At 36.9% G+C, this 144,179-nt stretch overlaps 2 protein-coding genes across 10 annotated transcripts; one reads left to right on the top strand and one right to left on the bottom strand.

The window, feature by feature from the left end:
• Positions 1 to 28,339: 28,339 nt before the first annotated feature.
• On the bottom strand, positions 28,340 to 55,631 carry CEP44 (centrosomal protein 44). 8 transcript variants are annotated; one of them, XM_047856212.1, is made up of 13 exons: positions 55,217 to 55,630; positions 53,903 to 54,011; positions 52,971 to 53,002; positions 47,838 to 47,976; positions 44,384 to 44,531; positions 43,089 to 43,235; positions 42,144 to 42,266; positions 39,527 to 39,697; positions 38,242 to 38,448; positions 37,426 to 37,501; positions 32,059 to 32,183; positions 31,768 to 31,805; positions 28,340 to 31,008 (listed from the first exon to the last, which is right to left on the bottom strand). In XM_047856212.1, exons 4-13 carry the CDS (start codon positions 47,924 to 47,926, stop codon positions 30,966 to 30,968), a joined length of 1,167 nt encoding a protein of 388 aa, XP_047712168.1. In that variant the 5' UTR covers positions 47,927 to 47,976; positions 52,971 to 53,002; positions 53,903 to 54,011; positions 55,217 to 55,630; the 3' UTR covers positions 28,340 to 30,965. The 8 variants fall into 8 exon arrangements, with proteins under 8 accessions (XP_047712168.1, XP_047712166.1, XP_047712169.1 ...); XM_047856210.1 differs by having other exon boundaries at positions 53,691 to 54,011; positions 55,217 to 55,629; XM_047856213.1 differs by lacking the exon at positions 52,971 to 53,002.
• A 155-nt stretch (positions 55,632 to 55,786) lies between these two features.
• Positions 55,787 to 101,227, top strand: FBXO8 (F-box protein 8). Of its 2 annotated transcripts, none has more exons than XM_047856217.1 (6): positions 55,787 to 56,041; positions 75,320 to 75,656; positions 78,954 to 79,080; positions 97,973 to 98,091; positions 99,246 to 99,442; positions 100,589 to 101,227. In XM_047856217.1, the coding sequence occupies exons 2-6, from the start codon at positions 75,328 to 75,330 to the stop codon at positions 100,774 to 100,776; spliced, it is 960 nt and encodes a 319-aa protein (XP_047712173.1). In that variant the 5' UTR covers positions 55,787 to 56,041; positions 75,320 to 75,327; the 3' UTR covers positions 100,777 to 101,227. The 2 variants fall into 2 exon arrangements, with proteins under 2 accessions (XP_047712173.1, XP_047712174.1); XM_047856218.1 differs by lacking the exon at positions 55,787 to 56,041 and adding an exon at positions 56,283 to 56,335.
• Positions 101,228 to 144,179: the final 42,952 nt, after the last annotated feature.

Consider the following 144,179-nt stretch of genomic DNA (forward strand, 5'->3'; position numbering starts at 1 on the left):
CTGGTAGATGACAAATTTCTTCCTTCCACACAGACAATTTTACAATCAGCCTAATCCTTACTTCTATTTTTTAAAGTACAGAAAGGTGGATTAATCTCCTGCCCTGGAATAATCATAATAGGTACACCAACATAATAGGCGAAATCTGGGACAAGTATTTGGATATGCTCCAAGAAGGCAAATTTATGGTAACTGGTTAACAACTTGTGGCCATTGGGAGAAGCTAAGGAGTTCAAGAGAAGAGACATATTGTAGGATGGAGTTCTTTCTGCCTTTAACATGGGGAGGAAGAGGATGCTTCAGAGCGTGCAGGAAAAAAAAAAAACACATATTATTATATGGCCTCAAGTGCGCCATAACAGCAGATGGAGACATATGGGCAGCACATCGGCACCTCCAACAACTGGTCTCCAAATGTATCCTTTTCGTAGACACTGTGGCTCAAAAGCTTTAGTTTTATGTATTTCTTTAAGAATAGATCCATTGTTATTATCTTGAAATGGAACATCAGAAACACATCAAGTTTATGTCTTTCACTTACCTGGAGTTCAAAGTGTTGTAGCAGCTCTGTTTCTTTTCTGTAAGAAACTGCTCCAGGTTGACCCCGAGTTTTCCGCATATGAAGTAAATTGAACAGTTAGGGGTTTACGAGATTTAGCGCATGAGCTGAATGTCTACATTAAGCACTGTGTCGAGTTGGAATTACTTGCTGTTGGAGAATGAACCGCTATAATAGTTCAGAGCAAACACTGAGTTTTGTCAAAAATCTGTCACTTTCAATGACAATGAAAATCACATTTAAGAAGTCACCCTGCTTCTGGCTTTGCAGATGCGGTTTTCTACGTATCATATAAAACGAATCTGTGGAAGCAATCAAGGAATATCAAATACCCAGTGATGAAATAAAAAGGTTATTTAAGAGTTATTAGTTGATTTTGTTTTGCTAGATATTAGTCAAAAACGGTTCCAACTTGTTTTATTGGTAATCAAAATACTCTATTGACTTTTTAATTTCACTTCTCTGCAACAAGGCACATGATTCTTTCTGTGAAAGTACGGTCACCAGTTGAAACCGCATTAGGTTTTTAAGCTATTGAATTGAATTTGGTGCTTTGATGCGGTTAATTTACTAAACAGTGTAACGTCAAGCTCAGGGAACCTGAAGACATTTGTCCGCAGCAGTAACAGAGCAAATAGCAGCTCCCGTTTTTTTGTGAACTACAATACATTTTCACACCTGGAGTGGCATAGCCTTTAAAAAAAAACAAAAACAAATGTTCATCTTCATGGAGTAAATATGGAAAAAGGAGAGAGGGCTATCTTGTAGTGAAAGAGGCCACGAAACCGACTCCAGACCCCGAGGCAGTAGCAAGGAGGTCTCCTTTGCTCAATTCCTTCTCTTCACCCCCACCGTGCTCTTTTATGCGAGAAGGGCAGTCAGATTTTACAAACAAACAGGAGAGGGAATTGCAATCGCAGTACCTAAAGCAATAGGATTTTGGACAGTGGAGAGAAGTCACCTGGGAAATATTATATCCTTGTTGTCAGAATCTTGGGGTCACATAGGAAGTTGTATAAAGAGGCCTATAGGGACACGTGGATAAAGCAGGAATAGAAATAACATACGGTGAGAGCGTGAGAGGAATCAGTCTACCTCGCAAATAATTACTGTCATCTTATGAACGCAGGTGGACAAAAAAAGCAATAGGAAACTGGTTACTCTGATACATGATAAAGACCTTTACACAGTTGCGATAGCTGCCAAGCTTCTCAATTACCGTTCTGGTGCTGAGCACAAATATTTCATTTCAAAAATCTTTTTCCAACAGTCTTAAATCCTCTGTGTAAAGAGGAAGCAAAAAAGAAGAGAAAAACAGAAAACGGCAAGTTAAGCCACTAGGGGTACAAAGAGGAACACAACTTTGTCTGCATGTAGGAGGAATGCAGTCTTTGGAGGAAAATATTCTAGATAGGTAGACAGATGGGTGAATTAAAACGGAACGTGGAAAATGCTATTACAGAGATGGGAACAAAATGCTCATGGAGGACGGGGCAGGTCTGTTTTTTGAGGGAAGGCAGGATTCTCACAGTATTTGAGACGGATATTGAAGACATAACAGCAATTTTCCAAGAAAAAAGGAAAAGGGGGCGCCTGAGTGGCTCGGTTAAGCGTCAGACTCTTGGTATCAGCTTGGGCCATGATCTCACAGTTCACAGTTCATGAGTTCGGGCCCTCGTTGGGCTCTGTGCTGGCAGTGCAGAGGCTGCTTGGGATTCTCTCTCTCTCTCTCTCTCTCTCTCTCTCTCTCTCCCTCTCCCCTATATCTCTCAAAATAAATAAACTTAAAAAAAAAAAAACTATTGAAGAGAAAAGGAAAATGTAAGTTTGGAATTCCGGCACAAAGAAGAGTCCCGAAGTCTGACATTTGCAGGATGAGAGAGAAGGTCCATGAGAAACGAGCATGAAGTGCGTGAGAGATACAAATTCAGGAGAGACTCAAAGCCTGGTAGCCAGCAGGACAAAAAGGTTCTTCTCCCAGCCAGCGGAGGCAGTGGTTCAGAATCAGAAGTATCTGGAGGCGGGCTTGTCAAATCACAGATCACTGGACTAAAGAGTTTTGCTTTCAGTAGGTCTGGGGTAGGGACTAAGACTTTGTTTTACCAACAAGTTCCCCACGGAGTGCTAATTCTGCTGATCCAGGGACCACCCTTTGAGATATAAGGAGACAAGGTGCTCTGATTTCATCCTGACGGCTATAGAGAGACAGTAAAGAGAGACAATGGAGAACTTTATTGGAAAGACATGCAAATCATTGGATTTGGTTTAAGGTGCAAGCTGTCACTAGGGTGTAGCAGTCTGGTAACAGGAAAATAAACTAAGTACTATTAAGTATTCTAATTGAGAGATAAATGAGAGCTCTCTAGCTGGTAGAAGCTGGAAGGAAGAGGAATGGTTAAGAAATATTTCTTAGGTAGAAGCAACAGGATTTGGCATCTTGGACTTGGGAGTTGAGAAAAAAGGAAATGAGGAATGTCTAAGTCAGTCCCGGCTCAGGAGAATAGGGCCATAATAGGGACATCAACTGAAGCATCCAGTGGAAAACCCAGGAGCAGGTCTCAAGGAGGGGCAGTGTGACTTTTATTTCTAGAAATATTGCTTTATACATACTTTTAAAAACATCCCCCTACAGTGCTAGACTAAAATACAAATCCTTTTTAGTGCAGTGAAAACACGATATTATAAAAGATGGTTAATATGTCACTTTGTTTTTGTCCAACCCGTAGAATGTGCAGCACCAAAAGTGAATTCTAAGTGTGCTATTCCAGTGAGTGACGTTGATCATGGGGAAGGCTGTGTATGGGTGGGGGCAGGGTGTGTGTGGGAAAAACCTATACTTCCCTCTCAGTTTTGTCTTAAACTTAAAACTGCCTTTTAAAAAAAATCTTAGGGGCACCTGAGTGGGTCAGTCAGTAAGCATCAAACGCTTGATTTTGGCTCAGGTCAAGATCTCACGGTTCTTGGGATCGAGCCCCACATCGGGCTCTGCACTGACAGCCTGCTTGAAATTCTCTCTTTCTCTCTGCTCCTCCCCCCACTCTCAACCTAAATGTATAAGGATTATTTTTAAGTCTTAAAAAAATCAAAAAGTTTTTACATATGGGAGTGACGTACCGTGACAAATGCTACTCAAGGGTTAAATAGGACACAGAACAAAAAGACTTTGGATTTGGCCTGCCAGAGGCCGTTGTCTTCCCATAAAAAGTAGTTTTCCTCAATGAAGAGAAAATAAGCCAACTGTCATCCCTTGGGGAGTGTATAGGAGCGGGCACATCAAGTGTGACTGCACTCCTGCACTCTTAAGAAATATGACAACAAAGAAACGGGAGGATAGAGAAATTGATGGAATGATCGGATCAGGAGAAATTGTGGGTGGTTGTTTGAGGGTAAGAAAGGGATTTTCGCACATTTGGAGGCAGATGCCAGTGGAAAGAAAAGATTCAAAATTCTTGAAATTAGATATAACTGATCAAGCAAGGCCCCTAAGTAGGCAGGAAGTATTAAGAGATGTCAGCCAAAGAATGTTCTTTTTTCTACTTTCTTCCATATTAGTAACAGCTAAATAATTATCATTAACGACACATTCTGAGTAAGTGTTGGATGTGAATCTTGGTCTACAAGTTAAGTTGCACCTGATCTCTTCATTGTTTATAAATCAATTTAATTTCAGTTTCCCGGCCCTATTCCATTGGGCTGCTGTGAAACTTAGTCCCTCTGAGAATTTGTCCCTGCGCAACCCAGAGTTAGGCTCTGGTTCTGGGGTCACATGAAATGACATCAGGGCTTCTGGTCATCTGCAACCATCCTTGCTCTTATCAGAGTTATCCCTTGACCTTGGCTGTGTGGCTTCTTCAGCTTTGCTAGATCTTAGCCATTCTTACACCTCCTTAGAAACTTACAGTAAGCCTGCTTCAGCTCCCTGCCACTCCCCACCACCAGCCAGAAGGCTCTACAGTGCCCACCCCTTTGGGGAGTCTTGCCAGCTTTCCAGGTGCTGGCACGCGGAAGGCTATAGACCCTTCTGCTCTCAGGACCCACAAACCCCCTCCTATTCTCCCTCAGCTTTGGGGACCCTCTGTGTATTCTGGAGGAACATTCACTCCTGCATATTTTTTCAAGGCACTCTATCTCTGTCTTCAAATGACATCCCACCCTTCTCCTGCAAAACCTAATTCCTCTGAAAGTTTGAGGCTCTGAAGACATAAATGACAGAATGATTTGCAAACCAGTTTTGCTTTCTGTCCTGCCCCTAAACTGCAGGAAAGGTTGGGATGAGGGGTGGGAGACAGAAAGAAAGCAGAAAGTGTGGAGAGGGGGAATTCTCACACACACACACACACACACACACACATCATGGGCCAACATGTATACCACATTTACATTTATTGGCTCATTTAATCCTTATACAACCACACAAGAAAGACAATATTATCTCCATTTTGGAAGTGAGAAAATTGAGGCTTAGGGAGATTATTTGTCCAGCTTTTAAAAAGTAGTGCATGGTAGAGATAAGAATCCAGCTAAATAAAATGTCATCCCCAGATCCATCCAACGAATCACTCCGCTAAACTTCTGTCTTTATTTTCTAAAGATAAAATAACGTGGACTTTTATACACATCTACTGAAACAGCAAGGGCCTCAGAAAGGTTTGCCTTTTATTTATAGTTATGTAGATTTTAAAGGCATGGATTAATGGGGGCACCCCGGTGGCTCAGTCGGTTGAGCATCCGGCTTCGGCTCAGGTCATGATCTCATGGTTGGTGAGTTTGAGCCCCGTGTTGGGTTCTGTGCTGACAGCTCAGAGCCTGCAGCCTGCTTTGGATTCTGTGTCTCCCTCTCTCTCTGCCCTTCTCCACTCTCTCTCTCTCTCTCTCAAAAATAAACTTTTAGGGGCGCCTGGGTGGCACAGTCGGTTAAGCGTCCGACTTCAGCCAGGTCACGATCTTGCGGTCCGTGAGTTCCAGCCCCGCGTCAGGCTCTGGGGTGATGGCTCGGAGCCTGGAGCCTGTTTCCGATTCTGTGTCTCCCTCTCTCTCTGCCCCTCCCCCGTTCATGCTCTGTCTCTCTCTGTCCCAAAAATAAAAAACGTTGAAAAAAAAAAACTAAAAAAAAAATAAACTTTTAAAAAATTAAAGGTACGGATTAACTGCATTTCCCAGCGAAATACACAAAAATGAACTTTACCATGAATATAATATCAAGTATTTGTTTGAAAATTATGATTTGGGGGCATCTGGGTGGCTCAGTTGTTTGAGTATGACTTTTAGGCTCAGGTCATGACCTCACAATTCGTGAGTTCGAGCCCCATGTGGGACTCAACTGCTATAAGCGCAAAGCCGGCTTCAGATCCTCTATTCCTCTCTCTCTGCCCCTCCCCCAGGTTGCACACTCCCAATAATTAAAAAAAAAAAAATACTGTCATTAGGCTTTTTGAGGATAGGCTTAATACTTATATCTCCCCCCAAATGCCTAACACATTTCCTCCAAAGAATAAATAATATGTAGTAATTTATATTCCCACCTATAATTGTTTCTTGGCCGTTACTCACTAAGGCTCATACAGAGCTCAGGGAGCTACAGGTTGACATGGAGAAGACAGACAAAATGTCCTGGGAAAGCAGGGTTCTTAATTACTGCAAGGAAATGATGTGTTTGTCTTGAGACACTGTACTTTTTTATTTTAGGGGCACTCCCAAGAGTGTTACTGATTCATAGTGTGGTAGGATAGGCAATCTGGTACCTATCCCCGCAAAAGTCAGGGATAGAGTGGGAAAACAGAAAAATCGTGATGACCCCTTCAAAAAGGAATTTGTATCCCTGTATGTATATATATATGTATATGTATATGTATATGTATATGTATATGTATATACATATACATATATATTTTTCATACCCTTTTACTCAGTAATTCTACTTTTGAAAATTTAACCCTGATGATCTTTTGATGTATCAGGTTGGCAAAGCTCCAGTTCCCAGTTAGCATCTCTTCTAATCTAGGTGTTGCTGTGAAGGGATTTTTTTTAGATGTGATTATAGTCCCTAATCAATTGAATGTAAGTAAAAAAGATTATCCTAGATAATTTGATTGGGACTTATCAGTTAAAAGGTCTGAAAGCAGCTGAGGCTTCCCAGATGAAGAAATTTTGCTTGCGGACTGGCAGTTTCAGTCCATTCCAGAGAGTTCCAGTCTGCCTTTCCTGATAGCCGGCCAGCTACAGATTCCACACTTGCCTGGAGCCTTCCACAATCACGTGAGCCAGTTTCTTACAGAAAGTCTCTTAATGTGATATCTCCTCCTGGTACTGTCCCTCTGGTTGGACCCTGACTGATACTCTAAAAAGAAATAATCTGAAATTTGCAGAAGTTTCATGTAGTAAGATGTTCACTAGGCCATTTTTATAATAGCAAATTTAAATGTGCAATATGATGAGATTATCTACAGTAATTATTGTACAGTCAGTGGATGGGTTTTAAGTTATATACATGAAATTTTGGTAACATTGTGGTAGGGTACCCTCCCTAAGGACAGAAAAAAAAAAGAGAGAAACTTCAAGTTAACCTGGCTATGCACTTAGATGACAACATCCCTCATGACCTTGTAAACTGAGACTAAATCAGACTACATGTTTGTGCGTGTTACCATATATGGGAGACAAATAGAAAATGTATTAAAAAACTATGCCACGTGGCGTTCAGTGCCGTTTTTTGGGTACGAACCCAACTGAGCGATGCCGGCATGAATAAAGTTGCTTCCTGGAAATTAAAAAGCCTCGGTGTCACGACCCTCTGTGCAAGAATACTGTTGCAACATTGTAGGAAAAACATTAAAGTTTGAATGCAGGATATAAAGTGAATATAGAGGATGGTCACACTTATGTAAAAATGCATCCAAAAAGAGCCCAATAGAAGGCTTATATTAGAAGTTGTCTCTGGGAGGTGGAATTATTTATTATATTTTAAACTGGAAAGAGAAGTAAATGTTAATTGTTAAAAAAAAAAAAGCTAGCAGTTTGTATTAATGCTGTACCTTCCTTCAGAATTAAGGACATTTCCAAATATTCATAATTTTAAAACTACTGCTTTTAAATTCCCTGGTGGTCTTTCTAAGAAATCTTGCACCTTAATCAATCAATTAAAACAATGAATCAGGCTGTGCATGGCTGGCTCATTCCATGGAGCATGCAACTCCCGATGTTGGGGTTGTGAGTTTGAGCCCTGCATCAGGTGTGGAGATTATTTAAAAATAAAATCTTTAGGGGCACCTGGGTGGCTCAGCTGGTTGAGCATCTGAGAGCTCAGGTAATGATCCCAGGGTTGTGGGATCAAGCCCTGCATTGGGCTCCATGCTGAGCATGGAGCCCACTTAAGATTCTCTCTCTCCCTCTGCCCCTCTCCCCGACTCGTGCTCTCTAAAAATAAAAATAAAAATAAAAATAATTTAATTTAAAAATCTTAAAAAAAAAGAACAATCAGAAAAGTAAGTACACAAAAAGCACAGGTAAGATAGTTATGATTCTGCTTAGTAAAAAGTTGTCTGGAATTAGATTTTGAGCTGGACATATTTCTATTGAAACGAACCATAATTTTAGCAGTTGTTATAAGGGGCATATGTTTTCACACTCACATTTGTTTCTATTCAGTAATAATATTACTGATGTGTCTCACAGCCCCATCTGTGTGTGCTCCAACAGCTCTCTGCATATATATCTGGATCTATCTTCCTCTCTTAAGTCGTCTTTGAAAATCAACAGTTTTTGTCAGAAAAGGAGTCGGGAAAAGGGAAAAAGATATAGGTGGGATCAGAGCTATAGACCCATGAGATTATTAAAGTAGTTAAACCCACCTGATATGTGTGTGTAGAACAAGGTATAAAATGAATTTTCTGTGTTCTAGGATTTGTCCAATGAGGATAACAACTCAGTGACATACCTTAGTCCTAGCTGCCACATTTAGTTGTTTCCCATCTAACTCATTATCACTTCTTAAACATATTTCATACATACATTTAAACGGACATTAAATGTAAAGGAGAGACCTATAAAACAAAAACCATTGTTTTGTTATTTTATGTGTGTTTCGTGTTGTATAAGTACCCATCTTTTCTTATATATCAGAAATACATTTATTGCAAATATATTTATTGGGCAAGTATGTGTTTATAATAAGAAGAATATCTATATTTCAATAGGTCAAATTTAAATGTAAATTTTTACATTGGGGTGACTTGGTGGCTCAGTCAGTTAAGCAGCTGACGTTGGCTCAGGTGGTGATCTCATGAGTTCTCTGGGGTTTGTGAGTTTGAACCTCGGATTAGGCTCTGCACTGACAGTGTGGAGCCTGCTTGGGATTTTCTCTTTCTCTCTCCCTCTCTTCCCCAACCCCACTTGTGCTCTCTCTCTCAAAATATATAAACTTTAAGCAGTCAAATACACATAGACATTAAAGGCATGAGAATGTGGATTCCAAATACAGGATCAGTGGGTGCCCTTTTTGGCTTGCCTGGTATCTCTAGACCATGGAGTGCCTCCAGATTTCCAGATTTGATGGGAGTCAAACTTTGGAAGCTTCTGAGATCATACGGCAGGGTTTAGGCTAGTGAGGTCCTCAAATGCATCTGCGTGCCTCCCTCCCCCAGCACCGCTGGAGGCACCAGCTCCTTTGAAAAAATATCCTGGGGAGATGTGCTCTTTAGCCAGCAACCCTGAACTCTATGAGATCATAATCATAATTTCATACAGAAATTTTGGAAGAAGTCAATAAACTTTGGCAATGTGCTGTGGGCATATGAGCTTGTTGGAGAAAACATGTAGTGATCGTGAAGAGGTGATGACAATTTGGGGTCCTCTTCTGAGGCATCTGTTTTCATTTATATTCAGTTGTTCATCTGCTAGTCATTCAGGAAGGTTTATTAGTAGCTTAGGCATATTTAAGCAGTTGAATAGTTGAATCTGCATAGAAAACTAATAGTTTTTGGTCAGAGATGATTAAGATAGAATACATTGTATATATAATATATATACACACTATATATATACACACTACAGTAATAGTTCTTTTTTAGTTGTAGACTTAGCACTTTTATTTGCACTAGAACACATTATGAATGATGTTGTGGTTCTAAGGCAAGTAGCCATTCAGTTGTTTGATTCACAGCCTAGAGTCCATTTGTTCTAAAGTTGTGTAGTCCTGTGCCACAGAAAAAATGTAGGCCTTTATCCTGGAACATCAGGTAAACTCATTCACATGCAAGGCATTATTTTTATGTTAAGTCCAGGAAGCTTCTTTTATTAAATAGAATTCCAAATTTGTTTGGAAAAAAACACTCGGACCAAGGCACACTATACCTTTCGACCTCTATGACTACACTTTGACTCTTTTAATGGCTTCTCATTCACTCATCCACTCTTTTTTTTTTTTTTTTATGTTTTTTACTTTTGAGAGAGAGAGATGGAGTGTGAGCAGGGGAGGGGGCAGAGAGAGAGGGAGACACAGAATCGAAGCAGGGTCCAGGCTCTGAACTGTCGGCACAGAGCCCGACGCGGGCCTTGAACCCACAGACTGTGAGATCATGACCTGAGCCGAAGGCGGACACTTAACCGACTCAGCCACCCAGACGCCCCTCATTCATCCATTCTTAAGCAGAACCCCAAATGCCCAAGACATAAAAGAAAATCATTGGTAAATTAGACTTCATTAAAATGGAAAGCATTTGCTCTTTAAAAAATGCTATTAAGAAAATGGAAAGGCAAGCCAAAAACTTGGAGAAAATATTCACAACACAGATGTCAGATGAAAGACATGTATCTAGAATATATACAGGCAAGTAACTTAAAAAAAAAAAAATGTCAGACTGTTTGCCAAGGTGGTTATATAACACCTGCCAGCAGTGTATGAGTCTAGTTACTTATTAACTGTGTGATCTTTGGCAAGTAATGACAACTCTGACTCAGAAACAATGGTAGAATACAAAAATAATCACAACGAATCTCTTTCCAAGAAGTAGAGTCAGTCTCCCTTTGAACACTCCCCCCTGCCCACACCGCTACCATATTTGAAACCTGGTAGGACTTGTGACTTGCGTTGACCAACAGAACACACGAGAAATGAGGCTGTGCTAGTTCCAAGCCTGGGCCTCAAGAGATCTTACAGCTTCTACTCTGGAGCTTTGGGAACCCTGAGACTACCCCATGAACAAGCCCCAGCTTGTAGGCTGGGGAATGAGAAGCACTATAGAGAGGCTCTGTCTGCTGTCTCAGCTAAGGCCCTTATAGACCAGCTCTGACTCACCAATTGATCTCAGGGACCAGCTAGCAAAGCCCCACCCAAATTGCTATCCACAGAACCAGGAGTTAAATTCTGGACTGATGTTTTATTTATTTACGTTTTCATTTACTCATTTTTGAGAGTGAGCGAGACAGAGCGTGAGCGGGGGACAGGCAGAGAGAGAGGGAGACACAGAACCTGAAGCAGCCTCCATGCTCTGAGCTGACAGCACAGAGCCTGTCACAGGGCTTGAACTCACCCACTGTGAAATCATGACCTGAGCTGAAATTGGACGATTAACCGACTGAGCCACCCAGGCTCCCCCTGGGTTGATGTTTTAAGCCATTAACTTTGGAGGTAGATTCTTAATCATAATGGATAACTGATATGGACTTCTCATCATTAAGGTGGGACAACACAAATACCTCCCTGTTTGGATTATTGAGATTTAAATGAGATTCAGTCTATCAGAGTAAGTACTGGAGTATGTTAGCAATGATTAGTGTTACGGTAATTGTAGATAAAGATGGTTTTGTGGGGAGGAGGCTTTTTCAAAAGGCTGCCACTGCACAGCAGCCTACTGTATTATCTGATAGCCTATAAAAGCTCCCATTTTGAAAAAATACATTATGAGCTAACTGGCTGAGAATGACTCTTCCTGACAAGAAGGGTGGAGATGCTTCTCTTCCAGATTATGGCTGTTATGTGTAAATACATGGTTGGCGCAGAGAGGAAGACACTTTATGGTTCTTCTTCCTACTGACCTACCAGCTCATAATCTTCTATCAAATCAAGCTTTTTGTCTTGTGTGGCATCAAGTTGAATCAAAGAGATGTCAGGGAATGATGTGGGAAAGGACAACTTGGAATTAATATGGTTAAAAGACAGGAGTTTCCAAGAGGAATACACGGAACAAGCTTGAGCAGAATATCTTGATTGTTGTTTCTATGTTAACTGGGACTTTTAGCTGCATTCCATCAAGTTACTGCAAACAATGATGCTCATCAGAATATAATATTTAGAATTTTATTCCAATGCATCTTTTCATGTCCCTGAGCCCAAAACTATAAAAGATATTTCTTAAATACATATTCTGAAAACTCTGAATGCTGATCAAATGTTTAGTCTTAGCATTTTTAGTTTTCCTTTTTTTTTTTGCATAATTTTTAAATTTTTACAAAGTTTTTCTCAGCAGTGAGTGCATTAACTGTTATACTAACAAGTGTTAATGTAGTTCCTGTCTTTTCCCGAAAGGACTATAAAACCGCAAGGCTTTTAGGATTTAAGGCATAGATATAAATATTCAACCCAGGTGTTTTTAAATCACCTTCCACAATCTCAAACGATGCTATACTTGAATAGCTCTGGCAGAATGTCTTAGAGTGTCTTCTGTTTGTATCTAGTTATGTTATATCCAGAAGAAATGCATACAATAAAGCAAAGCCTGCTGACATATTTATTTTTAGGATAGTTCTGTCATATGAACTTTATAAGCATATTTGAAAATCCAGCTGTGGAAAGGTATGCATACTAGATAAATGGCAGTTGGGCGTTTGCCAGACCACAAAGTTAAACTGTATGAAGCAAAGAAAATTCTAAACCAGTGTTAGAGCCATTCATTCTTTTAAGTTAAAATCTTCAATTAACCACCTAATTTCTGTCAATATCAATATAGCAATCTTTTTTATGCGGATTGAAAGTAAGAAAATATATTACAATGTTTTTCTGAAACACTCTTAAGAGTGATGTCTTTTTTGGCTTTTAAAAGTCTTGTCTTATCTAAAGTGTTTCTATAAATATAAATGGCTTTTGTGCCCAGTGTAATCAATTTTCCATTTTCAGTAAATTCCAAAGAACTCAACCCTCCACAAGAAGTGTTGGCTCAACATCCTAGTGGATTGTTTCTATTAGCAAATGCATTATTTAGAGAGGAATGTCTCCATGTGTTCTAGACTTCAATTCTGGGAAGGCAATGGGTTCAATCCTAAGCATTGTTTCCCTCCAATTAGAAACAAAATTGCATTTATTCCCCCCAAATTAGATTCCTTGAGGCAGAATTTATGGATATGTTTAACTTGAATAATTTTCTCTTTAGAATCAGGCACACTACGATTCTAGTCCTGTGTGTGGAACAAACATCTGAACCCGAACAGTAAGTAGTGGTGATTAATGCATACGCTGCCTGGGATCTTTGGTTATTCAAATATGAGGCACATAAAATCTCTGTCACTTTGACACCCAGACCATTTGGGGAGATGTTTTCTGTCTTAAATACGGTCCTAAAAATAAAAGCGAATTTTTTTTTTTTTTTTTTTTGATGGGAATGATGTGGAAAAAAATGTATGTTGGCAATTTGAGCAGTCAATAAATGCAACGATTGGAGCTAAGGCCTGCAAGATCCGGCCTGTGGAATTGCGTTTGTAAGATGCGGTGATGCAGTTACTGCAGTGAATCGAAAGTGTTGCCCATGTTGCAGGTCCAAAGATTAGCAAATGCTGTCACCATTATTTCCATTGCCACAGGTTTTCCTGCTCCACTGAAATGAATGGCATGTTTTCGTGTGGAATGTATAATCAGCACAAGAGTAGCCATGTGTCCTCGATACGAAGGCCTTATTTTCTCATTTCCTCAGCTTACGTGGAACATTCTGACCTTAGTGGGGCCACCAAACCTGCAAAGAACTGACTTTCCCTGCCCAGCTCTTTTGTCTGCTGCTTCCATTGTTAAGCTATGTTTTTAATTCCTACCTTGCTTACCCAATGTTTTTGCCCCTTTTGCTATTCTGGAGATAGAGGTATATATATGAAACGCTTATGTGTAGATCTAATAAACAGTTAATAACACAGTGAGAGGAAACCAAGGAAGGGTACTTCGGTACTTCTGTAATGTTTGAATTTTTCTCTAGTATCTTGTACTGACTTTGTAGATTTTTTTCCCCTAAAGTTGATACAAATATTGAAGTTAATGAAGCACATCTTCCTATTTTAAGAAATGCATTTTTCTAGCCTCCATACTTCCCATTTACGATGATAGTAAAGAAACATTAAAGCTATTGACCCATATTAAGAGAATGGATGAAGGGTTATCAGCGGAGGTTTCAACAAATGGCTGGCAAATGGAAATCAGGTGAGAGTGCTGCCTGGGCAGGAGGAAGGAAAAAGCCCTAGGCTGGGGTGTACCCACTCAGAGAACTGGAGCTGAGAAGGGAGCCAGCTTTTCAGGCAGAATTCTGGAGAACCTCTAGACTTAGTAAATGAGCTCCAAAAAACTTCAGAGTATGGCGAGGAAAGAAAGACCCGGGATCTGAGAGATAAGGATTCAATGCCGGAGGAAGGCCAAGGAAAACTCTAATGAATGGAATGGAGTAAGTCTAGAGAGCAGCCAGCACAGGTTGGAACGAGAGGGGAGAGTACTCCATGTGGGGAGATTCTAGGAAGAAAATGCAAAATGATACATTAATATAGGATATCAACATATGAGTAGGGTAGGTAGATAGTAATTAGCGTGCTCTTGTCCCTCTTCCATAATAAGTAGGCATACGATAATGCCTAAAGTAGACCAAACCAACAAAAAACGTAACTATATTTAGAAATACATAGGCGCCAGCAGAAACAGTTAAAATGTTCAGAGATTTTTTCCTCTGGGAAAAAGGTGAGGAGCCATGGGGCTAAGAAACCTCCATCAATTATCTTATTTTAATAAAAGAATTAGTAATAAATGGAATGATAATATGATTTATGTACTAATTAGTAGATTTATAAATGAAAATATTTAATTGTGCGTTTACACTTGAACAAAAATTCCTATAGACAAGTATAACGTGTATAGCCATAAAGTTGGAAATAGATACCAACCACCCTAATCACCGTTACCCTCAAAATACTTCCTAAAGAAAGAATAATACATATAATCAAAGATTTCCATGTAGAGGTGTTTATCACGGCATTAATTTTTTTAGGAACTTTATAAATCAGCAAAACCCACAGTAGAGACAATTATTTAAAGGATTGTGGTGTTGTGCCTGGCATGTTGAAGAAGGTCAAGTGTTTGTTGAACTTTTAAAAGACAATATTTTGTAGCTATTAAAATCCAGACGGTGCATTTGGAAACATATTCTATGATGTGGGAAAAGCCAGGGAGTTTCATGAAAAAATAAAAATTATGTCTAAATTATATAACATTTTTTAATAACGCATACAATCCACATAAATACACACATAGAAAAAAGTAAAAAGAAAAAGGTAAATGAAAACCTTAACAAAGGTTATTTCTTTGTTATGAATTTAGTACAAATTTGCTCTTTGTACTTTTAAAATCTGTCCAAATGAAAATGTTATTTTTAACATCTTGAAAAATGAACATGTGGTCTATATTCAGAATAAAAACAAAAGATTGTATATTCTTATATAGTCATTTTATAGGAAGTATGAAAGTTAAGCTATAATAAGTATTATCTAAAAAATTCAAGTTTACATATTCTTTCTGACCTAAGGGTAGAGGAAGTTATTTGTAACTCATCCAAACTCATCTTTAAAAATTTAACAGGATAGTCCAGTAGTCTATTTTTACCATAAATCTATCTTAGGCAAGAATGTTGATAACCTGAAGGTTAACATATATTCATTAGCATTTTTTTGTTACAAAGTCAGAACAACATAATCCAAACAGTCTTATCCTTTTTTCAAACCTAAAAAAAAAAAGAAAGAAAAAAAAAAAAAAAAAAACCACATGAAATACCTTTTGAACTTTTTCCCTTCAGTGTCTCATAGCATAACATTTTTAGTTCTCATGAGTAAAGTACATTCTTTAAGCTATAAAGTGTGAGAACGTTATCCTGGAAGCAAAATGTTATTGTTAAACCACCGGCTATATTTTAGCATTGACCATTTCATAACTTTGAAGATATACCAAAACAATTAAAAAACATGTGTCCTTCAACTTTAGCTTTCACAACTTAAAAATCAACTAAAACTATACTATGAGGCTAAGAACTTCTGAAAATCCTTATGATTTTCTTATGATTCTTATGATTAACTCTTGTAATTTTTGTGTGTTTTAGCAAAGTGCTTTCCTGTGTATGTTCCCATTCATCCTAATTCACCTTCCTAATGAAATGGGAAAGTACATAATTGCCATTACTTTTTACATTCCAATTTTAGATGGTAATGGTTTGTCATAAATTTTTCTATGTGGCTTCAGATTTTAAAAAACCACTTTAATTTATATCGTTAAAGGATATTTCGGTCCAGGAAAATCCAGAGCAATTGATACTGTCTATGTAAAATTCAAGTAGCTTGAGTTGTATAATATACAGTATAAAATGTTTTACGTGTGTCAAGTGTTATGGTTAAAAATCATAGTTATTGAATAGTTCTTCTTTGCCATGAGAAAAGAATTAAAGAAATAAGTTTGATTTTTCCTAAAAATTACACACAACTTTCTGGATATAACATTGTACTCACACGGCCTCTAATAATCGCGGCAGTATATTGGTTCACGCAAATTTAAAGTCCACAGATCTGGCTTTCGAAGAAGCTTCCTTCAGCAATTCACATACTGTTTTTAGCATTGTGCCCTTTAAGATACTGTCTTCTTTGGGTTCACATGGCAGCTTATCCTCAGGCGTAAATAAGTATCAGCTCCAGACTCGAATCCTCACACTATGTTGTACAGAGTAAGAGAGAGAGCCTCTGCTGGTAGCTAATATAGAAAATGAAAGGGGCGCCTGGGGGGCTGAGTCGGTTAAGCGGCTGACTTCAGCTCAGGTCATGATCTCCCAGTTCGTGGGTTCGAGCCCCGCGCCGGGCTCTGTGCTGACAGCTCAGAGCCTGGAGGCTGCTTCGATTCTGTGACTCCGCCTCTCTCTGCCCCTCCTCCACTCACACTCTGTCTCTCTCTGTCTCTCAAAAATAAATAATAAAAATTTAAAAATAAAATTAAAGAAAAAGAAAGAGGTTTCTCTTTCTCAAAAAGAACAAACTCTTTGCCCACAGTTGGGTTACCTGTTCACCTGTCAGTTAGTGTCTGAGAATAAGTAGAATGGGTTAAAATGTTAAGTGGGCCCACACCTGGATTCATGTCACTTAAAATTACACGCCTCAGAAAGGGAAGGCATTGTTGCCCATTAGGAAATTTGGGTGAAGTCTCCAAAGGAAGAGAAGTGTGAGAGTGCAGGGCAAGTAAGTGTCTACTCTATCCATGACAACTGTATAGATTATTTTGTATTAATAATTGTTATACTTCCTCACTTTTCAGACAAAACAACCAAAATAAAAACCAATTCTGTCCTCCTTAACTCCATGACCAAAGTGAACAATGTAACATGTTTTTGACTTGAAAATAGGTCCTGGATTGACGAATTCACAAAGCCTGCTTTTTCGGATCATTGGAAGAACAGAGAAGACAGGGAGTCCCATGACATATCAGAAACCGCTTGAGGTAGTACTAAGAAAAAGAATTGTATTTGAGTCCCTTAGGATAACTTTATGAAACTTCTGCCAGAAAATTATGATTTATGCAGAGACTGAATCATTGTTTGCAGTAGACATTGCACTAAACTCATATCAGTCGCATATAAACAAGCCCAAACAAATCAACATATGTAATTTTCTAGAATTAGAGGTGGGAGATTATTTATCCTATTGGACCCATTTAAAGACATGGCTCTTCAGTGATTTTTCACAAGAGTACTGTCAACATTCTTTGTCATCCATCTGAGACAGAAACATTGTTTTCCTTATCCAGCCACTCATCAATTCTTTGATTCTATTTCTTCAGTATTTCTCTTTCCTGTCTCCCCTTTGTCTCCAATACTAATTCTTAACCATAAGCCCCTCTCTCTCCTGGACAGTGTGACAGGTCCCTAACAAGTCCTTGTGCTTCTACCTTTGTCATCTTCTAATTCCCTTTTTAAAACTCACTCCCCGCCCCCCACCTTGGGGAATCTTGGTAAAATGAAATTCTAGGCCCCATGACTTGCCATTGTTTCACAAGGTCAAAGCTCCTTAGGATGATACAGTAAATTCTACCTCTCCAGTTTCATTTCTCACTAATGGCTGCTACCATTTTTTTTGACAATTTCATGCAATACTACCATGAATACTATGGATATTCTTATATAGCCTTTAAGTACCTGTGAGAATTTAAGGTGTATGCCACAGTGTGGTATTGCTAATTCTTAAGATAACGCACATCTTTACCTCTATGAGATTTTGCCAAAGTGTTTGCAAAACAGTTGTGCTGATTTGTATTCCTACCAAAAGTGATTAAGACCTCCTGTTGACTATAATCTTATCAAAACTTAATATTGTTTTTTTCAATTTTATGAATCTAAAGGGTAACTCAGAGTATATCTTCATGTGTGTACTGCTCATTCAGGATTCCTTTTCTCAGTAATTCCTATTGTTTTCTGTACCCTTTTCTATTGGATCTATTCATGTATTTATAGGTGTTCTTTGTATAGGCTGAATACTAACCTGTTTGTTATTTCTACTGAAACTTCATCTTTGCTTTATCATCTCACATTTTCATTGGATGGACGAAATATTTTTAAGAGATTCTCGAATTTTTAGTGATGAAATCGCATAGGAATAAATCACACAAAAAATTAAAAATGGAGAATAAAGTATCAGCTGAGATTCTGGGGGATAAGTGGTTAGACGTCCTGGGGTTCCTCTGGGAACTTTCCTGTTTTCTACCAAATCCCTGAAGTAACTTCTGGAATCTCCAAAAAGTACATGGGCCCAGTTTGAGAACGAGGGCCCTGAAGCAAATTTCTCTGTACAGAGAAAGAAGCCAAGGCTCAGAGAGCGTGAACTAAGTGCCCCAGGAACCCTAATAGTGGCCTTTCAACCAATGCCATCAGGAAGGAAAGGGTGGGGAAATAGGCTGGAGCGGCAAGGGCATTCAGGTGGTGACCTTGATCTTAGAGGCTTTGTCCTCCACAGGTGTGCAAACTGAAGGCTTCAGGCAGTATTACCTCATCCCTGACCTTGTACCCTTGGCATCCAGACTGCCAGCTCCCTTCTCAATCTCACTGGCTTCACTGTGGATATAATATCAACGAAGGAATTTGAGCCCTGGAACCATTTTCTAAATGACTCTGTTGGGGAAAACCATGGCTGGCAGAGCAGAAAGGATAGATAAGGACGGTGTAGAAAACGTGGGTGTGGAATGATCCAGCCATTCTCCATGACTGGCAGTTTGAAACCTTTTGCCAGGTGAGGCTGAAAGGCTTTCCAGGTTCCATGTGAAAAAGGACACCATTTCCAGTTCATATAAAGCAACTGAACAGCTTTCGGGAGTTGGAGGTCAGGCTTGACAGCCAAGCCATAACCACTGGCACATGCTCCTTGTTGACCGTGTTTTGTCCCTATGAACCTCTAAATTATCTGAGGGACACAAGGAGTGTCGGTTTTAGAGCTGTTAAACCTCTGTAACATTGACATTTTCTCAGGTTCAGGGAGTCGTCCCTCACTCTACGCACCGCGTCTTTGTGGCCAGGTGTCCAGTGGGTTGGCAGGGTGGATTGTCACTGGCAATCCTGCATTGGCAGGGTGGCTCATTGTCATGAGCCGCGCCATGGGGGCACACAGTGGCCTTCGCACCAGTGCCTGAATCTCAAGAGCGTTCAGGATTGGAATTCCCACATGGCTACAATTTAGCTGTTTTCCTCTCCTTGGTGAGATTTCTGGGCCTCCGCACATCTAAGGTTTCCTTTACTCATCAAATCAATTACCTTTCATGCTTAAGCCAGTGTATGTCAAGCTACCCGTGCAATAGATACGGGATGCTGAAAATAGCTTCAAGTACCTTCCAGTCTGACATATTTGCAGGGCTAACTGCCGTGTGAGCAACCAATCCTCCAGGAAGACACCGTCTTTCCTAATTCAAGTATTTAGCATTAATGTCAAATTTGTTTGTCTTTTACGGTTTGTGCATTTGTGTTTTAATCACTATTTCCCTACCCCAATGTCATAAAGCTGTTGTATATCGGCGCTTCTCCCTAGGCATATTTTTTTAAATGTAGATTTAGCTCAAAGGTGATGTTGATACTGCTGTTTACAGACCTTTCTCTTCTATTTTCATATTTGTCTTTGATCTACTTGAAGATGTTTGTGAACGGTGTAAAAACAGGCTGTAAATGCATTTCCCCTTATATCGGTAGCCGTGTATCCTTACAACTATTTACTCTATAATCCATCCTTTCCCCACCGATGAGTAACACAATATTTGTCATGTATCTTATTCTATATAGACAGTCTGTCTGGGGGCTCTCTGCTCTAATAGCCAACTGCCCTACAATTGTTTAAGAATTCTAATTACTGTTATAATTACTACAGTTTTATAATATTTTCAAATATCTTACAGGACAAATTGATACCCCATTTTTCCTCAAAATTGTCTTAGTTATCTTTGAGGGCTTTTCTGTCTTAATTTTTACGATCTTAAATTCTGGAGGGAAAAACTGAAGGTTTTGGTTGGAATTGGGATGAAATTGTAAACTGGGGAGAATGGACAATCTTTATGGAATATTCCTAGCATGATGATGGTAGGTCCTTCCATTAATTTAGGTTTTCTTTGTTTTTATTTTACATCAGCTTTATAATTTTCTTTTTTTTTTTATTAAAAATTTTTTTTCAACGTTTATTTTTTGGGGGACAGAGAGAGACAGAGCATGAACGGGGGAGGGGCAGAGAGAGAGGGAGACACAGAATCGGAAACAGGCTCCAGGCTCTGAGCCATCAGCCCAGAGCCTGACGCGGGGCTCGAACTCGTGGACCGCGAGATCGTGACCTGGCTGAAGTCAGACGCTTAGCCGACTGCGCCACCCAGGCGCCCCTACATCAGCTTTATAATTTTCTACATGAAGTTCATACACATCTTTATTACATTTGTTACTATGTACTATATTATCTACTCCTTTTCTACGTATATGTATATATATGTATATATCTATATTTAACAAAAATCTCCATGAAAAAAAATAAATAAAAAAGAAAATCTCTATGGCTCTACAGAAATAAAATTAAGTTTTGCATATAGATGTAATACCCCCAATCCACCAAATGCTATTATTTATAAAAATTTGTCTAATTTTGTTTTTTTCTACATAGCCCTTCTCATTGCTGAAAATTAGTGGTAAAGAGAAATCTTAAGTAAAAAGCAGAGTAAAAAGGCAGATTCTGTAAAGAACCAAAGATAAAAATGACAGACTTCTCATCAGAAATAATGCAAACCAAACAGTAGAGAGGCATCTTCAAATTGCTGAAAAAACAAACCTGTTTACCTAAAACTATATACCTGGAAAAAAACATCTTTTGAAAATGAAAGTGAAAGAAAGTCTTTTTCAGAATCGATCAGCAGCAAACTAGTGAGAAAAGTTAAAGAAACTCCTTCAGACAGAAGGAAAATGGTAAGAGGAGAAAATGTGGCTCTACATAAAAAGCAACCAGAAATGGTAAAAATGTGGACATCTATGACTTTTAAAAATTATTTAAACCTCTTTAAAAAAGAAGGAATTGTCAGAGCCTGGGTGGCTCTGTCCCGTTAAGCGTCCGACTTTGGCTCAGGTCATGATCTTACAACTCATGAGTATGAGCCCCGCATCGGGCTCTGTGCTGACTGCTCAGAGCCTGGAGCCTGCTTCAGATGCTGTGTGTGTCTCTCTCTCTCTGCCCCTTCCCCACTCACGCTCTGTCTCTCTCTCCTTCAAAAACAAACATTAAAAATAAGTAAATAAAAAGAAAAAGGAATGGTCAAAGCAAACTTATTGGCAATGTTTTGTGGAGTTCATGCCACATTTAGAAGTAAAATGTAACAAAACCTTGAGAAGGAATGGAAGGATGTTATAATCTGGTTATGACCTACTTGAACTAGTGCATACTTATTAGAAGGTAGCCTGCAACAAGTCAGAGATGTATACTGCAAACCTAAGAGCAACCACACACACACACACACACACACACACACACACACAAAGTATATTTATAAGCTAATGAAAGAGACAAAATAGAAACACAAAAGATTCAATTAGTGCAAAATAATGCTGGAAAAGAAGCCAGAACAACAAAAAAGGAACTAAGAACAAATGGGAAACAGAAAACGAATAAGAAAGTGGTAGATTTTAAGCCCAGCCATATCCATTCATCCAATTAAATGTAACTGACCCAAACACTCCAGGGATTTTCAGACTGGACAAAAAAAGACCAAATTGTATATTACCTTCAGGGAGCCCACTTTAAATACACCCATAGATACACTAAAAGATGGGAAATAATTACTGTACGACACTTTGTAAAAAAAAAAAAAGCTGGAGTGGCTATATTATCAAAGTAGATTTCAGGAGGATATTCCTAGACAAACAGGGCCAATTTATAATGATAAAGGAGTGAATTTGTCATGAGGAAACAGTCAATGTTTATACATCTAACAACTGACTCCAAATACATGATAGAACTAAAAAAAAAAAAAAATTTTTGTAGCCTCCAACAATTTATAGTTGGAGATTTCAACCACCCTTCTCTCAATAACTAAAATACATCAATTGGATGTTATTAATGTTTAAAACTTCCGCATTGTGAGGGTAACATCCCTGACGTTATGGGGATGGCCCAACAGATGACCTCTAATACAGGGCAGGTGAGATCAACAGCAGTTTTAAGTTACATGTACTCACAGCCTATGGGAGGGGAACACTGCGTGCCATGCAGGGCCACATGGCAGTAACATTTGGAATCAGTGAACAATTAGGGGCTGTGGGAAGTAAGCTTTGTAGCATTATGAGGGGGGTGTGCCTCCCGGTTGCTGCATAAGGATGCGATTAATTCTGTGTCTTCTGTGAATAATTCTGTGTCTGGCACGAAACTGAAACCTGCTGCTCAGGGATAAGCAAGAATTGTGCCTGGTCTCCCGGGGAAGGCGGGCTGTTTGGCTAGGGAATCTACGCGTGGCCGCAGGATGGGTTGGGTGTGGTTAGGCCATGTGAGGCCCTCCCCATTTTACCAGATGCCACGACAGCACCTAATTTCGGCCTTTCAGTCTTTCATGGCACACACCCACTAAAAGGTTGACAAAACCAAGTGTTGGTGAGGATGCTGAGAAATGGAACTCCTAAATCGCTGGTGCGAAAAGTAACACGGTACAGCCGTTCCGGAAAGCAGTGAAGCAGTTGCTCATCAAGTTAAACATAACTTTATCGTGTGACTCGGCTATCGCGCCTAGGTATTTACCCAAAAGAAATGAAAATGTGTCTTCAAGCAAAGACTTGTATTGAAATGTTTGAGCAACTTTGTTCATAATGCCCCCAAACTGGAAATAACCATCAACAGATGACACAATACAGAAATCGTGGTATTTCCACATAATAAAATAATCCACTCAGCAATATGAAGGGAATGGACTACTAATACACACAATATGGATGGATCTCAAAAGCCAAATAGTATAGGATTACATTTACATGAAATTCTAGAAATGGCAGAATTAAAATAACAAAATGCAGATTAGTGGTTGCTAGGGACCAAGGATAGAGGGAGAGGATTAACTAACTACAAAGAGTCATGTTCTGTATCTTGATTAGAGTGATGGCTACAAGTATACATTTGTCAAAGCTTAAAATTGGTGAATTTTGTTGTATTTAAATTATTCCATAATAAGACTGATGAAAAAAACATGAGGGAAAAAACCCTCCAGGCCTTAGGTTTCTACTATCAGCAAATTACCTCAGGGCAGCTGCTATTTTCGGCAAGTTCAAGACTACATTTCTGCTTCCTCTTGTCCCGTTGGAATTTCTTCTAATTTCTTGTGATGTTTCTTGTTATTTTCTGTTGACTCTGATTTATTGATTTTTTTAAATATCTTGTCTGCCATATTGCTACAAGCAGAAATCTCATTTTCTTTCAAAATCCACTGGTTTTTATGAGATCTATGTACTTTTTTGTGCAAAATTTCCTTTTTTAACAGGAGAAACTCCTATTAAGGCTAAAAAATATCAATGCTTAACATGGAGAATGATTTTAAAAGTTCACAACTTGGAAATTAATGCTACGCGCTATTTCCCATTTTTAAATGCATTATCTATCAGATACAAAAATGTAATATATGTAAATAAAAAGCCGATTTAAAATTGAAATGAAGATGTTGAATTGAGCAATCAGTAAAAGTTGACTACAAAATTTGTATTATCACGTAACACGGGGGCTAGAGGAGATCTGTGTGTTGATCTATCAAACCACAAAATAAACTGAGAATGTCCTATGTGCCAGGCATTGAGCTAAGTGTGGGAGGGTACATCAGTAAACAAGACTCAGGATGTCTTCTCACATGTAGCTTCCAGTATGGCAGGGAGGACAGACTTTACGCAACAACCGTCAACAATGGTTTTTATAATGTACAAGTTGAAATGAAAAAATCCAGGTGCTTTAATATGTAATGGCAAGCCTAAGCTATGTTAGGCAGCAAGGGAAAGTTAACTGGAGGAAGTCAGGTTTGATCTGAAACCATGGGGTAAGTAGAAGTTGGCTAGATGTGGTACAGAGGGTAACAAACAATGACTGGGGAATAAGCAGCATTTCAGGTGAATGGAACAGTATAAGGTCATCATAAGTCCAACACATTCAAAAACTGAAAAAGCAGTTTTTGAAGAGGGAAAATGGAACATAACACAGTAATTCAAAACATGTTGCAAAATTGAGAAAAAGATAAATGGACTATTGCAATGCTTTTATTAAAGTCTTCAACTGTGGTGGGTAGTTTAGTTTTCTAGTTTGAATGTCAACAGACTAACCATCAGCACTCGAAAACACAAATCAGATTCTAGACTAGTAAATTCAGGCTTACTGAAATGATGAGGCTGAGGGCGAACATTCTGATTGGGTCAAGTTTATGAATGCCTAATGGTTTCTGCCTTCCTCTCCTTTTGGTCTACTCAGACCTCATCCATCTATTGATACTGTTTCCTAAACATATTTTTTGAAATATAAGATGCATTTTTCCTCCCTCATTTTAAAACTTCTCAAATTGGGTTGTATGTAACAATTTTTTTTTTAAGTTTGTAAGACCATTTATCCCTGAATTATAATTTAAATGTAAAATATGGACTCCCAAAATCATTTTCCAGGTTTTCCAAAAGGTGACTTTAGGACATAATACCGAAAAGTTAATACGTATGCAGAAGAGGATTGCTTTTTACACGTTGGGCAATATAATTAAGATAAAAAACTGGGAAATTTCTCAGCATACACACAGATATTTCAAGGATAGAAGATATTGTTATGAACTGTGCATGCTTAGTGAAGAATCATTTCTGATGAGACACCAAACATTAATTTGTACAGTTTACACCTAATTTTGGAAAAAGAAATGTTTTAACTCCTAGTTATACATAATTCAACTGAATAAAGTAAAAAAAAAAAAAAAAACTAAATGCATTCAAAACCCTAAACTATTCATTCAAAAGGGAAAAGAGTCCAAGATACTGAACATGGGTTGTAAAAAGTTATATTTAAAGCAATTCAAAAGAATCTGTATTTAAAAGTTTAGACTCAAATGTTTATGATAATAAACAATTATTGGAGTCTAAGCTCTAAGAGGTATGTAAAGGTAAACTAGTGCTTCTCAAATTTAAGGCACCTACAAATTACTTTGGGTTCTTGTGCCATATAAATCTGATTCAGCTGATCAGGTAAGTGGCTTCAGATTTTGTATTTTTAGTAAGATTCCAGTCCAGGACCAGCTAGGTAATGTATCAAACCAAACATTAATGTATTAATGTATCTCCCACCATGCAGATACTAAATTGAAGATTACCTTTAAGTAAGATCAATTTAAATCAAATTTAAGATAGTCTTAAATTAGAAGAAATACATTTTCTTTCAATTCCATTGTTTCCCTCCATCTCCAGCCATCATAAACCGAGTCACCCTTATTATGTCTTTCGTAGATTACTGTCATGGCCTCCTAAATGGTTTCTCTGCCTCTAGCCTTGGCACCTTACTCATTCTCCATAATACAGCACTAAAATGCTCGGAGTCCCATCTGGTTAGATATTCTGCTACTTACCTTTTCACTAAATACAAACTGCCCCTGGGGCCTGTATGAAGAAACCTCTAACCACCATTCCCTCCTCCCACACTTCATGACACACACTCATTAAGCTAGTTTTGGTGAATTTCCTTCAAATGACCTTCCTCTCAAGACCTTTGTTCATGCCAGCCCTTTTGCTTAAATCATCCCTGGCTATCCCTCATTCATCCCTTAGGACTTAGATCGACAGCATTTTAGAAGCTTTCTCTCCACCCCACATTAGTCAGATGTATCATGCTTCTCTTTAGGTACTTACTCTTAGGTACTTACTAGATACTGTCATTACTTATTTTAACTGTCTTTTCCTGCTCAGGCTTTTAGTGTATTGAGAACAGGAACCGTGTTCATCTTGTTCTCTGCTTATGGTCAGCGCCTGGCACACTGACCTACACCCAGTAAACAACTGAATCAGCTTTCATTCTAAATAACTCATTAACATAGAAACAAACTATGATGACCCTTTTCTAGAACACAAGCTGATTAGATCCTCCATCAATACGTGTCTTCCACTGTGTGGACATAGCAGGACTGACCAGACTGCAACTTTCAACTTGATAAAATCTTACTTATCTGGAAACCTTGATTATAAATTATAATTTCATTATAATTTGATATTCACTCAGCCAACAAATAATTACTACGTACCACTTAGCTTGTAATAAATAAGCAAACAAATGATCAAATGCTAGGTACTAGGGGGAAATAAACATTGGAAGAAAGATGGAAAACCAAAAGACAAAACGGCAACTAAAGTCATATAAGCAACTAATAAGGTGTACAAATCAAAATTATAAACATGGCACCAAAGCAACAAAGAGGAGCATGTGCTTTGGCTTCTGCAGTTGATAAAAGGCTTTTTAAGGAAGGTACAGTGTCTTAGAAGAGAAGCAGAAATTTGCCAAATGGAAGGAAAGCCACTTTCAGCCAAAGAAACTGTGCAAAAGCACGAGTGAAGAGAGTACTGTGTATATAGACTACAGAATTGGAGGAGAGGACTCTGGAAATGTAGATGAGGCCTCAAAGAAAAAGATCTTCGCTGTCCAGGGTAAGAAGGGCTTTGCTCAGTAGGAGGAAGAGAAACTTAAACCATTTTAAGCAGCAGCATAGCATAATCGAAGAACAATTCAAAAAAGCAGTGTGGCTACACTGAGGGAGGAAGGCTGTAAGCGGGGGTCCGTGAAGAGCACCAGCACCAACCAGAAGAGGGAATGCAGTGGCAATGGGAAAAGAGGTACACGGATTAAGAGGATACAGGACTCCGAGTGGGCGGTTAGGAGTAGTAATCTCTGGCTGAGCGAGATTCGTTTTGTTTCTTGAGAGCAGCTGTCACTGAAACACACCGAAAACAAGCCACCCGTATTAAAATTTAGAGATGGTAATGTGTGTTTCTTCACCAGAGTGGGGGATGAGGAAAATGGAAAGTGAGCCAGTAGTAATGGGTCTAAAAAATGATCAAATCCTGGCACCGCTCTAATTCAAATGAATTGTTTTCCATTTATAACAATCAGTAACCAGCCCATGGTTTATTTTATCCATTTTTCATAAACATCCTAACAGATGTTAGGCAGAAAGTTTCAGAAACGGCAAAATAGAAAAAGAAGTAGAAATACCATCTAGTAAGGACCCAGAAAGAAAGCACCTCGTTGGGGTAAATTTTACCGACACAGCACGTGAGAAGCTGTACGAGTAGGTGAGGCATGTACGGTCCAATCCATAGGGACAGTCAAAAGAGATTTCAAAAGAACAGGTATAAAATAACTCTTGTGCGTATGTACAAGTGTCTTTCAGGATTTCAACACCAAAGTAACTGAAGAGCTCAACCCAATTTGTACGTTCGGGGATACTTATTAAGTTCTCTGTTCTTAACTTTAAAATGTTGAACACTTTGCATTTAAAATCTTCTTTAAAAACTCAAATTAAACTTTTCTATTAGTGATTTAGGGCTTGAGAGAGAAAAGAAAGACGTGCTATATACATAGTCCCTATTCCTACAAGTATTAGGTATAAATAACAATCATTATCAAACTAACATGAATTGTAGCCACCACCTCCCCAAACAAATTTGTCTCCATGTTGCTCCTGCTGTCAGTTCTGGTTTTCCTGCTTCCTTCACTCGGAACAGTATAAGAAACCTGCCATTTTCACTAGAAACATTAAAAGTCAAGGGACACAACAATTAAACTTTTAATTTTGTAGTTTAACTTTACAGTTTCACACTACTCCACCTCTTCACCTTCTAAACAACCTGCAGCTGAAAGAAAGGACAGAAGAATCTGGGGACTGTTAAAAAGTAAAAATTAAATCTATCATGTTGTTATTTGAGCTCCGAAAGTATTAGAGTTTGTAAAATTGACAAGGTTCTTTAATTTTTAATGCTTCCCCAAGTGCCTGTCAATTATATACAGCCATGAGTAATGAATGGCGTAAAACACAGTTCCAAGTTTTATTTTTTAGTGAGTATATTTATTCCATGTTAAAACATCACATTAAAAATGCTACAATAAAACAAACAAAAAATATAGAACTTTTTCTAACTTATTAATCCTTATCTTCGCCTAGGATTTTTCACACAGCTGATGTTACTTTTCTTTAATCTACTCTGACTAGTACTTTCCCTTACTCATTCTTTATAGTGTTCCTATATAATCTTCATCCAGACCTATTCTCTAGTATAGACAGGGCAGCACAAGCTGCAGATGCCTCTGTTGGTGGTAAAATAAATACTTCTCATCTGGGTTATGGGAGAATTAAGGGGATGGAGTTAGTGAAAATTCCAATTAAGGGTTTAATAACATAGCTCCAAATAATCTCTCCAGGATTCTCCTTTCTCACTTTCTCAGGACCCTCAAATTAATCAAAAGGGGTTTCAGGTTACAAGCTACTAACCAAATTGTTTGAGAGAAAATTTTAATAAGAGTAAAATAATAATTTGGCTATCACTTCAATAACTTCAAAGTCAAATTAGCTTTGTTTTCCACAAAAACTATGTTGTCAGGGTAGTATAAGTGTAAATGTATAGTGTTATTACGAGTTGACTTTTTTAGTTTTTGTTTCACGTTGTTAGACAAAAATATTTTTAAGATTGGATTCCAAATTTCTACTTGATAATATAAAACAACTTTTACTACATTTTCAATAGTTCCTTATACTTCTAGTATATTTGCATATACTATATGCAAATTAGGATTAAAGAAGTTTCAAATCATCTAATTGTTATGCACAGTTGACTCTTGAACAACAAGGGTGATGGGGAAGTCTACCCTCTACGCAATCAAAAATCTGCATATAGCTTTGGATTCCTCAAAAACTTATCTACTAATAGCCTGCTGTAGACCAGAATTCTTACCAATAACTTAATGCTTGCAACACATTTTTTTTTATGTTATAGGTATCACACACTGTATTGCAATAAGAAAAGAAAATGTCATTAAGAAAATCATAAGGAAACGAATACACATTTACAGTACTGTGCTGTAAAAAATCCATGTTAAAATGGATCTGGGCAGTTCCAGGCAGTTCACACCTATGTTGTAAAAATTCACACCTATGTACTGTATATGTATGCTATATAAAACAAAAGGACAGGGAGGGAAAAAAGAGACAAAGAGAAAAGGGGACATTTTTTTCTTCTGTTTTAAACAAGAAAACTTGAAAAAGGTTTTTTTTTTTTTTAATTGGAATTGAGTTTCTCAAAAGAGGAAATATAAAGTACGTTTTATGGGAAATCACTTGTTTTAATAAAAGGTAAAATACTGATATATGAACCACAAGGTGGTGCTATAATTCCATGTTGGTACTGATATTTTAGAATATAAAAGCAGTATTTTTTCTTTTATGACTGTAATATCTTGAGTTTTATAAATCTTTTATAATTGAAAAAATATAGCTAATTGGATTCATCAATTCTAGAGATATCTACTTAATACTAATTTTTAAAGTTGTGGGCTAACTTTAAAAATTCTTAAAGTCTAATAACTATGTACTAGAATACTAAAAATACTTAAAAGTTATTTCCACACAGAATTTTAACGAAACGTTAATATTTCACGTGACAACTATCAAATCGAACATATAGACTATAAACAGATGAACCAATAAAATCTAATTAGATAATCTAAACAATAATAAAAAAGAAAAAATACTCCTTTTTTCCTTCAAAATAATGTAGTCAATTTTCTTATGGATTACCCAGGGCTATTATTACACTTTTTAATTTATAGAGATAAAAAAAGATAATTTCTCTAGTAATTTGTCTGGTAATTTCAAGTGAATTTCATTTTTTCTCTTGGTTTAACTTCATCTAAGACCTTTTCTCTCTCTAGAAAAATATATAACTTCCCATCACCTAAAAAACCCAAAAAGACCTTACTGTGTACCTTGTAATACTGGATGGCCACCATCTGTGTCTGCGCTGCTGGTCTTAAAATGTGTTATGGAATAGAGCACTAAAATACTCAACACATTTCTCATGGTGAACTTTCTGACCTATTTCCAAATACAAAAGGAGAATCATACCCTTACTTTCTCAGCGTTAACTGAAAATGTACTGCTGCTTTTTGATTAACATTAAAATTATATTTTTATTTAATTTGCAATGAGCATTTTTGATTTTTCATTACAACATATTAGTCAGTACAGATGGCAAGATGGTATGCACGAGAGCCTCCTGGGTACAATATGCAAGTCCCAGCTGGAGTGTTTCCAACAGGATGTAAACCATGGTCCACAAGCCTCTACTTTAAAAAACATATTACTTAGCACACTGCCAACAAATGTCAACACAAAAATACAGTGCTATAATGACTTCACTCTGTAAAAGACACGTACTGGCACGTAAGTTTTCCTTAAAAAAGTAAAATACAGTAAAGCAGTGTAATCGTAGCATAAAAATATTTAAGTATTTACTCAATATCGAAAAAAACTCATATACCAAATGGAATTCAAAAATTCTTCATAAAAATATTGCAGTATGTTAAAATTTATAGAAAATCCTTAAAATATACAACATGTACAGTAGCCAAAGTCCTAGAGAAGTTCACGCAGAAAACTCTATAATTAGTGATTTGGACATTTCAGTAACTCTGCAGTTTCTTCAAACCTGAAATATAACAAATAAATAATATGTTAAGTAAAAAAAAAAAGTCATAATGAGGCATAGGATTTAAGTGGCTGAAAATTATGCTTTTGAGCCCAAAATAAATTTCCTACTTTTCTTATTTACAGGTATAAAAAATAAATTAAGTATATACCATGGCCAGAGGGGAGAAATACCACTAAAGTCAATTATGAGTCTTTAATTCTCAGAGCATGAGTTATTTTAGTACTTATGAAATTTCAAAGCAATATAGTCCCCTGAAGTAGGATGCTGCATAATCATCTTACACAAGTTCATTTCATATTTCCTTTCAACTGCTTTTACTATTTCATATTCGTACAAGACACAAGTATCATTTTTAGTATTATTTTACCAATAACTGAAAGACTAGCAATACTTTAACAATACTTAAAATGTCTCCAACCATCTACCTACATATATTTAATATTTTGATAAATCAGTTATCAAAAGTAGATAATACTTTTGATTAACTTCAACCAGAAATATCTCTGCACTGTTTAATCCTACAATTAATTCCATTAACAATGTTTTACATCACTTGTTGGAAACCAAAATAGTGACTCATCTCACAAACACATAACTGTAGGGGGATTTATTATCCACTGGAGTCCTGAAGGAAATTCCACACCTGATTGAGAGACCTTTAAGGTTTGAAACACATATGCACTTTCTATATATACTGTAATCCAATACAACTCCCTACAGAGAAATGAATTTCTGTTCCCCCTTTCTGTTACTTACATTTTTTTCATCCTTTCCATTTTCTGGATTGTTGTTTCCTTTAATTTAAAAAGCAACAAATTTAGGCGATTTCTCAAAGTAAACCATCATCAAAGATGGACCGTGAACATATAAAAGAGTCTAAAACATTGCATTAAGTACTGTTTACTTATCATAAAGAATTTTTACGAGAGATTAAGATTTACAGTTTCACTATTTTTCTTGCCAATGCATCTACAACCAAATCTAGTGCTTGCTTATTCTCCTGCCCTTAGAAAGGAAATCATCCAGGCAGTTGCCAGTTTTTCTTACCTCTGAATTCTCTTTCAGACCACAGTAACAAACCATTGGGGTTCTGGGAATTGAATCTGATGACACTGTACTATAACCAGAGGATAGAGGAACACTCGTTTGTCTCTCCTCTTTGCCTTTTCTATCTGTGGAGAAATTAATATTTAGGTTATCTTCACAGTGCAGTCACATCTAAAAATTTTATTTGTAAATGGAAGAAAAACAGACATTTTAATATAAAATGGCTACTGGTATTGACCCAGATAAATTGTTATTATTCTTTTAAGATTATACCTAGAGATCTAGATGTTAAAAACTGGCCAGTAAAAATTATAAAAGGTACTACTATCTTTATCCTGATAGTCCTAATAGCAAGTAGGCAAGTTCATAATTTATTTTTAAGTATCAGCTACTGACTCATGAATATTCTTTTCTGAAGATGGTTGCAACTATTACTAATGCTGAGTATACTTTTGAAAAATCAATAAAGATTCCCTCCTAAGTTAACCTGTATGGAAAAAACAATGCCTAAAATTCAGGGTTTAAAGATTTTTTTTTTTTTCTAAAGAAGTGAACAACTTTCCACCTCGTACACCGATACCATTCATGCGACAAAATGATGGCAAATCTTTCCTATGACTAAATCAAATATAGAACATCACTTATAAGACATGCTACTATTAAATCAATCCCATTAGCCCTATGTTTTAGTCAAGATACATATGACCGCAAAATCAAGGCCAGAAAAAAAAAAAAATAAGCACCCATTTAAACTGGTTTATATGAAGACAGTTTTATTGTAAGCCTACACAGACAACCTCAATTAGGGAAAAGGTATTACCACCTGAAGACTGAACCAACTGGAAAGACTTTTACTTTCATTTCACACAGAGCCATCTCTTTTGTCTACTTCTCTTACCTATTTACTCCATACATCTGCTTACTTATCAGCATGAACTTGGAAGAAAAAGGCCAGCCTAGCCCAGGCTCAACATCTTGACTGACTTAGTATCCTAATTCCAAACTCCCAAGGGAGAGAAAATGCTCTGGCTCAACACCTTTTGAATTGGCATTCCCTGGATTAGGTGTTTACTCTTGATTCAGTTGGTCAAGCTCAGGGATCAAGATCACATAGTACAATTTTGAAGATTATCTATACCCAGCTCTTTTAACAGGGGCTTTTGGCAATAGGTAATTTCAAGGAATAACCTGAAACTAGGCAGGAACTATATCTACCATTCCCTAATCTTGGATTATTTTCCATGGATAGAGATGAGTATCCTTGGAAAGAGCTGAACATTTTTTAAGCTGTTCAAAAATAATGAGGTTTTAAGTCCTAGGACAGGAAATAAGAAGTGGGAAGACAGAATGGAAACTGAATGGAAGGTGAAGGAACAGCTTTCTGCTCTGCTCTCTGGGGCCTAGACTTGGAAGTATCTATCTAGCCTTCAAGGGTATATACCTCACAATGGGAAAAAGCTGGTATTAGGCAGGCTATGGAGGCTATTGGGAAAGCCACATAGGGCATTCCGGAGATTACAGAATGGGACATATACAGAACACAAGCCATATTTTAATAGCCAGATCAATGAAGTGTGTATTACTTTCTGTGATGATTTTTCCTATTGCTTTCCTAAGTCTTTAGTATACAGTCTTCGTTGTTTAAACATAATGGCTTTTAACTGTGCTATGGGAAGTTGAGAAAAGATTTGGCAACTAAGTTCATGTTGGAAAAGATGGGGTGCCTGGGTGACTCAGTTGGTTGAGCGTCCAACTTCAACTCAGGTCATGATCTCACAGTTTGTGAGTTCAAGCCTCATGCCGCGCTCTGTGCAGACAGCTCACAGTGGAGCCTACTTCAGATTCTGTGTCTCCCTCTCTCTCTGCTCCTCCCCCACTTGTGCTCTGTCTCTGTCTCTCTCAAAAATAAATAAACTTTTTAAAAAAATTTAAGTTCAGGATGGAAAATAAAGGGAAGAGTAGTAGTCCCTAGGGCAATTATTGTTTACAGTTTCAGAGTCATTGCCAATAGATCTCTATGAAGAAAGGGGATCTGTAAGATCTAGATTTTCTAGCCAACTTCCCATGACCTTTAATCTTTAACTGACAACTTTGGAGAATTACCTTACTGCATTAAGAGAACTAGTTAGGTCCTTTGCCATTTAACTATACAGGTATCTCCCGCTTATCAAAAGTTCGCATTATGCCACTTTGCTTTTAAAGAAGATCCACATTAGTACCTGTTTTTGCCAACCAAAAGAAGTCAAGGAGGATTTTCACTTTTTTTGAATAAAGGCAAAAAAATGAAAATAGCATTCAGCACTTGTTTCACAGCAAGTTATTTTAGAGGCATCACACACCTGGAGCAGCGAGAGTGGCCCGCAAAGCTCCTTCCCTGGGAGTTACACTCAGCATCTCAGCATCAAGCCGCCATAGCTTTGAACTGTTTCTGTGAGCAACTGCTTTATCGGGGCTTATTTTGTGCATCCATTGGCAAGATGTGTCCTAAGGCATCAAAAAAGCCTACAAAAAGTTATTTTTGAGGTGTGGGAATGCTCAAAATATTTTCCCCATAAATTCCTGGTACTACTTTGCTTTATGCATTTAGGCTTATGAAAGGTTTCATGTTAATGCTCCTCTTTCCAATAGCGGGGAAAACCAATTTGTAAACCAGTCCTTCCCAATCAAGGGAAAATATGTCCGACTGATTTTTGGATATTTTGTCTTAAGTATTTCATACATAATTTCGTATTTTCAAAAGTGAATCCATTTTTCCCCAACTGTCTCCTTAATTCTCTATTAAAGAGTACCGACTATGTACCCAATCACACAAGTCAAATACAAGTGGTCCGTTTTGACTTTTTCCTCTCTCTTTCACCACAACTTCTATCAGCAATCAAGAGCTATCAATTCTAACAACTAAGTAATTTTTTTCTTAATCCTTACTATCATAGCCTTAGTAGACACCCTCATTATTCTGAAATAAAGGATCTGAAAGACGCTTCAAATTACCGCCCTTTCCTGTGTTACTTTCCTATAATGAACCACTTTTCTGTTTTAAGATGATTTCTCTGAAATAGAAATCTGATTGTATTTACTTTGCTAAAAATATATGACCCCATATAAACTCCATGATTTTATCTTTCTACTCTTCTCTTTCAACTTCCTTCATATGCCCACATGTACCCTTCCTTCTAGTCATACTGGATCCATACACTTGTGACACTATAACTTTATTAATTTTTTTCTTATGAGGAAAAAGGCACAAAAAAAGCAAAGCAAAAAACAAAGAGCATTCATGGTCATGGCCTATCCAATAATTAACAACCAGGTCACTGTATCCCCAACTGAACATAATTATTTATGTTCATAGAAACCCATCATATGAGGTCACTTCATTACCTTGATGAAACAAACAAGACCAACTCTGTCATGTCTGAATACAGACAAGGACACCATGTAAGCAGCAAACACGCAAAGGACCAGCTATAGTGCTCTCCTGGCTAATATTAAGTACTTCTTTTCCACTGAAAATTTCAGCATTCATTCTTATCATCACTCATCAAAGTGTTCCCGCTTCCTAACAGAACACAAACTAGAAGAACGCTCATTTTAAACAGTCTCCAAAATCACCCAGTGTAAGCGCAATCCTTATAATAAAAGCCTCTCCTCACTGATTTTTTGCCAAACACAGAGACGCCTTACAGCCCCCCATGGAAACACTATTTCTAATAAAGGGAAAACAAATCTGAAACTTCTCAAAAACCATTCCCAACTTAACATAATCCTAAAATGAGATTGGTGAATTATTGCTCTCAACTTCCAAGTGAAATCAAACTCTCTGGTTCCATGTAGCATGCATATTTAAGGGACAAAGTGTAAGAATTTATAAACTTAACTCTTTTAACTGATCACTGTTAGATTATAAATTTCTTGAGACCATATATTTATCTTGTTCATAATCTACAACCCATTTCAGATGATGGCCTATCTGCCTATCACTCTAAGTCTTAGTACATTGGCTTATATTTGGTTATGTGTTAACTCAATGGCTTAAAGGTAGGTCTGTAAAAATGTTAATAAAATTATAATTGTGAACATGCAAAACCAAACTTGGAAAAGGCAAGCGTTTGCAAGTAGCGGGCATTCAATACTCTTACACTACATAAAAAAATTAACGCCATTATATACAGATATTGGAGCTAGAAGTACAGACCTAATTTCTGTCTGCTATGCAGATCATAAGGTAAAGATCCTGACCTCAAAGACCTGAGTTGAGCTTTGACATTTGTTGAACAAATGAATGAATGATAAATTTGAAGAGGAAACATTTACCAAACCTGAAATCTGTAGTCTAATAAATTTATTGCCTGAAATAACACTTCAAATCATTATATAGTAACCTAATCATTGAAACTGTCCTGCCATAAAACTGACATGTATACTAAATATGTAGTAGTTAAGAGAAAACTTCAGAGCCAAGTTCCCCAGATTAAAATATGCTCCATTATTCAATTGCTGTGTGGTCTTTGGAGTATTTATTTACTCTCTCTGTACCTCAGTTTTCTCTTCTGTAAAATATGGATAATTACAGTACTTGAATGTTTGCTTTGAGAATTAAATTTGTTAATACAGCAGTTAAGGACAGTGTCAGGTACATAGTACTATAATGCTGGTGTTGTTATACACAGTAGCTGAAAGATTTAATGATATTAAGCATCCACAGATTTTAAAATGTTTTTTTGTTATGAATTCTCAGTTGGACAAAATATCTCTTCTGCAAATATGATTTAATTATTAGCATAAGACAAAATCTCGAACTTTGTCTATTCAAAAAGTATAATAAAAAATAAAAGCTATCACCAAAAAAAAGCCCAGAAATATTAGCTTTGCTGCTCAGTCACAATGAAAATGTCAGTAATCCAGTGGAAGTAAGTGATATGGAGAAGACATTATCATCATTTAACTGATTAAATTCAAGAGGCTTGTAATACATTACAGGTTACTGACAAATGTTTTTTTTTACTTATGTTATTTACAGAGGTGGAAGCTATCATAAGTTTAAATTAAAAACTCTGGAGTTCCATGTTTATTCTAGAGCATTTAGCAATTAAAAGAGTAAAATAAAATGCCTCTATAAAAGTTTGCAATTTTGTACACGGGACTTTATTCAGCCACTACCTCGCGTAAGATATGTAAACCGGCTTTATTAAGCAATCCTTGGCTTCAGTAGTCCATAATTTCAATACTGTCTTTTTTCCTAGGAGATTTGCAGCTTCTAAAAAATAAGGCTTGGGACTATTAAAATTATCAAATACCTACAAAAATCATCTTCCTGAAAACTCTTTACCTTACCACCAATACCACTGCCCTAATATTACAACTTACCAGAATTCAGAATATCCAAGTCATTACTGGATTCATAGTCTTCATTCACTTGACCAAAGTTTATATATTCATCATTCTGGAATAATATAATTTAGTATTTAGAATAAAATGAAAAGTGTTCTCATTTTATATTCTTACTATTCTATACTATATTCTTACTATTACTATTCTTACTATTAAGCATAAAAGATAACAAGATAAATGTTTAAATTTTAATTGTTTGTAAAGCAATACATAAATACCACTATGAATATGAAATAACCTTTCAAATGTGGAAGCAGAGGTAACATTCTTGAATCAACTAACTTTACTGTTAGGAAGGAAAGATAGACTAGAACCAGAAATTGAAATCCTAAGCAAATCAAAACAAATTTCTCAGACTTCATAAGGCAATGGCAAATTTGGTAACTGTTTCCAGGAAATTTATAACTTGTAAATAAGAAAAGGAAGTCATAATTTTAATTGTTCCTGTTCTGTCCACTTTTTTCTTTTCGCGATAAAAATAGGACCTTTGTACAATTAAAGAATATAATTTCAAGCTCTTCATAAAAATCAAACATTATCGTACCTTTTTTTAAATGCTTACAGTATCAACAGCTCTAAAAGCTGAACCTACAGAGGCTTGCCAGATTATCTCAGTTGCTAAAGAGAAAAACAATAACCACAATAGCAGCAACAAAATGGGCTATATCTAAATAGGGCCTCATTTTAACTAAACACTTTCCCATTACCTAAATATTCTTTTAGTTTTTCCAAAAGAACACACACTTAACAATGTATCTGAGATATCCCATAAATGTTAAAGATAGGAAATACCTTTTTAGACAAAAGCATTTCTGTTTCAAGAAGAGTGACACGACTTAGAAGATTAGCCCAAGTTTTTTCATTTACCATCACTTTTCCTTTCATTTTTTCTTCCAAAGAGTCTAATCTACTCTCTACCAAAGTCAGTTTCTTAAGTTTTTCTTGGCATTCAGCAAGCATAGTCTGTAGTGCAGTAATCTCATGATTAATCTTAATATCCTAAAATGATTAGAAAGGTTAAAAGTTGTATTAGACAGACTGAAATTGTTTTAAAAATCGATGTATTTCCATTTCCACGGCGTTATTTCAATAGTTATAACAGGCACACAGCATGAGAGTTAAAAGACTATGATCTATACAGGCAGAATGCTCAGACACTGAAACTACCTCTTCTGAGATGTGTGACCTTGGTGTTTCAATTTATATATAAATGTGTGTGTGTGTTTGTATGTGTGGGTATATATACACATATATATATACATATATGTGTATATATACACATATATATACATATATGTGTATATATACACATATATATCTCCAACAGTTTGTACTTCATATAGCTCATCTGAAGATTAATTCTGCATGAAGCTATTAGAAAGGCACCTGGTAGTATAATAAAACTATCACTAACTAGCTATTTGTAACAGCACCCAGCACAAAGCTAAGAGGGAATGACCAAAATATGACAGTGCTTTGAAACTGTTCAGTTTGCTATTGACAGGAAATCAGCCTAATGACCATGTGGTAGTTTTTATAAATGCCAATTATAAACTGCGGTGTATAGAAGTTACAAGAAATAGAAGATAGAAAAGGAAGTCAGCAGAGCAGTATAGATAAGACACTATAAGAAGGTCTGTGGCAATAAAGTAATAGAAAAGGTATTCTAAAAGTAAGAGAAGAAGAAAGCAAGGGCCCAAAAAAGAAAATAAAATGGCAGGAGGGAGTGTGCACCAGTTTTTTCCATTCTTTAATGAGAGGGATAGATGATACAGAACCTTCACTGTACAAAGCAGTGTATTTCTGTCTCTAACCAGACTTTAAATTCCTTGAAGCAAAGTACTGTCTCTTATTCATCTTTGCATTACCCATAACACCTGGCCCCGTACCCTAAACATAAGCAGCAAATAGTATCTGTTGAATTATAAACAGTAGACTTACTTATTCTTAAATCAAGTGTTGTGTCATAAGTAATAATGCAAAAAGTTAGAGATATTCCAAAGTTTAGGTGCTGAAGTAATCATGTACATCAAAGTAAGAAATACAGGCATCTGTTAAGGAAGTCCAAAATTCTTACTTGTTGTTCAGACTTGATTTCAGGGAACTTTACTTCAGGAACCTTTATTTCAGTAGTCTTTAAGTCACACACATCAAATGCTCCACTAACATCTGTTACTGTACTTCTCGTATCTTCAGGAATGTTAACACCATCTTCATTATACAGGTGACGGATCACCACAGCTTTTGTCTGCATAGAGAAAAATATGTCAGAGCTGCTTCAATGTTCCCCTCATACAATGATTTTCAACATATACATAATTTTGCAGAAGAAATACCTTATCTTCCCTTTAAAATTTATGAAAGTTTAAATTATAACAGTAAGGTATATATCAAACATTGATTAAACTGTTAATATTACTAATATTTTATGATGATGAAATTGCAGTTATTATTTTTGGAGCATTCTTACATAATAGAAAAATTGAAGTAACTATTTAATAATGTCTGGGATTTGATTCACACTGCTTCAGAATTGGGGGGAAGATGTTGGAAAAGTGGTTATAATAAAGATGAAACAAGATTAACAAGGGGTCGATAATTTTCTGATAGTGGGAATTGGTACTTTTATAAATGTTTGAAACATCCCATAATAGGTTGCCACATAATTCACATAAATAATCAAGAATTGGCTCCATGAGTAGGACCCATTACAATTTTTTTCTATTAAACAAACCAGAAAATATCAGCTCTTCAGCTAACAATTCAAAATTAATGACAAAAGTCCTGAGAATAAGGCATTAGGTCAAACTATGCATTCAGACAAGACTCTCCTGCCTACCTCCTTTACCTTAGACTGCATATGCACTACAAAAATATCATATAATGTAACACAGAATTCACAAATCATACTCTACAGAAGGAACTGGGAAAAGAGATAATTTGTTTTAGTACTGACTTAATCTCTAACTGTAAACAAAGGAATGTACTTACTGATTCCAACTTTTAATATTAAAATTTCTGATAAAGATCCGATGCAACTGATTAAAATTTGACTAATAACAAACAATACTTTAAGAAAAACAAGTCTAATGCCGTGAAATTTTGCACCTTTCCTTGTTAGGACAATATATATTACTACTCAGCCCCAAAACTGAAATAGAAGATTGAAAAATACATTTAGTTATATCAGCTTATATTTAGTAAGTGCTTATAGTGCCTGTACTAAGAACAGGAAGGTTAAAAAAAAAAAAAAGCAGTATAGGGACGTGAGGGTGGCTCAGTTAAGTGTCCAACTCTTGGTTTCGGCGCAGGTGATGATCCCACAATTAGTGAGACTGAGCACTGGGTCAGGGTTTGTGCTGAACATGGAGCCTGCTTGGGATTCTCTTGGTGCCAGCTTGGGATTCTCCCCTCTCCCTCTGCCCCTCCACCACTTGCATGCACTCTTTCAAAATAAATAAAAAAAACATTTTTAAAAAAGGTGGAAGAAATTTCTTGTTTATATTAATTCTTATATATTGGGGAAAGATACTAGATATAAACCACTTAAAAATTAGAAAATCATATAAAACTAACAAGAGTTAGGTAAGACAAGTGATTGATAGGAGGTGCCTGGGTGTCTCAGTCGGTTAAGCGTCCAACTTCAGCTCAGGTCATGATCTCACAGTCCGTGAGTTCAAGCCCCGCGTCGGGCTCTGTGCTGAGAGCTCAGAGCCTGGAGCCTGCTTCAGATTCTGTGTCTCCCTCTCTCTTTCTTCCCCTTCCCTGCTCATGCTCTGTCTCTCTCTGTCTCAAAAATAAATAAAAACATTTAAAAAAAAAAAAAAGAAAAGTTATTGATATAAGAATGCTTTCCCTACAGTAAAATGTCATTATCTGTTATAGAGGCATACAAGTAGCTTTTTAATAGATTGTTGTAACTCATGTACATTGTACTGGGAAGAAATAATTCTCTGGATTTTACTTCCACCAGAAACTATTCACATCCTTTATCTAATTGCACGTTGATTATTTATCTGATATTCTATGCTTTAATCTCAGAAATGGTTTGCCCCAAAAGGAAGATTGGTAAAAGTATACTGATCATTATAAAGTAATACCTTGAACTCAATTTCTCTTGGAGATAGAAAAGCTATCCCTAAATGCATGGGACTCATTAAGCCACAAATGCTCAGAGGAGACAAGGGTAGGTAAATATTTACTAACAAAGAGAAAATATTTTAAAAAATTTACCCAAAACCAGATTATAGATTTAGGGACTATCAATCACTGGATAATATACACTCATGGTACAGAGACAGGAATTTGTGCAAATGAATTATCATAAAGTATCACTATAACTAATGGTATGCTCCTCATACATTTCCATGTTTTAGAAAGACTAGATACATAAATAAGAGTACATGTCATGATCACATTATACAACCTTCCCAAATCATCGCTATTCTATCTGGGAAATGAGGCAGATTTAGGAAATAGAAATGTAAAAACAAACCTTGTTCATTTTACATTTCTATCTTATGTGAGGACTGTTTGTTCTCCAGGTAATATACAGTATACATTGTCAAAACTCCTTAACCAAATCTGACTAAAAATGTTTTACCAGCTACTAGTCAGAAAAGTGAATCTTGTACATTTGATTAATTAGGTAGATAAATCTTTAACACCTACATATTTTCTTAGTATCTTCCTACCTTTCCTGAAGTCATAAATCTGCCAGTGATATCAATGCCAACAGATTCTGTAGATGTCTTCTCAGTGCTTGAAGAAGGTTCTGACTTAACAGAACTGATTTTCTTTCTTTGTTGTGATGGAATCTAAAAAAAAAAAAAAAAGTACTGAGACTAAATGTACGTGAAAGCTGACATTAAAATTATATAATATTTAAATTACATTATTTGAATTTTCATATATGAAATATGACCGCCAAATTATAAATCTAATGAGATATGTCTTCTGAAAACTAAAAAGTAAGGAAAACGCATTATGTTTGAACTGTTACCTTAGCTAGTAGCTCAAAGTCACAAATTTGTAAAAACAAATGACCGGTATTTAATAAACAGGTCCATCTGACTCCAAAGAATGATCTCTTTTTTTTTTTTTTAATTTAAATTCAAGTTACTTAGCATACAGTGTAGTCTTGGCCTCAGGAGTACAACCCAGTGAGTCATCTCTTACATACGTCACCCAGAGCTCATCCCAAAAAGTGCCCTCCTTAATGCCCACCATTCATTTAACTTACTGCCTCACAACGTACCTCCCCTCCAGCAACCCTCAGTTGGAGTCTCTCTTTTTCAAAAAAAAGTTTATTTATTCTGAGAGACAGAAAGAGCGAGTGGGGGAGAGGCAGAGAGAGAGAATTCCATACAGGCTCTATTAGTGCAGAGCCTGACGTGAGGTTTGAACTCATGGAACTGTCAGATCATGACCTGCACCAAAGTTAAATGCTTAACCAACTAAGCCACACAGGTGCCTCGGAAGTGACCCGTATTTAAAGCAAACATCAGGCATAAGGTTGCCTAAATCTGTGAACAATGCAGTAATTGTACTTATGTGTTAGTTGGCTATCTAGAGTATTGAATTTGTCCGCTAAAATACCAGGCAACTTAGAGTAAGTTAAAATCTATTAATAAAATTACCTTCTCAAAACTACTCAATTCCTTGTGCTTTTTCATCACACAATTCAAAATATCACAAACAATTTGGATTTTCCATTCTGCAAACCCACACTGGAGAAACTGCTTTTTTGTCAAAACTGGTTTATAATTAAATTGATCACGAAGAAGCTGTAAAGAGGAAACAGATAAAAATCCAAAATGATAAATGGTCACCTGGTCAGGAATGTAATACCATCTTCAAGAAGGAGGATCAAGGCATTAGATGGAGGTACTAAAGAGATTTGTAGGCATGGTGGTAGTCAGGACCAGGTAGGAGGTATCCAGGTAGAAAATGGGCAGAAGTAGCAGAGAATAGATGCATGTCCAGGGAGAAACAAAATACAGTCAATGATCAAAAGGTTCAAATATCCTCATAGGTACTAGAAAAACTCCTTAACTTAGTAGAAAATAAAGAATGCCATACCAGATGTTAGAAAACAACAGTTGTTTAGTTGTTATTTGTTTAGTTCTTCCACTATATGATTTCTTAGGTCAGTAGGCCTCTGAGTTCCAATGTTTCATTTGTAAAATGAGAGAAACAGACTAACTAGACCACCAATTTTCAAAGCCTATGCTCTAGAACCCTAGGATTTCTTAGAAGTGCCTCTTAGTCTTTCAAGGAAGCTGCTGGTGTCAGAGGCAAAGACAGGGAAGATTAAACAGAGACTCTACACATAGAAAAGATCCCATGTCATTAAGTGTAAACTCGCAAAAAAAAAAAAAACAAAAACAACTTGATCTGATAAATGGGTTTTATTATTTTAACAACAGTTTGAGATAACCACTGCTTGAGTAAAAATTAATAATGATCAGAAGGAATTTTTTAATCATGAGATTAAGTTCAGTCCCAATATAGTACAAGTATAGATACTAGAATTGATAGAAAATATGGTCCCAGACGTCAAGGAACATGAAATCTCAAAGCTATAGTTCTTTCTTACTAACAACTAAGTTACTCATAATTCTACAAACCACAAAATTTACTCAACAGTCACATTTCTAACTTATGCCAACATGCCAAATTTTACTAAAATTTGATATAAAAAGAGTAAATGGTAACCACAGGCAAATGTTTACCAACTGCAATTTATTAGATTATAAAACATAAAGGGGACTTAAATTATATTTTGATTATAATAGGAACTGTCTAAATGAGAAATGCATATGAAAATACTGTCAACTATATGTGCTGTACATATATTTAAGGAGTTATTATAAAACATTAATCTTAAAAAATCATTATGACTTCTGAAATAATGTTTCATACAATCAAGTACCTTGTAGACAGTATCTATAAAGCGTAAGTCATTCTTCGCTATGAGCTCTATATTGGATTCCATCAGAAGTTCTGCTACATAAGGTGAGTATGAGGTAAGGGAATAGCTGATGATGGGCAAAGATGCAGTTGTATCTCCCTTTACCAAACTATTAGGAAGAAAAAGAAAAAGTTTTAAGGAGCATAATTCCACAAAGTTAGATAGAAAGGGAAATGAGATGCCGATAATTTGTAAGTTAACATTACAGCCAAACAATTAGGAGATACACAAAACTCTTTTGATTCCATCTCCTACTCTAAATCAGTATAGCCAGATTGCTATGAAATAATAGCTTATTTACTTATTAGTTGGCATTTCAGTAATAGTACGGTCTATTCACCACAGTATTTGATGTTCCAAAGCTTAGCCTTATTTGATCAGTCCATTTTCTCTGATTAAACAAATGTACCACCTTATAGTGCTCCAGTACACTTTACAGTTTGGCAAACACTTGTTACATTACCTCATTTGCTCTTTACAATAAACCTGCAAAGGTAAAATATTATGAATTTTAAATTACAGAGAGGAAAATAGGGCTAGAAACTGTAACTGGGCTAATCAGTTTGCATCTTCCATTTATATCAAGCTCATTAGAAATCTGTGCCTTAGATTACGTTAATTCTTCCAGTCTAGAAAGGTATCCCATTCTTTTCTACTTGTCTGTTATTCACTATGAATTATTTGTCAAGTTTCAAGCCATCCATAAAGCCATCCTCAACTTTCTGATCCAGACTGATCTCTTCCAGAATGAGTCCCAGGGTATTCAGTGTTTGATGCCTCAGGTTTTGTCTTGTACTGTTTTCTAATTGTCTACACATATGGGCGTTATTTTCTCAATGTGAAATACCTTCACTGATTCTGCCACAACAAAGCAAGGAGGTATTTGTTCAATTATCCAGTTACATCTGTTCAACTGAAGTAAAAATGTGCTTACACAAAACTTGTTTTTCCACAAAATTCAAGACATAAAATTCCCCATCGTCACCCAATTTTTTTAAAAAGGCAGAGAACAAGTACATATTAAAATTACATTTTATTTTTCAGTACAAATATAAATCCTTTTTTATATTTACAGGTATAATAATATTTTACCCAATGATAAAACTGCTGGCAATATTGTCTGTTAGTTCAAAACAGGAAATGAGAATACTTTTGAACAGCAAAATCTGTCCATTTTATGCACGTTATGACTAGAAGACAGCCAGGTATACATTTAATACCTCTTGTTTTTTGGTTGTTTTTGAAGGTTCATTTTACTTTGAAAGAGAGAGCAAGGGTGGGGAAGAGAGAGAGAGAGAGAGAGAGAGAGAGAGAGAGAGAGAATATATCCCAAGCAGGCTCCATGCTGTTAGCACAGAGCCTAACATAGTCCTCGATCTCACAAACCATGAGATAATGACCCGAGCTAAGACTAAGCGTCAGACACTTAACTGATTGAGCCACCCAGGTGCTCCTAATACGTCTTGTTTTAACTCAAAAATCTTTGTTATCTAGTTTCTGAGAACTTTGATTAGACATTGTAAGAAAACATATTACAAGTTGGCATACTGGCCCCCCAAAAAATCAGATGCTGAAAGAAAACATTTTCAAAAAATGGATAAGAAATAGAAAGAATCAAAATATGTGTGGGAGGAGTGTGTATGAGTGTGAGGGGGGCAATCTGAATAAGCAGCAGCAAGCAGTGTTATCAATCTCCATAGACTCTGCAGAGTTACTACATTGTGAAATAGTCTAAAAGCAATTGTTCTTAATGATACTCCTGAGACAGAAAATCAAATGTTGAAATGCTATACTCAAAAGACAGAAGAATTATCAGTATATTTTAGAAGTATTCCTATCCAAAATGTGTCTTAAAATGATGCTTAAAAGTAGTAGGAAGAAAACTTGGCTACTCAAACTGGTTAAATCCCAGGAAGACTAGATTTCCCTGTTTAAGGAACCAAGACATGATTAGTACATACTATGGAACACCTTCTGTTTCTCACACAGAAGGGCTATCATAGGTCATCAGAACTCAACTTTCTCCCCACTCTCCTCACTATCCTTTCATTTGTAGCCATCTCTTGGAGTTAACTCTCCCCAGTTTCCAACAGAACATTCATTCTTGTATGTAAAGCACATTACTCCAGGATTCTCTTTTTTATTGTTTTAACCAAGTTTCACTCCACTCCTTGAACATATACCTAATCTGGACTTGTCCACTATCATTGAATAAATGTCTAATTACCTGCTAATATGTACCAGGCACAATTCTAGATATGGGGATACTGCAGCAAACAAAACAAAGTACCGGACTTCAGTTGTATCCTAGTGGGGAATATTTTTTTTAATTTTTTTTAATGTTTATTTATTTTTGAGGAAGAGAGAGAGCATGGGGGGTGAGGGGTAAAGACAGAGAGGGAGTCACAGAAACCGAGGCAGGCTCCAGGCTCTAAGCTGTCAGCACAGAGCCAGACATGGGGCTCTAACTCACGAATCATGAGATCATGACCAGAGCAGAGGTAGGACACTTAAATGACTGAGCCACCCAGGCACTGCCAGTGGGGAATATTTTTAATCAATAATCCCAGATAAGAAGAAAAAGGAAATATAGGACAGAAGATGACAAGAGTACCATTAGGTTAGCATGAATATAGAAGGAATGCATGTTGCTACATTTACAAAGTAAAGCAGTCATTTTGGAAAAGCAGAAACTAAAGCAAAAGTTTCAAAGTGGGGTCTATTAAATGAGTTAGCTTGGTAACAATCTTTGAGCATGGTTTAAGTTCTCATAAGCAATCTATTAACGAGAATCTTCCAAATCAAAAAGAAATATCATCCAACCCAAAATGTGAGAGGATAGAATACTGTATAATTAATGAAATCCATTATATTATTTTTTATGAATTTAAAAGTTCTACAGAAACTATGCCTTACACTGGGGTATATATTGTGGTTCTACTTCTAAGAACATATTTTAAATCTCTTGAGTTAGATACAATTTTTCATTAATTCATACTTAGTAATAAAAAACCTCCTGTAGTTACTTGCTGTCTAAAATATTTTAAACATTACAGGGAAAATTTTCAATTGACCCAGATAAAACCTGTTTATTTAAATACCCCCCCTTGGGACGCCTGGGTGGCTCAGTCGGTTGAGCATCCAACTTCGGCTCGGGTCACGATCTCACGGTTTGTGGGTTCGAACCCCGCGTCGGGCTCTGGGCTGATGGCTCAGAGCCTGGAGCCTGCTTCCGATTCTGTGTCTCCCTCTCTCTCTGCCCCTCCCCCATTCATGCTCTGTCTCTCTCTGTCTCAAAAATAAACATTAAAAAAAATAAATAAATAAATTAAAAAAAAAAAATACCCCCCCAATGTCAAATCTTACCTCAAGTCATTGCCAAAAAGAATACAAATAACTTTGATACATAGCTTACCCTACACAATCCACTTCTTTAGGATAATTTAGCGAGCGAAGCACTTGTTCTAAGTTCCGTAAGCTTCTTTTTAAGTCACCAGTTGCCATTATTTAACATCACATTCAGCTCCAGCTTTTGAAATGATCTGATTTTTCACCTAAAATTAAAAATCCATAAAACACTGGTTAGGTCTGTCTATTTCTGAATCTTCTATTTTATTTGCATCCCTTATAGGAACTAACCATATTTATCTTAGCTATTTCTCTACTAACTTGACTTCCCTACTGGGCTAGTACTGTCTTCTATTGACAGTATAGTATTCCTGAATCTAAGATATGCTTTTACCCTAAATATTTTTTCCTTACAAAAAAATGTTTGCCTTATGTTCATGTTTTTAAAATATGTCCCATGAGGGACACCTGGGGGGCTCAGTTGGTTAAGCGTCCGACTTCGGCTCAGGTCATGATCTCACAGTCCGTGAGTTCGAGCCCCATGTCGGGCTCTGTGCTGATAGCTCAGAGCCTGGAGCCTGCTTCAGATGCTGTGTCTCCCTCTGTCTCTGCCCCTCCCCTGCTCATGCTCTGTCTCTCTCTGTCTCAAAAATAAGTAAAAACATTAAAAAAATAAAATAAAATATGTCCCATGGTACTCTACCAATACTGTATTTTGAACAAAGTGCCATTTGGGAGGAAACATGAACTTGAGATAATCTCCAGCAATGACTATTTTAGATGCTTATAAAGGTTACATTTTAAAAAACCCATAAAAAATGGAGACAAGGGAATTTATCACAGATTTAGTCATTATTCCCAGGGCTTTGACCTCACATAGTCGCCAATAGGATGCTTTGTTTAAAAAATAAAATGACAAGTTAAAAACGATTCAGGATTCGGCTGGTAAAATATGGCAGATTAAGTGCATGTTATCTTCATTTCTTTTCTTTCAACACTGCTAAAATGAAAGTAGATGATTAAAAGCCATGTATACGCACCAGGGCAAAATGAACTAGAGGGGATTCCACATGACAGAAGTACTAACAAAATTTTGAAAGACTGAAAGCAGATGAAGGAGTGATAACCAACCTAGCAGAGCAGAAACAGGCTAATCCTATCTATTTACAAGGAAACCAACAGCAGCAAGATAGTTTTAGAAATAAGGGGTCCTTAAATGCTTAAGAAAGGCTAAGGGATAAGGCCAAGGGGGTTGAAATATGGATGATGATTTGAAAGTCCATGTAAGGAGCTGCTAAAGCTAGAATTTTACTCCCCCTGCCCTCCCATAATTTGTTCAGGTGAGCAACTACCTGTTTCCCTGGGTTTAGCAATGACTTAGATAGTATCAGAGCACAATCAATAAAGTTTTAAAAAATGGTAAGTTGTACTTCATTAAAATTTAAAACTTCTGTTCTATAAAAGACATTATTAGCAAATGAAAAGATAGTCCACAGACTGGCAGAGAGTATTTACAAAACAAATACTGAATAAAAGAAGTGTTTCCCAAATATACAAAGAACTCTTATAAGAGTAAGAAAACACCCAGTTAAAAAATAGGCCAAATAGGGGCGCCTGGGTGGCGCAGTCGGTTAAGCGTCCAACTTCAGCCAGGTCACGATCTCGCGGTCCGTGAGTTCGAGCCCCGCGTCGGGCTCTGGGCTGATGGCTCAGAGCCTGGAGCCTGTTTCCGATTCTGTGTCTCCCTCTCTCTCTGCCCTTCCCCCGTTCATGCTCTGTCTCTCTCTGTCCCAAAAATAAATAAACGTTGAAAAAAAATTAAAAAAAAAAAATAGGCCAAATAGCTGAACATACATATCACCAAAGATTATATACAGATGACAATAAGCATATAAGAAAACACACTCAGTATTACGTATCACTAGGTGACTGCACATTAAAAAAAAAAAAAAAGATACCAATACACACCTATTATAATGGCTAGAATCCAAAAAACTGGTGATACCAAATGCTTATGAAGAAACAAAAGAGACTCACTTATTGCTATCATTTAGTCATTTTGGAAGACAGTTCAGCAGATACAAAACTAAATGTAGTCTTACCATACAATCAGCAATCATGTTAACAAAGTTTTCACTAAATAGAATTGAAAACACAGGTACATATAACATCCTGCACCTGAATGTTTATGGCAGCTCTATTCATAATCACCAAAAAATGAAAGCAGCCAAGATGTCCATCAATAAGTGAATGGATGAAAAATGTGGTACATCGATACAATGGGATATTTATTCAGCAATAAAAATAAATGAGCCATAAAACCACAAAAAGATATGGATGGACCTTAATGCATCTTTCTAAGTGAAAGAAACCATCTGAAAAAGCTACACACTGTGTGAGTTTAATTATATGACATTCTGGAAAAGACAAAACTATAGTGAAAATAAAGACTATAGAGATCAGTGGTTTCCAAGGATTCAGAAGGAAGAACACAAGTTTGAATAAGTAAATATAGGGGAATTTTTTAGGATAGTGAAACTATTCTGTATTATACTGTAATGGTAGATACATGACATTATGCATTTGCCAAAACCTATAAAACTTTATAGCACAGAGAGAACCCTAATGTATATGACCTTAAAAAACCATGTAAAAACTAGGAAACCCCAGGAAAGAATGCAAACTGTGATAAGAAAATCAAACTATATTACCAATGTGTGAAACAACCTCATAGAAGGTATTGGATGGAAAAGGTACTAACTTTGGAAATGAGTGGGGCTTGAGAGACTAAAGACAAAATCAACTGCATGTAAACACTCTACTCTAGTTTATAAGATGTTTCCCAAGGACTTATGAGGTAATTCTGACACTTCTATGCATATACACTGGAATTGAAAAATTAAGTAAATAGATGGTAGAATAGGAGTCTGGTTTCTCACTGCTGGAGTGGGAATTTACAGATTAGCAAGGAGAGAAGACTAGAATGAGCCATGCTTACCTAATGGATTAGTTAGAAACATCAGTACGATGAACTCATGTTTAGCTTCACATAGATATAGATAGTTATATATTGAAGTATTTCAAGACAGCTTAGCATACACATTTTGTTTCTCTGCCAGTGGGAAGTGATTGAAAGCAACAACTCTCCAGCAGTAAAGAGCACACCTAGCATTCAGGTCTTGGTGTGTAACATTGTTCTCCAGTAAAAGGAACCAGGACTCCCTGGAGAAATGGTCAATTCTAAGACTGGGACAGAAAATTTGTAAGATGAGCCTGAAACTTTATGTAGTTCCAGAAAGTAAGAAAGTATACACAAAACAAATCAATCCCAAATTGGTGGGGTATGTCAAAGGGACACAGGAGACAAATGAAACAGTTCCCAGTGGTCAAAGGTGAAACTCTTTGAAAGACAAAAGTAATTTAATAATACTGGATTAAATGCAAAGTATGAGCAACACAAAAATTGAATTACTATACTTCAATGCATCAACAAATAAAGGAGAAAAGTGTTATTATTTAAATACATGCAGAATAGGCATTTCATAAAATTCAACATTCACTAATGATATAATACTTAGGACGTTAACAATAGAAGAGAACTGCCTGCATTTGATAAAGGGTATCTACAAAAAAAAAATACAAGAAGAAATAAAAGGAATAAAGACTAAAAAGGAAGAAATAAAAATATCACTATTCACAGATGACATAATTGTATATAAAAAAATACAAAAAATAAGTGAATTTAGGATGATTGCTGGGTACAAGGCCAATATATAAAAACCAGTTGTATGTCTCTATATTCCTCAGTTAAAAATTTTATTTTAAAAGTTATATGTGTAGAAATCAAGTAGCCACAAACATCACAAGCATGTGACTAAGTCTAGAATAGATATGTAAGACCTCAAAACAAAAAAACATAAAACTTTATTCAGATATATTAAATAGGCCCTAAATAGAAAACTATATACTTGTTTAAGGATTGGAAGACTCAATAAATTGATCCATAGGTTCAATGCATTCTACCACCCCCACCCCCACTGAAAATAAAATATCTAAAGTATTTTTTGGTAGACACTGATTTGAAAATGTATATAGAAGTGCATAAGATAAAGGATAACTAACACAATCTTGAAAAAAATCAAAATTGGAGGACTAACCACTGGATAGCAAGACTCATTGTATAACTTAAATTTGAGTTCGTGAAAATATGTACAAATAGAACAATGGAATGGAAGACTACAGAAAAATAACAATGCGTATATTGACACTAGAATTATGACAAAGTTGATTCTTAAGAAGCTATGAAGAAAGGATGGCCCTTTTCCATAAATGGTTCTCTGTCAACTTAATATCCTGATAGAGTAAATAAATCTTGACCTCTTGATGTAAATGGTACTTCACATCTTTTACAAATTAATTCCAGGTTTGTTGAAGATCTAAACATAAAATGTAAGACACCTAGGCTTGCTGGAGATCACAGAGGAGACTATCTTTGATCTTCAGATAGAGAAAGATTTCTTATCTTAATGACTATTAAAATGAACCCCATTAAAATTAGCAACTCTGTTCATCAAAAGACATCCTTGAGCGTGGAAAGACAAACTATTGAGAGAAAGTGATGTTGTCAATAATGTAAAACCAACAAAAAGATGTGTATCTAAAATATGTAAAGAATTCCCTTCAGAGCAATAAGAAAAAGAAAGACAACTCAATAGTAAAAAAGGAAGGAGACCTGAACAGGAACTTTACAAAAGAGTAAATGTGAAAAAAACAATCAGTCACATTTATCATTAGGAAATATCCAAAGGAAGCCCAAAATGTGGAGCTCTAGAACATTTGAAACACAGTGCTGGGAAAGGGTAAATTTCCCAACAGACTAAAACAATATTTGTGATTTTAAATAAAATAGGTCATTTTTGTAAATCTCAAAGAAAATATCATGTAATTATATTTTTAAATGACTCATTGCATACTTGTAGGGCTTTCATTAGATTCTCAAAAAACATTATTCCCAAAAGACTCATAAAATAAATAAATGTATTGGTAGGTAAATAAATGTTTATGAACCTTTGCTAGAAAGCGCTAAAAGGCTTCTAAACTGTAAGTAGTCTATCAGTAAGGCAAGGTCAATAAGGCACTTAAAAATATCTATTTGTAACTGACCGTGGTCATTTCATAGAAGGAAAATTTATAACAATACCTTGAAAAATGAATCCTCTGGAAATGAAGCTCCTTTAAAATGAAGTCATTACATTCAAAACAAAACAGAACAATTTATAAATCAGGCAGAGATAGTATAATCTTCCCCTTCTCCCCCAGTCAACAGTCCAGCAGTTGCCCAGGATACAAATCATCTCCTTACACACTTTCTCTGTTATCTATGCAGAACTAGATTTGCAAAATCCTAAATTTAGTAGGTTTTCTATTTTAAGCCCCTAGCCACACAACTCTGTCCCCTTTTCTCCCCTCTTTAGGAACACAGTAACTTCCTGTTGCAAGACTCCTCTCCTTTAGCAACATGGTAAATAAGATGTTTTTGAATACAATTTTATACACTCATACTTGGATTTCAGTTTGTGTTTTCAATTACTTCTAAATATTTCAATTTTTAGGCAGAGGGAATTTCAGGTACCATCAAATGAGAGATAACTAGAAAAAGAGGAAGTGATCCTGAAATCACATTATACAAAATACTGGCCAAGAAAATAAACCTTATTTAACATCTTTTAGGATGACCTGGGGATAAATAGATATAGGGAAGCAGTAAGAGAGATGACTTCCAAAGTCCAGCCTTTACTTTCTTGGGAAAGAGGAAGTGGTAACTAATCTGCTTGTAATGGCAAAAAAAAAACAAACAAAAAACCCACATTCTTAGGTACTGTATAGGCCAGAATATTATTGCATTAAGTTCCAGACCCACCTATTTTAATATGATTCTTCTCCTGGTAACTTTTCCTCTAAGACATTCTATAACTTTAATATAAATATATCTCTTTTCAAAAACTTCCTTTAATTCTTCTAGATGTATATTCCATCTTTCCACTGCATGCAACTTTGCTTTATTTAACACTTTGTGGTATCTTTCCTTTCTCTGAAGTCCTGGAACATATCAATGTCTCATATTATTTCTACCTCCGATAATGGAATTTCTGACAACAAAGTATGTCCTTGGAGCACATCCTCTTCAGTACCAGCAGAATAAATATTTTGAAGAAGAGTAAGATACAAGTACAGGTTGGATCTGTAGGTGAAGGAGATAAGTAATAAAACGGGATAGAAAAAATACAGGGAGAAAAAATTGTGAGTATTATACACACAAAAAATCATAGCTACTGCTATACATTATCATGAAAGACTGCTAAATCTATTATAAAAATGAAAAACACTAAAATTAGGGTATTAAAAGAAGCCAATCTACAACTTAATCACAGTTCAGCATAGTACTTTCAGAAATGGAAAATAACTTACTTTTTAAAAAACTGATTAACATTTTAAATTTATAACCCTTAACAAAAGAAATTAACAGAAAGGAACTATTACTCTGCTATTGTAGTATAAATTCAATCATTAAGATGGAATCAATGTTGCTTCCTCCAGAGAGTTTCTCTACAAGTCATATCTGCCCAACAACTAAATTTATTGGGGGAAGGTGATGAAAACGGCATCGATGGCAGTTTATGATTTTTAATCTAGTTTACTCGCATTGCTCTCACAGGTGTTAAGTGATGCCTCCCAATGGAATGCCATTGAACTCAGTGATTTTTGTTCAGAATGAACAAGTACACTGACTTTAACGATCATGGTCCATGGCTAAGAGTTTGTGACATAGCTTACAACACTAGATAGTATCTAAAACCGTGAATCAAAAATAAAGGGAGGAGTATATGTGAGGAAAAGCTAGGTTTATGAAATTTTAGCAAAAGATATTAAGGGAAACGCTGCTCTACAACAGGGAGAAAGATCTGGAAAAGGGAAAACACTAAGAAAACAGAGAAAAACAGGCAGTACGGAACAAGAATAGAGCTCTGTAGGACTGCTGTGTTCACAGCTAAAACTGTCAGAACGTTTGTGGGTTATTTTAGCAAAATAGCGTACCCATAATTTCGGAATCAAATGCCAAGACTGATATTTTCACTGAGGGGAAAAAAATCGGAAGTTGCCTAGAAAGATACGGAAACCCAGGGACATGCGAGCAAAGAAAACTCAACTACCTTCACCTCTTTCTTCTAGCCAGCCCTTCGGAGGAGTCGGATCAGAATTCAGTGGTTCCGAAAGAACGAATCAGTCTGTAACTTCCCAGCCCAGACCCTAAACTGTAACCTAACCTGAGAGAATTAGCTTCCGCGATTCTTCCAACTTCGCGGTTTATCATAAGGGTATGCCAGTTTTGTATATAAGCAAGGGGTCTCCTCCCTCCATTTGCTTTAAAAGGATGAAAACGCAGACCTGGTCATTCGCTCCCGCCCGTGGTTTCGGTCAAGGCAGCAGGAGAGAGGCTTCCCCTGCTTAACCTGGGGCGCAGCCTCGCCAGCAGCCGCCAAGCAAACAAGTGGGCCCCGAAGGCCTCTGGCCCCGCACAGCAAGGACAGAGGGAGGTAGCATATGCGACCAGTGGTAGCCAGTGGAGCCCAGACTCCAGCAACGCGTCGCTGTGTCCCGACGCCGGCACCGAGGCGCACCCCTCGCGACGACCGTTTGTATTTAAACAGTGGGTCGCGGCGCGCCACGCGCCCGGCCAGCCCTTCAAAACGGCAGGCTCCGAAGTGCTTCACGATTCCTCGCTGCAGATTCCACACTACTTTTGTCCAGACCCCTGAGGTGACTGACTCTGCAGAGGGGCTTTTCAACGGCCAGTCCGATCCCAAGTTACGGATTAAAAGTTTGTCTAGTGTTCAAGCTCAGAGGGGCTCGGGCTGCTAAGCGAGAAACAGGGAATCTATAGCGAATCATAAACATCGGGGATAAAAATGCTTCTTCTTTAAGGCTCAGAACCCGAACGTCACTTCCGGCAACAATAGGAAACGTCAAAAGTCGGGCAGTCCGCAGCTCTGGCTGCTACAGCTTGAGGCGAGCTGAGTCCAGAGGAATCCTGTGCTGCTTCTGATATCCTCACTGCTGTCACCACTATCGGCGTGAACAAGTGAAGTTTGAACCGGCTTCTCCATGGCCCGGGGACCGGTTCCCGGCTGAGCCATTTTCTTTGTGACTAAAAAAAGCCCCCGCCCAGAGACCGATTCGTCGCGGCGGCGGTGGGGATCGCAGGTCGTTCAGGTACAAGCATCAGCCTAGATATGTCAGAGCTCTTGCCTCTCTTCTTTGCATACCCTTACTTTTCTTCTCGGAAATAGACAACGGGTGCTTGCCAGTTGGCAGAAACTTGCCAACCAGCGAGACTTTGGGACCAATAGCTGTGCAGAGCATTTAGAGTGACAGCTGTGATGGCTTATTAAAATGTGGAATCTGTATCAGGAGGCGGGAGTAGGTGTGTTCCTTGTGTTTCTAGGCCACTGGAGTGTAGGTGAACTTGGGACCCCAGGTGATGACCGGCCTCATTATGAAATAAAGGCAAGAAATGGCAAGGAATCCTCTTTCTAGCCCAAGTGTTGCTTTTCAAACAGTGGTTTCTTGAAGCATAGGTACCATTTTCGGTTCTTTACTTACTTTTCAGTAATAAGAATGCAAACACTTTTTAGTTAAGGTTATGATGGATTTGCCAGTTGCTTCAGCAGTCAAACTTGTATTGTAAATCTGGCATATTTTTAATCTATCTCTTGTTTGTGACTGGGGTCTACTCACTTACGGTGAGCGTTCCAATGAAATATTATTAGGTGAAAATACATAAATTAATTCCAATCCTCAATGAAGTTTTTTGTTCTTATTTTTAGGATCTGTATGTATTAGTAATTTAATAACTGAGTCTACTTATTTTTTAAAAATTGAATTTTTATTTTCTTGGATCCTAGATGTTTCTCTCCAATACAATATATCATGATCTTTATTACTGCAAAGTGAAGCTAATTTGTGTTTTTCATTTGAGCTTTCCTTTCAATATTTGGAGTTTGGCAACCGTATTTATGAGATAGGAGGTTTTTAAACCCCCCAAGAAAATGGTTTACAAAGTGAGCAGATCTGAGAATGAAGAAAAAAATTAATTGTTTTTCAAGTTGAGTAAGAAACTTGCCATTTTTATTCACTTTAACTTGATATTTTGTCTGATGAGATACTGTATTAGTTATCCATTGCTGAGTGACAAATTACTCAAATTCAGCAGCTTAAAACCACAAACATTGATTATCTCACAGTTTTTGTGGGTCAGAAACTTGGTTACAGCTTGGTGGAGAGCCTCTGACTCAAGGTCTTTCATGAGTTTGTAGTCAGGCTATAGGTGGGGACTGGTCTTATCTGAAAGCTTCTCTCAGGGGTAGAAGGATCCGCTTCCACGCTTCCACGTGCACTCACATGGTTGTTTACAGACCTAGGTTCTCCACCACATAGAGAGTACAATAGAGAGTACCCAAGACTGTCAGTAGTCTTTTATAACCTGATCTCTGAAGTGGTATTTCATCACCATTGCCACATTGTAATAGAAGTGACTCAGTAAATCCAACCAAAAGTCAATGTAGAGAGGAATATATAAGGGCACCAGTTCCAGGATGCAAGGGTCTTCGGGAGCTATCCTCAAGACTGCCTAACACAGACAGCCTGGCTGATAACTTTTAAGAGTTAATGGATGGGCGGGGGGTGGGGTGCCTGGGTGGGTCAGTCGGTTAAGCTTCTTCTGACTTTGGCTCAGGTCCTGATCTCGAGGTTTGTGAGTTGGAGCCCCAGGTTAGGCTCCGGGCTGGCTCAGAGCCTGGAGCCTACTTCAGATTCTGTCTCTCACCCTCTCTGCCATTCTCCTGCTTGTGTTCTGTCTGTCTCTCAAAAGTAAATAAACATTAAAAATGTAAGCATTAATAGATGGAAATAACTGAGCAAAAATGCATCCAAGTGAAATGCAGTCAGAGAAGGAGAGATGTCAACTTGTAAAGCAATAAATTTGGGCAAGCATTACCTCTCTGAAAAAAGTTGGGCTTTTGTTTGTTTTTTGTCTTTTTGTCCTTCTAATTATCTGAAGAGGGGCCTACTATTTTTCTTGGGAAATTCTGCCTGAGGGACAATGTGTGTGAGAGGAATGTTTGTATTTTTAGGGTCTACATGAGCAGAGCATATCACAGCTGGAGATTGTGTACTCTTCACCCAATTACCATCTTATATAGTTGAAACCGTATCAAAATACATGTGAGCAAAGATAGCTCTCAAGGAGGAAAGAAGTTAGGAAAAGCTAGAGGTGTGCTTTTCTGGTATAGAAAGAATGCAAGTCAGTGGCCCTCTTTATGATGGTGGAAGATCAAGTAAGGATGGGAGAGGTGAATCTGAGGATGGAAGTGTACTTTGCAGGTCTGTTTATCAGCATTATTAGGTGGCAGGTACTTCCTATCAGCATTTCCTGGCTGTGCACCACCAGCACAGATTTTGTCAATGAATCGCATAAGCTTATTAGGAATTAAAGGTGCAGGCTTTCAGGGTTTGTTGTGACACTCTGTCGGCTGTGATCTGCTGTAAAAGTGCCTGTGCTCCTTCCAGGTTTGAAAGATGTTGTAAATCCTTACCCGCTCGTAAAGTGTAATTCAGGTTTATCTTCTATACCTTAAGTGTTTCACAGTAGCCTAAATGTGTCAATTCTCAAATTACAAGTTTGGCTTTTAAATTGGGATTCTCTGTCAGGCTAGTATTTCATTTATAGTAGGTTACAGCCAGTTAACTAATGTGATTTTGGGCCCTTAGATAATATGCAAAATTTTAAACAGACACTTGAGAAAATAATACAGTTGAAACACTTCCACCCACAAAATACCCTATAGTAATAACTGCTAAATAAGCTGAAACAGGCATTTTAATTTCTTGTATGTGATCAATTTAATAGGGATTTTTTATGTGTTTACTGTGCTTTTGTATAGGTTAAAAGATAGTCATTTTCCTTACTTCACAGTGTAAAATAAAACCATTGATTCACCAAGAGATTATCTTCTTTGATCGCAGTGCATTGAAATTACTGAAACGTCTGGTTTTATTTTTTTTTTTTAATTTTTTTTTTCAACGTTTATTTATCTTTGGGACAGAGAGAGACAGAGCATGAACGGGGGAGGGGCAGAGAGAGAGGGAGACACAGAATCGGAAACAGGCTCCAGGCTCTGAGCCATCAGCCCAGAGCCTGACGTGGGGCTTGAACTCCCGGACTGTGAGATCGTGACCTGGCTGAAGTCGGACGTTTAACCGACTGCGCCACCCAGGCGCCCCTGAAACGTCTGGTTTTATAGTTCAGTACTTAACCAAGTTGTGTACAACTGTCTTTTTTCTGTATTTTGATTCAAATTTGGAAACTGAGGCTAATCCTTTGGCTGGCCTGTGATAATGCATCAAAATCATTAATACTGAAGTCTGAAATACATCTAACTCATATTGCTTTTTCATTGAATTACTTAATAATTTTCAAACAACTTTAATGAAATATAGCTACTTCTAGAAATTTCTGTTCCTTGTTTTTTTTCCTCATCACTTTGTTTTTCTGACAAATTTATCGACATAGATTCTATAATAAAATTAAAACATCTTGGCTTGAATAATTTACATCGTACTTGTGGCACATACTTTAGTGACAGAGATGAAGAAAGATTTGTGGTTTCAGGTGTAGGCATTAGGTTTAGGGAGTTTAGCTTTGTGTTCATGTGTTTGTCAGGAATAGATTCCATAAGATTTCATAAGCTCTTTGAATGAAGAAACAAGATTTTAGTTAGTGAGCCGTATTTGGAGAATCCCTATCTGCCCATACTGAGTAGTGATTTGTAGAAGTCATGAACACAGGGGAAAAGAATGGAAAGAACAGATGCTTAGACACACACACTCTCTATCACCTCTTCATTTTATTTTATTTTTTAGGGTTTTTTTCTCATTGTCAGAGAAAAAAATTTTTTTCTCATCTCTATGTCTCAGAATCATAGAATTTTATAGCTAAAAGAGACCTTAGGGATCGATCATCAGGTTCAAAACTCTTGTTTTACAGGTGAGGAAACTGAGACCTCGAATTTAAGTGACTTTCCCAATACAGCTAATAAAGAGAAGGAGCCCAAATAAATGTATATTTTCTGTCTGTCTCTTTTCATTACTGGATATTTTCTCACCTCATTTCTGTCTTTCCTTGTATTCTGGCTGCCCTCAATATTTTAATTTCTTGTTTTGTTTGTCTAAAGGCAATTCAGTGAGAATTAGTTTTTGTTTTGTTATTTTAATTCCTCAACTGTCATAGGGATGGACATTTTGGTCCGCGGGCACAGAGCATGGTGTGCCCCAAGGAGGTGGGTTGAGATATGCTGCTATGGCAGTTGCTGATTTTCACTGGGCTTGAGTAAATAGTGCGGTTAAGTAAGAACCAGCGTAATTAACAATAATGCTGATGAGGAGTGTAATAATTCTTTTTGTTTAAAAGTTAAAACAGGTGAGGTATGATAAATGTATTTCATTTAAAGGTTAAAATAAAACAGTGGAACATTTCTTACAAAACAAGCCAAAGAAATTAAATAAAGCTAAAATTCTCAGCTTTTTTTTGGTCACATTTAAATGACACATTTTAATTTTTAGATTTGTTTAGATGCCGTTTGGTGGCCCTCATTATAGAATCAAATTAAAGAACTGGAAAAAAGCTTCAGAAACCGAAGTGATATTGTAAATCATTTTGAATTAAAAAAAAAACAACTACAAATGGTATGCCTTTTAGTAACATAAACTGCTCTTGCAGACCAGATCTTTAAATTTAATGAGTGTGTTTTTTTTTTTTTTTTAATGTGTTTAACGTACCTTGTGACCTCTTAATACTTAGCTATTTCCCTTTTCTTAGAAAGACCTCCTTGTGAACCTACTCTTCTTTCCCTCAATCGTTGCCATTCAGTTTTAGGGATGTGATTTTGGTTATCACATTTTTTTTTCTTCTCTTTTTTTTCTTTTCTTTTTTTAAATTTCTCCACCCAGTGTGTTCTGAACTACTTTGGTGGTCCATTCTTTTGGAAGTGGAGAAATAAATGCTGGGCTGCCACTTGATTCTAAATGTCTTAGAGAAAATGTTTTCTCACAGAATTTCTGATGTTCTTATGCCATTGAGTAGTATCACATGATATCATTGAAGGATAAATGATAACATAATCAGAAAACCTAAAATAATCAAATTCTAGTTGTTACTATCTAATTGAAGAATACTGAAAATTTCTAAGAAGACAAAAGTGAATTTCCTCATCTTTAAGTCATAATAAGATTAACATTTTCGGACTAACTTTTCTGGTATACATTTTAAATCTTTATCTGAGATAGGAAATCTCTCATTTCTGAATTCCACTATTCAGATGTTTAGGAATTATTGAAGAAAACTAACTTTCTATAGTGAGTTATTTTAATGAGATTATTTATATGTCAATCATCACAAACCAGCGATTCACAGTGTTTTCTCAGGAAGAAATTTATGGAATTGGTTTGCTTCAAACCAAAGTATTTAAAGAAGTAGGCTTTTTTGATGCCTCCAGACTCATTTCTGTTTTTCCCATCTCCACCGTGTATTTTCTACCTAAATGGTATGTAAGCCATTCTTTATTACGTGGAGTTATCTCCACAACATGTGGAATGTTTACTGCCATGGAATTACTAAACGTACTAATTCATTTACCTTTTTCTTATAGAATAGTATTTCATTTGATGTTTGTTACATAGGGATGTTTTGATTAAAGCTGCTTAACATTTTACAGATAAGCTGTATATTAGATATAGCAACAGCTGTTACTAAAATAAATTAATCTTACTTTTTCTGGAAATACTCTTTTGAAAAGAGAACAAGACATTACAAATACAGTCAAGAATACTGTCTGTTTTAGAAATGTAGCCATCTACTAGACTAGAAAAGTATTACGGTTCTCATACCCTTTAATAAGTTGGTGACTAATATAGTTGATGATTAATTTATTCTGGCTTCTTGGTGGAAGTGCCATTGTGCTCTGTTTTGACTGAAACTGTATTTCACTTGGTAAAAATGAGAAAATTACATCTAAAATCATGTTAGAAAAGTATTGCTGTTTCTGCAATCTTTGCATTAGAAAAAGGTCAGGATCTACATACTGCTTTACCAATTAAAAGATGCTTTTATGTCATATATATATATATCTATATATATCTGTCTCATCAATTAAGACTTAAAGCAATCCTGTAAAATAGACAGGAGTGATTTCCCGTATTTTATAGGAAACAGAAGCTCACAAACCTTGTTTGAAATATCTAAGGTCATACAACATATGGCATAATTGGAGCTGTAACTTTAAATTCACTTTCCATTATAACAGTGTCAAGAAAACTTACACATTTCTCTCAGGCAGACATCATATAGCCTACATTCTCCAATCTCAGCATAATAAAACTAGAAATAAAGTTTAAAACCCAAAGAGGCCTAAATACTTATTTTTTTTAAAATAAGCTTTTCCAAATAACCCATCAATACATAATAAAAGTATGTATTATTATTAATGTCACCATTGTTATTTTAATAGAAACAAGGATTTTTAAGAATATAAGAGATGTAGGGGCACCTGGGTGGCTCAGTCGGTTGAGCGTCCAACTTCAGCTCAGGTCATGATCTCATGGCTCATGAGTTAGAGCCCCAATGTCAGGCTCTGTACTGACAACTCGGAGCCTGGAGCCTGCTTCAGATTCTGTGTCTCCCTGTCTCTCTCTCTGCCCCCTCCCACTCACTCACTCTCTCTCTCAAAAATAAATAAAAATATTTTAAAAAATTTTTTAAATGTTAAAAAAAGAATATAAGAGGTTTAAACAAAACTTACTCTGACTTTTAAAATCATAGTATTTGATACTTATTATTAAAATCTTCTTAGTAAATTATCAGTATTTCTATATATTAGAAATAAGCTTATTTGAAGCAATCCGAATTAAGTTTATGTACTTTGATTTTTAATAAGTAATTATACCAGTTTTCTCTTTAATGTATTTTGCATTTCCATATTTACTAGATCAAAGAGGAGACACACAAATACCAGTTCTTTAGCATTTATACCTGTGCCCAATTATTTTTTTTTTAATTTTTTTTAATGTTTACTTTTGAGAGAGACAGAGCATGAGCAGGGGGAGGGGCAGAGAGACAGGGAGATATAGAATCCAAAGCAGGCTCCAGGCGCCAAGCTCTCAGAAGCAGAGAGAGCAACACGGGGATTGAACCCACAAACCGCAAGATCATGACCTGAGCCGAAGCAGGACGCTTAACTGACTGGGCCACCCAGGTTCCACTTCTCAATTATGTTCTATCCAATTATTGATGCATCCTATGTAGATAGAACATAGGATTTATATCTTTCAGGATTTGTATTCCTTGATCATGTCTTCTTTTGACCCATATAGGAAGTTCCATGAAGTCAGAGATGATTCATAGGTTATAGATTTTTAATGATTAGTTGAATTTCCCGAAATTTAATAGTTACTATTTGTCAAATGATGCTACACTTGCTGTGTTCTTTGTCATTCTCTTTAGAGCAGGCATTAGAGTTTCTCTCTGATTCTTTTTTTAAACCAGTTTACTGCTTTATCATTCACATATCAAAATTCACCCATTGTAAGTGTACAATTTTACCCCCTTTTCTGAGGTGATTGTGGATGCACGTGCAGTTGCAGGAAGTATACAGAGAGATCTTTTGTACACCTTGGCAGGTTTCCACGGATGGGGACATTTTGCAAAACTGTAATCTACTATCACAACCCAGACATTGATATGAATACAGTCTGTCAATCTTATTCATATAATCCCAGTTTTATTTTCACTCCCATGTGTAAATAGGTATATGAAACTATTCACAGGTTCGACTATCCAGCACCACAGCCAAGATACTGAACAGTTCAAGCACCACAGGGATTCCTCATGCTGCCCTTTTATGGTTAGACCCACTCCCTCCTGGGTAATGATATATTGAACGTGTCACCATCTGCTTACGTGCCATTTGTTATATCCTCTTTGGCAAAATATCTGTTGCTTCTTTTTAAATTGAATTTTTTTTTATTGTTTTGGGAGTTGTTTATGTATTCTAGATAGTGGTCCTTTGTCAGAATGTAGTTTTCAAATATTTTCTCTCAGTCTCTACACAGCCTGTGTTTTCATCTTCTTTACATAGGGCTTCACAGAGCAAGAGTTCTTGATTATAGAGATATACTTTATCAGTTTTTACTCTTACGGAGTTTTACTCTTATGGATCATCCTTTTGTTGTCAAGTATGAGAACTCTGCCTAATCCTAGATCCTTAAGATTTCCTCCTATGAATTTTTCTAAAAGTTTTACAATTGTACACTTTACATTTCAGTCTGTGATCCAATTTGAGTTAATTTTTAAAAGATACGTGAAGTTTAAGTCAAGGTTCATCTAACTCAGTTTTTTATCATTGCATGCCACTCATCCATTTGTTCACTCAAAATATTTACTGAGCACTTTATAGGGATAAGGCACTGTATTTGGTACTGGATTTATCCATGTAGCCTATTGATTGGAATCAATTCCTCGTCTTAGTACTTAAACTCAGTTCTTACTTTGCATGGTACCATTGTAAGTGAAATGTGCATATTAGAGCTTTTAACAGTCCCATGGTCACTGTTAATAGTTAGCACAATGTTGTACAAAGCAAGGACTGCCTATATACAGGCCTACTTCGGAGATATTGAGGGTTTGGCTCTGGACCACAATAAACTGAATACCACAATAAAGCAAATCAAAGGAATTTTTTTGTTTCTCAATGCATATAAAAGTTATGTTTATACTGTACTGTAGTCTATTACAGTGTGCAATAGTATTATGTCTAAAAAATGTGCACACCTTAGCTACAAGATATTTTATTGCTAAAAGATGCTAACCATCATGTGAGCTTTCAGTGACTCATATTCACTGATCACAGATCACCACAACAAATACGATAATGAAAAAGTTTGAAGTGTTGCAGGAATTGCTAAAATGTGACACAAAGTGCACAAATGCTGGCGGGGTGGGAGGGGGGTTGGAAATGGCATTGATGCACTTGCTTGATGCAGGTTTGCATCAGTCCTTCAATCTGTAGAAAACTAAGTATCTGCCAAGTGCAGTGAAATAGAGCATGATAAAACAAGGTATGTATACATTTTTAAATATTTATTTCTTTGACTATATATATGATAAATGTGAAAAAAAGCACAGTGTAATAGGTTGTTCCAAAGGTATTGTCTTAACGAACATGTTTGAATAAATATTAGTATTCCATAATTAAGAAATATGCTTAAAAATATGAACCTCAACAATTGTAACATTAATTTTAAAGATCTAATGAATTACCATGCTATTCACAAAGTACTTTAAAATTTAAATTACTGGTGATTGCTGATGTTCTAGAGATCTCTAGTAGAAATTTCCTCTTATTAATTGACAGATTTATTTTGTCATGCTACCAGAAGTGACTTTGACATGTTGAATCTTCCTATGGAGTCTTGAGGTTTTCATTTCTAGAAACATTGATGATGATTAAAGATGATGGTAGTGCTTAACTGCCAAAAAAGTATCTCTGTTATCACTGACTGATGACTAAGTACTTGGCCTTAATTGTCAAACTTTGTTTTTATATATAGTGTTTCAATCTAAGCAAAGTTAGAATCTTTTTCTTACTTTATATATTCACCTAGCAAAGGTAAATGGCATCTCTCCCAATTTCTCAGATCCTAAATAAATGAAATTCAGAAGCAGGACTATAACTACTCACTAATTAAATCCAAAATAATCAGGTTAATTTGAAATGGAAAAAGCAACGTATGATTATCATTTAAAGAAGTTTGAAAGATGGCCACGAAACTACCTGTTACTCTGAATTAGGTTCTTTAAATGTTATCCCCTGTAAGTCCCATGGGATAAGAATTATCCATTATCTTACTGATGAGCAAAATGAGGACCGCAGTCTATAGGTGAATCAGATTCTGTGTTGGAGTTTTAACCAGATCTGTTTTCTCATCAAAGCCTATGAGAAAAGCCGCAGCCGGAAACAACAATGGAGGTAATAAGCAGTAACAGGAAAAAGAGATGAGAGCCAGCGCCGAAGAAACAGATGGTAGATTGCCTTTGCCATCTGTGGCCTCTAACGGTTCTGGGCATAAGGTTTGGTGGTTGAGAATAAAAGCTTTGGACTCACATAGACCTAAGCTTGAATCCTAAATTTTACATTTGCCAGCTATGAGATCTTGGGCAAAGATGTTTAACCTCTCTGGGTCATAGTTCCTCAGCTACAAAATTAGAATAATAATCTCTACCTGTTGTGGTTGTTGTGAGGATTAAAATGAGGTAATATAAAAGCTTTAACAGAGTATTTAGCATAGAGAAAGTACTAAATGAATGTTTTATGGTATAAAAACAATATTATGTTTAATACTTATATTATTGAATATTATCCACATAATGTTATGTACAGAAGGAGAGAACACAGCCATGAATGCCAAGTCTTAAAGATGAACACAAAAAGAGTTAAAAGGGGCGTTTCTTTCTACTTTCTTTCAAACATTTTCTCCATCCTTTAAAATAAAACTTTTTGTCAAAAATGGCACATCCGTTTTGATGTTTTCCTTGACAGGAGTCTCCTACTACTGTTAATCCATAATGCTGGGCATTTATCTCCTGATTAATGGTTTTCAGTCTGTATTACAGTAAACTCTAGAGCAGTAATTTTAAACCGAGTGCATATCAAACCAAGAGTTTTTTTCAAATTCACATGCCTGGATTCCACACCAAATTTCTATTTACGGAGATAGACGTTACTATTTTTCTGAACCATCTGAGACTAGGTTACGTATGGGATGCCTGAAGTGTGTTTCCAAAGAACAATAATATACTGTGACAGAGCCACTGCACAGTTATCAAATTCAGGAACTTTAACAGTGATATGATATTTGATCCAATCTTTAGTCCATGTGTTTAGTCTTTCAGGTATCCGAATAATGTTCCTGAACTGTTCCTCAGCCTTTCTTTGACTTCATAGCATTTTTGAAGGGAAAAGTCCTATCATTTTAGAGATTCCATTTGGTTTCCTCTGATAGTCCTCATGGTTAGCTGCAGTTTATACATACATTTTTGTCAGGAATACTGCACAATTGATTCTGTGTCCTTCTCAGAGTATTGGGGCCAGAGGCACATGATATAATTTGTCTCCTGTTGATAAATGTTAATTTTGGTCATTTGGTTATATGCTGTCTTCATAATTTTTTTGTAATTTAGGAGTCATATGTGAGGAATCCTGGGAAACACTATAAATATTCCATTCTTTATCAAATTCCAGATATAGCATCCACTCATAATCTTTGCAGAATTATTTTTCCTATGATGCTTGTGAGATGATTCTTCTAATACCCCTGTATTCCTTTTATCTTTATAACATTTTTCTGTAAAGAAGAGCTTTTTATCTCCTTTATTTATATGTTTATTTATTATCAATGTAAACACATGGATTCTTTTTGTTATGTGATGGATTATAATCCATTAGTGTGCTTATTTTTATTTGGATGCTCACATTTTCGTATGGGTTGGCCAATAGGAGCTTTTTCACATCCGCTCCTGATATTTCTTTTGATATTATTCCACTGCATTTGTTTTGTGTTGATTATCTTCAAGCTCACTGGACATTCATAATCTGCATTTAACAAACACTGCTTTAGGATTTTCTGGGTAGCCCTTGAGGATGTCCCAAGTGGACTGGAAAGGTTAAAGTTGGGAGAAAGATGTACCCTTCTGCCATATTTATACAATGCAGAACTTCAGTGGGTTCCTTCTGTAAGCCAACTCTCAAATATGTAATATGTAGAGTTTATGATTTTATTTATTAGATCAAGATTAAAATTAACTTTTAACTCTTGTTGAAGAGTCACTGGGTAAAATAAGGAAAATAAGCCAAGTGATCATTGTGCAAATGCTTCAGCATTTGAATATGATTCAGTGATTAATGATTGAATGTTAGATCTTTGAGACAATAAAAAGTTGATTTGTAGATGTATGCACCTATATAAAGTTGGTGGCCCTTGCTTTGGGATGATTGGTTTGATAGCCATTATGTTGGGCTGCTTCTAAATGTTACAAGGGGAATCTTTTCTCTAGGGTTCAGTTTCTTTAGAAGAAACACTTCTTCATTTAACCCGGATAAGGGAAAGGGGTTGGAGTAGATGCCTAATCATTCAAGACACTTGTTGCATGTGTGTTGAAGGATAGCTTCTGTTGTCTGTTGTTCTATTTTACTTCTTAATAAGATTGTAAAGGGGCTAATTTTTGTCAGTATTGTGTAAGGAAGGAAACAGTGAGCCAGTGATCCCTTGATTTTTGTTCCTCATTTTACTCTGAATTAATTCCTTACTTATGCTGTGCTTTGGACCTTCAAAAGCCTTTTGAAGATTCTGCAGGATAGATAAGCTTCTGTTTAACCCCATGCACTATTCCATACTATCTTTCTCCTTCCTCTTCATGGCTTCACTAGTAACCACTACTCCTTCCAATGTCATGTTACAGAAATCTGTTCAAATGTTTTGTTCGCTCAACAGCCTGTTTTCCTTCTCTTTCAGGTTTTTAAGTTTCTCTTTTTTATTTCCTCTCATTTTAATAGGAAGGAAAAGTGATAAATATATGTATTCATGCTTAAACTTTTAACGAGATGCTAGGAATTGACCATAAAAGATTTTTCCAAAAATGAGTTAGAACATTCTTTCTTTTATCTACTATCCAATTGATATCTCACAAACCATGTTAATGAGATGACACCCTACCATATATATTTATCCTGCTCCTGGCTTAAAACCTGTTTCTGAAACCATATTAGCATGCATCAAAATAGTGTTAGAGTTGAGAATACTAAAATCAAGCAATGTAATACCAAAAAAGCTTTTTTTTGGAAGGAAAAGCAACATATATTCATAATAACCCTGGATGTAACATGCCTAAAATGTTGTCAGGTAGAGGTGCAACAGATGATTTAGAGGTGATAGTGGCTATTTTCTCTATAAATGGACCTTTGGCTAAGCAAGAAGTTTTATTCATGCTTATTGCTCAATATTTATCAAAGACTATTTTTGAAAAATGCCGGAATCTTCCTAAAGTAATGTTAATTTCCATTTATTTTATTCCAACTACTGTGCCACGGTAGCATAGGACTTTAGGAACACAAAGTTAAATTTGAAGTGTAAGATAATAAAAATAGGAAATTCTTATATATGCAATTAAATTAATAAAAGGTTGACTCTTTCAGCTAATGTGACATATTTATCCACAGTACCACTGAGTGTTCAAAGCGGCTCAGGTTGGTTACCCATCCCATAACCAGTAGTGCCAGGCTTCTGAGTTTTCTGTCCACCCGAGACATTTGCATGTACATGAACTCATGTACATGAGTTCATCTGCAAATAGTGGAGAATTGAACATATATCTTTGGCCCTTACTTGAAAACTGTATGTAATAGCTCTGAGATGTAAGGAGCATTACTTGACCACTGTATTAAAATAATCAAGATAGGGGCGCCTGGGTGGCGCAGTCGGTTAAGCTTCCGACTTCAGCCAGGTCACGATCTCGCGGGCCGTGAGTTCGAGCCCCGCGTCAGGCTCTGGGCTGATGGCTCAGAGCCTGGAGCCTGTTTCCGATTCTGTCTCCCTCTCTCTCTGCCCCTCCCCCGTTCATGCTCTGTCTCTCTCTGTCCCAAAAATAAATAAACGTTGAAAAAAAAATAATCAAGATTAATTAAATTGATAGCGATGTTTGCATAATTTCAGGAAAAATGAGATTCTTGAATAATATCCATTTGCATGTTTGGCCATTGCTTCATTTGAGAGTCTTCATCCAATTTAAAAAGGAGTTCTGGGATTTATTTTATTTTGCCTTGACCATTTTCTGTAAAATGTAAATTCACACTTACTAAATAGTATCTAAATCTCTGCCTTTAAGTGTCAATTTTATTATCATTCTGAAAATTAAGACACTATAGCATCCGATTTACCTTGATTTTTTTTTTCCTATAACTTTTTCTCTTTTCTAAAAGGAAGAACTTCAATTTTGAAATCTTGTATGGAATTTTTATCAGTATAATTTCTCCTGTAACCTATATAATTATGGCATTTTTATTTCCATCAGATGGTAAATAATGAAGCACTGTTTCTACCTTTGGAGACCAAGAGAAAATATCTTTGGTTTCATTTTGAAGGTCCTTAGAAAAAATCTTCTAAGTCTCCTGAACATGATAAACTTTAAAGAAAATAAATTCAAATCTGGAGGAAAAGGCATGGGACCTCTTCAACAGTATTACAGTCAATTTCCTAACTTGCAGATTTTGTATTTGTGATTTCTCCTACTCGCTAAAATTTATTTTTTGATCCCCCAAATCAGGACTCCTGGCACTGTCACAGTCATTCTCAGACAGGTACAGACCTGTAGAAAATTTGCATCTGTGAGGTGCTGTTCCCAGCTAAGGTTAAATTAAGGCAATGCTCTGCTTTCTTGTTGTAGCTCTGATATTATAAACAAGTGTCCTTTTTGTGCTCTGTATAGTGGCACATTTGTACATTTTTGTCCTTTTGTGTTGATGATTTCACTGTTGAAAATGCCCCCCCATAATTGCTACTCACGTGCTGGGTAGTGTTCCTAACTGTAAAAAGGCTGTGATGGTGCTTTATAGAGAAAATGCCTGTGTTAGATGAGCTCTGATCAGGTTTGGTGAGTTAAATCTTAGTGAATCAACAATGTATATTAAACAAGATGTCTTTAAACAGAAACATGCATAAAGCAAGATTATGTATTCATCAGTTGGCAAAAATGCAGCCAGAGGCTGTAGTAACCTAACGGCATATATCTGCTAGGAACAATGGTTTAGTATTTGCTAATTCACTGTATGCAGTGACTTTATCCCACCAAACTACCACAAATTACAAGAATTGACCATATTTCTTTTATTTGTGCATAGAATAGACTAACTATGCTCTTAAGAGTACTGTTTCCTAGGAGTAAGTATCTATATTTCTCAACCTGTTTTGAGAGAATAAAATTATCAGCAGTGATTTCATCACAAAATCTATATTTATACCCAAACTATTTATTTCAAATACACAGACTTCTTTGGTGGTTATTTTTTTTCAATTTTAAACTCTTTGTATATTCAGTGATCCCACTGTGCAGCTTGATGTTTCTTAGACTGAATTGGCACAAATGACAGAGTATTATATCTTTTATAATGCTGTTTTTAAATTGTGAAAATCTTTATACTAACATTTATGAAAACTTTAAGACAAATCTGAATATTTTGTACTTTGAAGTCAGTCCAGATAACTATTTTCAGGAATTTGACATCATGTAAGACCCCAGCATGAAACTGTCATATTTTATATCTCTTTTAGCACCAAATGTTGACAGATTACTAGTAATAACACAAGGACCTGTTTCAGGCCTTGTTAGTGGCACTATCATAAGGCATGCCGAGGTTTGAAATTGTTTAGTGGACACAACACAGTCTTCTTTGTTTTTCAGGTTTGGGTTTACTTGGTTGGTTGGTTGGTTGGTTGGTTGGTTGGTTGGTTGGTTGGTTTGGTCATCAATATAAACAACTGCATTTATGAGGGAAAGAATAACCATGGCCGAAATATGAAGTAACTAAAAGAGATGAAGAATAGTGTGCATCAGCATGAACAAATGAGTTTATTAAGCAGGCATAACATCTGGACAACTGAAGTGCCATTAAATAAGTTTTGCCAAAGTGCTCATCAATTTCACTTTATGAAAATCTTTTCACAACAAACTGATAGCTGATATTTTCTTGATTATTAGCTGTGGAATGAACTTTATAAGCATTATCTCATTCAATACAATGATCTTTTGAACTATAGATATTACTATTATGTAATATGCAAATGATCACATACATATAAAGAAGCTAAAGCTTAGAATAGTCAAGTATATTCCCCCAAGGTCCTCTGTAAGTAATAACTAGTGGAGTCCAGATTTTAAACTCAGGTCTGTTCAGTTTCAGAGTCCACAACATTGTGTTCCCTCCATGACTCAGTTCACAGCTTCTGCAATGGATATCGTGTTGTTTTGAGAGTTTTAGCACTTTTCTGACAGTCCACCCACATTCCACATCTCTGTTATCCCAAGGAAGATGGGGAATGGAGATGAAACTCTATAAACACCCTTTCCTTTCTCCAAAGCATAAATTTATGATATGAATCTTCCCCAAGTGGTTTATCGTTTTATGTTCTTTCCCAGTATCAAGAACTGCCCCTAAAAGAAAGGGACATTCCAAGAGGGCAATTTGTGGCATTATTCAGTAGGAGAATAGAAAATGCAGTTTCCTTTGTCTGAATTATGCTTATATGAGCCTCAAATTTCCACCCCCAACCCAAGAGCCAGCTGCTAGCTTTACCTCTTTCTACCTGCCGGATGCTTTCTGAATCACATTATCCAGTGCTCAATTTAAGCGATCCCCATTAAAGTCCAGAGCCTAGGGAAATCACCCTGATTCTGTGTTCCCTAGCAACATCCCTGAGACTAACAACAGCTGCTTAACAGCTGCTTAACCAGAAAGATGCTGTAGGGAAAATACACAGAAATTGGTATTAAATGCCTTAAATCTTGAGATTTCAAACATTGTAGTTACCATGTTGTATTATTTGTTTAGTGGTACAAAAGCAAAAGAGAAAAATAAATATAAGTAATCATCAGAAAGGATAAGATATGCTAAATGACCTTGGCAGGCAACATGATTTTAGATATTTTCTTGCTAAGATAAACAGAAATAGCCGTGATGGAAATAAAATACCTTTTTTTTATGATTTTGAATCATTTTGAAACATTTGAACATTTTGAAGTGTTATGGTTGTCAAAATTAAGTTATGCTTACGTTGTTGTATGGCATGGCGTACTTAAACATTAACCAAAATTAAAATTCCTTACAAATTTTGTTGATATTCTTTATTTTTCTGTGTTAATCATATTTATTCTCTGTAGTTTGCCTTTTCCAGAATGTCAAATTATTGGAATCGTACATTATGTAGCCTTTTCAGATCATTTTCTTCCACTTAGTGATATGCATTTAAGTTTCCTCCCTGTCTTTTTATGGCTTCGTAGTTCATTTCTTTTAGTCCTAAACATTTCAGTGTATGGATGTACCACAGTTTATGCACTCACCTTGGTTGCTTACAAGTTTTGATAATTGTGAGTACAGATGTTATAGACATTTGTGTGAAGGTTTTTATGTGTACAGAAATTTTCAACATATTTGGGTGAATACCAAGGATCACAAATGCTGGGTCATATGGTAAAAGCATGTTTTGTAAGAAACTGCCAAAGTGACTGTCCCATTTTGCATTCCCACATCTTTGCCTGCATTTGGTGTTGTCAGTGTTTTGGATTTCAAGTATTCTAATATGTATGGTATTTACTATCTCATTGTTTTGGTTTGAGATTGTAGAATAACATGTGGAGTGTCTTTTTATATGCTTATTTGCTATCTATATATCTTTTTTTTTGGTGAGGTATCTGTTGAGATTTTTTGCAAATTTTTACATGGGCTGTTTTCTTATTGTTGACTTTAAAGTTCTTTGTATACCAGTACTTTGTTAGATAAGTGTTTTGTAAATATTTTCTGCAGCTCTGGAGCTTGTCTGTTCAATCTCTTAAGAGCCTATATAAAAAATACAAATTTGGGGTGCGTGGGTGACTCGGTTGGGTGTCCGACTTCGGCTCAGGTCATGGTCTTGCGGTTTGTGGGTTCAAGCCCCGCATCGGGCTCTGTACTGACGGCGGAGCCTGGAGCCTGCTTTGGACTCTGTGTCTCCTTCTCTCTCTGCCCCTCCCCAACCTGTGCTCTGTCTCTCTGTGTCTCTCAAAAAATAAGTAAATGTAAAAAAAAAAAAAATTAAAAAAATACAAATTTAATTATTATATTCTAATCACCAACCGTTATTGTCGTATGTGTTATGGGGATAAAAGATTATTTTTTGTGGTTTCTTTGTAAATAAATCTCCCCACGTTTGAAAATTATTAATATGTTCCTTCTCTTTGTACCCCTCATTCCTTTATACCTTAAGCTGTTGGGGTTGCAAGCAGTCAACTGTAAGGAGGAAGAGTGAAAAATTATCCTGGACTGTTTTTCTGTTTTGATCAATGAGTAACCTATTACAGTGTCCATTATCTAAATAATAGCCAATAACTCAGTAAACATAAATGTGGATCATGCCTCTTTAAATCCTGAAAAAATATCTTTGACATTCTTTGAAATTCTATTCAATTTTCAAATTCCTAAGAATTTTCAAAATTTCTATTCACCCATGGTGTTTTTCTTTCTTTTTCTGTTAATTCTCATTGTAAACAGCTCATTAAAACTATTTTAAGGTTACATGATGCTATGAAAGTTACTTTAATGACTTTATATGAAAAATAGTTTTTTCTCCCAATTTTTAAATTGCATGCACATACACATATATTAGCAGTCAACTTGGGTTTGTAAAACAAGAATATTTTGGAAAAGAGATGATGGAATATCTGTGTTAGTTAAAAGCTCTTCCTGATTTCATTTTTCTCAATAGATTTATTAGCCTGGGAGAAGTTACTTATTTTAAAGCCAAGATCAAATAGGAAGCCAAAGCCAGTAGTTTCCTAATATTTGTATAGCGGCAGTCCAATATTTCTAACAGATAAATGTAGAGCCGCTCTGGTTTGGAGGTCAAGTGAAGGTAGAGGAGGCCCGGGGCACATCTTCTTCTTCTCCTACCTTTTTCCAGGTGCCTCTGAGGAATCCATGGGTCTGTCTGGAGAAGAACTGGAAAATCAGTTTAAATTCTGATTTTTATTTAAAGAAACAACAAAACCAAATAGTCATTACTAAGCTATTTATCACGGAGTTCTAGGTGTCTAATTTATAAGGTTTCTGAATTAGACTTCAGGGCCTATGTTACATTTTATTACAGTCTACAACTTAAGTGTAGACTGGCAAGAATTAAAGGAAAAGCCTGTTTCACAGCTGTTATGCATCTGGGAGTTTGGTTAAAAGGGGCTAGCTTAGCTTAGCCCGAGTTGTGATAAAAAGCAGGGTCTAGAGGCCTTTTAACTAAAGTCCTGTGCTCTGATCAGAGCTGCATTTAATACTGGCCCATAAGTCCACATAATTATAATTTGTAAGAGTCTTTAGGACATCAGTAACTTTTAAATCTCACCATGTGAAAAATGATTATGTCACCTGTGGACTTTAAAAGCAGCTAGCAAACTGGGATAAAGGTGATTTGATATCAAATCAAATATTTCTGCAACTTTCTCTGTCGAAGTTTTGCACTTAGGAGGTTCCAGCTCTTCTTTGTAATCTACTACTCCTTTTAACATGCTTTAATGAGGAAGGTTAATTCTGGTAAATTAGTGCTTCGGGTCAGAGTTAACCTTCTTAATACATTCTGGCTTTCTCCCAGGCTTGCAGATGGGTCAGGGGCTGTGGAGAGTGGCCAGAAACCAGCAGCTACAGCACGAAGGTTACAGTGAGCAAGGCTACCTCAGCAGAGAGCAGAGCAGGAGGATGGCTGCCAGCAGCATTTCTAACACCAGTCATCGGAAACAGGTCCAAGGAGGCATCGATATATATCACCTCTTGAAGGCACGGAAATCTAAAGAACAGGAAGGATTCATTAATTTGGAAATGTTGCCCCCCGAGCTAAGCTTTACCATCTTGTCCTACCTGAATGCGACTGACCTCTGCTTAGCTTCATGTGTTTGGCAGGACCTTGCAAATGATGAACTTCTCTGGCAAGGGTGAGTTCAACCTGACATATTCGATTCAGGCATCTCTAAACACAACCGTGCTTGCATGTTCTCTTTGTAATGGATGTATATGCATTATGAAGTATTTCTTTTAAACCTGGTTTGTAGTTTGGCCCTTTATTAAAATCTGGAAAGACATGGAGTTATCATCACAGTCAGGTTTGGTAGTGGGAAAAGGACAGTTTAAAAGAAAATTTTACAGTTAGAAGTAACCAGTCAGGAGGTGGCAGTTATTGTAAATCAGAAATGATCAGTTTAATCTAAAAATACAAGCTGTTGGGGTGCCCGACTGGCTCAGTCAGTAGCGCATGCCCCGTGTCGGGCTCTGTGCTGACAGCTCGGAGCCTGGAGCCTGCTTCAGAATCTGTGTCTCCCTCTCTCTGCCCCTCCCCTGCTCATGCTCTGTCTCTCTCACTCTCAAAAAGAAACACAAAAAAAATTCTTTTAAAGAAAAAAACCCCCATAGGTAAATAGAAATTTTGAAAATCTCGGGGTTGTAAGTGGATGTAGAGATTACCTTAAAAATTAAAAAATCCTGGGGCGCCTGGGTGGCGCAGTCGGTTAAGCGTCCGACTTCAGCCAGGTCACGATCTCGCGGTCCGTGAGTTCGAGCCCCGCGTCGGGCTCTGGGCTGATGGCTCAGAGCCTGGAGACTGTTTCCGATTCTGTGTCTCCCTCTCTCTCTCTGCCCCTCCCCCGTTCATGCTCTGTCTCTGTCCCAAAAATAAATAAACGTTGAAAAAAAAATTTAAAAAAAAAATTAAAAAATCTAAAACTTACAAATTAAGTGAGAATTTATAATCCAAAATTTAGAGTGTATACGTCCCTGGTATAGTTTGTGCTTCCCGTATGAAGATTGTGTGTTTACTTATTTACGTATTTCCTCTATCATAGGTGCCCGTTAACATGAACTTTAAATGTTTCATCTACTTTTTATTTTTTCTAACCAATATTTCATCAATGAAGTAGTCAGATAGTAGAAGGCAAGGAGATAATCTCCTTGCTGAAGTGAGGGTAGATGATAGAAATTATAGCAGTGATTATATCAGTTTAAATTTAACCTATAAATTTAAGAATGTTTGGAGTAGAATCTGTTTTATGGAACTGTCATTACTCCTTACATAGCATCATATACTTGGGTGTGAAAGACCCAAACCTAAAAGAATCATTGGCTATTGAGCTTTCTAGCATTCTTTACTAAGGTTCATTTACGTCTCATTCTTTTCTTTTTTTCTTTTTTTAAGTCTCATTTTTTAATGGGACTTTAATTATGTAAAACATATCTGAAAGCAAAGGTCTTTTTGTGACTATAAATAATTTCTAAATGAAAACGAAAATCTAATGAGAGAATTAATAAATTATCCAAATAGTCAAACTTTAATAAAAAGGCATTACCAACAATGGCATTTCTAATTGAGGCTTTCTCATGCTACAAAATTACAGTATTATATAATTTCTCAGCCTCTACATAGATAAAAATCATCAGCATCATCTTATTCTCTCATCGTCGTGTTATAGTTTAGGTACTGTGGACGTAAGAGGAAATTCTATTAATTTGTAGTGTTTAAATTATAGTTATTAATTCCCTAACTGGCAAAAGAACAAATAAAAATACTTTAAAACTGGCTCATTATTTATTTAAAATTTCTTTTCTGCATTTTAGTATTCCTAGCAAGCTTAATTTGTAATTCTGTATATGAACTTTGAAAAAAAAAAAAAAAAGCTTATTTCTAAGCTGATCTGAATTCAATCAGAATGTATTCTTCATCTGGGATTTAAATCTGGTGTTCTTTTTCTGGAAGAAGTGCTTCCTTTATTCTTACCACATTGTTATGCCTGTTTTTATGACACTTGGATTTTTGTTTCTTAGTGATAAATTGCTTCAATTTTAAATTAAAGGCTACCTTAATTTTATTTTACCTTTGGATGTATGGAATACTTAATATTGAAAGGTTCTGTTGCATAGCTCAGTAATAAAGGTCAAAAGCTAGAGGATTAAAGAAGCTGCAAAAATATTGATAATCTTCTGAAGTTCCTAAATTCACTATTTTAGAATCAGTGACTACGTTTGGTTGCTAAAAATAATGCAAGGATATAAATGACCTATTAAGAAGTTATTCTCATATTAAATTGCGTATTTTACCCACTATCCTCGCAATTTTGATGTTACAGGTTGAAACAGTAACTTTTTCTTTTTAACGTGTACATTATATGTGTGTGACAAGAAGTTTGAGCCAAAAATCAATTGAATGTCAGAAAATGAAAGTATTTTAATGTCTGTTACTAAAAGTAGGTGTTTTTGAGCACACAAAATCCGATAATTTTGAGAGAGTCATTAAAAGTGCACTAAAATAGAATTTCAGTATTCTGTGTGTCTCTAGAGTAATGCACTTAGATTTCATGATCTATGGCATATATCCAGAATGTCTGGGCATTGTAATTATATAAAACTTTAGCTTTAAAATAACTAGTAGCTAATCTTTGCACAGAGTTGGACACAACTATCCCGGTCCTCAAAAATAGTGTGTTTTGAGATGAACTATTTGCATTTTAGGTTTCAGAGAATTTTTAAACAATCATGTGTTATTGTGATAGTAAAGAAATAGTATTTTGAAGCAGGATCTTAAGCAGCTAAGCTTAATGACACACACAACTATGTCTGTTCTGAAGCTATAGCATTATAATTTCTATGTTTAGTTTGCCTGCTGTCACTATATGTATTGTTACAAAAAAAAAAAAAGGTTCTCTCCCTACCTAGCAATCTTTACCCCCACACAATTTTACTTTGTAACGGAGACATAGCAACTTAATCCTGTTTAGTTGTTTTGATTAAGATTGCTAACTCTGGAGTAAAACTCCTTGGATTCAAATCAACTTTTTAATCTTACTGTGTCTGTGTTTCTTTATCTTTAAAACCAACATCATAGCATTGTTGTAAAGATTAAGCAAGTTAATACTATTTCAATGTTTTAAATAGTGCCTGGCATTTACTAAGCACTCTGTAAATGTTATAAATAAATATCTGTCATTGCTATTATTAGTAATAGGTTGTATTTAACTTCAGATAAAACTCATGAATATTAATCTTTATAACTCAGAATCTTTATCAGAATTGCCACATTGAAGGCATTTGTCAATCATACTCTATAGGCAAACAAACAAGTACAGAAGTTAACATTTTCAACATTAGAGCTATAAATTACAATTTTATTGTATGTTACTTTTATAGCGTGTATATACATATTTAACTTGTATAGTAATGTTTTCTCATCTGATTTCATCTTATAGGTTGTGTAAATCCACATGGGGTCACTGTTCCATATATAATAAGAACCCACCTCTAGGATTTTCTTTCAGAAAATTGTATATGCAGTTGGATGAAGGCAGCCTCACCTTTAATGCCAACCCAGAGGAGGTAAGTGGAGAACTTGAATATTTATAATAGTTGAACTTGATTACCACCTTGTCTCAGCTTTGCTGCAATATAATATAATAAACTTGCAAGTAAAGTAACAGGTCATTGAATATTCGAAACTAATTACCTCTTATTATAATATATTAGAATGATCAAAATGTGAAAACAGTGCTTTCTCTGATTTTTTTCCCCTACTTTCATTTTACTATCATCCTAGAAAATTTCAAATTCTCAGAAATTTTTTTTTTCTCAGAAATGTTTACATGTCTATTAGACTTATTCTTAGAAATATAATGGAGGGGCTCCTAGGCCTCTCAGTTGGTTAAACATCTGACTCTTGATTTCGGCTCAGGTCATCATCTCAACAGTTGTGAGATTGAGCTCCGCATTGGGCTCTGTACTGACAGTGCAAAGCCTGCTTGGGGTTCTCTCTCTCTCCATCTCTCACTGCCTCTCCCCATGTTGGCACTCTCCCTCTTTCTCTCAAAATAAATAAACATTAAAAAAAAAAAGAAATATAATGGAAATTACACAGCACTCAGAACTACTGCTTCTAGGTGACTTATTTTCTGTGGAATAAAATAACTGGCAGTGATATTAATTTAAATTTTCAAAAACCAACTTTTTTTCATCTCTTGTAGGGGTATGAAGAACTATTTAAATCATGTAGCCAAATACTTTTTATACACTTAAAAAAATTTTTTTTTAAGTTTATTTATTTTGAGAGAAGCAGAGACAGCACAAGTGGAGGAGGGCCAGAGAGAGGGGAAATGAGAGAGAATCCCAAGCAGGTGTCATGCTGCCAGTGCAGAGCCTGACACAGGGCTCGAACCCATGACACCATGATAACATGACCTGACCTGAATCCGAGTCAGACGCTTAACCAACTGAGCTGCCCAGGTGCCCCACAGCAAAATATTTTTAAAAATATCTTAACTTTTGCTATGTTAGAATTAGAAAAATGTTTCTCCCCCGTGCACAATATTTTAATATTGGACAAAAATACTGATTTTATAAATGTGCTTATCATAATACAAATGACATGTTTTTAAAGTTTATTTTGAGAGAGAGAAAGAGAGCAGGGGAGGGGCTGAGAGAAGAGGGGATAGAGAATACCAAGCAGGCTCCACACTCTAAGTGCAGAGCCCGACATAGAACTCAATCTCATGAACCAAACCGTGAGATCATGACCTGAGTCAAAATCAAGAATGGGATGCTCAACCGACCAAGCCACCCAGGTGCCCCAATGCAAATGACATTTTTAATATTAAATTGATTTTCACTTATTACAAACGATTTCTTAAATTTTTCTTGTACACAAGTAAAAAATATAACACCATGCATACATTATCAGTTATGTCTTAGCACCACAAATATAACAAAACATATGTATTATAAAGCCTGATATAAATATTGAAATTAAGAAATTTGTTCTCACTACTGTTTGTTTCGACTTTCAGTGAATAGAGGACTCTTAATTTAGAAGGCAAATGAATGGATAAACTAAACTGTCATAAATTTAGGTTTTGTAACTTGGCCCTTAATTGCAATTTTGTTCTGATGGACTTTATCATAAAATACATGTTTTTACTTTATTTTTGGTCGAATCCAAGTTCTCTTCCATCTAAAAATATAGCAATAGTAAGCCTGTCACTTTTTGATCGTGCTCTATGGCATAGCTACTGTGTACGAGAGATTCTTCTATACTGACATGTTTGAAGAATGTCATAGTTTCAGAGACTTCATTATTCTTGTTTGTTCAAATTAGACATTACTTGTAGCTAACTAAAATCGTTCTTATGACGAACTTTATAATAAGATACCCATTTTTCATTAATCCCTTAAGTTTAATCTAATGATGATTGCTGGAGAACTGAGGCAGAATAGTACATAAGGATGACGAAAGGCAGCTAACACCAGCGCCAGCCTTTTATGTCCAATTTATCAAGGCATTCTGGTTCCTGTCATGAATTATGCTGATAATGAGTAAAACTGTCATCTCCAATTCATATCACTTGCAAATGTTACATTCTAAGGGAAATATAACTTGGTAAGTACTGAGTTTTAGATTTACAAAGTCAGAAAAGTTGGATGTAACTGCTGATGTTGATTATGGTAAGTAGTCATGCCTTGCTAAAGGAGTATCAATTTTTAAAACAAATTATAAACCATCATTTTTATGCAAAGATTAAACCATAGATAGGCCCTCATATAGTAGAATATGATATCGATAGTTTTAAATATCTAAATTGGAAAAACTAGATGTCAAAATATGTTTCCATCTTTGCAGCTACATATATCAGACTACAGAGTTCTTGTTACACCTCCTCTACTGTGTTTGGAGGGGTGGGCAGAGGAAATAGGGTAAAATTAAAAGACCTCTTTTTATCTCCCAAAACTTAAAAAAATTTTTTTAAGTCGAATGTTTACTAAGAGAGGGGATTGAAGTTATTAGGTAAAATAAGATTTTAGATCTTCAGATTTTACTTATCCATCCTACCTTCCATTATTATTGAGAGTTGGCTGTATTTTCTTTTTCTTCCTTCCCTTGCCTGATATCCTGGAGCATTCCAGAAGTATTGAATTCACTATTCTGAAAGGGGCACATAGTGCCAGGAGGCATAGAGCTGAACCTTTCAGAGTGACTCATGGTTCCAGAATTCTGACTCTATGCTTTTATGAACATAGCATAACTATGTATGTAACTTAGCATGTGTTGCCTGATAGCAAAATAGAATCCCATCTTTATCAGAATGCACCCAGGTTGTAAATAGACAAAGAAGGACATTGAAATATACTTGTAGATACAGAGAAATGAGGGAAAGTATTTTAATGACTATAATCTTTACTTTATTTCATTGACTAATATACACAATATCAACTTGGTTGTTTATCTGAGTCAAGCCTTCAGAATTGGAATCATGTAATTCAAAGAGTTATCCTAATAGATATTTTTATATAGAATTATCTGTATGAGTCATACTTTTAGCCAGGTCTCAGAATGACTCTTGCCAAGTTTTTTGAGTGCTAGAAATCAGAAAGTACTTTCTGGATGTTTTTTTCTGCCCTCATTGGAGCACTGTCATGAAATGTGTTATTTTGGGTTCATTTAAGCCTGAGAAGTAAATTAGTTTTGATGATATGTTTAAATATGTGTTGTTTATTGTTAGTACCTGAGATATGATGTGTGTAATTATTCAGTGTTATAAAAACTCTACTTTTCCATAATTTCTAGTTCTGTACTTATCATTTTGATAGCAAGCATCATTAAAATATTATAAAAATAAGAATACTTACAGCCACAGGGAACAAGATTCTCCAAAGGACATCGTTCATGTCACGGATATGGGTAACCAAACTCCACAGCAACTGCTGGCAGTGGCTCATGGGGTGGGGGAGAACATCTGCACAGTTTGTGGTACGATTATCTAGCACGCTGCTGTTATCTGCATGACGTTGTGATCTCAGCTGTATGTAAAGTCTTGATCTTGTGCATGAGCTTGTGTACTTTGTGGCAGGTGACCACATTCTAGTAAAGGAATGTGCTGAAAACCATCCATTATGTTAGGCTGTTTTCCCCCTGCATGTACAAGTTACGTGTGTTGATTTTATTCTGCTAGCAGTATTATAATAAAGTAATTTTTTCTTATCCCCCAATTAGCTATATTCCTTGAGCTCCATTTAGTATGAAACATTTTCTTAGCAAACATGATTTAATTTCAAGATATTATAGTTTTTATTTTTGCTTGTGTAAGCATGTTTTTAAAAAGTCTTTTATATTCTCATTGGGGTCAGGGAAAAGTAGTCTTTTTTGTAACTATACAAGCATATTTTCTTTGTGTTCATAAAGGATGGCCCACAAGCATACAATTTTATGCATAGTTATTAGTGATGTGGGATAGATAGAGTCTATTATGAGAAGAAATATTTTAAATTTGACCTGTGTACACATTTTAGAGGGAAATGCATAAGCAGTTTATTTTAAAGATAATGATTCTTTTTGTTGTTTGTCCAGCTAAAATATAAACAGGAAATTGTAGTTCTCCATTATAAAAAGGAACTCAGAAGTTTGTACTCAGATGTTAAATCTTAGTTTTTGCTCTAATATACAGCAAAAAAATGCTCATTACCATTACTTCATAGCATAGCAACAATGATGAAAACTATTTTTATTCCTAAGGATAGAAAACCCTATCAGAAATTGGTGTCATCAGAATGTACAGATAAGCATTTCCCGAATGTATTCTTTGGAATAATTGTTCCACGGGATAATAGATAATCAAAAGAGTTCCCCAATCTAATAAATGACATGTTATGATTAGCTGGCTTATTTAAAGAATAGCTTTTCAGAGCCTTTATTATATTTATATACAGTTTGAATATGAAAGAGGAAGTTATTGTATACAGTATTATTCAAATTTATCTGACATAGTGGCTTTTGGAGTTTTTTGTTGTTGTTTGGTTTTTTGGTAAAATAACATTTGAGGGGACTCGTTCTGTACATGCTAGTATAGATTATTGGTAATCTTACTATGTGTAAATAAATATGTGTTCCTAACCGGCTAGACACCTAGCTTGAATAATTGAAATGCCCTCTTGTTCACTGACAGTTAATCTGATACCTATTTTACTTGTAATCCTCTCTCTTTTTGAAAGTCTATGAATCTATATCTGTTCTCTTTTGTATGATAGTATTATAAAAAAAAAAAACCTTAAAACTGAGAGTTGTGTCTTGAAAGATTGAGAGATTTATCTATGTTCTGGGTTTTGGTTGTCATCTAATATGTTAAAGAAAATGTTACTTTGGAAAATAAGGGCAGGACAACAAACCTGATAGGCATATTGAATTCAAATATTTGCCTTTAGGCATTGACATAAGTATTCATATCAAATAATTTGTAACAAATGATTTATCATGATATCCTTGATCTCATTCTCCCCACTAACTTTATTTTCAGTGAATGCTGACAGGCCACTAAGATGTCTTTGAGTTTGGCAAATATACTTCCTACTTTTTCCTATATGTATCAGCTAGGGTGTTCTGGCTGGCAGGAACAGAGAACTTAATTGTGGCTTAACCACATACATTTATTTACCTCCAAAGACACCCAGAAGCAGTTATCCCAGAGTTATTTCCATGATGCACTGATCATATCATGGACTCTCAAGGTGTGTTTACTTTTGCCTTCTTTTGATAAAAAGTTGTCCACCACCACTCAAAACATAACATGCCCATATGAAAGTATCCTCACCACAAAGAGCACAAAGAAATTCTCTTCAAATTCCTTATGCTTATTAGGAAGAAAACTATCCTTTCAGGTGCCTTCAGTGTACTTCTGTTGATTCCTAATGGACATACTGAATCACGGGAACATTCCTAGACCAGTTAGGAACAGAATAGAAGGGATTGCATGATTGGCTTAGAGTTAATCATGACTGAGCAACTGTGGCTGAAATTCTAAAGACAAGGAAAAGACTGAGATTGCTTTGGGCTAGGTCTCCACGCATCCGCAACATTAGTTTTACTAGTGAGGCACTTGTAAAATTTGTTATTCTGCCTCTCTTATTTCTGGGCTCTACTGGTTTAGAAGTCTTACCCAAAGGAAAAGTATTGATAAGAGGCACAACAATTCAAATTGGTTGCTGAGACGACCTTCTTGCCACTTTAGGTCCTCCTGCCACTGAGCAAAGAAGATACCCTTCCCCCCAAAAAATGAGGATCAGTAATTATTCTGTGGTTGAAGCAATTAAGCCTAATTATCAGTGGGAAATAGTTTCCCCCACAAAGTGGGGAAAACAGAAGGATATAAGTGGAACTCAGGAGATGTCTTCAAATTCCTTCTACTACTGCTATATCCTATTGTAAAAGTAATTTTAAAAAAATCACACTAACCCTATGTGGGGAAGGTTGAAATCACATCACTTAGGCTACTCACTAGGTAAAGAATTTGAACCAGCTGAAAGGATTGATCCATTTTCAGCCTCCGAAGTTGAATACAGATGATTCCAAAACCATCATGTTAATTTTATTTCCCTTGGCTCTCATGGCATCCATGCAATTCAGTTCTGGCCTGTAAATTGGAGGAAATATGTGCAGAGAAAATTTTACGTTTCAAAAAGAGACAAAAAAAAAAAAAGTAGTACTGTGGAGTATCTATGTGCATGTGTACATACCTGTCCATGTGTATACCTCTGGCACTAATATGTGAGCATATAACAACGGAAACGGAAGCAGCCATCTTGCAGCCATGAGGGCTATTAATAACAGTGCTAGTAGCACATTAGGAAGAAAGAATTGGGTCCATGAGGCTAACAACTGTGGAGCCAAAATACTTTACAATTTGTTTGTTACACAAGGCAACAGATCCTTTACGGTTTTGAATTGGGGCTCCTATTGCTTGCAGTCCAAAGGATTCCACTGCATCGTCATCACCGCCATCATCACCCAGACTCATTAAGAGTTTTATATTGTAATCCTGAACAAATTATTTTTTATAAAAATAAACAATACTAATTTTCATTAGCAAATTAATTTTATCCCCATTTTGCTGATGAGAATTTAGTCAGAGCAAAGGAGCTAGTTGACAGTGAGAGGCATCCCTCACTGAATATAGCTTAGAAAGCTTTCTCCTCTATTGGAATGATTTACCCAAAACAACTAAAATACTCAAGCTGATTGGCAAAACCCCTTCCCCTTGATTAGCATTAGAGTCAAAGTGAAAAACTATGCCTCGCAGACACTAAATATTATCCTCTGGCTAGATAATTATGACTAGTCAGGTTGTACTGAACTGGAAGCCATTTACTTTTTTGCGGGCAACGTGGCATGTGTATGGGTACGTATCAATATATCTCTTTTTAATCTGATCAATCATGTGTTATATTTAAGAAGGTAACGTTATCCTATGTCATTCAGGTCAATACCCTGCCCTGACCATAACATATCTTGGCTACCCTCCCATTCCTTTGTCTTCAGGAGTCCTTGGAGTACGTGCTCTAGAATCACTCCATAGAACTACATAGACTCAGGGTAAACCTTTTAGAAGCTTCATAGGGAAATAAATTTCCCAGCCCCTTTTGTCTTAATGTAATTGAAAGAGAGATTAAGACCTAGAGTATCCTATAGTTTATTCATCAGGCAAACCACCTGATGCATTTTGCTTTTGTTTTCTATAGTTATCACAGGGGATATTGTTAACTCATTTAGTGTGAATTATCTAAGGGCAAAGTAAACAAAAATTAGTGGAAAATGTATTGATCTAGGACCTTTAAACCAGAAGAAAGAATAAAGTTAGAATATTTTAGTACCAAAGCACCCATACTACAAACTCTTAAATTTTAAAATGTGCAAAGCTAAAATGAGCAAAAATTTTTCTTTGTTTGAATTTTACTTTTGTTGCCAATTTAAATAAATACACCTGGCAAGTTTACAATATTGTGTTAATATTTTAAGAACATTTCAAAGATAAATCTGTTTGCCTGTTACTTCCTTACCATGTCCTGACAACCTTAATAACCTCCATGTTCTTTGTTATTTGATGTGTCCACAGTTTCAATGAAATTTGGCAACACTTTCTAGATCTAAGTTCTCAATCTTAATGTCCAAAGTAGTTGTCTCTCCTACACGTCTTATCTGAATTTAGCAATTGCTAATACCAATGTCACTCTACAGTATGAATTCTTTATCTGAAACCTAAAAAACAATATATCCTCAGTTCTTGGATGTCTTCAGTTGTGGAGCATCCTTTGAAATATTGGAGTATAAAAGAAACACTACATTAAATGCAAAAGTTTGAACCAAAACTATAGTATACATTTATTCCTAACGTTATATAACATTTTCTTTCATGTCATAAAATTTTTGAAGATGCTTTTATTATAAAAGTGATAAGATCATTGTAACCACTTGTGACCATTTGTTAGCAAGTAACTATAGAATCATAGTGCCTGTTGCTTTTTATTATTTGTACTGGCGACTCTGACTTTTGAGAGTTTACAATGTGAGGCATTTCAAAGTATACTGGAGTTTTGATCCAATTCATAGGTTTTTGTGGTGGTTATCTTCTTTTCTTTTTTAACTTCAGTTTAATTATGTAATCCTTAAAAGTTTATAGCTTCTCTTGAAAGCCAGCTAGAGGCCTTGTACAGATTCATTCATTTTAAAAATATTTATTAAGTATCTCTCCAGTTACTAGTTATATGACTTTGACCTTGGCAAATTATTTAATGTCTGCACTCCAGTTTCCCCGTACGTAAAATGGGGACAATAATATTACATATATCATGGTGTTACTGTGAATATTAAATGAAATAATAAATGTTAAATACTTAGTGGCTCTAAGTGCTTCCCAGAATGTAGGTTTCATTTATACTAGAGGTACAACCATAACAACTTACACTGTCAGGAGGCAAGTACTGCTGTAAACTGTGAGGTTCTTCCTCTCTTGGAACTTTTGGATTCTAGTAGATAGATATTTGACACCTGAGTAATGGCCCTTCATAATGTATGTATTGGTCACACCAACATCTCCTAGCTTTAAATGGTAATACCATTTGCCTTTAATATCATTTCCTAGTATGTGATGAACAATCTTTTGCATATACAGTAACTTTTGTGCCAGTGGTGATACTTAGTGTAATGGTTTTTTTAGGACATTTTAAACAATAATTAGGTGTCCAAAATTATGTTTAAATTAAAACATGTGTCGTGGCTGAATATCGTGATGAATAGATACTTTACTTACGTGACTAAGTACACACATGTGCTGGCAATAAAACTACCATTTAAATTTTTTTTTTTTTTCTCAACGTTTTTATTTTTACTTTTGGGACAGAGAGAGACAGAGCATGAACGGGGGAGGGGCAGAGAGAGAGGGAGACACAGAATCTGAAACAGGCTCCAGGCTCTGAGCCATCAGCCCAGAGCCTGACGCGGGGCTCGAACTCACGGACCGCGAGATCGTGACCTGGCTGAAGTCGGACGCTTAACCAACTGCGCCACCCAGGCGCCCCAATAAAACTACTATTTAAATTCCAGCTTGCTTCTCTGCTTGTCTACTCTTAAGATACGAGGTTTTTCTTAATGTGTATTTCAAAATTGTTTCAGAGCCGTCAAAATATATTTATAAATGTACATATGAGAATCTAGGTAATATGAGAAAAGTGCTTCTTATTTACCAAAGTGGAGTTTGTCATTTAAATATATACATATACACACATATATTACTGCGAATGCAGTATTTACATGTAGTTTTTATAAAGTGGGGATTTAAATTAGTTAGTATTCAAATGGATCACTTTCTCATTAGTTTGAGTTGTTATTAATTGTACCTTAATCTAATAGAGTTTTATTTCCAGATTTTGATTAGAATGCTTTCTTTTTCTGATTTACAAACAGTTTAGTGAAAGAAGGGGCTTTTCCCAAAAGCTGAAGCTTACGTCAGCTACCAGCAACTTGTCAATAATATTAGCTCTTACTTATCATTTACTTATCATACTTACTTATCATTTAAGAATTACCTTCATGTTCTTCATCTTATTTACTTATCCCTGTCATGAGAGTGATACTTTTGGAGACTACTAGAACTCAGTGTGATTCTTTTTCTGTTTGAGTATATTAGAATTAATTAATAGGAACTTTTAATTGTTATTTAAAACCTAGATAATGACATTTATGTTATCTTGTCTGATGTCATTGCTTTCTCTCCTATGAAAAAGAAGCACAACGATCTGTCTTACATTTCTCCTCCATTTTCCCTGGACTCCATTAGAAGTATTTTCCGTTTTTGTTTTGATTTTCTTTGAACTGTCCCTCCTTTATGTAAGATTTCCTTTTGACATCTTTTGGCTTCAAATAATTTAGGGTATATATGTATGACTATTCTTAGCAGTTCATCAACATTGTGCACTTCGATGTATGGAAAAGTCCTCCATAAATTGTTCCAGGAAGCTGAAATCCAATCCAATTTCATTCCATATTCCATACTTAAAAAAATGAATAGTATGATTCTTCATTATTCTCTAGAATCTTTTATTCTGAGCAATTTCAGTAAGGAATTGGCTGCAATATATCAGCATTTTCTCTTCACGTCTATCACTTCCTCCACATAAGCATGGACAATGTGTGCTCTGTTTTTCCTAGGGAAGAGATAAGACAAATCTGCAGTTCAGATTTCAAACTGACATCAAAATTATCTTCACATTTCTTTCCCAGTTGTCATTACCTCCTTTCCTCTTATTTATAGCTAAGTCACACAGAGGCTTTCTGTGAATAGCCTACTTACAGGCACCTCAGTAAAAGGTAAACTTCATTTACTACTCTTATAATCTTTTCATATAGGACAACTTTAACAACTTGAGCCTAGTTTTTACTTTAGTCTTTGAATCTAGTAACTAGATTAGGAATAATGATTATAATATGTATAAATAGACTAAATTATAATGAATAAATGAAATAACATTACATTTCTAAAGTACATGTGGTAGGTCAGTGTTACAACAGAGGAGAGTGGTGTGGATACTTCCAGAAGAAAACACTGCAAAAGTTAGTGGGTAAAATGAAGTGAAATGACACAATAAAAACATTGATACCTAGTCTTAAAATGTGCTCATTAGGTAATCTTCTGCATTTATTTTGCTGCAGCTAAAAAGCACCGTGTTGATTTATTACTTGAACAGTATATATCCCCAAATGAATCTCACCTGTTCAAGTTCTATGTGGGTTTTTTCCCCCTTAACTATAAAATGAATACATATTCTCTGATTAAATATGGAGAGTGAGAACTACTGATTGAACAAAAATTAGTGGGTTTTATATTTTGCTTCAGTGATCCTGAAAGTACTGTAAAAAAGAAGAAATAATATCAGAGCAGTCGTCTGAACCATTGTTGCTGTTTTCTAGCAAGACAGTGGGGTGCTCCATGTGACCTATGGAGGGCTGCCCCTCTGAACTAATTATTTTTACTATCCAGAAAATAACCATCCATAATAGTTTTTGTATCTCAATTTTTACATTACTTTTAATGCAAAAGGATGACATTTCAGTTGCTCGTTTCACTGAGGTTAAAATGCATATGTGAATATTATTATGTCAATTCTTACTGAAAGAAAAAGTAGAAATCTAGATTGAACTCTTCTGTTTTATAAAAATTTATTGTTAAAATTTAAGGATCAGTATTTTAAAAGTCCTCTAATAAAGTCCTCTAAAAAAATTAAATGCAGTGTCCGTTTTGCTTTCCATTATATAATTATATTAGCATTATATTATGCTATAAGGACAGATTTATTGCCTGAAAAGTAGTAGCCGTGGCAAATTTGAGCAAAGGCAAATTTGAGCAAAATTAGCTAGAACCCATCTTTTTCTAAATTTCTTTATTAGGCTGTTCTGAAGGATACAAGGGTACCCCTTACTTTGTCACAATTTTGCTATATACATGATTGTTTTTATTGATACAGGCTGCTACACGATGTTTCTGCCAAGCGTCTATGCAAATAGCCAGTACTGTCAGTACCAGTAGTCAGTGTTTGGTTTTTTAAATTAAGACTTTATAATTTTTTAAGTCAGTTTTAGGTGTGTAACAAGAGTTGATTCTTTTGCATTTGGCTTTGCATACCTAGTGTTTTAGAATTCACTCTGTTCCTAAATGTATGATTTCTGACCCTGAACATAAGTATGGTAGGTTTGGCTTTTGAAGTACACCATGGATAATGACTTTAATCGATAAGTAAGGCTTTATTAAAAGGGGAGAGAAAACGTGGGTATCGATGTAATAGAAGAAATGAAACAAAGTAAAGGTATCTTAAAATGAATTCTGTGAAAAGAGCCATTCTTACAATCATAACATAGATAAATTGTATAGGTGACTAAGCCCCAACACATCGTTTTCTTCATTTTGAATTCCTTCTTAATATTGGCATAAGCTGTCTATTCATGATTTCTTGAATTGTTTGTTTGCCTCCTAAACAAATTACATCAAAACAGCTCACTACTCTAATTTGTGTAAATCTTGGGGCTGTCATTTGTATAACCATTTTTAGTGGCATATTCTGTGCTGTCTACTTTACAAAATTTCTTAATTGTTCTCTCTTGGATTACTGTAAACACGCGTTCTATTAAAGAAAATGTAACATGAATTGACACTCATGTCACCTGGGTTCTCGCTGCTGCCTGGTGCTCCTTTGGTTTATTCCCTGTTGTGCCTGAACCGTTGTGATAGACATCTTCAGCACTTCACTGGGAGATCCAATTCAGCTCTCTTTTCCAACTCTTTCTAGATGGTTCGTCCACCCGAAGAAGAAAACCAATATGCACTCTGCTTTTTGCCTTTATCACTTTCTTAACATAACCTGTCTCCTAACCGTTACTACTGCCCTGTCCTCCAGGCTCAGAAAGCATTATCAACTCCCTGTGTCTGCTTTTGGTCCAAGATTTTTCTTTCCTTCTTCTGATCAGCTTCGTTATTTCCCATTATTCTATCTTCTGTCTCACTTTTTTGTTCCTTTGCTTTTTCCGTCTTTATGGTCTTTGCCTCACGTTGGTTTCGAATTTCGGTTACCGTATTTTTTACTTCGGCCTGGTTTTAAGCTCTTTTATCACTGTGGTAAGGGACTCCCTGATGTCTTCTGTGCTTTCCTCAAGGCCGGCTAGCAATCTTATGATTGTTACTTTAAATCCTGGATGAGGCATGTTACTTGGATCTGTTTCGATTGGATCCCTGGCTGTGACCATTTCTTGTTCTTTCTTTTGGGATAAATTCCTCCATCTTGGCATTTTGTCTAGGTCTCTTTCTTCTTCTGTGTGTTAGGAATGCTGTTATGTTTCCTGCTGCTGAGAGTAATGGTTTTATGAAGAAGACACCGTACAATGTCCAGGGCCTAGCGCTTCAGGAAGTGTCTCTGGAGCATGTTGTGTGTACTCCGCAGCTGTGTTATGTCCGCTCTATCCCTCAGGCCGGTCCTCCTCTGCAGGGATTCTTCTTTCCTCCAGTGGGGAGTGTTTAGACCTCGGCCAGCGTGGCGAGTTGTAACTTTTTTCAGTCCTTTCCCCTGCTCCCCTTTTCTCTACCTTGCTACTCCCATTATCTCCTCCTGCTCCTTACGTCAATCTTTTACTCACTCTGCTGGTTCTCTTTCTTTCTTTCTTCCTCGACGTGCATGGGTCAAGATTTTCTTGAAAAACCGTGTTTCCCTTATTGACCTTTAACGTTGCCTTTTATTTTTCCCATCTTTATACTAATAAATTTTTCAAGTGAGTGGGCTATCAGTTTCTTTACCTTGAGCTCATTCCTTAGCTTTCTTCTTAGACTTGAGCCCCCATTACTCTGAGGAAAGAGACCTTGAAAGGTACTACTTTCTCTTTCTTTTCTCCCTGTCACCAAATCCATTACCCTCTTTCCACGTGTTCATCTCTTTGAGCTCCCTCAAAGAAAAAGGAAACCAGCCTTGTTTTATGCCAGACACTTTCAAATCTTCACAATAGCCACTTAAATAAGATTTTTACTGATTAGGAAACCGAGGTTCCAAAACTTTGCGTAAATTATGTTCACAAGATCATGAAATGGCAGGGCCATGATTTGGTCTCTCTTGGAACAACTAAGCTCTTTCTCTTTCTGTACTATGGAATTGCACTGTATGCCCCTTTCTTTACATTTCAAAGACTTTTACCCCCGGGACATTATTGTATCCCTGCGTTATTCATTACCTACTCCTTTACCGATTCTTCTTATTCAGGATCCTTAATCTGTACCTTGAACCCTCGCTTTTTTCATTATCTTATTACATTGCCAACTGCTTCCCCTGCCTTTCTAGTTGTACCTATCATCACCTGAAATTCAACATTTCAAAGTTCACACTCATTACTCTTTCCTTTAATTCAGCACCGTCTATAAACTGTGGAGTTTTTTGTTTTGTTTTGTTTTTACCCCTGTCAGGCATTTCCCTTTTCATCTAAGCCAGAAACATCAGTTACCTTTATCTTTCACTTTTCATTATTCATTGGCGCATGGTTCCATGTGTTCTCACTTCTCATTTTTATATACATATGTAGCACATGGATTTTGTATATATATATATATATATATATATATATGTGTATATATATATGCATATATGTGTATGTGTATATATACACACATATATATGTGTGTATATATATGTGTATATATATATATGTGTGTATATATATACATATGATTTTAGAAAAGAATATTTCCTTTGCATTTCTGTTGCTTTTTCCACATGTTTAAGCCTGGACAATTGTAGTAGCCTACTGTCTAATTTCCATTTTATTACTTATTTATATTACTGTCAAATTGATGTTGCAGGCCATTGCTTGATAATGTTAAAAAGTCTTCAGAGGCTTCCAGTTACATATAGGGTAGAAAATACACTTTATACCCTAAAACTCAGCCCTATTTCTCCTATAGTCTGATTCCAGACTTGCTCTGAAGTCCTAGATAGTTCGCCTGTTTTTTTGAAAATAGTCTGATTTTTTTTTTTTAAATCTTCTAATGCTTTGGCTCATATGATAGAACATCGACTAAAATATTCCTCTCCAGTGTTCTTCTCATTCTGGGCTATGTAAACCCCTACCATTCCTTCAGAGTAGATATTCCAGGAAACATGATTCAAATACCCTTTCCTACAGTGATTTTTTTTTTTAATTGAACTACTGAAATGCTTATTTTTCATACCAGTTCATTTAGGCCTTAGTTGACCGTCTTGTGTCATTGATTTGTCACACATGCCTAGTGTGGTTATTTGTGTACCTGTCTCATCTCCCCAGATAAACTTTAAATTTGCTTAATGCAAAACTTTCGTACTTTTCAGTGTCTGTCACTGAGTACCTTGCATATTTACCATTTGCTTAATACATTGTAAATGAAGATCTAGATGGAAATGAAGATTTAATTTTAATAGGTTTGTTTGGATTCAGTGTTTCAGAAATGCTTTTAAAGAAGATGCATAGCTATCTATATGAATATATACACATACACACAGACATACATATGTCAGTTTTACAAACTAGTCTTTGGGTGTTCATCTTTATATTTAAATTTAAAGTTAAATGGATACTTTAAAAGAAATCACATTACAAAGGAATTTAGGATTTGTAATATGAATATTATTTATGTTTATGATTTTCTGGAGAAATATGAATCTTAATGTCTATATGCAATCTATTTTCATAATAAGAATTTTATTTATCCCACTGTAACTTTCCTTTAAAAATTTTTTTTAATGTTTATTTATTATTGAGAGACAGAGACAGAGCATGATCATGGGAGGGGCAGAGAGAAGGGGAGACACAGAATCTGAAGCAGGCTCCAGGCTCTGAGCTGTTAGCACAGAACCTGACGCAGGGCTTGAACCCACAAACTATGAGATCATGACCTGAGCTGAAGTCAGGCGCTTAACCGACTGAGCCACCCAGGCATCCCACTGTAACTTTCCTTTAATACCATTCATTAAATAAAATCCATTTTGGTCAATAGTTTTCTTCCAGATGACAGAAACTTCCCTTTATGCTATGGAGCCAATTCATGAAAGGACTGACTCCGTCATGATTTATCTTTGAGTTATACAGCAACAAAAATTAAATTAACCAAATGGCAAACTATTAGCCTTGAACAGCTATAGCTCAGAAGCACGATCTTCCTTACATGGCACAAGCCTGCCTCCTTATTACTGACATTTAGTAACCATACTCCTACATCATCTAAAATAGGATTTCTAACCTGAAGTTCTTAGATGGGCTTCAGACATAAATACATATATATATATATATGTATGTATATACGTATGTATATATATATGTATGTATGTACATACATACATATATGGGCTTCTGAGTGGCTCAGTGAGTTAGGCATTTGACTTTGGCTCAGGTCATGATCTCACAGTTTGTGAGTTCAAGCCCCACATAGGGCTCTGTGCTGACAGCTCAGAAACTGCTTCTGATCCTCTGTCTTCCTCTCTCTCTGTCCCTGTCCCTTTTTCTCTTTCATGCAAACACACTTTCTCTCTTTTAAAACAAAATGTTTTAAAATGTGTGTGTGCATTATTCTGGGGAGACGTTCTATAACTTTCATCAGCTTAAGATCTTCACTGAAATTACAGGGTCTATCTTTTTTCCTTATGATAAAGCCTTTCAGGTGTCTTAACCTTAAACTTCTTTCCTAAGTATCTTTTTTAGGCCTAATATCCCTAGATGCCTCAACTCTTCATTATCTAACAGGACTTCTAGACCCTTCAACAATCTTATCAGGTCTTGATTTCCTTTATCCGGATAAGTTCTAGTTTATCAATATGGCCCATAAAATGTGACATCCAGAATCAGACACTTTTATAGTGAATTATATAGACAGTAGTGAGCTACAGACTTCTTTTTTTTTTCTGGAAACTATGTTAATATAAACTAACATTAATGTTCATGATTTGCTTTGTGAGACACCACATACATAGCTCACCCTGCTGAGAGCTCTAGTCCTGAAAAATAACTAACATGCTATGTGGTCTGAAGGGAACTCTCTGTACCATTCTTCTAAAACTATATTGAAAATAAAAAAAAAATAGTTATACCACTTATTAAACAAATGTACAGTTATTCAACAGGTCTCACACTATGTTTTCTTTTGTAGTTCCATGCTTACATAATAAGATGGGAATTCGAATGGTTGCCAGCTTGCTTATTGAAGAAAATTATAATCTGTCTCATGTCTTTTCCCATTTCACATCCCTTGACCCTTCAGTCTGATAGCCCTTCTAAAGTAATCTTCCTTTCCAGAGGAATCCCAGGCTTGAAAACTGATGCCTCCTTTCCTCATAAAACCAACAGAGTTGGCTTATTTCAGGTTGTGTCCCTAGTTTTCAGGCTTTGGTTTAAAACTAAGTTCATGCCTACTCCTCTGTATATGGTTGATTTTGGAGACTTCAACATTCTTAAAACACGTGTTCCTTAAAAAAAAGGAAATTGTCAACAGCATATTTTTAGGATCTCACATGAGGTAAATACCAATGTTCATTTATAACTAAGAAGCATTAACTGATGTTAAAATGCACATATCATATAATTAGAGAATTATGTACTATTTAATGGATCATGCAGTATTTTTTAATATTTTGTATAATTTTAAAAAGAACTAGTTTTACATGTCCTAAATATTGGCTTACAAGTAGGTATAAATAAAGAACCCATTCCATAATATTTAGTTGGCATTCCTCTTTGAATCACTTAGATTAAAATTAAGCACTGGTAATACGTCTGAAAAATTGTTATTCTTTTAAGTGGAGGAATTTTGGAAATAAATCAAACCTGGAAACTTTTGCTAAATAGATCATTTAAAACATACAGTCAACTCTCGATTATTCAAACTAATGGAGGAAAGGATGGAACAAGCATTAATATTTCTTTAGTTCCTGCCCCTCAGATAACTGCCGAGAGCTTCATTCCAAATTCTTGGGCTTTCCATCTTGACCATGTTACGTTTCCTAGCCGTGTATCTAGGATGCAGTCTGAAATGTGGCTTACAATTGAGTTGACACGAACATCTCATGTTATATTCTGCTTTTATATACATTTCTTTAAATCAGTGCTTTAGCACTGCCTTTTACTATTAAAATTCACATGAGAAACTGATAACATTGCCATTAGGATATGATCCTGATGGCTCATAAACTTAGTTTTATATTAAAAAATCTTTTGTTTGAATTACAACTTACAGATAATTATGACCTTTCAAAAGCATTACCTCATGGTATCAAATTGCTTTTTCATTTTTTTAATATAAAAATTTTATGAGACTTTTTATTTTGAAGAGTCTTTTATAAAAATTCCTTCAACTTTTTGAATTCTTAATGGGTGCAATATTTCTGAGTACTATATGTAAGTGTTTGTAAAAGGGAAGAAATGCTGAAGGAATTTATGTGTGAAAACAGTATGTTGTGTGTATATAATACATCATTTTCTCTACTAATTAACTGCACACAGTGTGCTATTATCCAGACATAAGTATTCATGGGAACGCATGTATCTGGATAACTACGAGTTGAAATAAACACACCTGCCTTTTATTTCAATAACTGCACATTCAAATTCACATAAGGTATTTATTTGAATGTGACCTCTGCATACATGAGAGAACATTGGCTTCAGTGTTCTATTTTTTTGTTGATGTTTTGTTGTTGTTGATTTAAATCTAAAATAGGTACAGACTGTGGATAATGCTTCTCTGGAAAACTTTGCATGCAGGGAAAAGGAAATTCAAAGATAAATCCTATGAAAAACCATTGAAACTGTTTTGTTTTATTGTATTTTGCCTCACTATGTATTGAAGCTAAATTCTTGTAGAATGTAGCAATGCTTAAAGCCAAAGTATGTGTACAGGCCCTAAACCCACCTGGAATTGTGCCTACTTTAAGTTGAATAATGTAATTATTTTTTTTTTTTTTAATTTTTGGTTTTCGGTTTGTAGAATCTTATCTCAAGTTATTCCCTTGAATAGTGTATTAGAGCATGTCTTTAAGAAATCATGTTTTCTGTTAGGCAGTGGAAGTGTTTGTTAAAAGGCTTAAAGTCTATAGCGTAGTTTCCCCTTGCCCCCACCATTTACGCCATATTTCCGTAAAGTTAGTTTTAACTGACATGAGCCAGAAAATTGAATTAGGATTTCTTTGGGAGTCTTAACTTTGAATTTCCTACTTTTCATTGCATGTAAACTATCAACCACAAGTAATAGTTTCAGTTCAAGTTCTAGCTTGTATTTTGCATGTTAAAGCTATAAAAAGTCTATTAATGCTGGAAAGAATTTATGGCTATTGTTCTGCTATCGCCTGATTGTTAAAATTTATAAATAAAGACTGGCTTTATTTATGTAAACTTGTCTTTCTGCCATAGGGAGTGAACTACTTTATGTCCAAGGGTATCCTAGATGATTCACCAAAGGAAATAGCAAAGTTTATCTTCTGTACAAGAACACTAAATTGGAAAAAACTGAGAATCTATCTTGATGAAAGGTAAAAAAAAAAAAAAAAAATTACGTCTTCTTTAGAATTAGCTAAGTAATGTTTTTGATGAGTTAAGCTTTTCTTTAAAAACTACACCACATAGCAGTCATCTAGTTAAGAAATTTCTCTCGCAGCTATTTATAACTACCATTGCAGCCTAAAAGCAGACAAACAGTATGTGAACCAATGATGGCTTTTTTTTTAATGTTTTTTTATTTATTTTTGAGAGAGAGAGAGAGAGCGAGCACGAGTGGGAAAGGGGCAGAGAGACACAGAATCCAAAGCAGGTTCCAGGCTCTGAGCTGTCAGCACGGAGCCTGACGAACATGGCTTTCTTCTAATAAAATTTTGTTTACAAAACAGGTAGTGGGCCCTATTTGGACCACTAGCTATAATTTGCTTATCCCTACCATAAACAATTGATAGAAATTAAAGATGATGATCATACAATCATGATTGAGTTCAACAAGAGTTGAAGCATACTATACCAAAGTGTGACTATTAGAATGCCATTGATAAAAAATACTTATAATTATATATACACACATATACTTACACAAGTATTTATATAGTTGTAAATAATCTAAATGTTCATAAGTAGAAAGAAGGGTACTGTGGAGCCATTAAAAAGAATGATTTAGATCTGTGTGTAAAGATATAGAAAGCTGTTCACAATATACCATATGAACTAGGAAAAGCAAATACTAGAAAAATATATAGTACATGTTGACATTTTTAAGTCCACATAAATAGTTGTCACCTCTGGTGGTGTGGACTGGTATGGAAAGTGAAAACTCTTAATTATTTTCATAGTTAAAAGCATAAAGAATTTTGTTCTTATTTGGATTTAGTCAAGAAGACGCTTGAAAAGAAGCTGTCCCTTTTAATGTTGCTAAATTTATCTTTTCTTCATTTTATAATTAGAATTGCTAGCTTCAGTTGCTTTATAATAACCCATTCACAAAAGATTTTAAAATTAGTGTCTTAAATAATCATAATCAGATTTTTTAATTTTAAGGATTATGTATTACTTTGTAGGGTTAGCTGATCTCATAATCAGTAACAAAGTGTTTTCATCCAAACAGATGATGATTTATGAGTGCTTATCATTTTCCTAGTAGAGAAATGGTAATTAAAGCTGTATCTTTTTCTTTTTCCACTAGGAGAGATGTCTTGGATGACCTTGTAACATTGCATAATTTTAGAAATCAATTCTTGCCCAATGCACTGAGAGAATTTTTTCGTCATATCCATGCCCCCGAAGAGCGTGGGGAGTACCTTGAAACTCTCATAACAAAGTTCTCACATAGATTCTGTGCTTGCAACCCCGATTTAATGCGAGAACTTGGCCTTAGTCCTGGTAAGAATATATATAGTGAATTCCTTCCATCTCCCTTCCTGCCTCCAGGTAAAAATAGTAGTATATGAGACAATTTTTCTCACCGTGGGGAAAGATACTTTGAGTAATTATAAATGACTTCTCTTAGTACTTGTAGCAATCACTAAATATACGGAAAACTACATTTATGTGAGCTTAGAGGAATAGTTTGTTATAACTGTCCTTCATATGTAGTAAACATACCATTTTATTTTTTTTAATTAATTTATTTATTTTGAGAGAGAGAGAGAGCAAGCAAGCAGGGGAGAGGCAGAGAGAGGGGGAGAGAGAGAGAATCTCATGCAGACTCCTCATTGTCAACGCGGAGCCCGAAGCAGGCTTGAACTCACGAACTATGAGATCATGACCTGAGCCAAAACCAAGAGTCGGATGCTCACCTGACTGAGCCACCCAGGCGCCCCTAAACATACAGTTTTAGAAAGAAAATGAGACTTAGGTATAAATTCTTTAAAATGATTCTGGCCTGAGCATTGCATATTATTATTAATTTAACTAAAAACTTGAGAAATCATTTTTAAAGCTTTTCATAGTTCACATATTACATAGGTAAAACCTAGAACTTTTCTACTAAAATTTAATTTTAATATAACAAATCTTTATCATCTGTGTCTGAGTATGTGTCTGTGTGTGTGTGCAGTATAGGCCAAGGATCCTGCATATTTTTTCATTTGACTGAGCTTTACTTATCTCTTCATATCAACACCTTTATCATGCTTATCTTATTAAGTGACGATTGCAAAACATTCGCCCATCATGAAATTTGGTGAAAATGCTTTTACAAGACGTACTATTTAACTTAGCTTCCTTAAGATTGCAGGATTCTGTAATAAAAACACAATAGTAGTAGCAAGTACTTGTAGCAAATAATACTAGCAAGTATCTTGAGGCTTGTTACTTTTTTGATAGGAAGCATCAAATACTGCCTTGGGCATATAAAGTCATTTTGTTATTGTCTCATGCTGCTCAGGTTTAGCAATCTTTTTCCCTAGAAATTTACATTCTAATCTTGATTTCTTTAAATGGTGACAAGTTTTGCATTATAGGGTGCCTTGGGGACCACATTTTCCAAAGCAGCTAATAATTTGAGGTGTTTCTTTTTAATTCCAGATGCTGTCTATGTACTGTGCTACTCTTTGATTCTACTTTCCATTGACCTCACTAGCCCTCACGTGAAGAATAAGATGTCAAAAAGAGAATTTATTCGAAATACCCGTCGTGCTGCTCAAAACATTAGTGAAGATTTTGTAGGGCATCTTTATGACAACATCTACCTTATTGGCCACGTGGCTGCATAAAAGCACAATTGCTAGGACTTCCACTATTAACTTCAAACTAAAGTTACCCAAGGACTTATTTAGCAGTTATGGGGGTTACATTAGTGCTGGTCATCCTGGCCTCTGTATTACAATCAAGCTTGAGTATACACCTTTTTTTTTTTTCCTTTTACTCTTTTCTTTTTTAGTAATTTCCTTGGGGAGCTAAAGGATTTTGCAGAATTTTTCTTAATTTTGCTTATCATGTTTTGCACAAAGCAGAGCCATTGTCTGACACAGCTGTTTAAGAATGTTAAACTGACATTATACTCTAAGGGATGGTATATTTGTGCATTAGATTTGCTTGAAAAACTATTCGTTTTCATTCTTTTTAAAAATGCCATGTAATGTGTACATATTTAATGAAAGAGATTTATAATCATAATTATTTTATTGTAAAGATTTTAACTAAAGCCTTTCCTTTTCTCTCAAACTGAGTTCTGAAATTTATTTGATTCTGATCTGAGCTTTTTACTGTCTTCATAAAAGTTGGATCTGACTTGGATGAAAACCAATACCCGTTTGTCTTTCCTTTGAACTTTGAAAAGAGTATTTATTGTTTTGTTGCTAGTAACAAGCAAAACAGGCACTTATTTTTATAATATAAATTCATCACTTGACTTTCCATTTTTAAAAGTTTCCTCATTTGTCATGTTTTAGTCTTGTCTCAATAAGTCCTTTAAGCCATTTGAGATAGCAAAATGTATTAAATCTAAGATTTACATACATAGGAACAGAATGTTATTAGAACTTATATCTGATGTCGTTTGTCAAACTTTACCATTCTCTTGATAATTTGTGTTTAGAACCAGTTGAGTGAGGGATGTTGTGAATGAATAAAGGTTCTTTATTCATTCATTCATTCATTCATTCAATAAATATTTACCAAGGGCCTTCCGTGTATTAAACACTGTGCTAGGTAGTAGTGATACCTAGACATGGACCCTGCCTTCATAGATGTTACATGACTAGTAACAAAAGGAAAAATACAGCTTCGTGGCGAGCAAATGAAGAATAGCTTAACTAATAATCATTTAATTATGAACCACTTGGCATTGAAATGGTAAAGACTAGTAGATTTATATGGTAAGTCAGAAGTTTTCTGGAAATACTAAGTGCTAAGTGAAAAGCACCAGCTTTGAAATGAGACATTATGTGATGGGTCGAACTCTAGTCTGGGGTGGGGGGAGCTTGGAGGGGCAGAAACTTGGGCTGGAGGTGTACAATCCTGGTTTCTTTAGAGATCTGATCCTAAGTAAATAGCGGTCTGGTAACATCTCAACTACAGTGACGTCCTACAGAATTTTAGCGACACGACATAAGGTGATCAGACAAGGTCAGAAGTCAAAGGGACTTTTAGACTGGGAGTAAACAAGTTCTCAGATCTTGAGGCAAGTATCTACATTTTCACATGTGCATAATTTCAAACTCCATGACAAAATAATCCTTTCTAATTTTAACTTCAAAACTAATGTATGGAAAAGTTTCTAAAGACACTGATGATAACGTTATTGTTTCTATTTTCCAGTGAATGGCAGGCATCTTGCCCTCTCTAGCTCCCCCTATCTTGTCTTTTTTTTTTTTTTTTCCATCCCCAACTCTCCCTTACCATTAGGTCCTTTCTACATCTCTGTTTTAGCTTTACTCTCTCTTTTCTTTCCTTCTATTTCTTCTTCTTCTTTTTTGTATCTTCCATTTCCCAACTTTGTCCCTTTTTCCTGTTTTATTTTCTCCACCCTGACCTGATTACCTGATTATAAATGTAGGCCGGCAATCTTCTTTTTTTTTTTTTTTTAACATTTTCTTTGAAATTTTTCGAATGTATAAAAAAGATGCAGAAAATGCCTGTATAACCACTGTGTAGATTCTACAATTACATTGTAATTGTACTCACCTTACCACATATTTGTACATCCCCCTGTCCATCAATCAACCCATCTTATTGTTTTGATACAGGTAATCCCAAGTTTCAGACATCAGTACGCTTCATTCCTAAAGACTTCAACTTGTATATTGTTAGCTAGAGAGCTACCTTGTTTAAAGTTTTTTCTTTATAGGTAAAATTTACATTCAACGAAATGCATAAATCTTAGGGACACGAATCCATGAATCTTCATAAATGCATACACGTGAGTAAACCAAGCATGTATCAAGATAAGCAACTTTATGCAACCTGTTTATAGGTAATATTTGCACCCTTCACATAAAGTATAAAAACCTTGTAGCCACATACAGTGTTTACCCCAGTCTTTCATTTGTTGTCTTACAGTTGTCATATGTGTTACATAGAGTGTATGTTATAAACTCCACAATGTGATAGTTTGCTTTGAGTAGTCGTATACATTTTAAACAAAAAAAAAAAAAACAAAACAAAACCCTCCTTCATATTTACACACATTGTCATTTCGAATGCTTTTATTCCATCCCGAAAATCTAAGTTTCCTTGTAGTATCATTTATGTCAGCCTGAAAAATTTTAACATCTATTACAGTTCAGATCTCCTGCCAATTTATCATAGTTCTCTTTTACATGAAAATGCCTTTATTTTGTTTTTCTTTTTTAAGAACGCTTTTGCTGAATATATAATTCTGTGTTGACAGTTTCTTCCCCTGCCCCCTTTGATACTTTAAAGCTATTCCTCTACCGTCTTCTGGTCTCCTCTGTTTCCATTAAGAAGTCAGTGTAGGGGCGCCTGGGTGGCTCAGTTGGTTAAGCATCCGACTTGGGCTCAGGACATGATCTCGCGGTTTGTGGGTCCAAGACCCACGCTGCGCTCTGTGCTGACAGCTTGCACAGAGCCTGGACCCTGCTTCTGATTCTGTGTCTCCCCCTCTCTCTGCCCCCGCAGTGCTCATGCTCTGTCTCTCTCTGTCTGTCAATAATAAATAAACATTAAAAAAAAAAAAAGTCAATGTATTCAACGTGTTTTCTCCCTGTGTGTATAATAATGCCATTTTCCTCTCACAGTTTTATTTTGTCACATATTTTTCTGCCTCATTTTCTCTTTCCTCTCCTTTACACATGTGCTAGAACTTTTGATATCATCTCACAGATTTTTTATCTTTTTTTTTCCTCTCCCAACTGGATTATTTCTCTTGATCTATATGCTAGGTCACTGACTCTTCTGTAATCGTCCGTCTTTGAAGCCCATTCAATCAACTTTTTTTCTCTTAATCATGATGTTTTTTGGTTCTAGAAATTCCTTCTGGTTCTTTATAATTTACATTTCTGTACCGAGATTTCCTGTCTTCATGTACTACAAGCACATTTTCCCTTACAACCTTGAACATAGTTAAATAGCAGCTTTAAATCTTTATCTGCTCATTTCATCCTTTTGACTGTCTCTTCTTTTGAGAATAGATTGTATTTTCCTGTTTGTTCAATATGTTAGTAATTTAGTTTTTGTCCTGGACACGGTGAATAAAATATGGTGAAACCCTGGATTATGATATATTTCTCCAAATAACTTTTTTTTTTTTTTTAAGCTGGGAGTTAACTGGCAGAGCTCAGTTGCAAGCTCTCACTCCCCTGAAGTTGGTGGCAGCTCAGATATTAGTTTACTTCTTTAACCTGGCATCTTTTTTTGTCTGTACAGACTTCAGAGAGAAGCCAGAGTTTGGGGCACAGTTCCTACACAGAAACCAGGGCCCTCTCTGGTTCTTTTCTTGCCATTATTTCTTTCTTAATTTTCTAGCAACTGCTGTTGCCCCAAACTCTGTCCCCTGGTTCTTCAAGTCAGTGAAACCATAGGCTATGATGCAGACTGGGGACTCACCCTCATGCAGAAAGTATAAAAATGGGAAAACTCATCCAATGCCGCCATCTTCCAAGCATTCTCTCCTCTGTAGGATCAGCCTATATCAGATTGCTTTCCATAACTTTCAGGTAGTGGATTTCCATATTTTGTCCAGAGTTTGTGGTTTTATCTGTTCAAGGAAGAGCTATTTGGCCATCGTTTGAAGTAGAACCCTCTTTGATTGGGCAGTATTCTTTTCAATACTTTTTAATCCTTTTAAAAACGATGTTTTTATTGATGGAGAACACAAACAGGGAAGGGGCGGAGGGAGAGGGAGAATCTTAAACAGGCTCCAGGCCCAGCACGAACCATGAGATCATGACCTGAGCCGAAATCAAAAGTTGGACGCTTAACCAACTGAGCCACCCTGGTGCCTTTTTTCTCCTATACTTACTGAATAGGGATTTATCCCTGGCATTTTAAAACATAAGTATGTTTAAATGCTCTAGTAAAGAAAAACTATCATAACAAATGTTTGCTGAATGCTTAACTCAATTAGAAATTCAGTGTTTTCCAGGGGAAGTCCCACTGGCTTTTGGGGAAGGATATTCATTATGGGAGACTGCTCCCTATAGCATAGGAAGGACATCAACATTCCTGGATTTTGCCTGCTAGATGCCAGTAGCATCCCTCAGTAATTGTGACGTACAAATAATGTTCCCCACGTATTTCCAAGTGCGTGAAGTTGGGAACTGGTGGACCTTCTTTCTGATCAAACAAGTTTACCTTTGTAAAACACAAACTCTTTATGGTACATCTGTTTAAAGTCTTTCAGTGTCCCCGTTTCTACAAAACTTCTGTACAACCTGGCCTCAGCTTATCTTTTTTTAAAGCCTCATCTCCAACATTCCTCAAATGTGGTCTGGTCTTGGGGTGCCTGGGTGGCGCAGTCGGTTAAGCTTCCGACTTCAGCCGGGGCACGATCTCGCGGTCCGGGAGTTCGAGCCCCGCGTCAGGCTCTGGGCTGATGGCTCAGAGCCTGGAACCTGTTTCCGATTCTGTGTCTCCCTCTCTCTCTGCCCCTCCCCCGTTCATGCTCTGTCTCTCTCTGTCCCAAAAATAAATAAATGTTGAAAATAAAAATTTTTTTAATAAAAAAAAAATGTGGTCTGGTCTGTCTTTGCCTTTTACAAGCTGTTCTGTCTGAGATATCCTTCTCTCCCCTCTATATCTAAAGTTCCCCTACTCATCATCTAAGATCCACCTCAAATAGAAGTTATTCATCAAAGCTCTCAAATACTACTCTCAAATACCTCTCAAATAAGGCCTGAACTAGGTACGTGGCAGAGGATTTAGAAAGGATGAAGGAATAAATTTAAAAAATACTGAAAATTGACAGGATTTAGTGATTTTGGAGGAAGATTTGTGATCTAAGGGTCTGGTGGTCCGCTATCGAAGATGTAGCTGCTAAGAGAAGCAACCAGTGGAATGAAATAGAACAGATAAGGATCCCAACTTTTGGATATTTTGTATTTGAAAGTATCAATAGAATGTTGATCGCAGCTGGAGAAGAAGACTAGAGTTTCAAAAACTCAGGGCTGGATATGTAAGTTTGGGGGTCATATTAGCATGTAAAATGTGTTTGAAGTGAAGTATTGGAGAAAACGCCTCTAAGAAGTTTGAGTAGAGAGAAGTATTTGGAAAAATGGCATTATAGGTTTTGGTAGAGGAAAAGAGGGTTTGTGAAGACAACAGAAAGACCAGAGAAGAATGGTATCCCCAGAGCTCGGGCAGTGGAGTTTCAAGAAGGATGTTGAGCTTGCGTTTGGTGCAGCCCAACCAAGTAGTTTTTTTTCCCATCGACACTCAAGGCTCTTTGAGTCCACCTTTTCCACTTGAGGCTGAGCTCTTTAGTTAGTAGCAGTGCTAATGGCTTTTATATGGTCTCTGACCAAATATCCTCTTGCCTGGTGTGTAATCTGAGCTCTTCTGAAACCCACAAGAGTACATATGGTCCACTGCAACTCAGGCCTGTCTACACCTTCCATCCCCACTAAGGGCTGTGCTGTTTCAAGCCCGGAACACACTACCATATCAACGGGGTACTGCTAGTGCATTTTTCCTACACACAATCACCAGTTACGTTTTCTAATATACAGATTTTTTTTTAAGAAAGGAAGGCAAGGAAAAAATGCTTAAAACCTTTGAGTCCTCCAAATTTATCATCAACAGGATTTTTCCTAAGTACATTTTAACACTCTCTAATCTCGATGAACCCTGTATTTTCATCTTTCCATTAATTTTGCTCTGTTTTCTTCTGGAAAGCGTGTAACCTCTCCCTCACATTTACCTGTTGAAATGTTATTTGTCCCTCAAAGTCCTCTTAGACTCTTTCCCCTCCAGAGACAATTCTTGCAAGTGGAAATTTGATTCTTATATCTCCCTCAGTACCTGACACAGACCTTGGCCCAGAACAGTTCCTCAATAAATCCAACTGAATTATCTTAGATCTGGTTTAGTTTCTACATAAGCACATAAAAAGATGGCTTTACTATGCCCGTTTAACAAATAGATATTTGGAGTTTTTGTTGTATGCAATTTATAAATTGGAATATATTAGAGCTCTTCAAAGTATTTAAAACCACAAATTCAACTATGTATTCTAGATATATATTCATTTCTAGAGGGCTTCTAATTTTAAATATTTCAATGAATTGCTATAAGATTGTCTTTTTTTTTTCAACTTCAAGAGTTTAAGTCATTGAACTTGCCTACACAGAGCTTTGACATTTTTTACAATAGTATAAATACGGTGCTCCATGAGAGTAAGCTTATTCAGAAGTCAACATTTAAAATAATAACTTGTTTATTGTAATTGGAGTCTGTTTTCCTGTGTTTAAAGTGAACTTCTTAAATAACGCTGTTCACTGCCCACTTTCTTTGGAAGCCTTCATAATTGAATACGTCCACTGTGGGAAACCATCCTAAGGAAATAATCCAAAATAGGGAAAGGGCAGTACTTACACCATTAGTTCTGTCATTGTTTTTAATTTAAGAAAAAAAAAAAAAAAAAAAGGAGCTAACTGTGGAATGCCCAAAACTTGGGGCTGTTAAAACAAATAACTAGCAGATATTTGAGTGCACAGCATATCTCAGAACCTATGCTAGCCACTGGTCAAGTAGACCAAAATACATCCTTACCATGTATTACTGTGCAGCTATGATGTTTATGAATAATATGTGAAAGCATTATAAATAATGATGAATACCAAAAGGATATGAAATTATAAATATATGTATATGTGTTCCTATATATGTGCGTGCACACACACATTAAGTTACTGTGTAAAACACTGCAAAAATCTATGAATGGAAAAAGACTGGAATAAAATATATCAAAATATGGATGATGCTTTTTTTTTCTTATTTCCTCTTTCAAATAGTATTAAGGATCATATATTTCAGATAGAACTAAAGAAATTTATTGAACTATCCAGAAAATAAAGATAAATGGTGTCCCTAAGTCAACTAGTATAGTTTCCCTTCAGAATGTTTCCATGTATTTTTACTCAAAATTTGTTTTATTCTTAAAAGACACTTGGTTGATCTGTTAAATCATTTCTGGACAAATGTTTTGTTTTCAAGCTTAGAAAAGTGGATTGTTTTATATTATTTTTGTCTAATCGAATTAAAGACCAACAAGAGAAAGATACCAAATCTTTACCGGGAAAATTTTCATTTGCTTAAAAAAAAGAAAAGAAAAGAAAAGAAAAAGGCTTTCTTCTCGGCATGGTCGGACAGGAAGGTTGGATTTAATTTAAAATGATTAATGAGATTTTGTCAGGCTCCTTGACTTTACCACCGCTGCAGTTTGTCAGTGCAACAACCTGGGAAGCCCGGACGCCACTCTGTCGCCCAAAACCACTCTCCCGGGAAGAAATTAACTGGTGAACCTAGTGTCAGGTACACGTCAGTGGCGTTGTCTCTTGGGTATTGACAGTTTAAAAGTCTGAATCAGAAATATGTAAGTTCTGGGGACGCACGTCCCTGAGATACGGTTTTCACTCTCTTTGCAAGTGGCTACTCACTTTTTCAATATGTGAGCTGTTGATGCTTTCCAAAGGGAACCTTTTTTTTTTAATGTTTCTTTTTTTTCTTTTTTTTTCAATATATGAAGTTTATTGTCAAATTGGTTTCCATACAACACCCAGTGCTCATCCCAAATGGTGCCCTCCTCAATACCCATCACCCACCCTACCCTCCCTCCCACCCCCCATCAACCCAAAGGGAACCTTTTTAAGCCAACCTCTTTACTAATGTCTCTCCTCCCGGATTTGTTTTAAAAATGAAGATAAACAAGAATTGTAGGATCTCAGGTTACGTGCTGTTTTCTTCGTTGGTTTGTTGGTTGGTTTTTAAGAATTAAGGTGAAGTGTTTTTTGAAAAATGAAATAATTTTTCACTTTTGGAAAATACTTCTTAGCCATCGGCTTGACCCAATTTTATAATCAAGTTTTTAAATTAAGTTGAAAGGTTGTGATCTGACTTAACCCACCCTTTTATACTTAACTTATGTGCTTATGTTTAAAAATACGATGATCAGCTAAAACCAAGCCACTGAACATGGTTAGTTATTAGATGGTAAATGCAATGTGTAGTTTTGCTTTGGTGTTTAACTGCAAAAGAAAGCAATACCAGACTTTACTGTCTTATGTAAAAGCCTGTCTGAAAGAGTTCAGGCAAAAGGAATTTCTTCCAACGAAAGCATAGTGAAGGTTTGAGGGTATGAGAGACACCTGAAGACTACCTTTGTAATAATTGAATATAATGCATACTTGCCAATTTGTATCGAAGCGAAACATGAACAAAGAATGCTTTCACGTTGAACGATTTCAGAGGAGTCATCTCTTCTGAGCTGTGAATTAGGCAACCTGAGGAGAGAGACACTCTGCCCAGCAACAGACTTGCAATGAATCGGCTTGTGCTTCTGCTGGGGACAGCCGGAGAAAAAGCACAGAAGAGTGGACACATCTAGAAAAGTTTATCAAGGCCGCTGCTCTTACTAAGAGGATAATAAAAAGGGCAAAACAGAGTAGCTGTGTGTATATACCTGCACACTCTCATATCACATCGCTCTGCAGTGAGTGTCTTCCAAAGCAAATGTCATTTTCAGTCCTGAGGCCATGAGATCATTTATTGCATCTCTAAAATTCTCAAAAATTGTATACACCATTTTTAATATGTGTCCATTTTTGTGTTATTGAAATTTTGCAGCTTCATTACTAGTTTCCTCTAAAAATGGACTGCAGTATCCAATGTAGGTAATCATATTTATGAAGGAATTCAGTTATTCATTTCATTTCACTTTGGAGAGATTTGTTTTTACTACATACCTCAAAATATATATACGTATTTTCTCCTTCCCTTAATCTTCAACAAAGAAAATAATACACAGTATTTTCCAAAATTCCATTCAAAAAAGATTATGGCCCTTGTCAATAATAAGCCAGAAAAATGAAAAACTCTTGAGTGAGGTCAAGCTCAGATTAGATTAGTTGAAATCCAATGCCTTTGGAACAGTGTTCCCAGGGTAGCATTTATTACCATGATGAATTTGTTGGTTCTGGGTCTGGTTCTCAGCCTCAGAAATGTGGTTGTATCAACAGACCTCAAGCAAATGTATTCTCCATGGCATTGATTTTTCAATCTAGAACTGAAGGAAATGCTGCAATGATAACTTACTGAATGTGAGTTCTCTTTACCAGCCTACAGAAAGTTGATTGATGATCATGGACTCAGAGCGACAGAAGTTACCAGAATCAAACACTTTATGTATCATATCAAACAGCATAGCCAAATGCATCACACTCTCGATAGAGATGATTGTCGCACATTTAAAATTTGATAGCTTAAGTCACTTTGCACTAGGTATGGCCGAGAGTTGGTTCCATTTTCCTTTTTATTTTATACTGTTCAGGGGAGCAATGTTTTGCCGTAGCCTTCCTCACCAGTTTCCCTTTTCATTGACTCAAAATGTTTCTCATACTTTCTCTTTTTTTCAAGTTTTTATTTAAATTCCAGTTAGTTAACATACAGTGTAATATTAGTTTCAGATGTACAATTTAGGGTCTAATACTTTCAATGACTATTACATCAATTCATTTAAAACTTTCATATGGCTGATCGTGTTACAGGAATGGCCTAAAGTCATTCTGAAGCATTTTGAGCTTTTCTCACCATTTAAGGGAAATCTCATTTCTCACATATTCAAGTTCACTGTACCTTCCCCCTCCTCTCCTCCCCAGTACCTAATTTGGGGCATTATATTACATTACAGTGAAGTTTTAATTTAAATATTCAAGTAAGCCTTTAAAGACAGCTCATTTTGTGCAAGGAAGGAATTAACTAGGTGCAAGGAAGGAGAGAAAAATGAAGAAAACTGTCCCTTATGATCAAAGGCTTCAGTGGAGGAAGGCAATGATAATCCATACAGTTCTGTAATACTTCATATATAACACCACAGTTTGGCAGAGGTCTGGAGAAGTTATGAGACTTTTGGAGGTTCGCGGGAACATTTACAGGGATCAAGAGAGGCTGACCTCCAAGTACATCTTGTATATTATTAACTTTAATGAACAGAAGAAAATGTGTTAAAAGATCTTTTAAAAAAAAAAAGTAGCGGTTTAGAAAGAGTGAACAATTAACACTCACTGGCTGAGTGTGAAGGATGAATATTACTTCAGTAAGTATCATGCTGGGTGGCGGAGGGGGACAGCATGATCAAAGGTATGGAAACATAAACGTGTAGGAGGGACACGGAATGGCCACTAATCTGCTGGAACTGGATGGCAGGGTGCGAGCAGTGAGTTAGCAGCAAAGAGGACCGGAAAATACAGATTGGAGAAAGTAAGCTAAAATAGAGAGTCACTTTATTTCTGTAGGCAATTGGAAAGTCTCGTGAAGAACGGTGTCATTTCTGATCCCTAATTCAGGAAGATCTTTCGAAAGCCAGTCTAAACTATGAAGCCGAAATGCAACAGAACGTGGTACATTCCAGACAATCAGTGACGAGGCCACTGTAAGCATGCAAGTGAAATATGGTGGATGGCTGACCTTCAGCGTCATGGGGCTGGGGATGGAGGAAAGATTTGGGAGACCTTTTGAAAGCAAACCACCTTGGCGAGCTACCGGCTGTTGGATGTAAGAGGAAAGAGGTAAAAATTACTCCAAATAGTCTGAAGAAGGTATTGCTGTTACAGATAGATGGACACAAACCAAGGACACGTTTGCTTGGGCTGGGGGTAAAGTGGTGATTAGAGGAAGAGAATGAGTTCCCTTTTGCTCGGATTTAAAGTACATAGAAGACAGTTATGTGAATTATTATTCAGCAGTTAGTTTGGAAATGCAGTATAATGCAGAGCTCAGAGATAAAAGCTGAGCTAATATTTTGGGAGAGCCCTCAACATAAAAAATGTAGAAGAGGGGCGCTTGGGTGGCTCAGTCGGTTGAGCATCCGACTTCGGCTCAGGTCACCATCTCACTGTCTCGTGAGTTCAACCCCCACGTCTGGCTCTGTGCGGGGCTCTGTGCTGATAGCTCAGAGCCTGGAGCCTGTTTCAGATTCTGTGTCTCCCTCTCTCTGCCCCTCCCCCACTCGTGCTCTGTCAAGAACAAATAAACATTAAAAAAATTGTTTGATGTAGAAGAAATAGCAGCATAAATACACATATTGTCATGATCACTTACACAGTGCATGAAAAATTGTAGGATCTAAATAAATAGTTGTCGCAGGAACACTGAGATTGATAAGTATTCTCAAACCACATATCCAAAAACCTCTTAGTACTTTAATAAAATGCCTTGGATATATAAAAAAAAATTCATCCTGTTTCAATTTTAAAAATCTTTCACAGTACAATTTTAGAATTAAATAACTGCCTGTTCAGAAAATCTTCCTCTTACCTGTCCATGTCCTTGCTAGGACATGAGGTGTTCTATTTCTCAACTATTCTTTGTAAATTGATAGACTGTAATTGGTCCTATAATTGGAATTCTCAAAACTAAAATTATCCTATACCAAATTCAATCTTGTACTGCTGATTCAGACCCATACAAATCCTCCCCTATTCCCCACCTGAATATTTCTCAGAATCCCTAGAAACTCTGGTTCATTGTTTTCACACCTCACTGAGGTTAAGGGCTCCAAGGCATCTTCTAGGTTATGTCTTTTTGCCCTCATTTCTTCACCAGGATGCAGGTCGCTAATACACTTCTGTTTTCAGCAGTTCTCACCGTCTCAGAATAGGTGTCTTTGTAACAGACATGGGGGGAGGAATCCTCTCCCCAGAGTGCTTAGCCACAGTCTTTGAGGCCCTTCTTACTCCTCCACTGATTCTGCCTCTCGCCATCCGTGCCTTAGTTTCCCCCCAAGGCCTTCTCTGTCTGTGCCTCGGCCAGATGTCTTAGTGCCACCGGCCTCACCAATTTCCCAAGCAGACGCACACTGGCCTCAGGACCACCCCAGTGCTCCTCAGCCTCTCCAGCCAGGCACCTGCCTCATAACTTGGGGGACTACAGAGTTTATTGTCTACACCAGGACACTTTGGAGAGTGCTAAAATGCTAAACCAGATGGTACTTCAAGACAACAGGCATAAACTAGGAAGTATGGTCACCCTACCCGTGACTATAATACAATGTGATAAATGCAATAATAAAAGTTTAAACACTTTTCAGTGGAAACACTGTGAATGTAATGCACCAAAGGGTCAAAATTTGTTTCCAATAAAGAACATCTCTAAATTATTTTCCACTTGGTATTCATGATAAAAACCACACCATGAAGCTGGGGCTATTTGTACTATGCTGCACTGCAGAGCACTGGCTCTAGAAGGAAGTAATCTTGCAGCCTCTTGGAAATGTATTTTGTGACTTAGGATTCTTGCAGAGAAGCTCATTCTGTAGTTTGGTCACACCACAGGCAGCTGAGCCTCAGGAATCTCTGGGACGATTGTGAAAATATTTAATTGACAAGAATGATAATAAAATCAAAATGATAGTTAACATTTGTCTTATGGCTCTATCACAATTAGAGGTAAGGGCTTTGTATTCTTTAACTCATTCAGCGTTAACTCATTTTTTTTTAATGTTTATTTATTTTATTTTGACAGGGAGGAGGGGGCAGAGAGAGAGGGAAAGGAAGAATCCTAAGCAGGCTCCGTCCTCAGCAAGGAGCCTGAGGCCAGACTCCATCTCACAACTGTTGAGATCATAACCTGAGTCTAAATCGAGAGTCAGACGCTCAACCAACTGAGCCACGCAAGGCTCCCTGAACTCATTTCGCCTTTACAAGTACACTCCAAGAAGATCAACATGGCTTTAGAAAACACAGGCTGGGGAGTCCTAGGTACACTGGCTATAATGATAGATAGGTACATGCATATCTGTATCTATCTAAATATAACTGTCTCCGATAAAGAATATCCCAAAAGCAGAGGGAGAAACAAATGCAAAGACTGTGAGGCGAAAACATTCGTGTACAATCAAATTAAGCTTCAGAAAACAAGGTACTGTTGTATTCACTTCTCTATCTTAAGCACCTTAAAAAGTTACTGAAACTGGGTAGCTCAGTCGGTCAAGGGTTCAACTCTTGATTTTGGCTCAGGTCATGATCTCACAGTTTGTGAGTTTGAGCTCCGCGTGGGGCTCCGTGCTGATGATGCAGAGCCTGCTTGGGATTCTCTCTCTTCTCTGCTCTTCCCCTGCTCATGCTCTCTGTCTCAAAATACGTAAGTAAAGTTAATTTTTAAAAGTCATGGAAACATAAGAAAACATCAATAACTATTTTGCATGCATGAATGAATGAATGAATGAATGAACAAATTCATAGAGGAAGATGGGTTTCAAGAAGAAGGCAGAGCTCATATCTTACATGGCCTGGTAAGTGTTGGTAAGGAATTTGGATCTTATTCAAGTGCTACGGACAGTTACAGAAGACTTAAAAAGAAGAGTGATGTGTGATTTATGTTTTTGAAACAATATTTTGATGGCTGTGTGAAAAACGGGTAACTAACTGGCTGGAGCAAGAATGAAGGAGGGAGGCTGATTTTATCTGGCTTCTGAGGTTGTACAGATAAAAGCCAGGGAGGCTCAGGAAAGGACAGTGGCAGGCGGGATATTAAGAACTGGGTGCTTCTAGGTTTTTGGCTTTAAAAACTGGGTAGATTCTGGTGCCATTTGACTGAGATGAGGAAAATTGAGAAGGAGTATGGTTAGAGAAGAAATCCAAAGGAGTTTATCCATTAAAAGAATACAAAAACCAGTTAAGAATCAGGGGAACTGGGACGCCTGGGTGGCTCAGTTGGTTAAGCATCCGACTTCAGCTCAGGTTACGATCTCGCAGCCCGTGAGTTCGAGCCCCGCCTTGGGCTCTGGGCTGATGGCTCAGAGCCTGGAGACTGTTTCCAATTCTGTGTCTCCCTCTCTCTCTGCCCCTCCCCCGTTCGTGCTCTGTCTCTCTCTGTCTCAAAAATAAATAAACGTTAAAAAAAATTAAAAAAAAAAGAATCAGGGGAACTGTTTATGATAAAATGTTAAGTAAAAAAAACAAATCACTATTCGTTATGTATACAGTAATTATGGCTCTGAAAACAATATGTTTGTGTATTGAAATACATGAATAGAAATTATGGTTGAATAAAAACTTGGATTTATTGAGAATTTGGGTTTTTTTTAATTTTTTAATTTAAAATTTTACTCTGCTTGTTGTAATATTATAAAATACAAATACAATTCTGTAAAACAAAACAAAACAAAACAAAAAAACAAAACAGTAAGTCCATGAAAAAGCTTAAAATGATTGCCATCCAGAACACAAATTCATTATAATAAATTCATTAAAGCATTTTGTAATGGAATTATTTTATTTTATTTTATTTTATTTTATTTTATTTTATTTATTTTATTTTATTTTTGAGAGAGAGAGGGTGCAAATGAGTGAGGGGCAGAGAAACAGACAGGGAGAGAGAAGTGGGGCTCGCTACGGGCTCATGTTTTATTTATTTTATTTTATTTTATTTTATTTTATTTTATTTTGTGGGGGAAAGTGCAAGTGGGGGAGGGGCAGAGAGAGGGCTACAGAGGATCCCAAGCAGGCTTCTCACTGACAAGCTGACAGCACCAAGCCGGATGTGGGGCTCGAACTCAGGAACCAGGAGATCATGACCTGAGCTGAGATACCCAGGTGCCCCACCAGGCTCATGTTTTACCCAAAGTGGGGCTCATGCTCACCCAAAATGGGACTGGAGCTCATGAACTGTGAAATCATGACCTGAGCCGAAGTCAAATGCTTAAGGACTAAGTCACGCATGCTCCCCTGTAGAATTATTTTAAAACCACTGGAAGCTCTATTCTCAGGTCTTAAAATCCAAAGCAGTAGTAATGAGGGTTTGAAGGAGAAGAGAGGTAGAGAATAAAAAATAAAATAACATAAAATAAAATAAAATAATAAAACAAAATAAAATAAAATAAAACTCAGGTTATTGATATAACATTCTACTGGTAAAGACCTCAAGAGAAGGAAATTCCATGAACCCCCATTACACTCCATTCCGTTACTTATAACGTTAATTTTCTTAAAATTCTTCCACCTTTTTATAACGTAAGGTCTCCAAGTCTCCCTATGCTGAATTTTGAGTTAAGCTGTCAGTACGGATAACAGCCAGCTGTCATCTTCAGTTTAGAAGCACTTGATATACCCAAACCCTTTTCAATTGTTCCTTCTTTTGTTCATACAATCTTTTTACAATGAAAATTACATTAGGAATAGATTTTTCACTAGTAATCCCATACTATACCTTGTTTTGACTACATTTTTTTAAATGTTTATTTGTTTTTGAGAAAGAGAGAGACAGCACATGAGTGGGGGAGGGGCAGAGAGAGAGGGAGACAGAATCCGAAGCAGACTTCAGTCTCTGAGCTGTGGGCACAGAGCCTGATGCGGGGCTCGAACTCATGGACCATGAGATCATAACCTGAGCCAAAGTCACTTAACCGACTTAGCCACCCAGGCACCCCCCCTTGTCTTAACTACATTAAGCGCTACAAATAAACTTTATCCAAATGATTTCTGCATGAAATAATCATTGTTTTCAATCAATAAAGTTATTACAATTCAACTATATCATAGAGCCCCCATGTCAAGTGAGCAGATACAAATTGATGCCAGTTGTGTATTGAAAATGCTAAGCTTCACATAAATGTTTTCACTTTCCATCACACCATAGTTACCCTAGAATTCAGATTACTCTAAAACAATCACACCTACCAGAAAACTCACTTATATTTCCCATTTCTGTATAAAATATATATATATATATATATATATATATATATATATATATATATTTGTTTATTTACAACTGTTATCAAACCTCCTGGGTATGATTCATGCATTTCAAATGTATTGAACATTACCATGGCCAAAGGGAAAATGTAAGGAGAAAATTTTTAGTGGTGCATATTAACGTGTTAATGTTCTAGTAATTATATCCTTAGGAAAGAACACACAGACTTGTGTGTTGGAGAAAACATCTTCACATAAAGAAATACTTATCTTTAACATCTCACTTTCATATTTAAAGAACACTCATCTGGAAACAAAGATCCTGACTTATTATATAGTAGATAAGCACAAGAAAGTCTTCAACTCTATTTTCAAACAAGTCTACAAGTATTGCTACATATTATATAAACCATTTTTCTAATAAGAAAATTATTTTTATCTCTTTAGGAGATCTAAAGATGACAAAGATCTAATTTCATTTGGGAATAAGGTCTTAATTCTATCCCAAAGAAGAGATCTGATTAAATGAAATAACTTTAAATCTTCACTATTAAGTGTGAGGTCTCATTTAAGGGGTCTCTGAAAACAAAATAAATGCATGATTGCATGTATGTAAATATTGGCATATATGTTTGATTACTCATCAACATGGATGTTATTCCAATATGTTAATGTTTTGGACAATAACTCCCCAAATTTGCAATCATTGTATGATACCTAAGTTTACCTATGTAAATTTGAAAAAACTGACCCAAGGCTTTGTGGGACCCTATGCAAAACCAGATGTTCAGATCCTTAGGCAGATTTCTATAAACCACAAACCTAGGAGTACAGAGAAGTATGGAAAGGGAAATAGCAAAATTTCTTTAGATAAGCTAGGGGATCTTGTAGACAGACTTCTATGGAATGCAGCTGGCTGTATTCTTTCCTTGAAATGATGAGCCCCTAGAAAGGAATGCTTTGTAAACTGAACACAGAATGTTTTTTGAAAATTAGCTATTATTTGTAATGCTGAAAAAGAGACGTTTCAAGCAAAATATGGTGGAAATTTTCATAGAAATACTCTATCCTTTGCACCAAAGTTTGCTCCTCCTTGTGGTCAGTTTTGCACATTTTGCCACCTAGTGGACAACGTGACAACTACAGGATTCCTCCCCACTCCCACCCCCCACCCGCCGCTCCCGCCCCCACCCCCAACTATCAATTTCCATACTCACCAGAAACAATTGCCCAACTACCTAGGGCAATGATTTTGTTTGTTTTGTTAATTGGTGCTCCTAGAACAGTGCCTGGTACTCAGTAGATGATCAAAAAATAATCGAGGGTAACTCCATTTAAAGACTATTCTTATGGAGAATGTAATTTAAAATATAGTTACAGTATGATATTGGTGACATGAGTTTCCTAACTAAATTGGAAGTCCCAAATTATTTCAAAAGTAAATGGTGGATTCTATATTGTCAGGTTAGAGATGTATCTACTCTTCCACTCCAACTGCTCCAAATAAAACTAAATCTACCCTGGAAAATGCCCTTTTGTCTTTGTCTTAAAACCACGACTGGTTTTCTTCCTGCTTTGGGCTGTGATGCTCACTATTCCCTTTTTCTGTTGCCCCAAATTATGAAGCCCTTTCAGCTCTCTTTTTTAAAAAAGTATATATGCATACATATGAATATGTATATGTATATATATATATATGTGTGTGTGTGTGTGTGTGTGTATATATGTATGTGTGTATATGCTTTTTTTTTTTTCAGAATAGCATTCCATGTTTCTACTCCACTGGGCCTAAAGTGTTAGTGACTCTTAAACATATTTCTCCTGGCGTAAAGATTGGTGCTTTTAAAAAATACAGTAATGATCCTAATTTTTAAATAGAATATTCCTCTAATGTCTTTTTGATTTTGAGACTTTTTTTTTGGAGATGTTTTAAAAAACAAAGCATATGCCTATGTTTCAGCATCTTAAAATTTGAGCCAGGAAAAATTCATTAGGTAATCTACCTCAAATTTCTTTCTCCAGAGGATTATATTCCATTCTAAAATCAGCAAAATATATATACATATAACATATAGCAGTATGCTAGTGGTTCATTAAAAGAACTTAATCATTTGTTTTCAAATCAAGCTGATCTTTGACAATAGCCTAACAAATAACGTATTGTTGAGATACAAATCATTTTTTAGCTGCAACTCTATATTCCTTATATAAAATTCATTTATGTTGCATAGAATTGAAACTCTCTACAGGGTTCATAGTTTTAAACAACATGCACACAAATCCAAATAAATATTAAGTCCAAAGCAATGACTTCATTTTGACCCAGTCAATAGGAAATACAACCTTACATACATAACTTGCCAATACATTTAGAATGACATCTTTGAAGAAGCCTACTTTTTTTTTTTAGAATGATAAAGCTATGTTACGAATTAAAATATGCAAGATTCAAAGACTTCGAAAATGGAAGTTTTAATGCAATTGCTTTCTGAGGTATTTTTGCCCTTCTAGGGGGACAAAAGGGGGCTTAAGTAACATTTTATAGGGACAATTATTTCTTACCTCTCTGTGTAACTGAGTGTAACTAACATTCACATGCACATGTAAAATAACATACACAAGAAAAACAAGTTTAGAATACCATTTTAATTATTTTTTAGTGTATGTGGAATTACTTGCCTTTCTCAGCTATATCCCCAGGTCAAGGTCTATAGCATTTATTTGAACCAGCAATCTATCTTTTATTTTCATACAGGTCCCAGGAGGCAATAGTCATACATTGTTACTCCAGCCTTCACAAAGGCAAAACAGTACAGAGCCCTGTCCTGTAATAGACAACATGGGACACACACACAATTTCAGTTCCTGTTACGTTGACAAGACTCCTTCAGGTAAAAAATGAAAACATTCTTTTATCATTATAAGGTTAGTGACCATTTTAATAGAATAAAAGGATTATTTCTGCTACATTGAGGATAGAAAGTTTAGGGTGTGAATATGTAGTAAAGATGTCTTTTCCTTTTATGCTTGTGTTCATAAGCTCTCTTAGAGCTTATTTAGTTGAAATAAAGCTATCTCCATAATTTCGATATTTATGAATAAAGCTAATGAGGACACAGATCATATAGAGAGCCTGTCCAAATAATTCAATGTACATTTTTGAAACATCAAAAGGAGGTAGGTAGGTGATTTTCCCAGGCCGAGAGGTTTTACCTTTGAACATCAACACTATAGCATTACTTATATTTGCTTCAGCATGGTGACGAAAGAGAAATTCTACATTTAGTTTACTCACCTTGCAGTAATGATATGTAACATTTTTTAAATAAATAGGAGTTTCAAAATTAATTTTCATGCCTAATATGCACAGTTTATGTGGGGAAAGACCATGAAGGTCACCCAAATATTCACACTTGTAAATTATGGAAGAGAGACAGAAGAGAAAGTCCAAGAAATATAATCTCTAAAGTTTTCAAAGTGCTTTCAAATAATTAATTACTTTAGATTTTATACCTTGATAACATTTTCTGCTTAAACAAACCATCCCTCTTTTGAGAAGGAGGCTTTTAAAAGATAAAAATAAATCAACATAGGTGATTACAATATTTGTTTAACTGAACAACAACGCTTCCATTCTGCTACAAAATAAATACAGCACAAGTAAACTGTATTTCATAAAAGTGTAAAATGTATAAGTGGGTGTTTCATATGGTCAGATATAAAATTTATTTAAGTTATGTTTTACAAGGAAGATTATACAGCATTTTCATATTGATTTTTAATGATTTCTTGCAAATATTCATGTATTGCTTGCCAACCCATGTCTAGGAATTAAGAAGAAAAGATTATTTAACCCAAAGAGTTAGTTGTTCTTTCTTGGCTTAAATGGGATAAATTCTGATTTCATCGAGGGGAATGTATTATGATAATTTCTAAAATATAACCATGCTTTTAGTGTTTTATGTCTGTGCCAGCAGTTAAAACATTTCATTTAAAAATAACTGTGTATGCACTTTGCACACTGTACCTTAGCCAATTTGACAAGAAGTGATATTAAAAAAAAATAAATAAATGAAATAACTGTGTATTTTTAAAAGTAAAATATACTATCTGCTGCCATAGTGTTATAATTTGATAGGGAAGCAATACTTTTTTCTGCAAAGTTTTACAACAAAACGTCATCAATGTAGGGAATCTGTGCAAACGACTAAAATACATTTTATTAAATTGGCAATGTAATTTTTTCATTATAGCTATGCATATAACTCTTAAAAATTAGGTGAACCATTAAGATGGTTATCTTAAATGTTACGTGTGTCTTTCTAAAAACTTTTAGTTCCTTCTTCTTTTCGCTTTAAGGGTGCTCTGGCATGTGGCTAGCACAAAGCATCCCCGACCTGTTTCTGAATCTCAAGTGTGCCACGGGAGATTCCAAACGGAATTAAAAGATCACTCAAAGTCTTTGACACAATTGGAGTAATATTTATGAATAGGAGAGGGTTGTCTCCTTTCAGGCTTTGTTGAGCAGAACCACTGATAGATCTTAGCATCTTAACAGACTGCCGCCAGAACTAGGCATGTCGCGTGGCCTTAGGAGATTCTGAGTGTGTTGCGAGGGGAGGGCGAGGGGATTCGTAGTCTTGGGCAACTACCTCCCCGGGCCACTGGCTACACGTACAGGTGGGGGGGGGGGGGCGGGACAAGGAGGGAGGGGGAATGGCCGGAACGGTGTGATAAAAACAAGAGGCAAGTAGAGAACAAGGCTAAATGCCTCCAAGATTCCGGGATTTTACCAACGAGGAACACTTAAGGCATCCTTCATATAAGGTCTTCCTACTGCAGGGCCTGATGCCCAGACACAGGCCGCATCTCAAGGAGGCGGGGCAGTGGGGGTCGAGATGGTGTTCGGGGACCTAACAATAAAAGGAACGCGAGACACGTGTTGCGTCCCATGCAGTTTCAAGACCATGTCCGCGTAGCTTCCTGGCACCAAGTAGATCACAAAGTGGGAAGAAATAGAAACTGCAAAGGGGGTAGTACCCTCCCCCCAACTCTGCCTCAAGGGAAAATCCAAAACACTGGTGCCCGACTTCAGTTTAATTCTTTGCAATCTTTCTAAGTTTTGTGTTTTGTTTGGAGACAGTTTAAAAATAAATGTTTGAACTGCTGGGCTAGCAAACAAACGGGAAGGAACCTGAAAAGGTCAAGTCAGCTTTCACGGTCCTGGTCAGAGTTTCTCCCTGGCCTGTTACCCGAGGACAGCCTGGAGGAGGCGTTTACTCGGACGCCGCCTGCTCGGGTGAGGCACCCTGCTGAGAACCGTGAAAGGCGAGAGAGGCGCTCTGAGATCTGATTGCTTTAAAAAAAAAAAAAAGTGTATTTGTAACCGGATGGAACCAGTCTCGCTCCTTCGTGGAGAGCGCAGTTTGGCCGCTTGCCTGGCGCTGGGGCTACGGCCGCAGTCGCTGGTGGGTTGTGGAGAAGTTCACGTCTTAAAATAAATGATCAGGGATAATTCTTTCCCAAGGCAGAAGGCCCGTCCCCCACCCCCGCTAGCAAGGCGATTCACATTGAACTCTAGGGCGCTTTGTTCCCACCGACCGGGTGTGGGTCTCGGATTTGCGCGCGCCCTGGCTTCTCGACCGCTGCCCCCCCGACCCCCACCCGGGCTCTGCTGGCGCGCGGCCCCCAGGACCCCCGCCAGCCTCAGCTTAGAGTTCCCGGAGGCCCGCGGGCCAGACAGGTCAAAGAACGCATATACTTTTCAATTAACCGAGGGGTTTGAAATTGAATCCAAGCTAGCAGGAAAAGCTGCCATCTCGCTGTGGAGCTGCAGAGCGTCGGGTGCGGAGGTTGCGGCAAGGTGTGCAGGTATCCGTCCCCTGGGCTGAGCAGTCCTGCGTTAACTCTGCCGCAGCTCCCAAATACAGCCTAACCGTCCAGGTTTATGGCCGACTTGTGTCACCAGCGCATAAATTACTGTCAGCCCGGACGGAGGGTGCAGAGCGATCCCGCACGCCCTGGACACGCCGGCCGGAGGCAGGTTAACTGCCCGGGGGCGGGGGGGGGGGGGGGCTCCGCGCGAAATTTCCGGACCCGGAGTATTTGCCCCAAAGAAATCTTTTCAGCCGTGTCACCTTGACCCCAAATACGTGCTTTGTACAGACACGCAAAAGGCGCCGGGGCTTCGAGAAGGCTCTAGCAACAGATCGCGTCTGCTCGAGACGGCCTGATTATCGTCCAAAAATCAGAGAATGCAAGAGCACATCACCAGATCTCATTCTGTGCATGGGAAACCCTGAGCCCATCAACATTAAAGTGACATTCTCAAGGTCACATCAAGCAGTGGTAACACTGCTGCCTGATTTCTGGATTCCCCCTTTCCCCGCCTGACCCCCTCCACCCTCCTGCCTCTCAAATTTATTCCTTTAGAGATGACAGGATCTAAGGCTGCCTGTAAAGAACGAGTCACCATTTGCTGTCATTGCAAATTATCAGGATAATTTTCAGTGTGATATCTCCACTTATCCTCCCAGGAATGAACTTCAGATCTTTTCTCGTGCTACCTCACAATTCAGACAAGAGGAATCTCAGGCAATCTCAGATAAGCGGGGTGCTAGACACCCAGTTCGCCTCCTGGCCTCTTGGGCCTCTGGGCGAGGGATTACCAGCACCCATCTTTGTGAGGGAAAGCATTCCTGCAAAGCGGGAGGACTAGGAGAGATGAGGGTCAAAGAGGGTGGGCGCGGGCTTGGAGAAATGCTGTAGTGAGCAAGTGGGCAGGCAATCAACTTTCACCTTCTTGTAGCTATTAGAAAAGGGACTGGTTTTCGTCCAGCAAACTGTACCCTCAGGCATTCAGGGCTTGACGTTATCGTGATTATTGCTCACTATTCACATTAATTATTTTAGGAAAATACACACCCCACCCCCCCACACTTTGAGTAAAGGGGAACACGAGCCATTTCAGATTCTTTGTCCAGTTTCCTTTTTGTTGTTGTTGTTGTTTATTTTTTAAAAATCTGGGTTAGATTGTTGGTAGCCCCCAAAGCATTGATTTCTTACGAGGCCACAAAGTAGTGGTCTCTCCCTTGTTCTTCTCATTCAAATTCTCTTTCTCTGTCTCTGTCTCTGTCTCTCTCCCAGTCCAAGTAGAAAAGTAGAAAAGAGAGAAACCTCAGCCTTCAACTGTCAACTGTTTTCCAAACACCAGATTAATGTTCCCCAGGACTCGGTAGTAACGTGACCTTTCTGTTTTCAGATGTGTTTTTCAACATGTAATCGTTTGTTTGTTATGTCTCTCAGCATGGAATAAGAAAAGCTGGGGGAAGGGGTGCCTGTTGCCAGAGGGGGGAAAAATGGATTTGGAGCCTGTTTTTGTTCCCTGCTCAACACAGGAAAGCTCCAAGGGTTTTTATTTTTATTTTCCAGAAGATAATCCCCAGGAAAAAAAAAATCCACAATACTGAAACTGAAAAGAAATCTGAGCATTTGATGAGCAACAATTTAAAAGCAACATATCCCCAAATAAAAAAATCTAATAAATGGCCTTTTTTTTTAATGAGGGGGAACTTCTGAATGTGGGTTAACCGGCCCCCCCCATTTTTTTATTTAGATAGTTACGTAAGAAGCGTTTTTAAAAATTATTTCAAGCTTTTTGCTTATGATTTATGTCTCTTTTTGGATTGCTACAGTTCAATAATTTTTTTTTAAATCTGAGAAATAAGAAACCTTTGAGGTGTGTGTCTATATGTCACTATCTTCTAAAACTTACTCCTAAAAAGTTTTCAAAGCAATATGTTTACCAACAACTTGATTTCGAAGCCATAGGTTCTGAATGAAATTGACAACAACATCCTTGAATTCGTTATTTGGCAGCCAGTGTAACTATTGGATCATCGTTCCTAACATATTAAAATATTAAACAAGCAATGAGAGTTTAAGGCTTGTTGTAAGATGTACCTGAAGAAATTTAACAACGACAACAACCAGACTTCACATTTTAAAACAGTATTTAATTGAGACGGACTCCTATTAGAAAAGGTTTTATCCCAAATGAGAATTTAAAAAGCATATCACCCATCCTCAAAAGTGAATTCCTGCTAGAGAGCGGCCAGTTTTAAGCTTGTTTTCCCTCCATAAAAGATTATTAGGCTGCTTTCATGGTTGGTGATTAAGCATTTCACCAAGAACCTAAGACTAAATGGCTGTCCCCACTTAATCAATAGCTTTTATTGCTGGTATCAACCTCACTAACGACCCACTGTTGTTCCCCTACTCCTTATTTCTTCCTGCCTCTCACCACCCGTTGCCAACGCACCCCAAGTTCCCCCTCCACGCCCTTAAACTTGGAGAACTCGCGGTTCCCAGTCTAGGAAAGTATTTCCCGACAAATGGCTTTATTGCTGACTTTCACCCTCTTCCTTCTCTCTCCTTCCGTAACGGATGCTCTATCACCGGGCACCACTGCTGAACCCTCACTGCCCACACGGAGGCTTCGCCGCCGCACGACTTTATAGGCCCTTCCGCGGTTTTATGATTGGTTGCTGCGGTTGGAATGTTTATAGATAATAAACAACTAATCCATTTCTGGCCTAATGAATTGCCCCACCCGCGTACCACTTTAACACCCGTAACTAGCGCCAGGATCGATCCGAGCAAATGAATTGCGGGACCGAAACCACCCGACCTCTCTGGCGATCAGCCTCCAAGCGGAATAACCCAAGGTCAGCAGACGCGTTCACCCATTTTCCAATTCCTCTCCCTCGAAACCCCCCCCCCCCATCAACTCGGGCCCTGCTTCGCCCGCTCCTCTCCCCACAGGTGCCAGGGACGGACCCCAATGAGGGGATGCTTCTGTGGGCTCTGAAAAAAAAAAAGCGACCCTGCAGTCGGGGAGCCTGGGACGCGCTGCAACCTCAGCGCACCCGCACGGACCCGGCGTCCGTCCTGGGGACGCACCAAAGCTGGCGTCCGCAGCAGCTCAGTTTGACCAGATCAGCCGCTCCGGTGTCAGGCAGCACACAACCTAGGGACGGTGTGAACCGTGCTCGTCCCGAAAGCGGTTCGCCCGCGCGCGGGGAGGAAGGCGCGCGTTTGCCAGGGCGCTCATCCCTGCTCCCCGACGGCTGAAAGGGGAGGCGGACAGGTAGTGTGGGAAGTTCCCAATCCCGTTAACACTTTGGAATCTAGTCCGAAATAAAGAAAGTGTACGTTCAGACTCCCCAGAGACCTGGAAAACGTGGAGGATCTGCCAAAAAGCATTCCAAGAGCGGAGGAAACCAACGTCTGGCTGAGATTCTTTTATACACATTATGGCAGCTGCGCATGGCCCCCGTCAGTAGCCAGGGCAGGGGGTGTGATGACTGTGACGGGGGCCGTGCAGGGGGCCGCCGGCACCAATCGCCGGCATCTCCTATGGTGTTGCGGTGGGAGAGGCAGCTGTCTGGTCTGGTCTGGTCTGTGAGCGACCCAGACAACGGGGACGTTCGCCACGGGCCATTCCCTTTCCTTTCCGTAAGCACCCAGCGGAGGGGAGCCGGGTGAGAGTCTCCAGAGGAAGGGCCAAGAGCAACAATCCTCTCGCGAGAGCCGTTTCCAAAGCCCATGCATCAGCTGCATTTTGAATGAATAGATTTCTTTTAGGTAGACGGCAGTTTGAAAGCTCTGCAGCGTGGCGTTTATGAACTTAATTTTTACAAAGCGAATGTTTACGGCGCCTTCCCTCGGCGCCCCCAGTTCGCAGGATCTCTTCTAAGAACCCAAGGAAGGATTCTTAGAAGCGCTCACTGCCCTGCGCCCCCCAGGTGTGACTTCGCTCCTCTTTATGAATAAAAGAGTAGGTGAAGGTGTGGTCGAGGCCGAATTTATTTTCCTGGGTGGCCTGGTCTTCTTGCTTTCCCTGGTCATGATTTGCAAATCCGTCTGATCCTTGGGGAGGGGGGGGGGGGTGCTGCCGCGTGCGTGCGTGTTTGTAGGCGGGGAGGACTTCCATTGTTCTATCATTCAGTCGACAACTAGCTCCTGAATGCCCACGGGTCCGGGCATTGGGGACGCAGCAGTTCACAAAGAACAAAAACCTTTCCTGGAGCTTTCACTCTAGCAGGGAGGGTTAGGTGTGCCTTAGAACTCACTCTGGGCTGTACACTGAGAGAATGTACTTTTAAATAAAAGCATAGGGCACAGTCCCGGGCACCTGGTTGGAACCTCTCTTGTTGTCACCTAAGAGGTCTCTTGATTACGTGTAGTTTAAATCACACTGCCTCCCTTTCCCCAGCCGTTCTACAATGCGCCGGAGGCACTAAATAGCAGACAGGACCCACCATTTCTTTCCCCTCACAGCGCCCGTTTCCACATGTGTGGTATTGGAGAGAAGGGCACTCCGTGCCGCTGTCGACTAACGTTGGTCATTATTCAAGCCATGAGGTCAACAATTCAATATTTTTAGTGTCCCCGAAGGAATCTTGGCCCCGTGAATCTTCAGTGACACGAGGCCAGCTTCAAAACAAAAAGCAGGCCATGTTCCCTGGTGACAGAGGGGATTTTCTGTTTTCATCAGCATCCCTGTTTGGACCGTCCCTCTACCTGGGATCTCACTCTCCTCCACCCCTCAGGGGACATAAGTGTTGCCTAGGGAAGAATTAGCAGCTTCTCAGGGTCAGCCAGAGCTGGCCAGGTTTCTGCAGACAGTGGCTGATTCTGCTGGAAGGTCTTTCAGTCCCTCTCTCTTTCTCAGCTGAAAACCTCCCCTTCCGTGGGAAGGAAAGTTGCCCTTTTAACACCAGGACAAGGAAGCTTTCGGGATCCAGGGGTTTGGCCGGGCCTCCTTGCCAGCTTGCACTCTGACTTGCGTGCAAGGATACTCATTTAATTGCCCCTGATGCAAAGAGGATTTAAAAAGATCTGCAAAGAGAAACTCGAATAATAATAATAATAATTTTTTTTTTTTAAAAAGGCAAAAAGCGCACCGTGACCTGTTTATTTTCTCTGACATTGGTGTTTGATTTGAACCCGCCTCATCAGGAATAAAAATAAATAAGAACACAAAACGTTGACTGGTTCTCCGGCACTGAATGTGTGCGTGGTTGGTATAGAGAAAAGAAAATAAAGCCCGGTTAGTTAATGAAAGGAAGAAGCAATTTGCGTAAATAGATCTTGAGAACAAGAAACAGAACGCGCAGGAAAAGCCCGCCGCCACCGGCAACCACTGAATCACTGTACCTTCGCAGACTCGCGGGGACTGGGAAGCGGGGAGTGGGGTGAGTCATCGAGGACGCCCCCGGGTTCGCACAGCCCTAAAAGCCTGGATGGAGGCGCACATCAAACAGCGGGGAGCTGGGCTTCCCTTTATTTGATCATCAAAGGAATGGATAAATCAGCAAGGCGTTGATGCCTGCATTCCAGGTAGCTGAGACCTTTGGAAAGGTGTTTGCACTTCGCTGTGGCTTTTTCTGAAAGTGACCGACAGCAGCCTGCAAAAGAAAGGCTCTTACCTGCTGGCAGGCACAGCTGTTGCTTGTGCCTGGACCGGTAGACATGGTGGGAGCGCGAACACTCGCAACGGGCCTGGCACCTCCGGCCCAGGGGGCGCGCCGGGCGGTGTCCTTTCCCACAGAGGTGGTGGCTGAAGACTGCTGGGGTCAGCAGGGCTATTCATTCTTCAGCCTCAGAGAGCATCCCGGGTGACTCTCCGATGGGTCCGCGAGAGTGTTCAGGCGTCACAGCCTGCAGAAAAGGGAAATGCCCCCTGAAAGTACCTTTTCAGCTGCCAAGGGATTAGGTTGCAATATTGCTGTGTGCATCTGCAAATTTCATACACAAATGGGGGGACAACTGGTAAGAAAATCTTCTGTAGAGCTCTTATTTCATTTCATTAATATTCTCTGCCACCTCCCCGTTAGCTCCCACGCTCACCTGAAGTTGACATTTACTGAAACTTTACACAGTCTTTATAGTATCCAGTCTTGTCTTCTTCCTTCCTAAAGTTAGGCTGCCTGCAAACTTGGCTTTCTTTGGAGTTAGCCAAGGATCACCGTCAATGCCAAAGCACAAAATTACTGTGTGTACAGAGGTATGCTTTAAGGGAATCTTCCACCAGGGCAGGCCTGGAGATGTGGAATACTAACTTGCACATAGTGAGTCATAGATATAGCTCAATTTTACTTATCACTTGAATGTAATGTAAAAACTAGACCTAACAGGCTTTTTTCTTCTCCCTTCATGTTACAAGTTGTGGAAATTAAGTAAATATTCTGCCTCTACCTTGCTGCAGGGAGAATATCATTAGAGAATTTGTGGCATCACATTTTACCTTTGTACCCTAGAAGAGCCTTTAGCAACATCTTTCAGTGCAAAAATAGGGGCATAAAATGTCAGTGTGTATTTAAAAAAAAAATGGTGCATAGATTTAAGAACTTCCTTACCTGAATTTGGGGAAGAATGGATGTGTTTTATGAAAGAAACAGAACTCAGGGTGAATATATGTTAGGCATTATTTTTGGTATTGGTCACAACAGAAGGCTTTTCGAGTAAAATTCAGTTAAAAAAATATTTATCATTGACATGATCAGAAGAATACAGTATTCATATCAGAAAAGAAAATTTCTGGTGATCTGGAGGTAGGAGCTCTGCTGACCCAGGGGAGGTTCAGATGAGGGCTGTCCTCCACTCTTCACTAGACATCAGCCCCCCACTCTCTTGACTCACAAATCTCAACTTTTCAGAGCCTGGGTTTCCTATCTCTGTCCTGTTACTCAGGATCCCATTCCTTTTCTTGTTATCCTCTCCACTTGCCAGCCACCGGCAACTTAGGGTTTCCTAAGGGGTAACTTAGCAAACATTTCTCTATCCCCCTCCCCCACCAAAACTTATCAGGTTTTCTCCAGGCATCATTAGGTCCCAAGGGTTGATAGACAAACTTACTCATACGAAGTGCTAATGGATGGTTTAATGTGTTCTCCTGTCCAATCTATTATAGTTCCTCTAAAGCTGATGTTTCCAATGCCTTCGAAAAAGGTGGAACCAGAAGTGGTAATTCTAGATGGCTTTGTCACAAGGAGAGATATTTTGGGGGAGGTTGCTAATAAAGGGCCTTTCAACTACAATAATGTCTTATCTGTCTATTGGTTCCACTGGCCAGGAGCCACCTTTAGTAGTGAGTGAATTGTTGTCCTCCATATAGCAAGGGAAACCCCTTCTCCAAAAGGACTTTTACTTGGAAGTCTAATATGTGAAATAAATTTAAAAAGAAATGCCTTGGGTGATAGGATGGTGGTGGACTTATTACCTGAAAATGAAGCTAGGAGCAGCCCAGCATCCTTGTCTCTTTCACTTCTTGGGAGTACAGTTTGAAAATCATTATTTTGCATGAGGCCAATATGGAAGATGTTGACATCACTGTAGACGTAAGAAACAACCAGTTGGAGGTAGGGAGAAATTGTGTAAGAAGCATTATCAGTGACCATGAATGAAAATAATCCCATGTATGTACATAATATGTATAGAATTAATAGGTCCCACATTCATACATAGATTCATAACTATGTTTATAAACAATGATTGCTGGAAAAGGGTTCACTTTTATGTCTTCCTCGAACCAAGGGTCTGGTAATGTCACCATCTGTGTTGAGGAATGTACACTAGAAAATCAAGGTCTGGGAAGAGAGCCACGGGAATGAAATTCTGTGAAAGTCGTGGAGATATTTTTCTCTGTTATCCCCATTCGCAACAGGTCAGACCGTACTGATAACAGCTGCAGAAACAATTGGGGACCTTATTCATAAAATCAAAGGCACAATGCCAGATGGCGACCAACCAAAGGAATTGGGGATGGAGAGGATTACAAAATGCTGGTGAAACAGGGAACAAGTCCTCTGGGGAATAAACATCCCTGTGTTTTTGCTACAACATAGAAATCAGATATTTTTGCGTGGAAAAGTGCAACCAATACAGTATAAATTGAAAACAACAAGTGTTTGTTAATTAGAAAGTTTATTCACGGAGAAAAACAATTTTCGTAGTAGAGAGTTTGACGGGCTGTTCAGGCTGCTCTGTCATTTTTCTTGTCTCTCTTCATAATCTCTATGTAATCCAGAAACAGCCAGTAAAAAAAGAGAATCTCTGCTTCTTTAATTACTTCCTGTAAATTTGACAAGTACCACCTCAGTCTCATTGGCTAGTCTACATAGAAATAGACCACTCTTTCAAAGACAACATAATTATTCGGGTACACCTACTTCCCCAGCTATATATCATGCCTATCAAAGCTAAGTGCTTCCAACCTGCCTTAACAGTATCTTAACATCTCACTTGAGCAGTAGCCTTACCTGTTAAATTTTACTTAATTCCTTAGCTGGTAAATGTTCAAGCCACTGATGATAATATAGACCCACGGTCGGAAATAAAACCCAAAACGAAATCTATCAAAATAGAGGATAAAAAATAAAATCTTCTTGGTGAAAGGCCCATAGGAATAAAAGTAAGCTTATAACAATTTTATATGTGTGTGTTTAGTTGGGAAGGAAATATACCATTAAGAAAAATAACCAAAACCAGAAGTATATTACAATTCTGGTGATTTAATGAGTTACTAAAGTTCTTAATCCTGAAATACTAGTATTTTCCATAAAGTTCTGAGAAGAAAAAAATCAAATATTTTAAAGTGTTAGTGCTGATAGATAAAATAGTTTAGATTGACTCTTTAAAACTAGAGTTTTACTTTTTATAAAGTTTATTTATTTATTTTGAGACACAGAGAGTATGAGCAGGGGAGGGGCAGAGAGAGAGGGCGAGAGAGAGAGACAATCCCAAGCAGGCTCCCTGCAGTTGACATGGGGCTTGAACCCACCAACCAGGAGATTATGACCTGAGCCGAATCAAGAGTCGGACGCTTAACCCACTGAGCCACCCAGGAGTCGCTAGAATTTTAGTTATTGGTTCAAGATCCTATTTCCTAAGAAAAATTAGACCTTTATAATTAATATTGAGACTGTGAGCATTATTTTCAATGCAAGGCTAGTTAGAAATATCCCAACTGAAGGGACGTGTGTGCCATGGACATTAAAGTTCTGTTTTGTATTCTGTGAACTCAGGGAAATAGCTGGCACCTATGACACCAGTTTGATCCACCCAGTGTGATAGTTAAGACTCTTTACTGGATTTTGAAGGATTCTAGCTTATCTCCTTTGGCTCTCTATTGACCCTGTAAAGCCTTTGATGACAAACATGTACTTGATTATGTACTGCGTTTAGGTTAGTATTGCGAGGCATAGTGCTGGGTTATGGATTCCAGCGCTTGACCCCTGAGTATTACTTTATAGCTTTATGTAAAAAAATATTTGGGTTTTTTTGTTTGTTTGTTTGTTTCACAGTTTGATATATACGTTGAAAATAATAAGAAGAAGCTGTGGGGTATCAGGAAGCAATAACAAGGTGGGTGGGCTCTCATGTCATGTCTAATATGTGTTACGTGAAGTGGAGACGAACACAGTTACGAAACGAAAGTTTCGCAAACATGCCTTCAGTGAATTTTGAATGCTGCAGAAATGGGAGATTTCTAAAAGGAAACAGAATCGTCCATTACAAATCCGTGATTCTGTTAATCTTTGTATCAGCAGATGTATCAGAACCAAAGGAAATATCGTAATATGTGCTCGTATCTGGAACACATTAAACTATTGCAGTAAAACAATGCACATCTGCATATGTGATTAGTCATGCTTTAATTTTCCTTTAGTGGCTGTGGATGGGGAGGAAGTGTTTGAAAAAAAACCTACCGCTTACTTTTTTATCCTTCTTAATTGAGGAGGAAGGTGGTGGAGAGTCAGTCTTACCATTGAATAGTCTATCCCAAACTTGAAAGAAAGAATGGCACAATCAATCAAGGAATATTTGTGTGACAGATATTTCTATAAGGAAGCGAAGGCACACAGTCTCCATAAGTGGGAAGATAATATGTAAGTACTCAAAATGTTAAATAACTATAAAGGAGATAAATAGATACATATTTGCTTGGTACAAAATGCTGAACATATCAAAAGTCAGTAAATTTTATTTGCTTCTAATAAAATATCTCTAGAAGGATACACAAGAAGCTGATAATGTTGGTTGCTTCCAAGAGGAACTTAACTGGTTGAAGGATGGGGTTGGAAGAGAGACACTTTTCTTTATATACACTTTTGCACCCCTTGCATTTTGAATACCAAGAATGTATTACGAAGCTGTATCAAAACTAACCAAATAAAATAAATACGTTCTGAAATAATGTTCAGATGGACACCATTTACTTGGAATTTGTTGGGTCTTAATGAAGAAATAGCATTCGGACTTAATATTAAAAGATAGATATTTGAATGGGCTGAAATGAGGGGGTAGCATTCCAGGCAGGGCAATTATGCAAAGGTCCTAGGAAGGTAAATATAAGACCCTTGTGGTCTCAGTAAGTAGATCAGGCAGACTATAAATAATTTGGGAGGTATGGCAAGAGATTAAGGTACAGATTATGAAGAGCCTTGAATGCCAGGATAAGGCATTAATAATACAAACAGCAAGAAGCTTTTTTAGTGTGAATTGAGATGGGAAATATTGGAGCCAATATAACATTCCAGGCAAGGAAGTTGGGGTGTAGGTGTTGGGGTCAGTTTGTAAAGCTCAGAGCAAAGAGATGGAGACAAAGTCACGGCGGCTGGAGCCTGAGGAGAGGGGGAGGCTGAATGCTGGAGGCTCCCCAGAGAAAGTTTCCTCATCAGTATCTGATACTTAAGGATCAAAAAAAAAAAAAAAAATGAGGGTTGAGAAACTGTTATCTTATTTATTGATTTGTAAGTAGTTATTGAGAAAGTATAAACCATGTATTTTTTGAGTGTACATTTTCATGAGAATGGAGGGGTGGGAGTGGTGGTCAAAGCGGTAAGAAAACAAACGAAGCACTCATTAAAATGAAATAATCCAATACAAGCAGTATTTTTTGAATGTTTACTATGTGCCAGAAAATGTATTAGGCATTGAGGGCACAGCCTGACAAGATGACCTACTTTATGGAGTTTAGGGATCTCTCATGAATATAGACATGAAACAGGTAATTAAGATGACTGGCTCATGTGTCACAGAAGGAGAAGACTGGGTGTTCGGGAAGTTTCCAGCAATGAAAAGAAGGATAGAAACAGACAAAATAGCTGGAAGAAGGTGGCAGGGATACATGAAGTGGTTTTTTTTTTTCTCCCAACTGGATCCATCTGTCTTTGAAGGTATATTGGAAAGGGTCTGCGGCAGAGGGAAGAGCAGACCATTGATGATGCAAAGTCCTTGGGAGATGGGATTAAGCACAGGTAGAGGAGAGGTAGAGAAGTTTATCTGTGGAAAATAAGGACTTCCCCCACCCCCCCCAGTAGGAAGGAAGAAAAGAAAACTACAGTGTAGACATAATGCTGCTTAGAGGTTGGGAGAAAGAAAACCAGCAGTCTTCAATTCTGGGTACTTCACCCTTCAAGTATAGTTGGGGCCTCAGGAATATGACGAACTGGTTTCCAAGGTTGTAGACTGCACTGTTAACCCCATGTCAACTCGAGGCAGCGGTATGGCAAATGGGTGACGTGCTCCCATAGAGCCTGGGGTGGTGAACCGGTTTGATATACCTCAAGACAAATCTCTTACCACTAACTGAAAATCCTCACAAAATATGCTCTCAATGGAAGCTTTTGAAAGCAGTAGGATTGTATAAAAGGCATTTTGTTTCTTTTTCATACTATGTGAAAATAACTTATATAATTTACTCATGTAGGTAAACCTCTCACACGGTAAGCAGTCCTGGTATAGTAAAAAAGAATACTTTTTATTTTCTTACTTTTTAAAAAAACAATTCTTTTTTTAAATTTTTATTTATTTTTGAGACAGAGAGAGACAGAGCATGAACGGGGGAGGGGCAGAGAGAGAGGGAGACACAGAATCGGAAACAGGCTCCAGGCTCTGAGTTGTCAGCACAGAACCCTGCATGGGGCTCGAACTCACGGACCGTGAGATCATGACCTGAGCCGAAGTTGGACGCTTAACCGACTGAGCCACCGAGGAGCCCCAAAAGAATAATTTTTAAAAAGTATGGGTTGACCTGAGGCATCTGGGTGGCTCAGTCCATCGAGCCTCTGACTTCAGCTCAGGTCATGATCTCGAGGTTGGTGAGTTCGAGCCACACATCCGGCCTCCTCTTGTCAGCCTGTCAGTGCAGAGCCCCTTTGGATCCTCTGTGCCCCTCTCTCTACCCCTCCCTACTTGCATCCTCCCAAAAATAAACAAATTTTTTTTTTTTAATTTAAAAAAAAGGATGGACTGAGTTAATACAGAGATTAACTCACCCTAAACGTGTGTTATCAGAGTACAGGGGCAACAGACCTCTCAATGAAAAGATACACTTAAGAGTGCATTAGGTGGCTTTTGCCTGAGGTGTCTTGGAAGGATAAGAACTCAGGAGACAGAGTACTTTGGGAGCCTGAGTCAGGGGGCTGAGTCCACAGGTTTCTATTCCCAGCCCCAGTTTCAGATAAAAGCAACTGTGAAATGGGGAAAAAAAAAAAAACAAAAAAAAAACCCTTCGTGACTGGTGTTCCCCAGGGATAGACAAGACCGAAGTATCTGGAAGGGCCGCACTAGTGTGTGCTGGGGGGCAGCCCTGGAAGGAAAAGGACAGACCAGCGGCCAGGTGACTGGCCATCTGCTGCCCGTGGGTCCCTCCCTCACATCTGCTCTCCTGACCAGGGGACCCCTTCTTCCTCTTTACTTCAGCCAAAGAAGAAAGCCCTCCTCTCAACAGGCCAGGAAAGATGAAGGATAGGGATCCAAAGCTGTGTAGATGATAATCAGGATTTATACTAGTACATTTAACACATTTAATAGTTTGGGGAGTGTAATCCAGTTTTGAGTATCCAGAAAAAGGATAACTTCTGGCTAGAGATTGGACGGTATAAATCAAGTGTTTCCCTGGAAATACAGTGTTGATGGGGCCACTGTAGTTCATGCATAGAAATTTTAATGAGAAAAAGCTACATATTATGTTGTCATATACTCCCTGGAAAATCTTTCTTTGCCATTTAGTTGTGAATGCATTTCCATTTTATTAAACCATGTTGCCTATCATTTTATATCATGTGATAAACTGCAGCTAAATATAAAAAGTTACTGCAATTTAAAAATGGATATAATTCCATTATTGCCGCATTTTACAGGGCATCAGAAGTCAATCTGTCCTCATTATTTTTTTTTTAACTTAAATCTATCAGATAACCTAAGCCTTTAAAGCCATATATCCTATTTTAATTAAAAAAAAATTCTGGTTGTGATCATTGCATAGAATTAAAATCCCACGTAAAATATGGGAAGAAGGGAGGTAAGAGGAGGTCATCTAGTGTTACCTGATAAAAGGAGACAGTAATATTTAAAATGAGGTAAGTGTTGCACCGATTTATGATGTATTTTATCTTCAGGAGAAACCATAGTTTATCGTGGTGCCGTTCAGCTTGAATCGTCAGCTGTATATCTTTGACTTTTTGAATGTAACTGTTGAAAGGAAAAGACTTTCAGAGATGTGAGCTATGAGGCAGATCAAAAGCTTAAAGCAATTTTGCTTTGCTAGCTCGAATATATTTTTATTGAAACATATTTTGTTGTCATGTGTGCATAAATATTATATAGCATCAGTTAAAGAGGGTGAGGGTCCCAGAGTTGCCGGGTGTTGTTAGGAGAAAGGCAAGTAAGAATTAAAATATCTTTATAGCTTCTATTATCTCAAACACTTGGCTCTATTTTTCTTTTTTTAACATCTAACTTTGCAGTAGCCACTCTTTTCCGTAGGTGATTCCTATTGTAGGAAATAAAATAAATTCCTGATGTTAGAGTCACAGACTAAATTTAACATTACATTTAAGGAACATAAATCCTCATGAGATAATAGTAAACATTAATTGGAGACTTTTAAGAAGTGTATTATAGTTCCACATTCTACAGGAACCATATACATCATCTATACTGTTCGTTTTTGGTTTTCAACTTCTTTTTTCTTCTGTCATTTTGTTTGTATTTCTTTGTTGTTTCGAACTGTTAACACTGTAACCGGCCATTAAACAATTAAAGCTTGTTAACAATCAATAATCTGACAGCGCCTTGTGGATTTGAGTTAGATCTTTTATTTATTTATTTATTTATTTATTTATTTACTTACTTCAGCTTCAGATTTTCTCGCGATATTAACATTTTCCTTCTCTTTAAATATCCTTAGAAACCAAGAAAAATATTTTTTTTCTTTAACTATTGGAATTAATTTCTATGATTTTTAACATTTCCCTTTTCGGGAGTTGGTTTGTTTAGAAAGGAATAATAAAAATAAGCTATTAAAAGTCAGGAAGGTCACCAGGAATAGGATTGAACCAGCAATGCTATAGTCTGAAGACAGGAAGGAATTTAAGTTATTTAAACAGTCTGTGGAAATTAATCACAAAGGATTTAAATTATTGGGTTCAAAAATATTTATTAGAAAAGACAAGGGAGAACATGAGGAGATATTCTACTGTTTGTTCTATGCTTTTAAAATCTATTTTCTTTTCATTTCAGTTTTTAAAGACTACGGTTGATAAACTGATCAGAGGTTAATTGGCTTTTCTGTGCCCCCCTCACTGATGTCTTTTTAAAGAATAAATGCCTAGAATGTGCTCTTGCTAATGTCATCCTTGGTACCCTCAATAGAGCTAATGGTTTGAGGTTTTAGGGGGGAAAACAAAATCAGGGCTCATAAAGTAAATGTTCTGGCTCCTTCCTCCAAAAAGCATGGACATCTTATAAAATATAGATTCTTCACTGCTGTGTTCTCACCTCTCTGGGAAACAGAAGAGTAACACCGGTTTTCATAAAAGGATTTAAAAAATGGTACAGCAGCTTAGTGTTTTCAGTTGGTGTAGCAATTTATACAAGGACCTTGGAGACTCTCATACAATTCTTAGTATTATTTAGAGAACAGCAGCTTGAAGGGTTCTGATGTCTTGTATATCTTACCCAGACTTTATTAGAATGTTTACAAAAGGACTCACTTCATAACTCACATCCTTTCTTAAAGCAGTAACTATAAAGCAGCAAACATATGACAGATGTGTGTCTGTGGGTCTTTTCTGTCTTGTTTAGGCTTTATAGAGAGTTTCTTTTTTTTCCTTTTAAGAAAATCATTAGTGGAGGATCAGTTCACATTAACATGGATTCTTTTGTTTGTACTCTTTTTTTTTGGCTTGTTTGAAAATGTATTTTCCTTAGGTCCATCAGAGAAAATATCGTGTAAGTTTCTGTATTTAATGTAGGTCACTCCAGACTAAATTCACATTCACTACACCTTATGGTAACAGAATACCTTTTAATATTTTCCCCTTATTTTATTCTTTGCTCATTCAGAGACTTTTTTTTTTTAAGTCTTTCCCCTCCTACCCCACCTTTTTTTTTTTTTTTTGGTACTTCAGCAAGGTGAACATCTGATTGAATAGGTTTTAAAAATCAAAAAGCATCTTATGAAAACATTTGAGAAAAATGAGTCCTAGAATTTCTTACAGTTAAACAGGCAATTATTATAACTGATGTATACACAATTATTATAATATATAAATACCCCAATATATATACTGAATGAAAACAATGCATGAGGATAGGTTAAGTAGTGAAACGAATACTGAATACTAGAATTGTAAACAAAAATAAATCCATTTATTGGGAAAAAATTTATTCACGATATTTTGTAAATATGTTATTGGCAGATATTGCATTAAATATTTTAATTTTACAACCTAACCAACACTATCAACTATTTTAATTTCTCATTTTTCAGAAAGGACTTGAATATACCATATATGATAAAATAGCACTAATCCATATTCCACTCATTTATCCTTTCGTTTAAATGGCAATAAATTAGTTCCACTAGTGAACACTATTCGTGGAATTAAAAACAACTTAGAGAAAAATAAGTTGATTACAATGATTACAGTAAAAAAATGATTTTCTGAAAATATTTGAGTCCCAAGTGCAAAGGAAAAAAAGAAAAATTTTAAATGAGCTGTTTTTACAGTGTGTCCTCAATGTTGAAATACAGCACATTCTTTCCCTGTAAAATATTTCTGTTAATTATAGTTCATGTGTCAAATTCTAATGGGCAAAAATGTTTCATTATAGTATAGTTATAGTATCATAATATTTTAGTATATATTTAATATTTTGATCTATTTAGACTTGTTATCAATTCTTAATGTAGTACATTTTAATGCATCCTGTATTTTGGAATCATAAACCACCATTTCTTAAAACATGGTATAATTTTGACTGCACATGATCGAACTGATGTCTTTATTCTGCCTCCTTTCCCCCCAATTTTCTCTTGTTTCTCATTTTCTGGGAAAGACATTTTCCATCATGTTTATCATTGTGGTCTCATTTATTAGGCTTTTGCTTTTCAGATACATTTTAAGGTTTTCTTCTCTCAGTAAATTCTTCTTTGACATTACATAAAGTGTCAGTTTATATTGTTTTAGGAGCTGCTTGATGGTTTAGGAGGGACTTTTTCTAAATTCTTCCTAACAAGTTCATTAACTGCCTTCCAATTAACTGACCCCTTCAGACTTTTGATAACCCTTTACCACAAGGGAATAGCATTCAGAGCTCATTAATTTTTTTTTTAAATAGTGAGTTGGTTAATAAAAAATAATAAGGGGGTTGTAATGATTTTAATGATCATATTAATGTATTTCATTACTAATTTATAATCATCTTTTAAAGTGTTTTTCTTAGAAATTTCATATCTTTCTGTCACCTACCTTGCCAGCTATCAAAGTCAATCATTTGCTATTATGAAAAAACTATTCAAGTCTTCCAATGTCCTGAAATCTGACTTTATTATTTGCATTTTACTGTAGTAGTGCTATATTTGAGAAAAATGTCACTATACCCTTATAATTCAAAAGCATTCAGGGTAAAAATTCTTTTATTTTAAGTCATATTAAAATTATTAGTTAAGTTTTTTAATAACCAGTATAAAAATATTTGCAATAACTAAGCATGGTTCCCATTAAATTATTATTAAATTTATGATTAGTACCGGATGTCAAAGTAAAGCTTCAAGTCTAAATGGCAGAAAACAAAAAGTTACCTGAAGCTAACCAGTTATTATGGGACTTACTGTCTTTTCCTAGAAGCCAAAAGCCATCGTGTTGACCGTATTATTTCATTATCATGTATATTTTTCTGATCATTAAACACACATACTTTATAAAGAATGGCATTTTATGAATTGAAGTAAGTCACTGGTAAAAAGTAGAAGGCGTTGTCAACTTTCGGTCTATTTAATAGTTAAGAGCGATTGTAAAAGTGCATTATCATTTTGAATTTTGATCATGTGCCTTTTTATTGCTGGACAAAAATCAAGCCTTTCTGCCTGTTACATTGCTACAATTCTTCCGTCAGAAGACAGGACTGTGAAAATCTGCAATAGCCTTCAATGTGACTTGATGAATAGCGAGAGAGCTTAGTGGAAATGTTGAACTCCTTCATGATTAAAAAGCAAACCTTTAATGTAGTTTTTGTTTACCATGTCATAAGTGCAGCGTTGGAAGTTACTGCCAGAGAGTCATTGGAACAGGCATCAGTAAGGCAATGTCAGCCAGCCAATGCTTTGAAAATGATTCAGTTCCTCTAGCCTTATGACTAAAATAATATCCAGTGGCTCCAGCCCCAAGCCTGGTTAATGCATCTGTCCAGAACACATAATTACTCGGTCATAACATTCCCCCGGCCACCAGCCAACAAACCAATCAGCATTTCTTCCTAACCTACCAGAATTTTTGCTGTGTCAAACTGTTTGATCTCTAGGTAGTAAAAATGCAAAAAATGGAAGGACACTGCACTGGAAGGTTTTAATTTAGAATAGTTTCTCATGGAAATTAAATTTGAAGAGAAACATGTTTTTGTTGTCTTGACTGAAGTTGAAATTTTAATTTGGTATCCCTTTGCATATCGTGTAGTTTATTTTTTTTCTTTATAAACTCACGTATTCAGTCATTTCAGTGAGGAAATCGTCTAATGACAAAATAATGGTAAATATATCTCCAGTTACTGCTAAAAATGATTTTGTTTCCAAAACGTTACAAATATAGTGGCAAAATTTGCTTTTTCATTAACATAAATATCGTATGTGCACGTATTTGTGTATACAGAATGCCTGGTATCATCTTCCTTTGGCAATTGCAAAAGTATGTATCTATTCATATACATGTATGGGAGCATATACTCTAAGTTTCTACATAATCATTACATGTGAATAATTGTTCATGAAATCCTTAAAATTGCTCTAGATTGTTATGTTGTTTCCCATGTTTTTCACAGACTAGTCTAAAAATGTTTCAAAATGGATTTCAAAAATCATTTTTTATGAGGTGAAGGTTCACTGAGGTGTGAAATACAAGCTTAGCCATAAAGAACGAATAGATTTAAGGAACCAGAGGGAGTGAGGAAGAACACTCCAGATAGAAGTCAAAGCATGTGGGAAGAAGTGTGAAAGAAAACGGCGTGTGCAGGACAGTATAAGAAAGTTGGTCTTTCTGGAGTGCAAAGGCCTCGTGTGAGGGTAATGGGAGATGAAGTTGGAATGGTTGGCACGAGCGAGGTTGTGAATGACCTTATATACAAAATAGAAGCATAAATATTAGGGCCGATTATTTGAAGAAATGGCGCTGGGATACGGCCAGGGGTTAATTCATGGGCACATTTGAAATTATTTTCTCAAGTATCTGTCCCCTCTTGACTTCATCCTGTACCAGGTGGAGATGGCAATGTGCCAATTGGATCATATTCTTGGCTTCATGTTTGGTAGAAGTAGAAAGAAGGGTAGAACTACTTTGTTCTCACGAATAGTTGGTACATTTCCTATAGTACCACTTCTTTATCTCGGGCACCTCACCCACAAGAGAACAAGAACGAGACCCGAAGATAAAAGATCATGTCACAGAAAAAATATTGTCTCCTGGATACGTGGTTACTGAACGTTCTGGAGGAAGAGCACAGTAAATGTCCCTTTGGGTTTGAGAGGGGAGAATTATCATATGCATATTATATATACCCACATACAGGCGCATAATGCTTTTTGCCTCGTGTCTTTGTGTCCTCTGCGGTGCCATCATGGATGTGTGTGTGTGGACATCCACATTTGTAGTTTATGGGCTGGTCTTCATGGATCATTTCATGTCCCATGTACTGTTCACAGTGCTGTTCGCATGTCAAAACCTTGAAGTATTTGCCAAGGTGCTGTAATAAATAACAAACACGAACCATCTCTAAGAGATACCTCCCTTCCTTGTTTAGTAATTGAATATTTTATAATTCCAAAGGTGACTTGAGCTTCCACTTGTGCTGATAGGATGAGCTCCTACCAAGAAGGTGATTCCGTGGGGAGAATGTGTAAAGTGCGAAGCTGCTCCTGCAATTGAAAATCTGCATTTTTCCGTCCAACTACATCCTTAAAAGTAGATCTAGTGTTTTGTGTTTTTTTTAATGTTTATTTTATTTTTGAGGGAGAGAGAGAGAGACAGAGTGCGAGTGGGGGAGGTGCAGAGAGAGAGGGAAACACAGAATCCGAAGCAGGCTCCACGCTCTGAGCTGTCAGCGCAGAGCCCGACGTGGGGGTCAGACTCACAGATCGTGAGATCATGACTCAAGCCCAAGTCCGAAGCTCAACCGACTGAGCCCCGAAAGTAGATCTAGTTCTTAAAGATCTAGTTTTATGTCGACCCATCTTGTTTGATGGGTCGACATAACTCTCAAAGCGATAAATAAATTTGAGAAACTACCTTAGGGAGAAAAAGACATAGTGTTCGTGAATTACTATGTCTCTACTATTAATAAACTCTATATGATTTTAGTGATTCAGTGATTTCAGAGAGTGGGTATCAAGCATGGAACTTTCCATTTTGAGGTAATGGAATTCATGCTCTAAGACAGCAGTCCCCAATAAAAATAGAACAAGAACCTTGTATGTAATTTTGAAATTTGTGGTAGTATAATGGCTACATTAGAACAAATTTTAAAAAAAGCAGATGAAATTAATTTTAATAAGATTTTATTTAACCCAATATATCCATAATGTTGAATCGATAAAAGTATTAATAAGATTTTTATATATTTAAAAAAATTAAGTTTCTTAAATCCAATGTGTCCATGAGATTAATAACAAATCTCAATTTAGAATAGCCACATGTGGCTAGTGGCTACCGTATTATACAGCAGAGCTCTAAGGTGAGAGAGCTGAACTCATTATGGGATGCTAGCTTGGAGGCACATTTGAAACTGATGTATACCTTTATGTTTTGGTCCTTGAATAGCAACATCACTAAGACATTCACCATAGAAGTTTTTTGTTTTTTCAAAAAAAAGTTCTTTTAAGTTTACTTATTTATTTATTTTGAGAGAGAAAGAGACAGGGCAAGTGGGGGAGGGGTAGAGAGAGAGAGGGAGACAGAGAATCCCAAGCAGGCTCTGTGCTGCTAACACGGAGCCCAATGCAGGGTTTGAACCCACAAAATCATGAAATCATGAGCTGAAACCAAGAGTTGGAGGCTTAACCGACTGAGCCACTCAAGCGCCCCATTGCAGAAGTTTTTTTTATCAGATACTTTATTCATTTAGATTCACCCACATAGTTACCATATTTGTTTATTATTTCTTGAGTTTTTGAATTTCTTTTTGGATAAATTTTATTCAGCCTGAAAAATATTTTAAATGCAAGTCCGCTGGAGATGAATTTTCTGTTTTTGTTGGTCTGAAAATATCTTAATTTCCTTTCATCTTTATCTTTGGAGGACGTTTTGGCTATGCATATAATTCTAACTTGAATCATTATTTTATTTAAATATTTTAAGTATAGCTTTAAATATAGCTTTCTGGATCATTTTTTTGTTTTTGTTTTTGTTTTTGCTTATGTTGTTGTGTTGAGGGCTCAGATGTCAGTCTGTGGTCTTTTTCTGAAAATTGCTGTTATGATTTTTCTCTTTGGATTTTGTTTTTCAGCATTGTTTTCCATGTCAGTTAAACCACAATGTGAGCAGGTGTTGATTTCTTCTTAGTTTTTCTTACTTGTGCTTTGTATGGTTTCTTGAAAATGTGGCTTGATTTTTTTTGATCAATTTGGTTACCTTCTCAGCCATTTTCTCCTTAACTATAACTGCTGTTATATATCCATTTTCTTTCTGTTCTTCTGGAATTCTCATTATATTCATCTTAGGCTTTTATACTATATCCTTTTATAATTT

This window comes from Prionailurus viverrinus, chromosome B1, assembly GCF_022837055.1.
Source record: "Prionailurus viverrinus isolate Anna chromosome B1, UM_Priviv_1.0, whole genome shotgun sequence".
Taxonomy (NCBI): domain Eukaryota; kingdom Metazoa; phylum Chordata; class Mammalia; order Carnivora; family Felidae; genus Prionailurus; species Prionailurus viverrinus.

What these genes read in the sequence shown, in the direction of transcription:
- CEP44 (XM_047856213.1), bottom strand. Translation starts at nt 47,926, where the DNA reads ATGGCAACTGGTGACTTAAAAAGAAGCTTACGGAACTTAGAACAAGTG. An exon ending in GATTTATGACTTCAGGAAAG is followed by an intron (nt 39,698 to 42,143) that starts GTAGGAAGATAC and finishes TTCTCTATGCAG; the next exon opens with ACAAAAGCTGTGGTGATCCG. An exon ending in CTTGGATATTCTGAATTCTG is followed by an intron (nt 32,184 to 37,425) that starts GTAAGTTGTAAT and finishes ATTTCTCCACAG; the next exon opens with ATAGAAAAGGCAAAGAGGAG.
- FBXO8 (XM_047856217.1), top strand. Translation starts at nt 75,328, where the DNA reads ATGGGTCAGGGGCTGTGGAGAGTGGCCAGAAACCAGCAGCTACAGCAC. An exon ending in TTAATGCCAACCCAGAGGAG is followed by an intron (nt 79,081 to 97,972) that starts GTAAGTGGAGAA and finishes TTTCTGCCATAG; the next exon opens with GGAGTGAACTACTTTATGTC. An exon ending in AGAACTTGGCCTTAGTCCTG is followed by an intron (nt 99,443 to 100,588) that starts GTAAGAATATAT and finishes TTTTAATTCCAG; the next exon opens with ATGCTGTCTATGTACTGTGC.